This window comes from Phodopus roborovskii, unplaced genomic scaffold (assembly GCF_943737965.1).
Source record: "Phodopus roborovskii unplaced genomic scaffold, PHOROB, whole genome shotgun sequence".
In the NCBI taxonomy this organism is placed as follows: domain Eukaryota; kingdom Metazoa; phylum Chordata; class Mammalia; order Rodentia; family Cricetidae; genus Phodopus; species Phodopus roborovskii.
This window is the reverse complement of record NW_026126434.1, coordinates 23053165-23197343: the sequence shown is the minus strand read 5'-3', so window position 1 is coordinate 23197343 and position 144179 is coordinate 23053165. Positions and strand designations below refer to the sequence as shown.

General features: G+C 45.2%; 2 protein-coding genes across 3 annotated transcripts; one reads left to right on the top strand and one right to left on the bottom strand.

Moving 5' to 3' along the window:
- Nucleotides 1-58902: 58902 nt before the first annotated feature.
- Adarb1 (adenosine deaminase RNA specific B1) lies at nucleotides 58903-99557 on the top strand. The gene is made up of 9 exons (XM_051186974.1): nucleotides 58903-58976; nucleotides 62298-63232; nucleotides 67590-67704; nucleotides 70420-70588; nucleotides 71339-71487; nucleotides 72480-72648; nucleotides 88574-88755; nucleotides 94387-94565; nucleotides 95419-99557. Exons 1-9 carry the CDS (start codon nucleotides 58949-58951, stop codon nucleotides 95596-95598), a joined length of 2106 nt encoding a protein of 701 aa, XP_051042931.1. The 5' UTR covers nucleotides 58903-58948; the 3' UTR covers nucleotides 95599-99557.
- Nucleotides 99558-115743: 16186 nt separating this feature from the next.
- Nucleotides 115744-128268, bottom strand: Pofut2 (protein O-fucosyltransferase 2). Of its 2 annotated transcripts, none has more exons than XM_051186973.1 (9): nucleotides 128096-128264; nucleotides 126722-126972; nucleotides 125038-125182; nucleotides 124054-124164; nucleotides 120540-120606; nucleotides 119542-119667; nucleotides 118412-118592; nucleotides 118152-118275; nucleotides 115744-116757 (listed from the first exon to the last, which is right to left on the bottom strand). In XM_051186973.1, the coding sequence occupies exons 1-9, from the start codon at nucleotides 128224-128226 to the stop codon at nucleotides 116604-116606; spliced, it is 1290 nt and encodes a 429-aa protein (XP_051042930.1). In that variant the 5' UTR covers nucleotides 128227-128264; the 3' UTR covers nucleotides 115744-116603. The 2 variants fall into 2 exon arrangements, with proteins under 2 accessions (XP_051042930.1, XP_051042929.1); XM_051186972.1 differs by lacking the exon at nucleotides 115744-116757 and adding an exon at nucleotides 117199-117487 and having other exon boundaries at nucleotides 128096-128268.
- Between the last annotated feature and the right edge of the window lie 15911 nt (nucleotides 128269-144179).

Genomic DNA, 144179 nt, shown 5'->3' with positions numbered 1-144179 from the left:
TGCTGGGTAGAATCTACCTTACTTACTGTGTAATTGTTAACCTTCTGGGCCTCAGCTTCTTAATGTGCAAAGCAAGATGTTAATCCCTCATTCCTGTGTTGATTAAATTTTTGGGCAGTGTGTTTGAAGCAGGGTCTGGTGAATAGAATATGCTAAGGAGTGAGAAGCTGCCCTTAACATGATATTTGTGGATGTTCCATCTGTCAGTGTGCTTGAGTACCTTCCCATTGTTTTGTCCCAAGCTCAGTTCAAGTTTTTCTCTAGGGTGGATGAATGCTTTACCAGTGTAGGCTGGGTACTGGTCTAGCTTCTCTCACTGACCCTCACTACCTCTTCTTAGAATTATCACTTGAGGTTTTTAGTCTAACTACAAGTTCCCTTGCTATAGATGCGTATTTCCCCCAAGAAGATAATATCTCAGTAGCTGTTTTACCAGCCTCTGATGGGGTGGGGTGGGGTGAGGTGGAGCACAAATTGATGGTGATGGATCCTCAGGATCGTGGGTGGTGACCCTACAGACATGTTTACTCCTGCCTTCCCATTGAGGAATCTCCTGGTCGTAGGTTCAGCATTGCTCCTCAGAGCAGTGCATGTTGGTAACTGAAAAACATGGTTTCCAGTGGGACAGCAGTCTTTTTTTAAAAATCTAATAAGTTATAGTTAGTTGTATTTTTATGTTTAGTGTGAGTTTATTAAAGTCACTTTAAGACTTTTTTATGTTTATATATGTTTCTGGGGGCATAAGTTATTCTGGGGGCCCTGGGAATTGAACTCAGGTGTCAGGCTTGGTGGCAAGCAACATTACCTACTGAGCTGTCTCCCTGGCCCTCAGTATTTTTGTTTTTATTATTATTATTTTTTAATCTAGGCACATTGGGGGGTCTTTAAAAAAACACAGTACCCTTTCTGTTAGATGCAGATCAATTAAGGTGCCTAAAGCTCTCTCTCTCTCTCTCTCTCTCTCTCTCTTTCTGTTGTGTTTTCATCATACCTGGTATTGCTGAGGATGCCTTCTGACCTGCCTGCCTTGAGCTGTGATGCTCACATTACCCAGGTCTTCAAGTATCTATAGGATGTGAACCTGATGCTACGTTCCATAATCTGAGGTGTAGTCTCTTGCCCTGTCTAGAGATACTGACTTACACACAAATAGTCTAAATGTGAATTTGCAAAGATAAATGATGCATAAAACAATATAACATTTTTGTAAACACAGTGCAAGTAAGCTTCTAGTCTTTCTTTTTTTTAAGAATAAAAAAGTGTATTAAGTGTGGGGGGGTATATGCTTGTGAGTTCAGGTATCCATGGAGTCTAAAAGAGGGCATTGGATCGCCTGAAGCTGAAGTTGCAGGATGTTATGAGCTATCTTACATTAGTACTGGAAACTGAACTCAGGTCCTCTGTAAGAGCAGTTGAGGGCTTTTATCCATTGAGCTGTTTCTCTAGCCTGTATTTCCTTTCTAAACAGTTGATTTGCTTTTTTAGTCTTTCCTGTTAAAGGTTTTAAAAGCTACATTTAAAAGTTTGTCTTTAACTTGTAAAAGCTGTTGGGCCTACATAGATACCAAAGGTAGCACCTGAAGGTCATGTGGGAACAGGTTGGAATGGTAGCTTCAGGCTCATGTTGAGTGCTGGAGCACACATGATAGACCTCCTGACTGATGTAGTGTGGCACTGATCCAGCTGTTCTTTAGCCAGTTGGTTGGTCAATTTTTGTCCCCAAGGCAAGTCCCCAAAACTCTTAGGCTCTTGAGAGAACTCTACAGCAGTGGCTCTACAAGGGTGGCATAGGAGGATGCCTTTCTGCCCATACTTTTCTGCCAAGGCACTGAGGTTCCAATAGCAACCCAACTTTTTGTGACTTCTTAAGTTTGAAGAGTGAAAGATAAAAGGAAAGGGTATGTCTTGATTCCCAGGGTAGAGTTGCAGTCATCTAGGTTCCTAAACAGTGCTCTAGCTGAGCTGTGAGCTGCCTTTCCTCTTCTCTTAATGTTGGTCCTAGGTTCTGGAAACTCCAACCCCTCTAGTGATCATCTTTTCTGATCATTTCTGTAGGTTTTTGTATTGTCAGCTGCTTGCATGCTATCCTGAAGTTGGGCTACAGGCCCTAGTTAACTGCTACAAACAATTAAATGGTGTGTATGAGCAGCTGGTGATAGCAGTGACCACATCTCCAAAGCTGCACAGCATGCTGCATGACAGATTTAACTTTTACTCATACAGATAAAAAGGTTTAAGAGTTGAGGAGGTGAGCACAGCTCCCAGTGCTGGCGGCTACATGGTGTGCCCCCCTCCCCCTCTCTGCATACTTTTCCCAGAATTCTTCCCATCTCCTAGTCCCACCTATCTTTCCACCTCTATTGGTCAAACAGTGTTTTATTCATCAACAATAAGAGGAACATATATATAGAAGGACATCCCCACCACCTCTAGTGAGGTCCTCTTTTTTTGAACATTTCTGTAGGTTTTTGTATTGTTAACTGCTTGCATGCTATTCCAAAGCTGGACATGTCCAGCCTTTAGGCCCTAGTTAACCATGAGCCTCAGAGCCAGCACTGGAAGTAGTTTGAGAGAGCTAAGAGCAAGGAGGAAGCTGCTGCAGGTATGGAGCCCAGTGCTGGGCAGTGATTTCACAGCTAATCATAGGCCACTAGGGGTCAGGATGGGGGTAGGTGTGTTGGTCTCAGGCCCAGAGCCCATCTTCTCCAGCAGCATAAGTAGGGCCAGCAGCAGTAATGCCAAGTCAGGCTCAGCCTCCATGGTCACATGCTCCACACTCTGCTCTACACACACGCTGTATGTAGGTGCTGCTTGGAGATTCTAGTCAAGGGACTGGGAGTCTACTCTGGGTTTTGTCCAGTGAAGACTTGCAGCCCCAGACAGGACATGCAAGGTCTATGTGATGGGAGAAAGCCTAGCCTTACCCCACTTCCTTGCCCACTGGACTTCATAAGCTGTCTTGCCCTGTCTACATACTGTCTCCATTGCTGTTCTGTGGCCTTGTGACAGCCTAGTTATAGTCCCTGCCCAGCACTCTCTTTTATAGCCCCATGATCTTCAAGGGAATGCTCAGAGGATGCTCAGGACCTAGTCTTTGCAGTCCAGGGTGCATTGTTGAAATCTTCCCCTTGCAGCATGTGAAAAACTTTTGTATTAAAAGCCTTAACATGATGCAGACTTCCACAGAATCCCCATGATGTAACTAAAACACTTTCCTAATGTTTTTAAAATGGTATGATACTGATTTCCTGTTAGAGTTTGGAGAATACCTGTTTCCTGCTTTTTGCTTTTGGAAACGGGTACATATTTCCATTTTCTCTTTAAGCACAGCATGTGACTCTCCAGGTAGCATTCTGTATCAGAACCACAGACATTCAGATTGAGTACCAGGTATGCTGGCAGGCCTTTTTTTTTTTTTTTTTTTTTTTTTTTTTTTCTGACTGCTCACTGGGAATAGATGCAAGTACATCAGTACATTAGTGAACATGTTTTTGCCAGATATGGGCTTATGATACAGTGCATTATTTGGGCCTTTTTAACAATTGCCAATCAATTTTAAGTATTATCTTCCTTATTTTGATTAATATCTACTTGGTATCAATACAGAATTCAAGATTTTTTTTTAAAAAAATTACTGGAAATATTTATGTATGGTTTGAGCTTTTTCTTCTTCCCACTCCATGCAGCCAGCTCTTCTTATAGGCTTATGTAGCCATGTCCAGTGAAAAAGCCATTTTCTCAGCATATTTGAGGGTTATTATCAGAAGAGTTAATGTACCTAAGGTAGCAGAACAACTGTATGCTCCATAAAAATGCAAATAATATATAAGGAATAAGAGTTTCTTGGAGAAATTGTAGGGGCCAGGACTAGACAGAAGATGCTCAAGGTGAGCCTTCAGTACCCTCTGGTTGCAGAAAGTGAGGAAAGCACTCAGATACAGCAACTCCAAATCAATGGGAAGACGAGGGCAACGTGGGAGCACCTGGAGGAGATGCCAGTGACTACTGCTGGAACAAAAGTAGTATTGGGTGATAGCCCAAATAGACATCTGTACATGAACATAAACCAATGATTGATAAATAAACGAAGAAAGTTCCCTTTCTAGCAGAACCCACAGTCTCTGCTATGATCAGGTCCTGAAAAGGGAAGTGGAACACAGAGGCTCATGGGCATGGTGAGGCAGGACTGCTTTCTTTCTAAAGGCACAGGGTTGAAGGGGACACGCAAGATCTGCACAGAGAGAACCTTGGAAAATATACATCTACGTGGTGGTCCAGGGCAGTACCACAGTGATGGGTTGGACTGACAGTATGTAGTTGGATGATGTCATGAAGACAGCCCTTGGTCTGTGTGGTCTTCCTTCTGACAACCCTTCCATCCCTGAGAAAACATAGGGCACATTCCAGTTGAGGGTAAAAAAACTAAAATAAATATTTGATTCCTTAGTCTGAGAAACTCACAATCAGGAGGAGCCTGAAAGAGACAAGAGAACAAATGCCATGTCTTTGGATAAGAGAAAGACCTGAGGTAATGTCTGAGGAAATCTGACTAAAGTATGGAGTTCAGCTAATATTAATTAATATTGATTTATTAGTTGTAAGAAGTGTACTGATATTAGATTCATGACAGAAGAACCTAGATGTGAGCTGTGGATACTTGCTCAATTTAAAATGGTTCTAAATATGAAATATTTCAGACATAAAACATATTTAAGAAACACTATGAATTCCTTAGCTGCTCCTCTTGTGTCTATATACCTCTGCCTCAAATGAAGCTCATCTTACTTACTGACTTCTGTTGTTGATTTCTCTTTGTAGGTCTATTGCTCTAAGCAGTGTATCTTTAGATCCTGAATATTGAATGGTAGTGGTAAGGACATGCTCAAGGAATACATGAATACATGTAATAGACTAGAAAATATGACATTTCATGAAGACCCAGAGGCTTTGTTTGCAAGATCCTCCTGGGAGTGAGATGTGTACTAGCTTGTAAAATTTTATACATTTTTCCAAAAGTGAGAACAGTTCTTTCAGGTACTGTCATCTTTCATGTGAACTTCCCTTCTCTTTTCTTTTTGTGCCTGCTGGCTTTGAGTGACTTTGGGTAACCCTCAATAATCTTTGGTGATACTGAGTGGCCTTGGTGTTTTCATTGGCCTTGGATACCTTTGGATGTGTAGATTATGAATCTTGGTTATCATGAGTAGCTTTGGAAAGTCTTAGGTATCTATATATGGTCTTAGGCAATCTTGGTTATCCTTAGATGGCCTTGGGTGACCTTGGGTATCTTACATGGTATTAGGCAGTCATGGGTATCCTTAGATAGCATTGGGTAGTCATAGGTATTCTTGGGTGGTCTTGGATGGCCTTCAGTAGCCTTGGAAAGCTCTGAATATCTATGGAGGTCTTTGAGAGATTATAGTAGTTTGAATATGAAATGTCCCCTGCAGACTTATGGTGGTTCACTGCTGGTGTTATTTTGGGAAATTCTGGCTGCTTTGAGAAATGGGATCTGAATGGTAGAAGTTGGTCACTGATGGTGGGCCTTTGAAAGTTATATTTAGCTCCTGTCCTTGTCTGCTGTGATGTGAATAGCCTCTACCTCCTGTTTTCACCACAAAGAACTGAGCAGCTTTGTCATGTCTTCCTGAAACCTTCTGAAACTGTGAACTAAACCAAATCTTTCTTCCCTTGCTTATGTCAGATATTTTGGTCACAGTAACACAAAAGTAACTAATATAGAAAATTGATACCAGAGAAGGGATATCATTTCTGTAACTAAACCTGACCATGTGGGCCTTAGCTCTTTGGAACTGGTTTATAGGAATCCTATACAGGAGTAGGACCATCAGATGAGATGGTTGCCCAAGTACAGTTAACTGACTTCCCATCCTAGGATAGACTTCAATTCCAGGAAGGACACAGGATATCAGGCCATAAGAAGAGATAGGCCCTTCTTAACTTGGAGATCTATAGTGAGAAATGGGCCTGGGAGAACCAAGAAAACCCGCAAGAAGAGCAGTCTCAGAGATTTCAGAGCTGCTGCTATTAGTATTGATAGTGACCTTTAGCAAAGTTGCTGGGTCTGTTACTGCAGTATGGAACAAAGTGTATTGATGTTTAATAAGTATCAGGAGAAACAAATAGGCCGAATAGATGTTTATTCAGGGAGAAATAACTCACAACATAGACAGATGAACACCAGCAGGTTCCTGGTCCCAAGGATGCATCCGGGGAAGTGCTCCTGTCCCTGTGCTGCAAAGCAAGAGAGCTTCCCGGCTCCTCCTCAGACTTAGTTCCACAAGTCACTTCCGCCCCTGGCTCCACCCCCAATGGGCGTGGTCAGTGCCACAGAAGGAGACAAAGTGAATATCCCACTACAATTCCCCTTTTAGTCTAAAGAAAAGATTTAGGCTTGATACAAAACTATATACAAAACAGTGAATAACAAGTGTGCTCGAGAACAAAACGACCTACATATCTAGTCCTAGGGTGAAGGCAAAACAGAGTTTACGGTAGAGTGGAAAACTTAAGTCTAGTACCTAATATATCTAACTAGGAAGAGAGAATAATAGTTGTGATAGTTTAATCTTCAACCTCATCAAGACCTGAGAAGGAAAAAAACGATACTAGGGTAGACAGGAAGTGCAGATGGGCAACTTCCAAAAGGTACAGTGAGGACAGAAACAGCAAGATACCTGGACAGTCACCCAAGGTCTCACAGCAACGTTGGTACACCCAGTTTTGGCTAAGGCCAAGAGTACTTGACAGTCCTCAACAACAGCAGGGAGGTAGAAAGGCTGTCTTAACCTGACTTGGCAAGGTTTAGTAGTCTTCTATATTTGTCTCCTGCAAGCACATAGGACTGCATATCCAAATCATTGGTCAAGGTGGGGGCAGTTCTTTGCCAAAGAGGCCATTAGCCAAAGCGAGGATGAACTCCAGAAGGAGGGACATCAGTGTCCAACATATTTTCGGGAAAGTGCACGGTGCTGTCAGGAGAAATAGTGTCTCATGTCAACAGAGTACTAATATTAAAACATTTAAATGCCATGTTCTGCATGTCTATGAAGTGACTGAAGATTAATCATCTATGTCTGACTAATCTTATAGATAAAGGAAACATGGGTGAAGATAATCTGTAATACTCAGGAACTTAGCTAAAAAAAAAAAAACTAATTAAAACTTCCTTGAGTAAAGCAGGGATTAATACCTAAACAATATAACTATGTGTGTGTGTGTGTGTGTGTGTGTGTGTGTATATGTATGTATATATATATATATATATATATATATATATATATATATATATATGTATCCCTAAAATAGAGGTAGAGTAGAAATGTCTAGACAAGAGGTAGAACTATAAAGGGCAGCATGATACACACACACACACACACACACACACACACACACACACACACGTAAATCCCTAAAATAGAGGTAGAGTAGAAATGTCTAGACAAGAGGTAGAACTATAAAGGGCAGCATGATAAATATCCCCAAATATATCAATATACAAAATGTCTTGAATACAAGAAAAAGTATATATACATAGAATATGGCAAGAATAAATGTACATAAATTGTATCAATATACAAAATGTCTTGAACCTAAGTAAAAGTGTACTAGTTTCATTTCTGTTTCTGTGATAAAATACAGACGAAACTAATGTAGGAGAGCTCACAGTTCCAGGTTACAGTCCATCACAGCAAGGAAATCAAGATGGCAGGAACTTAAAGCAGTTGGTTACATCAAAGTCAAAAGCAGAAAGAGAATGAATGCTTGTATACTTACTATATAGCTCCTTTCTCCTCTCTTATACAGCCTAGAACCCAAACCCAGGCAATGGTGTTGTCCACTATTAGGCTGTGTCTTCCCTCATCAATTAGCATAACCAAACATAATGAAGACATGCCCACATGCCAGCATGATCTAATCTTCATTGAGACTCTTCCAAGGTCATCCTAGATTGTGTTGACATTTAAACTAACCATCATACAAGATATTACAGGGGCACCATGAAGGACTGTAAGCAGGGACATTCCCGGGTGGCAAGGGGAACTTTGGGGAACAAATGAGCTTTGTCTAGCATCTCATGGGTAGATACCAGAGGTATAGACACTTCCTATTATCCTGTTGAGCTTACCTCTAGCCTGCCAGGGGGCCTCACACAAGGTGCTGTCTCCGCATGCTTCTGCAGGTCTTTTGGGATGACTGTTGTCTGCCAGGGGAATCTAAGCTTTAGTGACATGAATAGAAAGTCTATTTTTCCCAAATGAAGTCCTCACATTCTGAATACAGCATTGGAGATTGAGTGGAGGAAGCTTCTTGTAGCAGGGCTAGTTTGGAGGTGAGTGAAGCTTGCTGGACTTTTGGCTTTCCTTCCTAAGTGGCCTTCCTGTTAGTCTCCATGCATCATTGATTCTTTGCATTTTAATATCTGGCTATTTGGCTTATGTCTTAGAAGGACTTGAGTTTCATTTTGGCCTTTTGAGAATGATGAGAGAGGTTAAAGACCTGGTTTCTCTGTTTTCCTCAGCTGCTCCTGATTGGCTTCATCTCTTCTGCTCAGTCATGGAGGTTCTCAGATCACAATTAATTAATTGCATTTAAATGAGGCAACCCATAAGAGCCAGTCCCAAGGAAATATTGAGTTATTTTGATCACTGCTAAGATAAAAGCATTCTAAAATTGTATCTTTATGCTTTCTATTAAATTTCTTTCATACTAGTATAGACTGTGTCCCCTTCATCCACTGGGGATGTATTCTGAGATTCTATGGGTGACTGAAACTGTGAATACTACCAAACCCAGTACAAAATTAACAACATTATATTGAACAATTATATTGTAACATCAAAGCGATTGTGCTGTCTCTTAGGACATCTTATTGTACAGCACCTTCTCTCATAGTGATGGTGTGAGATGACAGAGCCTACTTGATGCAATGACATGAGGTGAGTGATGTGGGCTGTGATAAAACATTGGGCTAGTTGGTGTCACTTAAATTGTGGCACTGTAACAGTCTATATGATAACCAAGATGGATACTGAGCAATTAACAGAAAGGTGGCATCTACTGAATATATATATACTAGATGGGGAAGATTCACTTCTTAGGCCAGGTAAAGTCAGACAATGAGAGATTTCTTTGTATTTTTCAGAAATGCTCACAATTAACTGGACTTTTTGAATATGGTAATTCTGTGGTTGACATTAGGTAACTGTAACCATGCAAAATCAAACTGCAGATAAGGAAGGAGTGAGATATTGAATACATTTCTGTGTATGTAATTCTTACCAAGAGCTGGGTTTCTTTATGAAAATGAATTGGGGATTGTAGGCAGACATTAGACTGGAAATGTGATTCACCTATCTGCAGAAGTGTCAGGGAACTTTTGAATCTGAACTTACTGGGTGAGTTTCTTTTTACAGTATGCTCATGCCTAGGAATTTTGGCTGAAATCAGCTCTTTGCTCTTTCCATCTGTTTTGCTAGTGATACTGTCGTCTTGTTCTGTGATGTGACTGTAGAGGCCTATCAGCAATCTGGTGGAGAAATTTTTCTGCTAAATGTCATTTCATGGGTCAGGACTGTTTGTTTCTTGCTCGTTGGTGTTATCAATAGAATTTAAACCTTTCAAAGCTATTTTCTTTTCCATAGCAGTATTAATTCCTTTCTTTCTCTTTATTGCAATTGTATCCTGGAATAGGCTTATTAAATTCCATGGGGGCAGTGTTTATAGGTTCCTTTCCCTGCTTGCCTGTGTTGCCTGCTGAGTTTAAAGCCTTTTTATGATCCCTGACAAAGCTCTCTGTGTTCCTTGTGGGTTGAGGTTGTATCCAACACTGCAACCTACACTAGTGTGTGAGTGTGAGTGCAGTGTACCACTGACTCCAGTTCTAAGTGTCCATCAGGGATTATTGACCTAGAGGCAGGTGGGAGGAAGTACACAGACCTAGTGCTGCCATATTTGCACAGATAGTTTGTTACTTACAAACCCAAAAGGCACTGGTAGTTGTAGGCCTATGTGTGCTTGCTGCCCTTTCTTACTGTCCTAATGATGAATGACTGAGAGACTAATCAACAAATCATTAAAAGCAATTTCCCAGCCACTCTGAACAAGCTTGGCCTACTTTACAACCACAAAGCTTTGTGCCGTGTGAGGCAGACATCAGTCCTTCTAGAGGTATACACAGCTGAAAGGATCAAGTGTTAATGAAGATGATACACGGGGCCATGGTAAGATAGGCCTGTGAACATCAGAATGCTGAAGTAATGATGAGGGGAAATGTGTTTTCTTTCTTTCTTTTAAATTCTAATAAAGATATCTAGAAGTCTAAATATCTTTCTCAGGACTCACAAACACTAGTAATTTAACGTGTATCCGTTGGAAGCAAGTTATTTTGTTTTTTTCAAGATAGAGTTTATGTATTGATGTAGCCCTGGCCGTCCTGGAACTCCCGTAGACCAGGCTGTCCTTGAACTCAGAAATCCACCTGCCTGAGTGCTGGGATTAAAGACTTGTGTCATCACTGCTCAGCTCAGATGGAAGCTTTGTGATTTTTCTGTTTTGTTTTGTTTTCTGTGAAGCAGTTATCACTATAGGTGCTTGAATATACTTGGGAAGCAGAAAGGTAAAGAAGGATTATGGGCTGGTCATTGGTGGAGCACACCTTTAATCCCAGCACTCAGGAGGCAGAGGCAGAGGCAGGTGGATCTCTGTGAGTTCCAGTCCAGCCTGGTCTACAGAGCAAGTTCCAGGAAGGCTCCAAAGCCACAGAAAAACCCTATCTCAAAAAAAAAAAAAAAAAAAAAAAGATTATGAGATTATGAGATAGAAAGTAAGATAAACTGTGGGGTGACAATTTGTTTCTTCTTTTTACTTACTCTTTACCACCCTTTTCCCCTCAAAAGTAGAGAAGTGGGCAGCTCCTGATGTACCTACCAGCCAGGCAGGATGAGTCAAGGTCAAGAGAAAACAAAGATGTAAATGATGAAGAGAGGAAGGCAGTGTGTCTTTGTTGGCAGACTACTAAAAAACCCTACATCAGACCTTTCCACTGGAACCCTGCCCTATCCTCTGCCCTGGCCTAGTTGGTGGCTGCTTTATCAGATGGCTCTAGGGAACCACGATAAAAATAACTCAGCTGATAAAAGGATTTCCCAAGACAGGAGTACAAAATTAATCTTCAAACACCAATAGCATTTTCATGCCAAAAAGAACCAGCTGTGAGATGTTGTGTAAGAGATAACTGCATCAACAAAGCCAATAATAAAAGCAAAGCTCTTAGAACAAAAACTGTACAAAATCTAAAGTGCAAGGGATGGTGTAGAGACCACCTTGTTCCTGGTTAAAGTGTTTCAGCATTGATAGGCATTGGTGGTGCATGCCTTTAATGTCAGCACTCGGGAGGCAGAGGCAGGCAGATCTCTGTGAGTTTGAGACCAGCCTGGTCTGCAGAGCAAGTTCCCAGACAGCCAGGGCTACAGAAAGAAACCCTGTCTTGAAAAAACAAACAAACAAACAAATAAATAAATAAACAAAAAGTTGCATCAGAAACTTTTGCATGTTTTTTAAATTGAATGGGAGATCAGAATCCTATAGGAAGGTAAACAAAAGACATGACAAGACAACACACACATACAAACATGCTGCCATGATCAGTCTTCATTGCAACTGGACTGGATTCAAAATCACTGATAGTTACACCTTTGGTAGTGTCTGGTAGCATGTTCCTAGAGTTTAACTGAGGAGAGAAGACCCACACTGAGCATGTTTAGCACCATCCCATGGGCTGAGAGGAAGAAAGCCAGCTAAGAACCAGTATTAATCTTTCTGACTATAGACAGTGTGGCCAGCCACCTCACATTCCTGCTGCCACAGCTAGAGCTATTCTTGCTACTAGGCCTTCTTTGCTTTCACAAATTATGAGCTAAAATAAATGCTTTCTTCCTTAAGTTGCTTTTATCAGAGCAAAGAGAAAAGTAACTAATACACACACATGAAAATTACTCAGGAACTTCACTAGGATACCATCCCTCACATGTCTGGGTGACAAGTGTTCTGAAGCATGTTCTTTGCTAATTCACCAATAAGGGAATCATCAAATGGTGTAGGTACTTTACTGAAATGATTTGTGAATAAAGAGGAAGGAGAAGGTACTTCTCCAGTTGGAAGAAAGAGGTTTACTTTTGAGTTTTCTATAAGTATGTTTTGAAATGAACTCTGTAACCAAAGCAACAGCAGCTATGTCACTGAATGAACTTAGCATGTGGGTTCCAATTGTGTTAGTAGTGGACATTTGGGAACCAAAATCTCACTAGCATCAGCACATATAAGCTGCCAGATGCTCCTCACCTTCCTTGCTTACTGTTCACTTTGCCCTGGATGACTCTTGAGTTATTTCTCCTTTGCTGGGACTCCTATGCCTCATTCCTAAACTTGGAGTTAAGATTCAAAGTTTCTACTCTGTTATTTTTCTTAGGGTGGCTCTGTCATTATAGGCATTTTAATGTTCATAGCTTAGGTGTAGAATCATTTTGAAGGGTACTATTGCATCTGGGAAGGCTAATGGTTGTGGTCCTTGTCCAGTCACCAGAAGTTGGGTGAGTACATGTCCTGCAAACATGGCAGGAAAGTGGGCACTGCTCAGGTTCTGCTCTTGTTTGAACAAGAAGCAAAAAGGTCTAGTCACTAGCCAAAACCCCTGCCGTAACAACTGGGGTTAGATCACCAGTTGCTTGAGTGTCCGAGTTCATGTGTGAACCTCTTGTCTGCACTGCTGTGTCTTGGTGTGACTGTGACATGTATACTCATGTCTCCTGATCCTTGCTAATTTGTCATGAATTCTTTCATTTATGTGTCATAAACAATTTCCTGCTTTGCAGAGTACTTTTCTCTCTGCTTTATCCCTCTGTTCTTTCCTGCTTTAGCTTTCCACTGCCACTAGTCCCCTTTTTCCTTTTATGGCTTGGTATTCTATTCCCCTTGCCCCACTTCCTTAAAACATCTTACTGTCTCATAGTCCCCTTTCTGGCTTTATGACCTATGCCTACACTCACACCTTCCTGTCTATATGAAGCTAGGATTTAGGTATGAGAAAACACATGTGGTGCTTTCTTATGTGTATGAGTGTTTTCCCTTCCTGAATGTATGTGTTCCTGGTGCCCATGGAGGTCAGAAGAATGTGTTGGGTCACCTGGACCTGGGGCTATGGATGGCTGTGAGCCACTGTGTTGTTCCTGGGAATTGAATCTGGGTCCTCTACAAAGACAGTAAGTGCTCTTAACCTCTGAGCCATTGCTTCATCCGCAGGTGGTGTTTGCCTTTCTAAGTTTGAGTCAAGTCCATTCATTTTCCTAAACATTTTATTTTTCTTTACAGCTAAAATTTCAATTTGCACATATAGCATTTTAAAACTTTCTTTGTTGATGAACATCTAGGTCCGCTTTCATGATTTGGCTGTTGTGAATAGTGTTTCAGTAAACACTAAAGTACAAGTGTCTCTTGGATATGTGTATTAGAGTCCTCTGGGTAAATACTCAGAAGTTGTGTATCTGGGTCATGTGATAATTCTATTTTTAGATTTTTTTTGAGAAATCTCCATATTGATTTCCATATTTGCTACATTAGTTTATACTCCCAACAGCAGTAGCTAAGGATTTCTCTTATCTCGAATCTTTGTGAAACTGCTTTTTTGGTTCCTGGATTTTAGCAGCCCTGTAGTGTTGTAATATTCACCTTCCCCCTACTTTTTGAGACAGAGTCTTACTTTGTAGCTCAAGATGACTGGGAACTCACTGTCATCCAGGTGCCTCAAATTTAGAGTGATCCTCCCTCCTCTGTCTTCCATGTGCCATGGTTACAGGCATGTATTACCACACCTGTCTGTAGTACTCATCATTACGTGTCCCCCAGAAGTTGGTCTGTGGTTTGCACAATTAGTACACTGTGGGTCATCCAGATAGAGACTTGCTAGGGTGTGACCTACCCTCCTAGCAAGAAGGCAAATACAGTTTTTGAGCTGTTAGTGCACTTTGGTTTCCCCAGGTTTGGATTAAGAGCAGTGTTTGATGTGCTACTTAGTTGATTAGATTGTAGTTAGCAGAAGAGCTACCACAAACTGGATTTAAGCAACAATTTGCTCCTGACATTTCCCTTTGTAAGTCACAGTAGATAGTTCTGCTGATGTGTTCAGCTCACCGTGAGGAGGTTGCCTCCCTCCTTCCCTGTCCTCATAGACATTCCTCAGAAAGCTATTTCAGTCAGAAGTCATTGTGAGCATGTGTCTGCAGCCCATGCCCTCTCCCAGAAAGCTCCAACTTCCTTTATTAGCCTAACCTTCTGCTTTGTGAGCTGATGTGGAAAGAAAAGCTCAAATTAGTTTGTTTTACGTGTATTTTCAACTTCCAAACTTTGAAAAGAAAATGTAAGATTCCTTCCTGTGCAGTGTTGGCTTCCTGGTTGTGCAGTCTGGACCGAGAAGCTGGCGTCAGCTAAACAGCAGCTTGACTGGCTAGTGGCCCCAGGAAACAAGCCTGAAGTCGTTACTGCTTATCCTGTGATGGAATTCTGGTTTCCTTGTTTCCAGCCAGTTTGGAAAGCAGCATACACCAAGGCAAAGAACTTGGCATTTTCCAGGCCTCAGGCAGGTTCCAGAGAGGGCTGGGTGCGGTGCCTGTAAGGACCTGCTGGTGGCAACCTTGGCAGGATTTGCTCACTTTCTCTCTTGTTTGTTTACTTATTCCTCCTGGCAGTTGAACCAAATAACTGCTACTGACAAAAAATTTTTATTCTTGAGGGATTATATTCTTCATGATGGTGGTTTAAGGAAGAATCTTACCTTCTTTAAGCACATACCAATCCTTTTGGAGGCTCCAGTATTTAAAGACCTGGTGGTATTTAGTGTTTTTAGTAGCTGTTGCTGTCAAGATTAACTTTGTCTTGACTAGGTCATTGTTGTTGTTTCTCCTTATTTAAGAAAGTGATAGTAAATCAAATATTGGGGACAGTGTTGTGAAAAGATTCCCATGCTGCTTCCTTGAATCTCTCAGACTGCCTCTCCCAGTCCCTGTTCTTACAGGTCCATGAGCATTTGTCCCCTCCCTCAAATATGCAACCCCCTGTGTGTTTGCCCCTTAAGTGTTGTGCTCTGTGAGTTTGTGTGTTCTACAAGTATGCCTAGGTCATCAGGATGCCATGTTCCTACCAAGAGACAATGACTCTGTGTCTTGGGCTCCATCTGTTCTTGCTTTCCCATCTTTTAAGTTTCACATCAGCAGCGATTCAAAACAATTGCTGGCTTATCTTCATTGCTGGGAAGCATCACAGGAATAGGAAAGTGCATGGGCCTTAGCTTGCTAATTTAGTGAAGTTCTACAAAGCAAACTTGTTTATTTACCTCCACCCAGGCTGAGTCTTAACCCCTCAAACTTCTGACAGACTGTTGCTGGCCCTGCCAGGGCACACCAGACTCTGACCTTGGCCAATAGGGTTTTGTTTTGATGTGTGTGCGTGCTCACTTGTGGGAGTGCACACATGCATATGTCTGCTTGCACAGAGATAGACATCAGCTGTCTTCCTTAACTACCTCTACCTTATTTTTTGAGGCAGGGACTCTCTGAATGTGAAGCTTGCCTGTTCTGCTAGAATGGACTCAGGGATCCTTCTGTCTCCTCTCCAGTGCAGGGATTGCAGCTAACATTGTGCCTGGTTCTTTATGTGGTTTCTTGGTGGTCAAACTCAAGTCCTGAGGTATGTACAGCAAGCATTTAAGCCTCTGAACCATCTTTCTAGTCCTGCCCCTGACAGTTTTTAACTTTTCTATAAAGTTTGGTTTTTTTTTTAAGAGTAATTTTAGTTTCACCAAAAAATAAAACAGAATTTATAGAGGATCCCTGTCTTGGTTTCTTTTCCTGTTGCTGTGACCCAATACCTGAAACAAGTTAAAGAGGGAAAAGTTTATTTTGGTTTATAGTTCAAGATGATTCAGTGCATCATGATGGATGGGGAGGTGACTGGTTACCCTGCATCCCCAACAGGAAGAAGAGAAATAACAAAGTGAGTGGGCCTGAACTATAAAACCTGCTCCCATTGACTCATTTCTTCCAGTAAGACTCTACTTTCTAAAAGTACCACAGTCTTCCAAACAGCACTCACAGCTGTGGACCAGGTGTTCAAATTATTAGCCTATAGAAGACATTTCACATTCAAAACTTAACAGTTCCTATGTACCCCTGTACCCAACACGTGGAATTTCTCCACTGCCTACATTCCATTGGAAGGTACATAGATGTAATTTTATGATATATATTGTAATGTACATGTATTTAATTATATGTATTATGTTATTATAGTCTATCTCTCATCTATACACATCCCCCCACACACACATATACACTTCACAATTCATTACTCCCTCACCATTGCAGGCCATAGATACTAGTTTCCCTTCCCTAGGGTGAGTCATCAGACTCATCTTCCCTGGCCTTTAGAGGTCATAGATAAATTTTCTGATGTATTTTCATCCTCTGCAGGTCATAAGGCAGGGAAATTCTAACCTAGTCCCTGAAGTGAAGAAAACTGAATCACTGGAGCAGAGGGCCTTGCTGGGTTCTTACTAGGCTACTGAAGTCATGACTACACTAGAAAACCCCCAAGAGAGTTGGGAGTATATAAAGGTTTCTCCAAGTGGTTTCTGGAGAGAATGGGGGAGCACTAGATCATCCCTTATTAATTGCATCTCTTCATGCAGACCTTAACAAGCCAGTCATGTAATTAAGTCTTCCCTATGTTCTGTGGGTCTTTCAAGTACACAGTCACAACTGAGGGAATTGGGTAAACCAACTTGGAACCTGAACCAAGCCTATGATCTGTGGTGTCTGGTGGTCTGCCCTGTAGATTGTGTTAGAACTGAACCAGCAGGTATGACTGATGTAGTTTATTGCTTGCTGGTGAGGCCCTCTCTTCATTGTGGTGTCAGAGCATGCTATGATAGCTTAATGGGGGAAACTAAAAGAAAGCTTGTTTCCTACAGTGCATTGCAGTTGATGAACTGCATGGTTACATCATCACCACCTGCATTTACAGTAGAGTCCTCTCTTGGTATTAGACACTCTGTAGGCTGGACAATGCATGATCCCATGTATCCATCTTTATTGTGGCATGGGGAATAGTTAAACTGCCCTAAAAATTTATATTTTTTGTTTCTTCTGCTTAGTTCTGAGGGTTGAGGCACATCTGTGTTCCTGCTCTTGTAACAGCTTATTCATACTGCTATGTGAATCTTTCTGTTTGACTATAGATAGCCTTTATTCACTCATCCTGTTGAGTATGGATACTTAATATCCAGTTTGGGCAAGTCAGTCTCATAAAGTTAAGTGACTATGAGATATGTTGCTTAAACATGTTTGATAGTGAAAGAGCATACAATTAATAATTACCCCAGTATGACATGTGTGACCCAGGAGTTGACTCAGGAGTCCTAGTCAAGTTAGGTCATAATCCCAAGTTAAGGTCCCAAAGGTCGAGAGTATCCTTAGGGGGAAAAAGAATTCACTGTGAGTTGTGTATATGTGAGTAATACAACCAGGAGGTACATGTGTAGCCCAGTGACTGTGGGAGGAAGGCCATGGTTGGAGGAGGGTGCCTCTATGTTTCATTCTGCTTTGGAATCTACCTTCTTTTCATGGATGTCTTCTCTAGGATGAAGCATGTTAGTAAATTTTGAACTACTTTGTAAAATTATACTTTTTACTTTTATCTGTAACTTTTTTTGCTCTTGAAAGGGTGCTGAAGAAATGTCTGGGAGCTTCTCTTTGGATATGTCTAGCAAGTTGCTGGACAACTGAGCCTAACAGAGGCTCTGGACTTTAGCCAGCCATGCTGCTACTCAGTGTCTCTGGGGTTCCCCAATATGTGTCCTCGTTTGAGGAGCTCTCATGCTGAGTTAGCTCAGCTTCAGCCTTCTGATTCTTTCCCCAGCAAGTGGGGAGGTCAATTACAGCTTGGCTATTGCCCATATTTCTCAGGTTTCAGCTTAGAAGTCCCAGTTGGCTTCTACTGTGTAAATAATCTCTATCATGAATGACACAAAGAAAGCTAACTCTCAGTTGATTTAAAGTAGTCTTAGTACTTGCTAAAGCAATTCCTTTCTGAATCAAGGAACACTATGTGATCAGGCATGCCTGTGACCTAAAGTCTATGGGACAGCAGTCAGTCTCCCAGGCAGGTTTCATGTTTACAGTGTGCACAGGAGCTGAGGCTTGAGCTAGCATGGTTTCCTTTTGTTTTTATCTTATGTGTATGGTCATTTTGTCTGTATGCAAGTCCATATACCACTTATGTGCCCAGAGAGCCTGTCAGACCCCTTGGGACTGGAGTTACAGATGGTGCTGGGAACTGAATCTGGACACATGTTTGGGGCGTCTGGAAGCACATTCCAGAGCACTTAACTGCTAAGCCATCTCTCTAGCCCTAATATGATTTTAAAGGCTTGGTTGTACTAAAACTATTCAACTTCAACTAACTGGTTGAACAGAAATATATCTACACTTTGTACATGGTAGTCTGTTGCTGTTAGTAGTGTTGAAGTTGTCTTCTCCCTGGCGATAGCTGGCATTTATTGAGCATTTGCTCTGAATAGGGATTATACACAACTCCACAGAGGCCATCTACACACACTATGTAGCTCTTTTGGTAGGCACAACAATACTCTCCCCTGCAGGAGGAAAGCTCCAGAGGCTGTGGGTTAAAATATGGGCCCAAGGCCAACAAGCTGGGGAGCTGGGTTCTCAAACAGACCAGCTTCCAGCCCTGGGCATGAGGGTCATTCTGTTGTACTGAGACCAGTGTGCTAGCTGTAGGGAGAGTGAGTCAGTGTGCTTTTATTCAGATCAACAGAGACCAAAAACAAACAAAACAGTGTGCTGCTCTGGGGGCACATTTCCCAAGCTCACTTATCTCCTCACAAGCTGGTATTGTGGACCCCTTGCCTTATAAAGGCCCAGGAAATCTTAGGATGACCAAATGTCTAAAGAAAGCTGTGCTTTGTGACTTTTCCTGGGGAGACGTGAACAAATGTCTACTCACTGCAGATAAGGCATTGATGACACACAAGGGGGGAAAACCTCTTTCAACCAATCTAGCCTGGTGAACGAGTGTGTTTATTGAAGTTACTCACAGGAGCGTGGGTGAGGGGTTACTTGCAGGAGTATGGATGACTCAAAGGCAGCTAGCTGTGTCACCAAAAAGCCCACCTGAGACCCAGTATTCCTAGAGCTCTGTGGGCAATTTGAAGACAACTCCAATGGAAGCCTTCTTTCCCTAGCAATAGTTTACTCTTTGCATAGCCTTGGGGACAAGACTTGTGACACAATTCTCTGAGCTTCTGAAATTTCCTTAGGTTCCTGATCTAATAAGCCCATCTTCCATCCAGGCAATGTTTTGTTTACAAATAGAATTAGTCTACTGCTTCATCTCAGAGGTGTCCAAACAAGAAGTTTGGGATATCTGATTTCATCTCTTGGTGATCAAAGGGAGGTGATCCCTTTTCAGCTATAGTGAAGATCCAAGGACCTGTCCTATAGTTAGGCTCCCCACTGTGTGAGGTCAGCACATTCTGAACTTTGGTGGGTTCCTCTTGGTACTGGATGGCCACAGTAACTGGCAGTATTGTGTTGCCTCTAGTTGACTGGGTCCACCAAACTCATCTCCTCCACACAACATGGAATAAGAAGTTAGAACTCACCATGTGGTAATTCATATTGTCTCATGCCCCGTGTTGTGAGCACATCAGAGTCAAGCTCCTGACTTTTTTTGATGTACATTACCCCCTCCCCTTTTCACTTTTGAATTTTACATGTCTGGTATGAAAATTTTGTAATATAAATGTCTCTTAAGCTTTTTATTAGTTATATACCAATAATTTTTCAGTTGCTTTCAGAAGCTGTTTGCTTTTTTTTTTTAAAGATCAACCTGAAAACAGTGGCTCCAAGTTTATTGTCGCTTTTAATTTAGATTTATTTATTACGTATACAATGTTCTGCCTGCAGTCCAGAAGAGGGCACCAGATCTCATTACAGATGGTTGTGAAGCCATCTTGTGGTTGCTGGGAATTGAACTTAGGGCCTCTGGAAGGGCAGCCTGTGCTCCTAACTGCTGAGCCATCTCTCCAGCGCCGTCATTGGCTCTTATTAAAATTAAAGACAACTCTACTGTGCATATGCAAGACAGGAGAAAGCTTTATTAATATTTATAGAAAAGTGAGAAATTGAGGAAAAGTAGTAATTTAAAGAAAACTCCTGAGAGTAGGAGATACTTCTGAGAGGAAAAAATGCTTACCTTCTTATTTGTGGTGTTTATGAGGATATGACAGGAACAAGACATAGGCTGAGGCATCTACTATGAGATTGTTTCTCTCTGGTCTATGATGGACTGAGCCAATGGCAGACCCACATAATTTGTACATGTCCTCCTGGCCCAACCAGGGAGATGATTATTCACTCCTCATGTGCTGCCTACCTAGTCAGGACTGGCTGACGACCACTGTCCACTTCTGACTTGTGTTTTTGTTAGTTGCTCATCTTGACTCCTAGTTGTTAGTCAGTGGGCCAGTGTTAACCATCCTCTTACCCTGCAGGGTCTCAATTGCTATTAATTATACTAAGCTTTCTAAGTTCTCACATTTATGTGAACAGCTTGCAACTCTCCCATGACAGAATATTTATTCTGTCATAACCACCAAGCTCTAACTGCAGTCTTTCTTGATTCATATCTAGCTTTTTATCTAAAGGTAGTCCAGGGTGGTCTCCTAGGTTCAGTCTACTACAGTTAGCTACATAAGAATCAAGGCTGTAAGAAGGGAGCCCCACCCTGTGTCTAATATCTCTAGTTTGGTTATCTTATACCCTGCCACAAATCCTCTTATTCTTCCTTACTGTTCCATGCTTCACTGTTTTAACCCCTAGCCTTCCTCTCCAGCCCCTACTGTCACTGCAGCTAGCATATGTAAACAACTTGTAGTTGTCACCATTGGCTCTTTCCCTTTACAGCCCATAGAGTGCTCTTTCCTGCATCACTGTCCTCAGGATTGTTCCTGAGATTGACTTTGCCCCAGGCCTTTGATCTCTGTCTGGCCAGCTGGGGAAAGGCCTGCAACCTGTGCTCAGAGAAGCTCTATACTCACCCTCCCCCCTGTCTCCCTTTGCCTCCAGTACTAAGTCTTTTAGAAGAAACTTCCTGCATTTCTGAGTTTCTTTTAAGATACTTTCCGTATCACATCCATTGGCTCTTTACATCATGATGTGTTCTGTAGAACATTTCCCCTCTTAATAGGACTGTTACATCTTCCTTTTTTCTTGTACAGTGAAAAAATCCTTCTTGAAAAGTTCTGATTTCAAATGAAGCCAGACATAACAATTTCTTGGTCAGTGGCTGACTATGTAGGTATGATTGTAGAACCTAAGATTATATGAGAGCTGAAAAATATCTACTGCCTAGTTGGGTGGTGGTTGTAGTAATGCTGTAATGTACTTGTTACTCAAGTATGTGGCAGTATGGATGTATACAGACCTATTCTGCTGCCATGGCCTAAAAGAATAGCACATGTGGTTGAACATCATTGACTGTGGTTTTAATTTATTTGTTTATTTAACTATATTTCATTGTTATTTCCAAGCACATTCTGTCATCCAAACAGAAAATTTACTAGAAAACAGTATGCCATGTTGTGCCAGCAGCAGCCTCATTCTACTGCATTTCCTGATTACATCATTTCTTCTTGTGCTTGGTGTAGTCTCATTTTGTTCATCACAGCTCTCTGAGCACTGCCATGTATACAGACTATACAGCTTCAGTGTGTGGTGAGCTGTGCCATCTAGACTTAGATGTAGATGCAGAGTTTGCACCATGATGATACCACCCAACCATTCCTTGCCCACAATATGCCCTACCCTTTAAGGATGAGAGCACATTATTCTGTGCTGTGTTGTGCTAAGTATCAGGTCCAAAGAAAACTCTACTCCTCAAATTTTGGCATCCCTTATCCTCTACCAGAGGAGCCAATTCCCTTATTACTGGCGGAAGGGACAAATGGCTATCTGTGGTGCCTATTAGTATACCAAAGCACAGGCTCCCTCAGTGTGATAGGTACCTAGCTCCTCTTACTTCTTCCCCTACCATAAACTTGTCCAGCTCATGGGGCTTACCTCTCTCCAGCTTCTCATTGTACTTACAACCCTATTTCAGCTAGCTCTCTCTTTTGCCCTTCTCTCTTGGTCTTCTCTCTGTGTCTTTTTCTCTTTCTCCCTACCCCCTCTCCTTTCCAGACACAATCTGATGACCATGTTCAGTCTATTACTTTCTCTTTGTGTCCTAGACTCTTCAAGAAGCCTCTGGCCGTTCTTTCCTCATATCTACAGTAAAAACCTTCTACTTAACCATACTTTGCAGTAGTCAGTTTATACACTAAGCTATTTAACAAGTCCTCTCTGTTGATGAGTCTCTATTTAGTTAAAAATCCAAAGTGATACCAGCAAGTACTAAAAACCACATTTGCTGTATGACTTTTGGGAGGATATTGTTTCTGTTTATCCCAGATAAATCAATGATTGACCAAAGAAACAACTCAAGCCTAACTTGGTGTGTTAGCTTTTTGGGGGTCCCTTATAGGAACACAGATGACTAGAGCAGTAGCATCACCAAAAAAGCCCACCCCAATGTGGGTGATGACTCAAGAAAACTGCTGCATTGGAGTTCCCAGGCAACTATACCACTGGAGTCTGCGCCTTATACACAAGTAACTTATTCATATAACCCTGGAAAGAGACACGGGAATCCTGCAAGTTTGTTATGCATGTCAGGAACCTCCCAAACCCTCTCTTCCTTCTAGGAAAAAAAAGTGTCAGACCTGAGGAAGCAGCTACAAAACAGCATTCCAGTAACATTGTTATAAATAAAGTTTAAGAAAATTTGATGGGGCTGGAGAAAATGGTTTAGATTACTTGTTTTTGCAGAGGACCTGGGTTCATTTACTGGTATCTACATGGCAGCTTACACCTGTCTAACTGTAGTTCCACAGGATTTGACACTCTCTTCTGACCTCTGCGTGCACAAAATGCACAGACATGCACAAACGCATACATTTATTTATAAATAAATAAAATAAATAAATCTAAAACATTTTTAACAGAGGTTTGATCCTCAGAAACCACATTTTTAAAAGGCAATTTGAAACTGGGTAGTGGTGGTGCACACCTTTAATCCCAGTATTCCAGAGGCAGAAGCAGGTAGATCTCTGAGTTCTAGACCAACCTGGTCTACAGAGCAAGTTCCAGGACAGCCAGAGCTACACAGAGAGACTCTGTCTCAAAGCAAATAAACAAACAACAACAAAAAACAAACAAAAATTTAAAAAAAAGAAAAGAAAAAGCAGTGTCATAAAGATATAGGCAGATACACTGGGGCTCCCTGACCAGCCAGCCTACCCTAGTCAGTGAGTTCCAGGTCAATGAGAGACCCTGTCTCAAAAAAACCAAGGTTGATGGTGTCTGAGGAATAATACCCAAGGTTGACCTCTGTAGTCTCCATATGCATGGACCCTTACACACAGAGAAAATTTCCTCCTCCCATCCTCCCCATGCCCAGTGGTACACAGTGTGGTTAGTTTTTCTTTTTTAAGTTCTTCTCATCGTCACTGTGGTTAGTATTTCTGCAGGTAGATCCTGTGGGCAATCGTCAGTCTCCCAGCTCTCCATTGTTATGAGTTATGGTTTTAGATTTATATTGACAAAATCTGAAACACTTGTAATCTGTTTCTCATCTATATTTAGGCTCTCTGTGCTTTTTCTACAGAATTTTTAACTTAAAAATTTTACTATAAGAGAAAGAACATTTTCAGTCTAAAAGAGTAACAGAAAAAGAAGAGAAGCAACATTTACAGCATTATTGTAACATAAATATATTTTGCTTTAGAACCAAATAGAATGAAATGTAATTCTGAAGCACACAGAACCCTTGCCAATCAAAGTAGGTTCACATGGAAACTCTGTCTTGTAGGTTTCCGTGCTGCTTCTAGCAGCTTGCGTTGCCATGGCTTCTCTATCTTATGATGTCTGTTTCTTGGGTTCTATTTTTGTTTTGCTAGAGCTCCTCCTTAATCAGCTGTTATGTGGAATCATGACTGACAGGCTTCTTGAGTTCTTACCCAGTGTTCAAACATGTAATTATTGTGTTCTAACAGTTGATTGATCATGTGACTGGGTCTGGAATTCAGGGTTTGTATCACTTTCCCTCTGAACTTAATACTCTCTGTTATTTCCAGTGTCTGATGTTGAAGTTGAGAAATTAGATATCAGACTTGTTCTGTTGCAGGGGAATCTCTTCCCATCCTTGCACACTGACATTTTGATTTCTTCTCACCCCCATCATCTAACCGGCTTCTTCTTCTTTTTTTTTTTTTTAAGACCCTGTTATCAATGGTTAGATCTGCCCTGGGAATCCTTAGACTTTCTAATTCTTAGGTTTCTGTGTAGGCATGGAAACACTACTTCATGTCTGACTGCTTGAGAAGACCCCTTTCCCTCAGTGGTCTCACATCACAGTTTCTTCTGTCAGGTCACCCTGCTTTTGTATGCTCGTGCTTTCGGGACTTTGACAAGTTTTCTTATTTGTCATTAAGTTCCTTTTGTAATCATCAGTACACTTAATACCAAAAAGGACCCTTTCTGACAGTGTGACCATCAGGTGAACTGAAAGGAAAGGATATGGAAACTTCACCACCACTTGAATCAAAAGCCTTTTAGATAACTCCTGGGGAATGCAGGGCTCCATACCTCTGCCCTTTCCACAGGGCTTGATCTTGTTCTCCCGTGGAAACACAGCTCAGTGTTGTTGAGGGGTTGGGAAGAAACTAGATGAAGCCAGTTCCAGTGAGCTTATCAGCAGCTTGTATGTAAAACATGATGTTCCTGTACATGTCATTTTTCACTGTATAAATAAGCATACTCCAAAAACTGGAAAATAGCTGGGTGGTTTTGTTATACTTGTCTGGATCATCACAAGTAAAATTCCCTGTTATCTTAGTCAGCACAATTCCTAACAGATAAGATGTCACAACCTTAGCAAGTTGGAGAAATTATAAACATGTTTTATAGGGGGAAAAGTGGAAGTAGCCTTCCAGATGGAGAGTTATTGAATAATTATGGTTCAGAAGCACTATAAAACAACTTGTTGCAAACCTAATATGGAAATGATTATACAAAAGCATGTTTGTGATTTTAAAACTAGGTATAGCTAGGTGGTGGTGGCACATGCTTTTAAACCCAGCACTTTTGAGGCGGAGGCAGGTGTATCTCTGTGAATTTAAGGCCAGCCTTGTCTACAAAATGAGTTTCAGGTCAGCCAGAACTGTTACATAGAGAAACCCTGTCTCAGAAATCAAAACAAAATAAAACAAAAAGCTAGGTATAGTAATGATGTCTAGATAAATTAGACCTGGTTTTGATAAGCAGACTTCCTTTGTATGAGTGTCACAGATTTACATGAGAGCCATACTCCATGCAATGAAGTAGACTTGTGTAAAGTCACTTCATAGGTTGCCCTTGGTTAACTTCAGTTGTGTTAAGAGAGAGGCTATGAAGTTTCATTGTTTGCATCACAGGCAGTCTGGGCTCACTTGGTGCTACACTGCATGTCAATGTGTAGGTCTTGAGCTTTGGTGGTATGGAACTTTTGAGTTTATTTTCCTTCTTTTTCACATAGACTGTAGATGATACTCGGGGCCTTGAAAATGCTGGAACTGTCACTGAATCCTCTGTCACTGAACTATGTTCCCACCCTTTAAGCCAGGTTCAGTTTTACTAGATGGGCACACCTGGGCACACAGTACACCACTCTGTGACTACAGTTTTCACAGCTTCCAGAAGCTCAAATGGTGAACCACTTTTTAACTAAGAATACCTGCTTCTGCTAGAATGGAATAACAGAGTAATCCTGAGGTCTCCCAGGAACCAAAGTCAGATGTTTCACTCCTGCCTCTGCTCAGCTCAGTTAGTAATTACTTAATGTCTCTTGGACAGTCCCCGGGTACTCTGCTGTGCCTTTCAACTTTGTTGATATGAGGACTGTGTACACTTAGCCTTCATTTTAATTATTAGCAAAAGCATAGTCTTCATTATATCAGCATTGTTATTTATCTTCTGTGCTTTTCTCCTATCCTCTTTCTCTTTCTTCCTTTTGAAAACCATCAAATTTATTGTATGTTAGAAAGATAAGTCAACACCAGTCTGAAATTTTAAGGTCTCTTGAAGAACACTTGAGTACAAATGTCATGCTAACACACCTTCTTATTAACTGTATGTTCCTGGTGGGAATGCATCCAGCTTGCTGTGATGTTCTGTCTTTTATGTATTGCTAGATTTAAATTCCTGGTGATTTTTGTGTTTATGTTCATAAGAGACATTGTCTACTGGTTTGTGGTATCTGGGGCATGGTTACATTGGCTTCATGAAGATGGCTTACTTGCTGGAAGGGCTTATGTGAGGCTTTTCCTCTCACTTGCTGGTGTCCCCACACATAGCTTCTTTTTGCTCTTCTGTACTATGTATTCTCACTAGGACTACATTACTTCTGAAATGTTTCCCCTAACACTCTCTTTGGTGGCAAATTGTCCTAGAAGCAATTTGTCCGAGACACCTTCATTTGTCCTCATTGTGAAAAGATTGTGTTTGCTACATATATTTAGAGTATTGTACCCTCCCCCCATTCATCTTTGTGACTTTTACTGCTTTGTCTCATTTCCCTATACCTGGTCCAGGTTTGTAGTTATTTGTGTTTTCTCTGCCTTCTAGAATTTGAATTGAGATCCCACCTCACCTCACCCCACCCCACTCCCAACCCGAGGGATCCTGTACTGGAATATGCTATCAGATGGTGGTATCATCTTTAGGAAGTGGAGCCTTACAGCCTGCCTTAGGTCACTGGGGAGGGGATTATAGAAGGCTCATCCTTTTCTTGCCCTCTGTTAGAATCCTTTCTGTGAGACTGTGAGGCGAGTGCTTTTGCTCTGCCATGTACTCTTTGGTGATAATGCTGCCTTACTGGGTACCCTGTTGCTTCAGGCCAGTCAGTCAGGAACTAGAGCCTCCAAAACCTAGCCTCGGATTTTTGTTATAGTAGCAAAAAGCTGACCAAGACAGTAGGTGCACATTTTGTTAGACCTCAGACCCCCAGTGTCTTGTGTTTTCTGTATACTTTGACACTGCATTCTAGACCATACCTTTCGTTCTTTCTCTGTTTACTTTTTTCTCTTTAGGTCTGATACACTGTTAAACCTGTCCATCAAATTTTTAATTATAGTCATTGTATTTTTTATTTCCCTTAAGTCCAACTGGTCATTCTGTTTTCCTATTTTTACCTGTTTGTATGAACTGTTGTTTTATGTCTGTGCTGAGGGTCTGTCCCTTGAATGTTTCATTGCTGCTATTCTCCCTCATACCTTGTCTTCCTAGCACAGTCTGTTCTCCTTTGGCAAGGTCTTGTGTGAATCTTGGTGGCTTCAGATGACGAGTTTTTCCAGAGGGGGTGTGCTTTTTTTTTTTTTCCTACCAAGTGTCAGTGTACCCTTGAAGTTTGGCACAGCAGGTGCAGCAGAATGCTTCATGGATACCTGCTTTCATAGTCTATGGCCTCCCATCTGTGGGATTATACTGATTTTGTATACTAACGACACCTGCTTGCTTTTATCAGGGATACTTGTTGAAGGCCCCAGCATAGCTGAGCCTGGCTTACCTTGACCCTGGATCTGACCTCTGTCTCTGGTATATGTACTTAATCAGGTTTTGACAGTTGGTGTAGGTAAATACAACTTCAGTGTTCTATTTGCCCATCCATATCACAGAGTGTTCTTCATATGAGCACACATCCCCTCACAGCAACCCTGGAGGAGTGCTGCTGTTATTCTGTTTTATAGAGGAGGCAGTCAAGGGATCTTTGGTGCTTGACTGGGATTGGACTCTATAACTGGGTTGGTGGGAGGTCGATTTCAGTGTTTGGTGGGCTTCGCAGAAGTACAGTCCTCAGCATGTCTCCTTCTGTGAGCTTTCCTCTGGCCCTCTCTGCCCTGTCTGGTGTATGGTCAAAGACTTTAGTGCATCCTGTAGGAGCAAGATGCAGATCTGAGAATTCCTTTCAATAGTAATGTAATGATACAGTTTTCCTAGGTAGACAGCTGATCTCCATGTAAGATGTTAGATACAGGGTTACACATGTAAAATTATATTTGTTGCATTGATTTACCAGATACTTCAAAAGTATAACATTACTTATATAACCAGATCACATGCTTAGGATTTTAATTAAGAGAATCGGTTGGTAGGCCTGAGTCTTGTTAGAGAAGTTGGTGGAACCTCAGGGTATTTGGAGGTCAAGTTGTGAGTATATAGGCAGGAAGTTATGGTTTGTGGAGATGAAGTTGTGGTTTCTGGAGGTGACATTGTGGTTTGTGGAGGTGAAGTTGTGGTTTGAGGAGATGAAGTTGTGTTCCAAGGTAAAGTTGGTGAGGGAGTGTGGAAATGAAGCTGGTGTGCAGATGAAGTGGGAAGGTAAAGGTAGGTGTGTGTGTGTGTGTGTGTGTGTGTGTGTAGTGGTTATATGTAGGTAAAGTTGTAGGTATGTAGAAGTAAAACTGGTGGCTGCTCTTATTTTATTACAGTCCTTAATTCCAAGATTAAATTTATTGGACCTTGAATTTGGTGCTTGTTTTGGAACCCATCTGCCCAAGACTGGTTTATTGGCCCTCCTGACCACCATCAGGGTTTCTGTGTGTATGTTGTGATGTCTATTGTGTTTCTTCACAGAAGTTCTTTGTTGTAGTATCATCATTACCGTCATCATCATGTGTATAATGGGAGGTGTATGTGTGTGCTGTGGCATGCATGTGGAGGTCTGAGGACAGCTTTGTAGAGTCCATTCTCACCAATCACCTTTTTGTGGGCTCCAGGGATCAAACTCAGGTCTGCTGTCTCTTTGGACCTTATTTGTTCTTTTAAACAATCTATTCCAAGTTTCCTTGGGGAAAGAGTGAGTTGGCAGGTCCATTCAATAGAGTTGTGTCTGCTGGTTTATCACTCAGTGTTGTCTGAAGAAATAGAACCAGTGGGGTGTTTCCTTTCTTCTGTTTTTAATTCTCTCCACCTTTCTGTGTCATGCAAGAGAAAGTGGACAAGCTAAAGAGAGAGATTGATAGGTGTAATCAGGGAGGCTGGATTCCCAAGCCTGTCTCGGTGAGCTGAATTCCTGAGAAAGCCAGGGTCTAATTCACTTAGAGTTGGAAGACAGATTAGGGAGCAGTGGTGTGAATCCTAGTGCTAGCCTCAGAGATGTCCTATGTCAACCAGGCAGGGAGGTAGAAGGGGACAGAGTCCTTTTGCCTCTGTTTTGGTTTTGCCCAGACCTTCAGTGAGTCAAGTGATGCTTAGCTTGTAGAGGATGGTCTACTGAGGGCCAAATGTCAACATCTGTGAAAACCCTCACAGACACATCCAGCATCAGTGTGTTATCTGGGGACCTGAGGCCACTCATGCTAACAAGAAGAGCTCATTTGCCTGGGCACCACATCAGGGGGGTATGTGAGGTACTGTTGGTGCAGCAGGGATCTCTGTTGCTCTGTGTGTCTGCATGTGCTCCACGCTGACTAAAGTTCTCTTGCCTTCCTTTGTTGGCTTGTCAGTTATAAATGGGTGAAAGTACCTTCATTTTCAAGATACAAAAATAATCCCCTTCAAGCAAGAAAAATCTCAACCCCAGTAGCCCTTCATTAATTGTGTAGAAAATCCTCAAGGCCCACCCAGTAAGATGATACTTGTTCCTTCCCAGGGACCAAACAAACCAAGTCTTCCAAGATGTGAGCATCTGACCATGACAGGGACCCTTCTCGTGCAGTCTGAGCCCCCATGCCGTTAGTGTGCTTGGTTATATCTGGCCCCGGGGTGGACAGTTCTCCCAAGAGGGAGGACCTGAGGAGAAAGATGCCAGCCTGCATCTCTCTTACTTGCCACCTCCACTCTGTTCCTCAGCATGAGGCCAGCACCCACGCTGGCTTGCTGGTTTGCTCCTTGCTTCTTGGGCTCTGTCTGTGTGTTTTTCTGTAAATCTCTTTCCATGTGTCCCTTTCCTCTGGTTGTAGCTTTGGAAATAGAGCTCATTGATGGTATTATGATCATTAGATTCCTCTCAAATTGATCATAAAACAGTCAAATGGGGGGAACCCCACTTGTTTAAAGAGTCCTTTTAATATTTGCAACAGGTTTTAATTTCACATGGAGCATTAGATTGCTGAAAGCTTGAAATAGTATTTTCTCTCAGGTCATAAAATATTTCCAAAATATGTTCACTGATTCACTTAAAAAATACAAGATGAGGACTAGACCTATAGTTTAATTGGTAGAGTGCTTGCCCAATATGCATGAAGCTCTGTGGTTGACTCCCAGTACCATGTAAACCAGGTTCAGTGCACGCACCTGCAGTCTCAGTTCTCAAAATATGGAGGCCAAAGGATCAGAAAATTGAAGTCATTTGTAGCTGCATACTAAGTTTGAGGCCAGTGTGGAGAGTATGAGATCCTGGGGAGGGGGCACTAAAAAAATTTCAAAATTGACAAAATAAAAAGAAAAATGCTGCACATATTTAAAAAGTGATCAGTGTTATCATGGTTAAGATCCTGAGACCCAGGGAAGATCTTTCCAGATCTACCCCAGCCTTTGATGACCCTTACTTGTCCCTACCAGACAGCCAGGCTGTGTGGGCCATGTAGTGCCCCTGCATTTCCCAGAAGGCTTGTGTAGATGGAGCTTTGTATATGCTGTGAGCCCTTCCATTTCCATAGTCTGTTTTTAGGGTATTATAAAGAAAATAGGTCATTACTTACTAAGAACATAAAATTTGTTTAATGTAGTCAGTAAAGCAAAATGACAAAATACTCTTCCTTTGGTGTGTTCAGCAAAATACAGAGAATCAGGGAAAAACCAGCTGATGCTTGGAGTCTGAGTGACCCTGCCATTAGAAGGATGCTAGCTTAATCAGATTTTCATAACTGAGATAAATCAGGATTTCTTGACTATGGTACAAACTTAAACTCCAACTAAAACTGTGTCAGAGAGAGAGAGAGAGAAAAAAAAAAAGGGTTTAAATTAAACCCAGACTGGCACGAACTTTTAGAACAGAATATGCTTTTGTCCTGTAAGGGTGGGACAGTTAGCTCAGCTGTCCCTCCATGAGGAATTGTCATTCTTAGGTTATACCATGTGCATGGACTAGCAGGGCCTTTGTCCTGAGCTGCAACTGCTAGGTGCGGAGGTGCTGTCCTTGTTGAGATGCGAATGGCCATGGACTCCTCCCTTAAAGCAATCCATGAAGCTTCTAAAATTTCTCTTTCCTTTTGATTTTATCACATGGCTTATTGGAAATCACCTGTTCCTTTTTGAGCTACAGTACCAAGAGTGGTTGCCAACTTTGTTCTTCCTTTTCTGTTGGGTGCTGGTCGCTGAGTCTTCTGACAAGAGTCTCCTATTGCCAGCTAGTACTTCCAGCTTCTACCTCACACTCTTCAGATACAGTTCTTGTTGCTGACCAGGCTGGGTATCTTCCTGAAAACATAAACAGGGTCTCTCTTTCCTATACCTGCTTGGGGGCTTTCTACTTTAAGCTTTCTCTTATAACACCTGGACAGTCCCTGTCTGCTGTGTCCCTTCTCTGTCTCCCTGGGTAACAGCCCCTCTTCTTTGGGCTTGTGGACCTTCAGTCCTCCTCTGATGGCTGCCAGTTCTCAGACCATATTAACATTCCACATGAAGCTGTCCTTATAGTAGGGCGGTCCCTGTGCCCTTCCAGGCCCTGGTGATTTTATCTTTGTTGCTTATCAATTGAGCTTGTTATGCCTGTATAGTCCTGGGATAACAGCTATCTGGAAGTGGTAGCTCTGCTAGGGAGAGTACTGTTTAACCCCACGTTCGTATAATGGTGTTGGTTTCATGGCTTTGCAAGGTAGAAAATGAGAGTATTTAGTGCTTGGCAGAGCAAAGTCTCTACTCCCATAGTCTGATTAAATTATAATGATAAATATCACTTTAAGTGGAAATGTAATTGTTTCATCTAATCAATACGATTATTACTGGCACAGCAAATCTATCAAGTGCTAGAGTGATAAATTCGTGCAAATACAATTTGTACTGTACTGCTATTGAAATTGTCTTCCAGCTTGATGGGCCTGGAGGCACTTGTCAGAGAAGAGGCTTCTGAGACTTGGAACAGCCACCAAGAGGAGCTCCAGAAGTAGAGGGGGAATAGATCCTGGAAGTGTCTGTTAATGCAGCTGTCTCTTTCTCCATCCTGAGGGTTGGCTTTTCTCTCAATCACGCATGTACCTGTACAGGCACAAGAGTTACAACTCTGCCTCTTTTCTGAGGGATATAAAGTTTCCAGCTGCCTTCATGCTGGCTCACACCCCTGATACCTGAGCTGTACATGGGGTCTTCTTTTCTGTACTACACATGGCCATCTGGTGGCAGTAGCCAACAAGTAGCCATTAGCTAGCCCTGTAGCAGCTGCACATAATGTCCTGTAAACCACTTGTTGTTGGAGACATTTTTCTAATACATGTTTATTATATGTTTTCTGTACAGAAGAAACTAGTATAAAAGAATAATTTTAACTGTATGACCACATACCCATCACCAGCTTAAACAAGAAGGCACTCAGTCTGCTCCATGTTGCTCTTTGATGAAACCCTCCCTCACACACTGGTAGATACCTTCTACACTACTCTTTGGAATTCTGTCTTGGTTTTAACTGTTTCCCATGTAAGCATGCACCTGTGAACTTATGATTTGACTTGCCTGGGAGGAAACTTTAGATGGTGGCATCACCATGTTTCTCTCGTGTTCCTCCTATGTGGTTAATTTGGTAGGCCGATCACTATAACTGACTTTTACGAACACTCACATCTCTGCAGCCACAGCTTAACCCACCTTGTTGGCTTGAATTTGCTTCCCGCTTATTATATAGAGCTTGCACATTTGTTTGCCTGGGACTGTCTAGTCCTTTCCCTTTTCATTATCTTGACAGATATGTTAAACTTTCTGGAGTAGCAGTCAAGATATGGAGGGTTTGTTGTATGGTAAATTTTGTTTTCTGATGGTTTTGCATATGTAGTTTAGTTACGTATTCCATTTCTTCTAAAGCCTTTGTAAGTCTGTAATTTTCTTGGGATTTGTTAATGTTACTTAATTTTTAAAAGTTTTGTAGATAAAATTAAAATTATATGTTTAGTGTTGCCATAGTTTGAAGTAATAATTTTATTTGACTACCACTTGGTGCCTGACAAAGCATCTTAAAATATATGGCACATAAAACAGCACTGTGTTTATGATCATCATGACTGGGATCAGCTCTGGGCATGTGGCCCAAATGCCTTTGTTCTGGGTTGGATGGCTCTGTGACCCATCGTCCTGGGTCAGGAAAGCAACTGTGAGGAAGCGGTTGACTTTGGAGGTGTGAGTGTGTGGGAGACACAGCAGGGAGACTTCTAGGCAGTCTTTTCCTCACCCTGCCCTCAGGGGACCTACAGTAGTGCCCTGGTGGCAGGTGGCTCTTGTGAGTGTTAGGAACTGAGCTGCACAGCACACACTTCGTTTTTGCTCCTAACAAGGATCTAGTCACCTCCAAACATAGCTCCCCAGATATCTAGGAGGAGCTCTGAAGCGGGAGGGTCCTGAGTTTATTATGTGGTGAAGTATCCTTAACAGTTACTGATAATACACTGAGGAGAACTGGGCTACAGATAGTGGTTCACAGTCAGCTTCCAGAAGCAGGGTGGCCACCAGGGCAGAGTGAGGGCCTGGGCACGTGTGTTCCTGTGCTTGTACTCTCAAATACATGTATTTGCATGCATAATGGATGTGTGTACTTTATTTTAAAGAGGACAGATTTAACCTGAGACCTACTTCCTTTCTAGCCCTATTGTTCTGTTAGGGTATTCTGCTGGGCCAGCAAGATTTAAGCATGGGTGTAACATGTGCATTGATTCGTGGTGGGGAAGTGAACCAAGGCCTGACTAGTGACTGTGGATCCCCTTTAAAAATTCATAAAAACATGTTAAAAATGACATAAAGCTTATGTGTGTAGGAAGAAGACTTTTACAATTCAGTGTATCAAGTCAATGGCACATGTCTGTAAGTAATGTGAGCTCTGGGGAGGTAGATGCTATTGTTAGCGTTCATTTCTCAATTGGTGAAAAGCCTTTAACCTTAAGTTAAATAACTACTGAGTAATTGAATCTTTTATTACAGATTGAAGTTTGTCAAGCTGGACATGGAGAACTCAAGGTGTGGTTAAAGGGACGCATCAGCCCAGTGTATCACACTTTCTATTTGAGTGCTGCTGAGCTGTGACTTCACTGTGCTTGTCCTGAAGGAATTTTACCTCAGGGTTTGAGCCAAGATAAAAACTAAACACATTTCAAGGTAAGTAAAACCCTTTTAAAACCTCATACAATCTGACAGAAGATGACTTTTGTGCCAGGTGTGGTAGCAGAGGCCTGAATTCCAATCCTTAGGGTTGGAATTCCTAATCCAGGAAGATTAGGAGTTCAAGGTCAGTCTGGGATACATAGCAAAGCCCAGTCTTTAAGAAAAAAAATTAAATCCTTTGGCTTGTTTTTGAAATGCATTTCACTAAATAATTCCTGACACAGACTATTACCCTGAGTTCACTCCCATCTTTTTGTGGCTATAGTCATCTTTAGACCACACATCCCTCCCGCCATCCTTGGGGCTCAATGACTTCATCACTGTTGATAAGTCAGTACTTTGTGCCTGGCACTAGGGAAGTCTTATGAAGGCCCTTTACCATTCTGCACTGTTTTTTTGGATTTGTGTGTGTGTGTGTGTGTCTGTGTGTGTGTGTGTGCTTAGTTTTTATGACTGTTGTCAGCTAAGTTAGTATCTGTTTCTGTTGGGATGCTGAAGCCCCAAAATGCTAGTAAGAAAAGTAATTCAGTTATGGCCACATTGTAGAACATGAAGGTTAAAACTTTTCTTGGTGTGGAGGTAAGGAAAGATGGGAGGATGGTGGTGGACAGGGGTGCTCTGTGCCTGTATGTGCCCCGGGATGTTCATGGTTTCCATGCTTCTTGGCTTATAGATGGTACTGAGGGACTCTGCACCTGTGTGGCAGCTCCAGTGTGAGCCATCCATTGAGCACTCTTGCCAAGTGGAGAGCCTTGGGTAGCAGTTAGGGTCAAGGGAGTAGGTGAAGTTACTGAGGGTGTACATGTGGGCAAAGCAGAATAGCTCAAAGGCCCTGGAGATCACCATGCTTGGGGAACAGCAGTGGGCTTGCTTCCGACCACTGGGTTTTGAATTTGTGCCAAGAAATGTTCCATCTGTTATATCTGTACCCACAAATGTCCTAGAAAGAAACTGAGAGCTTTATTGGAGATTCTGTTTTACTTACATCTGATGCTGATTTTGCATGTGTGTGTGTGTGTGTGTGTGTGTGTGTGTGTGTGTGTGTGTGTGTGTGTGTGTTGGAAAGAACAAAATCAGTTACCTTCATCATCAAAGTGCTAGGGGTAGAATTTTATTTTTGCTGATGACCATCTTTTAGCTCCATTAGCAATGTGAAGTCAGTTTCTCTGTAGCCAAAGTTTCTGAGAGACACTGGACACCCCAGAGCTGAAGCGAGTCTGAGGAAACCTAAAGGTTCCTGCTGCTACCCTGAGCTCAACTAATGACCACCTACTTTTAACACGGCACAGAAGTAATGCAGTGCGTTAATTCTGTCAGGCATGTGAAACAGCCAAGGCCCCATACGATGTGTGCTTGCTCTGGAGGGTTGAGTCATGTATGCCCTTTACACAAATAAATCGTTTTTAAAGAGATACAAGAAAATCAGGTCACAAGGAGCTAGGTAAAGCATGTGCTGAGCAAGCAAAGCTTAAGGCTGGAATAATAAAGTATCAGCCCTGTGGAGTGTGTCTCCTCCTACTGGCTCTTTGTGAATAAATTCTAGCAGCAGTGTAGAAATTGTGTGTTGTTTTTAATTTGGGTGATGTGATATGAGCTAATTTTGGCTCATTGTGGTGTTTTGTTTTGTTTTAATCAGGTTTGAAGAAAATCAACATTAAGCTTTTGACTAAAATAGTCCTTCCTCTCTTGGTCACTACATCGTAACTTCATAACAGGCACAGCACTGTGCTGGGGGCTTTACATCTAGTGCTGGCAGGCTGTCTGTGCTGTCTTGACTTGGTCTTAAGAAGTGGTATATAGCTCAAGGATTACTTCTGGCAGAGGAGTCAAGTACTGGGATTCTCTGTCAAGGTGGTACAGTCTTGTGTTCTTTCCACACTGGTTTCGTTTGGTGGAGGGGGGTGGGATGATAAAGATATGCAAACATCATTGTGCTTGTGTCTAAAACACAAATAGATCTTGGTGTAGCTCACTGTAGACAGCTTTTGGTATGTGTATTAGTCAGGCTTCTCTAGAGGAACAAAACAGATGGAACAAACACCTGGCTATTAGAAGGGGGTTCCTAGAGTGGTTTATAGGCTTGCTTGTCAGACAATTGCTGTCTCCTGACAGAAAGGCCAAGAAGCTGGTAGGTGTTCAGTCCAGTAGGCTGGGTGTCCAGCAATCTCATTCTGGTGCTGGAGTCCTGAGGATTCCTAGAGAGCTCAGCACTGGTCTTCAGTTTATCCTGAAGACTGCTGGAGAATTTGGGCTCTAATGCCAGCAAAGGAATGAGGACAAGCAGGCAAAAAGCAAAAGTTGCCTCCTTCCATGTCCTTTTATGTAAGCTGCCATCAGAAAGTATGGCCCAGATTGAGAGTGGGTCTTCCCACCTCATATGATCCAGTCAAGAAAAGCCCTCAACCTTTGAGTCATTATGGCTCAAAGGTTAAGAGCACTGACTGCTCTCCCAGCGGTCCTGAGTTCAATTCCCAACACCCACCCACATGGTGTCTCACAACCATCTGTAATGAGATCTGGTGCCCTCTTCTGGCCTGCAGGCATACATGCAGACAGAACACTGTATCATAATAAATAAATCTAGAAAGGAAGAAAGGGAGGAGGAAGGAAGGAAGAAAAAAAAAGAAAGAAAGAAAAAAGAAAAGCCCTCACAGGCATGCCCAATTACTTGGTATTTAGCTGATTTCGGATGTAGTCAAATTGACAGTCGAGATTGTCTATCACAGTACAACATATGATTCTATTTAGGGAGGGTTCTTCTCATTTCCTGAAGACCAGGAAGACCTGACCACTGATGACCAAATCTCTTAACCTCCATCTACTGCATTACTGGGTCCCACTCCCACTGCCTGTTCTCACAGTCCCAACTGTCTACTTGAATGGCACATAGTTCACAGTTCTCTTTGAGGACCTGGCCCATGCCAAGAACAGTAACATCTCCAGAGACTGGCGCTTCGGAGGACTCCAGGGGCTAGTACAGTGGCTGCCAGGGCAGTAGTCTATAAGGTGAATGAAAACTCATTCATGAGCTGGGAGGAGTGTACCCCAGAGCCCTAAAGTACAAAGCTCCTAGGCACAGGACCCTTCAGATCTTGCCCTAGGAACCTGTTCACAGGCTGCTTGATTATTTCCTTCAAAATGTTTTCTATAGGGAATTGGAGGACTGATAAGGTGGCTCAATAGGTAAAAATGCTTACTGCCAAACCTGACAATTGGAGTTTGATCACTGGGAGTCCTCTGACCTGTGTGTGTGTGTGTGTGTGTGTGTGTGTACACCTTTATGCATGTGTGTGTATGTATGTGTGTGCTGTGCATGTGCATGCTTACATATATACACATACATGCACACAAGTAAGTAATTGTAATTTGCTTTAAAGAAACTGGGAGCGGGAGAGATGGCTCAGTGATAAAGAGCTCTGGCTGATCTTCCAGAGAACCTGAGTTCAATTTCCAGCACTCCAGTTTTAGGGCATCCAATGTCCTCTTCTGGCTTCAGTAGGCACCAGGCTCATACATGGTGCATAGACATATATGCAGGCAAGATACCCATACATACAAAACAAACATAAATTTAAAAAGAAACTGTAAATATGAATAAAGTTCTGGGAACCTCTCTGAGGAGAGGTCGTGAGAACTCTGACTTAGAACTGGCCAATCAGAGGTTCCAGAGGCCTGGACTTGATTCCAGGCCTTAAATGGGGCTGTCCTGGAGACAGAATCCTTAGCTATTGGAACACACATACTTCATGTAGACAGGGTGAGGACTATACTAGATCAGAGGCACTGGTTGTTCAAGAGCTGGTGACTTGCTTACTAGTGGGGAGAAACCATCATTTGGGGACACAGAAGTAAACTTTGTTGTGAGAGTTCCACAAGAGAATGGTGCATGTTCTTCCAGCCTTATTAATTTGCCCTCGTATGTAGGAGGCCTTCGTGTACCACAGTGGACTGGAAGAGCTGTGAAGGGCAGAAAATTCATTGCTATCTGTGCTGGTGCTTTACTGGTAGCTAGAATGGCTTGCTTTCCCAGCAATTCCTGTCATCCCAGAGTTTTAAAATCACCTATTGCCACTCTGTCTGTAACTAGGAGTCAAACACAAGCAATATAACCTTATCAGGCTTCCCATGATGGAACCATGCTATCTCTTTAGGCTTCCTGTGCCTACCAGCCACACAAGCAAAAAAATACATCACTGTAAGACACTGAGAAACTTTCTCCTGAGAAACAGCTGGCCAAACTTGGGATGCTGAAGGCCCTAGACACCTCCTTCACCCACAACATCCGTGGCCAGGGAGCTGCCCACCATGGCCATTGCACCTCCTTTCTTGCTGTCTAGCCTGAAGCAAACTTTATGTGGTCTTTCTGTGACTCCCTAGAGTTGTCAGGCTTTTGTGGTCAGTGATATTCAAGGCCCAGACCACACTGAGAGTGACCATGTAAAGGACAAAGTCAGGGTGCCTCTCTGCTCTCAAGTATGTGTGCCCTCTGGTGGTCTTAAGCAGAGGTGTGAGCTATAGGACAAAATTGGCAAGGCTTTGCCAGCAACATGAAGTGGAACCCAGTGCAGGAGTCTGAACGGGTATTTAACAGACAGGTTGCTGGAGGTGGACACCTAAGAAGGAGCATGGTGAGGCAGAAAGGGCACCAGGCAACCTAGAAGCCAGGCTGTGTGGGGCTGGGTAGGGCCTGTGTAAGTAGTGCCCATGGTAGGCCACAAGTCTAAGGAAATATTTAGAAAGATTCTTGATCTATTACAACAACAACAACAACAACAAAAGTTCAGTTTTTCACACACTGGCACCTTCCTCTTGTCCTCCACAGTCAACCTCCATGACCCAATAGATATCCTGGTTCATCCTGGCCTCAGCATATCCTGTCTGAAGGACGTGTCCATAATGTCCAGTGTGTGCTGCTCCCAGACCAGCTCCAAACAGTTCCCTCCCTCATGAGTGGTCTTGTCTAGACAGCAGGTGGTGCTGTAGGATCACTGCGGAGAGAGCAGCGCACTGCACCCAGCAAAGGGGTACTAGCTCTAGCATGTGCTGTAATTGTGGTGATACGTGGACCTGTGTAGATTGTAGACTGCACAACTCCTTAAACAAGCATGGCACGAATGACTGTAAAGCAGTTGGTGGGTGTCTGGTTCCCCTTGTACAGCTATTTCAAAGCCTCCCTTACTGAGATTTGGTGAGATTGAAATGAGCTGGTACTTGTATAGGGACTGTAGTGTGGGAGCCACTGAGGCACTCACAGTAGCTTGTTCCCTGGGGACTCTCTGCTCTACCCCTGTCTCCCCTAGCACCCCTTCCCCCATCTAGCCTCCTGCAGTGCTTCTTCAGGCCAGTCTGTGTTCATTACCAGAGTACCTCTGTAGGTGAGTTCCAGACTCACCCTGCCTAGCTGTGTCCTCCTGTGGATCTGCAAACACCCAGATCCTGCTCCTTTGCCCTTTGATCTCTCTTTCTATTGTCCTTTGCCCTTCTCATGGCTTCTACACTTCTCTTGGATTCCTATCCAGGAAGCCCTTGGCTATACTTCTGAGCATCATGGGAAGGCTTGCTTCTTGCATCTTAAGCTGCTGTCCCTGAGTTGTGATTTGTGTTTCTGCAATAAGCCTTACCCCTGACTGCTCCCTCCCAGCCTGCAGCATTCTTAAAACAGGGTCAGAACCAGATGAAAAGTCTTGGTAACAGTCCCATATCAGTCCCCTCTATTGAGTGGCTGCCACTCTGCCCAGAATGTCCCACATGCTGAGGCCCAGGGACTCCTTCTTTCATCTCTGGTTAGCTGCTTGGCAGTTAGGCCTGTGCCTAGCTGCCCCAGGGCACTGCCTGCAGAAAATGCATGCTTGGTGCTTATGACAGGCTTTCTCACCAGCCTGAGGTCTGTTTTCCATCAGAGCAGAGAAACCTTACCCCATGCTGACCATTCCAGGCTTCTTTCAACCACCCACAGGAAATGCTGTGCCATTTAGTTGTCTGATGTTCCCTGTATATCCTTCTTGTCCTTGTTTGAACATAGGTTTCAGAAAAGCAGCCATGTGTTTTTGTCTCCTGATGTTTCTTGGGCACTGAGGACATCCTGTGCTTAGTAATATGAGTTAGATAAGGGGATGTTTTGCTAGTTTTCCTATTAACAAATACTTCTGAGGTATTTTACTATTACATTGAAGAGGGGTAGAGAGATGGCTTACTGGTTACAGAGGACCCAGTGCTGTTCCCAACATCTATATGGGTGGCTCTCATTCATCCAGATCCTGGGTATTTGATATCTCCCCTTGACCTCCAAGTGCACCAGGCATATACACACAGACACAGAGACACACACAAACACAAACATTTTTTCAAATATATTGAGGAATGCTACATTTTCTCACATCTTGGGTTTATGTAAATATCCAGTGAATAACTGACTCAGAGTTTATAACTCAATGAACTCTCTCTCTCTCTCTCTCTCTCTCTCTCTCTCTCTCTCTCTCTCTCTCTCTCTCTCTCTCTCTCTCTCTCTCAGAATTTTTCTGTGTAGCCTGGCTGTCCTGGAACTTACTTGTAGACCAGGCTGACCTCAAACTCAGAGATATGACTGCCTCTGTCTCCCAGGTGCTAGGATTAAAGGCATGGGCCGGCACACCTGGCTTGAAGTGTTTGTAATTACACCCAGCCCATGTGATTGTCAGGGAAGCCTCTTCTGGCTCAATAGATTACTGCATTCTGCAGCAGTTTTTTTTTTTTTTTTTTTTTTTTTTTTTTCATGAACCATACTTCTGTTTTGATGTTTCTCTTAACTAATCCTAAAGAAAGAAGAAAATGCTATCTACAGAGTTAGGACAAATATTCCACTCTGGAGACTATGGTATGACTCAACATGTGTTAACCACACCAGTGCCACCGGAGCTCTTCCTGGCCATATACCCCACTTTCCTAGAGCTCTTATGCCATGTGCCTTGTTAAACTGCTTGAGTCAAAAATTACACTAACTCTGAACAAGGCCAAAGATACACCAAACATGGACCTGGGGAGAGTCACTGTCCACTGGATGTACTATCTGGTGAGATCCAAATGGCTGCACCTGTTTTACTCACTGTTGCCTGGATGTCAGGCCTCTGCTATTAAGTACAGAAAGTGACTGCATATAATTGAGTACGGCCAAAGAGCCTTTCCATCTCCTTACTATAATAACCGAGGGTCACTTTCCTTTTGAGTAATTGTCTTCTCTGTGGTTTGGTGCTCATCCCTGTAGTTGCTTTTGACTCCATGGTGGGAGCTGTACCATACACCTGATCTTGACTGTGGCTTTGGATGTCCAGCGGGTATTCAAGCACAGGCAAGTGGCCGCAGCTAGGATTTTTGTTCTGATGACTTGTAACAAGAAACTATAAAGCCTGTTGCCTGTGTTGGAGTTAGTATGACCAGATGTTTTTCAAAACAGGTCATCTGTTCCCAAGGCCAAGCATCCTGAGGGTGCAGTAAAAACACAGGAATAGTAGAAGAGTCCCCTGACCCTAGCTTAGGAACCTCTGAGCTGTGACCAGCAATCTTCATAGCATCATTCCCACAGGCTTGGTTCGTTCCTTAGAGCTGTGAGATAGGTCTAGATCACCTTGGTGCTGGTGTCTAACTAAGTGTCTGTGAGACTACCTGGGCCCTCTGTGGTGCCTCTAGGCATGTCTTTTCTCTTATTTCTGGCAGCCCCTCCCGCCCATGCTGACTGCCTGGCAGGAGGCCTAGTGAGGTGGCAGGTCTGACATATAACCCTCTTGGACTAACACTGGAGACATGTCAAAACTAGCCCCTAATCTCTGTGAAAGGGTTCCTATGTTTCCCATACATGGGACAGCTCTAAAGGTGCTTTCCCCATGCCCAGTCTTTCATTAGATGTACTGTTTGTACCCAGAGGAGGATTGTCCTCCGTTCCCAAGTATCCAAGGCTCCAACAACCCCAGGGAGTGTAAATACAGTATAAAAGGTGTTAAGGCTGAATAATTTCTTGTAGGCATTGGGCTTGGCTCTGACTGCGTTTGTCTACTAATAACCCTTTTTTGTATCTGTGGAGTGTCTACTTCTGGTCATGGATTGAAAATGTTTGGGAAAATTGCATCTGGGCTGAACATGTATAGACTTTCCCTTGCTATTTCTCAGTAATATAGTGTGACAAGTATTCATATAACATTTGCGTTGTACTGGGTATGAAAAGTACTTTAGGGTGACTTAAAGTCTGTGGGAAGATGAGTAAACAGGACATGCAGATACTGTGTCATCACTTATGTCAGGGACCTGAACATCTACAGATTGTGGTATGGTGGCAGGCATCTTGGGTCAATCCCCTGAAGATACTGAGATACAGTATCCCTAGAATGATGGGTAAGAGTCCTGAAAAGTGGGAGTTTCATGGGTGGGAAGAGGCTAGAATGAAGCCAGAGCCCAGGTGAGTGGGTTCCAGGCAGGGTTGCCCTGTCAGTGATACTAAAACATGCTAAGGTGGTTTGTGCAGGAGGTAATCAGGAAAGTGCGGCAAGGAGGGTTCTGCCATCCTAGCTGGATGACCCCTGGGGAGGAGTCATCGCTGTGGTGACCCCTGGGGTGTGTGGCCCCCTTCAATCCAGGAAGTAGGAACAGTGCTGGCTTCTGCCAGCATCAGCTGGTTACTATAGCCTCCTGTCAGGAGCTGAGCTCTGTATCCTCCAGTTTCTGATCTTCCTCTGGAAGCATGCTTCTCTCCCGGCCCAGGAGCCTGCGTCCTTTCTTTTCTGCCAGCTGTCTATCATCCCTTTTCCCTGCCCTACAGCTATGACCTCCACCAGCCCTGTCTCTTCACATCCTGCTCTCCTACCATTCTACTATAAGACATGAATGTGGATTCTGTGTGGCTCTCAGGACAAGTTCGAAAGTGTTGCTTCAGCCACAAGAGCCCTTCAAATCAGGCTCTGCTTGCCACCCCATGACACCTGGCCCAAACAAATGAATGAAAAGAGGAGGGACTGTGTGTTGCTGTGGTTTTGTCCCGGGGCCTTTCTCGGGCCAGTCTTGCCATTCACTGGCATTTTCATGCCTTCTCTCATCTCCCTTGTTCACCCTATCTGTATTGTGCTTTTAAGCAGTCCATTTTTCTCCTGCTCTTACTTCACAAACTGCTTCTTAATTTTAGGAATTTTTGTTGAAACGGGACTTTGGTGTTTGTTGTAGGACACTTTTCCCAGAAAGGTTTGCAGCCTCTGCACCTCTCTCCTTTCTATTCAGTGCTTTTGTGCTGGAATTGTAGGGCTAACTTTCACGTGTCACTTTCTGGGTGGTGTGTGAGGAAATCATTGTGTGTCTGGGTCCCATTCAACCCAGTTCTGCCTAATTCTGAGGGTTGGTGAATGAGCCTGAGACAGAAGAGCAGTCAGTCACTCGTATCCCGCCGGCAGGGGTGGCTGTCGCCTCAGCCTCGGCTTTGCACACTGAAATGATCCTCGGTGTTATTGCTGAGCGACGAAGGGACACAGAATGAGCTTGGGACTGGCAGGGACTGGCAGCCACTCATTAGTCCATATGGCATTGCCCAGCTTGGGGACTTTCACCACGGGCTCCTTCAGCATCGTGGGGCGTCGCTATAAAAGGAGGCGCAAGAAGCGCTCCGAGAGGAAAGGTAATTACTCGGACACATAGGTGGAGTTTGCATGCCATGCAGCAGTGTCTTCTGGGGTGGGCTGGCTTGTGGCTCAACCTTGCTGGTACCGGCTGCTTCTCTGCTTCATTGTTGATTTTAATGCCTCCCTTTGGCTGATACTTTATGGAATTTGGTAGGGCATGCTGACAAAAGAATGTGTAAGTGTGAGCAGAGGTCCTTTTAGTTCCCATCTGCAGGATGCTTTTGGGAAAATGTTTATGAAGCTGTGGAAGTTTGAAGCTTTAGCATTACAAGACTTTTCTCTAGAGATGATTCATAACGACTGCCTTTTGCTGCCGCTCTTCATTAGTGCCTTTTGCCCTAAATTTGCTTGTTATACTGGGAGGGGCAAGACTGTAGCTGCCACTGTGGAAATATTTTCCTTTTGCAGAAGCAGAGGATAAATTCTCCACAGTCAACACCTGGCTTATTTCAGTACTTAATTCCACTCAATATTAAAATAATGTCTTAAAAGACATTAAAATCCATAGGTTTTTTGTTTTGTTTTAAAAAAAAAGATTCAAAAGTTCTCCACTGCTATAAAAATTACTTTTGGAGGGAAAACATTCCATAAAAGCTATCAACAGTTACTGTCTTCATATAATTGGAAATATTAGAAAATGTCCCATTTTTTTTAAATGCCTCCAGCTTGGAACAGCTGGCTCTGTTGTGAGAATCACTGCCCCTGCCTCTGCTTTCCTAGGCACTGCCTCAGTGCTACCAACCCCACAGGATTAGGGTATGACCTGTCACTATGGCAAGCTCTGTAGCCAGCAATGATAATTCCTCAGGAAATAAAGTGTGCTGTGATTTTTAAAGGATGAAGGAGAATTAATTTCAGGGCCAGCAGTCTTTGTATTTTCCTCAGTGTAATGAAGGCTGGTGGGCTTAATAGAATGTTGGGGGTACATCATGGTCCCTACATCCTTGTGGGCACTGTACCTATGCCCTTGAGGGCACGTGATGATTTTACTACTATATGCGTATAACAAAAACAGGCTCAAAAAAGCCCATTTAATTATCTACTCACTCTTATCTTGGAAGAGTCCAATCCTGCTGGCCTTTGTATCTTCAGTTAAGTTTTAAAAGGCTGGAAGTCATAGTGCCAATCAGGAACACAAAAGCAAAGCTATGGGAAGCACTGATCCAATAGCCTAGTTTAAAAGTGCCACTTGTTCTGCAGACCCTCAGCACAAGCCACCTAGTTGGGGGAACGTTGGGACATCCAAGCTGACTCTGACCTCATTCTTTAGACTCATTGCAGTCCCAGCTCAGGGCGCCCTCCTTATGTCCTCTGGAGCTATGTCTGCTGCAGGAAAAACTCTGCTGTGAGGCTGCCTTCTTCAGGCTAGCATCTTAAAGAGCAGAGTAGCACATGGTAGCAGCTAGCCTGTACAATACGGGATTTTGCTCCTGGCCATGTTCCTAAGTAAGCACATTGTGACTGTGTGTGGTGGCACTTAACTCTTGGTGGTTTATAATATGTCTTTGAAACTGATAGAAACACCTCTAAAACAATGGAGGCTGTTAAGAAGGTATATCCAATTACACCAGAGTTATTTAAGATGGAAACTGTGAGCTTTTGAAATACTTTAAGGGGTGGCAGAGCATGTGTAATGAATTGTGCTTTTTTCTAAGACTGGAATAATGCGTGCCTTTTAAAATTTAGTTCTGTGTTGAAACTGTAGTGGCAAGCTGCTTGTTGAACTGTGACAACAAATGTAATTTCAGTGATTTTTCCCCCTCTTTCCTGCATTTCCTGAGTGGCTGTTCTGTCCCCCACTCCCACCCCACGGGACAAACATTGGTCAGCTTATATGCAGCTTAAAAGGAGCCACCAACACATCAGGGAGTCCCATGGGAAGGAAAGCTGTTTAGTTTTGGTGCTGACCAGGCAAATGCTGCTGGTCAAGGCCTGAGAAGAGTCTTTGGCATCGTCAGATGGTGAAGCACATTAAAGCCTCTTTAGGGGTCAGTCATGTAGGTGACTGGTGGGGTGAGCTGAAATTCAGAGGTGCTCCTTCGCTATATCCACACCCCCCGCCACCACATTGTATGAGTAAGGTCCCACGTCAGTACCCAGTCCATCTGCTTTCTCAATGAGTCTTTTGTTTGTCTCAAGTGTGAGAACATCTTTAGTTCCAAGTTCTTCTGCACATGTCAGAAGGCGGTTGTCAGGCATTCTGATCTGAGGCCAGCCTCCTCGACCTCATTTCCAGGGTGCAGAGGCGAGTGGTGTTGGGCATGTTGTGGAAATAAGGCTCTAGCTCAACAGAGACATGCACTCTCTGAGTACTGTTGGAAAATAGCCCTGAGACTCCAAGCAGTCTTTCCTGCTCTGTGTGTAAAGGACAGCTGGTCATGTCTTCTGTCATGGCTTCTGTCATGATGTTAGTCTCAGCCCTAGTCTGCGCAGAGGGGGCCTCTTTGAAGAGATGAACAAGGCAAGTGTTGGGGCATAGGATGGAGTGTCACTGGCCCACCTGCACATCTACCCACCTGCCTAACGAGTTCTCATAAGGAACTTCTGCATGCTGGCATAGAGATTTGGACATTCACAGCACAGACACAGAGACAGTATTTCAGTAGTAAGAGTGCTTGCTGGTCCTGACTCTCAGGCATGAGGTTTTTTCTGAAATGGACCATATGAACTTGTTGTGTGACTAGGGAGATAGTGTCTGTGACTTGTGGCTGCTATGCTGTTTGTACAGGCAGTAAGGACATTCCCTAGGCTCTGGTGACATTGAAAGACAATCTGTGATGTCAGCTGTGAGAGGGCTTCAAGTGTAAAAAGTTGCCACTGACCCCCTTCAAGCAGCACCACTGTGGGTAGATACCTCAGATTTTCTAGAATGTGCTATGACAGGTACAGAGTTGTGTCTTGTTGCATTTGTGCTGATGGCAGGGCACAAGCTCCTCTCAGAGAGGATGCATTCCATGGCAGAAGCACATTCTAGTCTAGCAGCTGAAGTCCTGAATCATACTTGGGATGTGAATTCACACTTGGAATGTTATAGAAACTGGATCCAAAGTACATCTCAGCAGTGCCAATTCCCAGTGTAAATGTTAATATTGAAAACACCGTTTTAGAAACATTTTCAGTGACTTTGCTCCATTTAGTTGTCCCAATGGGAAGGAAAACTAATTAAATATAAGCATAATAGTCATACTTGCTAAAATTTTCTGGAAATAGCTTTAATGTATTATTTTTTTAAACAACATACTAAGTGTTTTATGCTCTGTTTCATCATTTGGTTGATGGTCTGGATTTGATTTTCTCAAGTAATTCATAGATGGGACTTGGGTTTATTATCCCATTTTGGGCCATTGTGTTCTTAAATAATAAGCTTCAGGTTACATGTGTATCTGGAAGATAGCCAAAAACAAGTTGAGCTATGACTTGAATGTATTTATTTAGGGATTACTTTAATTTTCCTGACTTTTGGGATCTTCAAGTCATGTGGCAAGCATAGCCAGGCTGTATCTGCTGAACGTGGTTAGCACTGTCTAGGATTCTGTCACTGTCAGTGTCCTGACTCACCAAGAATAGTCACAGACCAAGGACATGAAGAAGCATGTCAGGTGATTGTGCTGGCCTGGCTTCTTGCTGAAATTTGTTTAGAATTGACAGGAGCACTCACTGTATGCAGGCTATACTGACACTCAGTCACAGGGACCCACTCAATGTGGCCTTCACCACCTCCATGAGGAAGGCATGTCACTGCTCAAGCTAGGTCAGGGGGCCTGCAGGTCTTAGCAAGTCTCATCCCAACTGTTCTCTGACATCCCCACCAACAGCCATCCAGTACAACTCAGGCTGTTATTGGTATCTGGTAGAGAAGGACCTTGTAGTGAGGTATCCACCCACCCACACCTGTTGCACTGACCACGCCCGTTGGGGATTGGGCATAGGTGTGGACATGACCTGTGGGAGGACATGACCTGGACCCCAGCTCTCTCTCTTGCTCCCTATCGGGTGATGGAGGGCAGCCGGTGTGTGTGGATCCTCAGAGCAGGGACTTGTGGCAGTCATCTGCATTGCGTTTAAGTGATTTCTCCCCAAATAAAATTATATTAATGTATATTTAAGCCAGTCCCGTGAGTCTTGTGCTGTACACCAGTTATCTACTTCAGGATCTGAGCAGATAATGTATACCCCTTAGCAAAGGAAAGTAAAAGCATCTGAAACATGCTGCTTAATCTTGTTTCAAAGCAACTGCCCATTGATCCATTCACCTTATAAACCCTTCCAGATCAAGGACCTCAGTTTACAACCATATACTGTCAAGTATATACTCAGTGCAAAGGAAGCAGACATGGCTGGTGTGGTCCCATGGTACCTTGATTCTGTAAGCATAGATGTGATTAGGAATGGGGGTGCCCTGATTAGTACCCACCTTTGTATACCCTGGGAAATACTTTGCTATGTGCCTCAGAGACCAAAAGCTCTAGGTACTTCATGGGGTTTATAGGCTGCTGTTAGGGCAGGTGCTGCAGATGAGACCAGCTATGTGTGAGGATCTGGGTGGGCCACCCAGAGATGTTGGCTCTGGGCTTTTGAGGCCATCAGTACCTACAGCTCAATCTTGACAACAAGCCTGTGTGGCACTTCCTGGGGAGGGAAGTCATGCATATAGATGGCATGCTAAATAAAGAGGAGCTGGTGGGACACTGGGACTCTAGTCCTTACCATAGTTATCCCATATTTGCTCTGTCTGTATGGGGCCTGCTACTACCTGGCAATCTTGGTAAACTCAGCTGGTGCTCAGCCACACAGCCCCAGTTACATGGGTCTTAGCACAGGAGATGTGTGTTTACTTTGTCCCAGTGGCTAGTTCACAATTGGACAACGTGCTATCTAGTTGGCACATTTCAGCAAAAATTTCAAAACAGAAATAATTGGTGAAAGGTACATGCTTTCTCTTCTGGTAATTTTAATGGCTAGCCAATATTAGAAACAGCAAGAACCATCCAAGATGCAGTTAAGTATCCCAGGAGTTCCTTGGTCCTCCTGGCACTCTATGGGTTACTTTGAGGAAATAACTGTAGCAGTCACAAGATAATGTGAAAAGTTGGGGATCATGATTGTGGCTGTGTGGGCTAGAAATGTACCTCTATATCTGTCACAGCTATTGCAAGGAGATGGATAGAGCTGTGAAGAGCAGGGCTCAGCCCGCACTCACTCATCTTCACTGGGCTATGAATCTTACGGGCTGATAGGCATGGATGGGAGCTGAAAGAGAGTTAAGGAGATGAAGCTGCTTCACCCATGTGGGCTTCAGCTATGGAAGGAGGGAGACAGTCTACATACAAGTGATAGACATACTGCACCTGGAATGGGAGTGGCACCTGAATAGGTTGATGATGAAGTCTCTCTGAGCAGGTGTTTGACCTGGGCTTGTTCAGAGAGGAGGCAGGAGCCCTGTGGTAGTTTGGGGAGAACACTGCAGATCCCTGGCTGGGAGAAATCACATCTAGGCTTCTAAGGGAACTCAGTGTTTCAGAAAAACCTAGTGTAAAAGAACCAGAAGCCATTGGTGGGAGTTGCTTAAAGACCAAAGAAAGGTAGACAGATCCAGGATGTCAGACGATGTAGTGTGTTAAAGACTGACAGGTGGAAACATGGTCGGGAGCTGGAAAATGGTGTGTTCCCATTCTTGGGGCAGAGACAGGGTGCTGATTGGTATTCATCAAAATAGCTTTCATCCTTGCTGGAATGAACCTGGTTTGTATCCAGCTAAAACATAAGGTGCCGACACATTCCTGGTACTGACTGTGAGCAGGAAATGATACAGCAAAATAGGTCAGGGTTGCTCAGAGGCTTCATGGCAGTTGTGACTCAAGATGAATGCATTAAGTCAAGCTGAGTGCCTCCAGCCTGGGAAAAGAGAGCACAGTTAAGAGCCCAGGAGGAGAAGCTCAGGTGGGGGCATGGTGGGGTGTGCAGGGATATGTGTGAGCCTGGGGGCTTGTGCTTCTGCTCACAAAAAGCCATGCTGGCTGCTGTGAGGGCAGAGGTTAAGTGGCTGAAAAAAATCTGAGCTCAACTTTGAAAAAACTTGTTGTGTAAGATACGGCATGAGAAGGAAAAAACCTGGGTGGGCTGTAGATGTTCTGCCTTAAGCATGTGCTACATGTAAGAGGTGGTACCCCCAAGATAACATAGGCTTATGTACATTTGTGTTGGTACAGTTTCTACCTAAGTGAGCACTTTACTCAAGGTCCCTTGGAGAGCCCAGCCCTTGCCAAGTCACTCCTTGTACTTGCTTCTACCAGACTTTACCCACTAGTAACTGAACACACACACACACACACACACACACACACACACACACACAATTGGCATTTGACTGATCCACTAATGACTCTCCTGCTGCTTGTATATAAGTTTTTCATGATACTTGGTTTTTAGTGAAGTAGAGGGAACTAGACCCACACTCTATAGTGTTGTTACTCCCCTTTCTATGTTTCCTCTATCTTCACTGTTTGTCTCTGTGCTTACCAGGTATTAGTAGCCTGCACTGGGTCCTCCTGAGCTTATGCCATTAGTGCTGACTTTAGGCTCTTTCTTTCCTGCTGCATGGGTCAGTCTTATTAACCCTCTACCTATCATGATGAAAGCTGTGCCTGGTAGTCCCAATTGTAATTCCCCGCTTGCATTATACTGTAAAAACCTATTAGCTTAAATGCCATGCCCAATTCTTTTTTTTCCCTTGTTTTACATATCGATCCTCTCCATCCCTCCCACCCTCCCATGCCCTCCGACCACCCTCCTATCTCATTCCAACCCCACACTCCACATGTAGGGCGATGCCTTCCTGGAGGGGTCATCTAAATCTGTCAGGTCATTTGGAGTAGGGACTAGGCCCTCCCTCCTGTCTCTAGGTTAAGGGAGTATTCCTCCATGGGGAATGTGCTCCCAAAGTCCTTTTGTGCACCATGGATACATCCTGGTTCTAACAGAGACCCATGTTCAGGGGGTCTGATTCGGTGTGATGCCCAATTCTTATTTGCTGACACAATCTGCCTCCTCCTCCTTAGTATGTACAGATTCTGCAGGAGTTAAACAAGCATCAGGATAAGTGGGTGGTTTTCTAGAAAGAAAAGTACTTCCTTGAAAACAGTATCAGTTGAATATTTTTGGAAACCTCAGTGGTGTTATTTTGCTAGGTGATATCAAAAGCAAAATACCTGTCATGAAGTACTTTGCATTTTTTACACACTTGATTAACTTGGTGAATTTCAGTTTGTTTCCTCTAGGTATTATGAGACATTTGTATTTCAGGAACCATTTTAAATAATCAACTCATCATTTAGGTGTTGTTTTGTTGCAGTGCTATATAAAATTATCCTAGAGTTGAGCTTGCTGCATGCCTACGTAAAAGACTCAACACAAATAATATTTTAAAACTCTGGTTTTAAATGTTTGCTTAATAGTTATTTAAAATAAAACCAACAATAGTCATAAAGAACATGTAAAGGTGTTCTTAAAAATCTGTAGTTTCTTGAAGGAAAATGGAAATCGATTAAATCTATAATAATTATTAGTGAATATTTTTGTGTTTACCACTCATCTTTTGTATGTGGTACATACATGTGTATATGTGCCCATACATGTAGAGACAAGATCCATGCTGAGTGTCTTCCTCCTTTACTCTCTTTTTTTTTTTTTTTTTTTTTTTTTTGAGACTGAGTCACTCAATGAACCTGGAACTCATCAATTTGGCTAGGCTAGCTTGCCAGGGAGCTACAGGTATCTACCAGTCTCCACTCTCCCAGCACTGAAGTTAGGACACTGTCTGCTGCACCCAGCTTTTTATGTGAGTGCTGGGGATCCAAACTTGAGACCTCATGCTTGCCCAGCAGAGTGTGTTCTTTACCAACAGAAGTGTTCCCTAGCTCGCATGTTTGCCAGTCATCTTTATCTGTAAATGTTTTAGTATACTTAGAGATAGCATTTTCACTAGCTCAGTAGAAGAGATTCAGGTTCTGGTTTATCTTTGATATAAGCAAGTCATGTAGTGATGTCCTTTGTCTTTTAGTCTAAAGTAACTGTTAAAAGGAGAGAAGGGGGGGGCCTGCAGCCTCACCACCATGGGGAGATGAGGGCTGCCTCAGAGGCTAATGGAGATGTTAATATAAGCCTTTGTGCTTTTGTTTTGCAACAGAAGGGTCTATAAAAAGAGATATATAATGGGGCTGGAGATGGCTCAGTGGTTAGGGGCACCTGCTGCTCTTCCAGAGGTTCTGGGTTCAGTTCTCAGCACCAACACATCAGACATCTCACAACTGCCTGTAATTCTGGTTCCAGGGATCCAACACCCACTTCTGGACTTCACAGAAAAAATGCACTCATGTACACACATGTTAAAATAAACTAAATCTCTCTCTTTTTTTTTTTTTTTGAAAGATACACAACAAGAATCATTTACCCCCACCTAATTTAAAAATAAAATATTGCCAAGTTAATAACAGTAGTGTTTGGCAAATGAGAGAGGGCAGTACAGATGAATGGCCCATGTGTGTGTCAAGGGAAAGCTCATTTAAATGTCCCTGGTTAAAGCAGCACCTTTGCCAGCATTGTTTCTGACTGTGGTATGCTCGGATGCTTGGCTTTTCCTCCATCACTCAGGGGTCCAGCCTGGCATGCTCCCTACGATTATTCTAAACCTCTCTTTTCTGCACTGCCATTAGAATCACCTTGTCTAGTGTTGCTAAAGAAGCTAAAGAAAGCAAGGTCTCTGCTCTTCTGATGTGGGGTCAGACGATCTTTGTACTTGCTGCCTCCCTTTAACTTACCTCTCCCTGCCCTTGGAGGCATCTTGAAAAATGAAGCAGTTATTTTAAATGTTGCTATCAAATAAAACCCATTCCTGGAATTTTCTTCCTTTGGGATTTTTGATAGGGTTTTAATTCTTGTTCATAGTTCAGGCCACAAGCGCTTCTTTTCAGGCTGTAAGAAACAGCCGCATGAAATGCTGTAAAGCACTTGGCATCTCACTCTGCTTTGTTTTATAACCTTTGGTACAAGGGTTGGCATTTGTAGGTGCTGGCTTCTGCTCTGTGGGGATTTCTAGCTCTTGTTCTTACCACAGAGGTCCCCTACCCACCACCAGGCATAGCACAATTATTTTCTACTGTGAGACATTTTCCATGTCCTTTACAGGATTTCAGAAAAAGCAGGACCATCAGGCAGAATGTGCAAGCTGGGTGGTCCTCACTAGGCTGTGCTCTCCTGTGCCTTAGGATCCAGCACTGCAGCATACGTCTGAGTAAAGCCAGCTCCCATCCATACCAACTGTTGTGGGTTACCCTGCTCGGACACCCATTGGGGAAGGGGTGTGAAGATGCAGCACCAATGACTCAGGCACTGGGAATCAGAGAGTAGCAGAGTAACATGCTGCAGACTCATTTATTAATAAGGAAGTTAGACCTGCCTTTGTACCCCCTCCCAAGGCCCCATTGGCTCAGGCTGGTGTCTATGGCCAAGTGTCTCTGGGCGTAGAGGCAGGCTTGGCTCAGGGAGGAAGTGCCTGCCTCAAATGCTCATGCAGGCTGGCGGGCAATTTCTCCTACAACCTACTATTGGTTAATTATGTAAAGAGTGAAAGTTAGACTACTTGTGTGACTTCTGCCCATCTTTGAATTAAACTCCTTTGAGATAACATAGACACCTATTCAGTATGAGAACCAGTTTCTTATGAGGATGAAGACCTTTGTTTGTCTGGAATAAAGGCCCCACACTGCATTTGCTGCATTTGCTGGGTTGTGTGGCAGTTTCATGTTAAGTTATTATACTCACAGTTCCTTCATAATCCCTCCCATTTCATGCCTTTTCCATTGTTGTGCCTGCCAGCAGGCAGAGGTGTAGTTTCTCTAGACCTCGAAGCACCTGAATTGAGGTTTTTGATTGAAACATTCTCTTCATTATGAAACAGTGCTTAGTTATCTCACTCTCTTTTTAAATAATTTATTTACTTTTATTTTATGTGCATTGGTATTTTGCCTGCGTGTATGTCTATGTGATGGTGTCAGATCTTGGAGCTAGACGATTGTGAGGTGTCATATGGGTACTGGGAATTGAACCTTGGTCCTTTGGGAGAGCAGCCAGTGCTCTTAACCACTGAGTCATTTCTCCAGCCCTGTGTTAAGTTCTCTTAAGCTACATTTTCCTTATAGGCAGGCATGGTGGACATGTTTTCATGAGCTTGATTCCCACCCATGTGTCCTTTGTGGCAAATGATTTCTTTCTGACTTTTGCCCATTTTCTTGTTGAATATTTGTTTCACTGTTGACCTTCTTATCTACCCTCCTTGCTGGATATGTGGTTTTCAGTCAGTTTCTCCTGATGGGTACAGCAGGGCCTGTAAGAGCAGGTTTATTTCTAAAGTCCACTTTATCAACTTTCCCTTTCCTGGTTTGCATTTGTACAGTCAGGTCTGACAATTCTGCCTGGCCTGGATTCCGAGCAGATTCTCTTAAGGTTTTCCTGCAAGTTTCGTGGTTTTGTCTTTGTGTTTAAGTCCCTGACCCATTTTGAGATCATGTTTGGATGCCCTATGGGGCTGTGCCAAGGTCCTGTGTAGCCTCCACCTCTCCTGGCTCCCTTTGTGTTGAAGGCTGTCCTCCTTCTGATGGCCACTTTTGAACCTTTATCCAGGCTGCTGGGCTCATGTGAATGTCTGTTCTCAGCTCTGCTGTCTGCCCCTTGCTGACTCTGTCCTAGCTATGCCTTCCTCTTCTCCCCCTTTCCCAGGGGTAAAGTCTGTGTTAATTTAAATTCCTGACCACTCCACATGTCTGCCATCACTGTGTTGGCATCTGTAGACTGTCTGTTCTCACTGTTGGTGTTCTGATTCCCTGAGTAAAAGGTGTTTTGTATTTTTTTAAAATTGGAACCTGTTGATGTGGTGTCATGAGACCCAAGGTCTTGCCCTGTTCTGCTTAAGCCAACTCTTCCACACTCTGTGTGGGGAAGGGGGACAGTGCCTTATTGCAAGTAGGGGCTAAGTCCAGCACCCTGCTGGGCATTACTGCTTTTTCCCACCTAAAAGTATCTTAGTAACAATAGGATTACTATTGTCGTGATAAAACATGATGACCCAAAGCAATGTAGGAGGAAAGGATTTGTTTCACTCACAGTTCCATGTGACAGTTAATTATTAAAAGCAGAGAGGTCAGGAGCTCAAGCAGGGTAGGAATCTGGAGGCAGGAGCTAATGCAGAGGCCATGGAGGGGTGCGTCTTACTTTCTTTTTCCCCTTGGCTTGCTCAACCTGCTTTCTTATAGAACCCAGGACTCTAGCCCAGGGGTAGCCCCACCCACAATGGGCTGGGCCCTCTCCCATCAGTCACTATTTGAGAAAATGCCCTGCAGACTTACAGATAATGTAGATTTATGTAGGCCTTTCTATATTGAGGCTCCCTCCTCTCTAATGACTCTAGCTTGTGTCAAGTTGACATAAAACCAGCCAGCACATAAGGCCTCTTGCTGCCCCTTCTAGGGGTTCCAGTAGCAGCTTTAGGTGGCCTTTTGCTTCCAGGTGGCTAACAGAGTTGTCTCACATAATGGGAGTGAACCTTGTGACTCCCCTCTTGGGCTTGTCTCATTCCCCCCTTGCCTGAAACTCCAGGCTCCCACTTAGAGTTCCAAATGGGGTCAGGCTGGGCTCTTTTTTAAGCTTTGCTGGAGTAGATGGTGTTGTTTATGAGCTTTCTCTCTCACCAGAAATAGCTGCTTTTGTCAGGGTTTGTTTTCTTGTTTGTCAGCTGATTTTTGTTTGCTTTGTTTGATCTGTGTCCTTTGGTTTTGGCGATTTCCAATTTCTTCCACACTAAGCCAGGTTAATGAGGCTTAAGGAAATGTCAGAGCTTCTGGGTACCACCTTGGCTTCTAGGGCACACAGCATGCTTACCCTGATTTGGTTGTCTTGTTTCTTTTATTCTGAAATCTGGGCCTCTCAACTGTACATCACAGAACAGGAAGAGAAGGTAAAGTATATTTTTCATTTTGAGCATATTCCTGTTACCTTGTTACCTTTTTTTGCCCCTCCAATTCCCACTGATGCCCATCCTCTTCCCAACTAGCTCTGTTTCTACTATTTTTTGGTGTGTGTGACACAAAGGGTTTCATTAGGATTATTTACAGGAACATAGATGAATTTGTTTACAGGAACATGAATTCCTCTACCATCAACTGTTAATTGACTGTAAATACTTAGGGGAGGCAGAGATCCCTCATGAAACCCCACCCCATCCTGTCTGCATATAATCATTGCTAATGTGAGTTCAATAGTACAACAACCATATCCTGCCTGAAGCCAGCTTTTCACTCTGTCCCCTACCTGTCCCGGGCTTTTACTCCTTTTTCAGTGGTGTTTCCTGAGCCTTGTGTGCATGTATGTACATGCATGTGTGTGCATGTGTATACGTGTGCATACCTGTGTGTGTGTGTGTGTGTGTGTGTGGTGAGGGTGATGTAGATGTCCCGCCCATGACAAGCTGTCAACTGTTATTTATTCTTGGTACTTTGAACAGTTATAGATCTCTGCATTTACACTGATGATTGCAAAAAGAAACCTCTGTTCCCTTTGCCTGCCTTATGTCTCCTCTGAGCAAACAAGAGCTTTCTTTCAAATTTCCATTTTACCACACAGTCTGAGTTTTTCAGAGGTGTCTGTTCCCTGTCCTGTTATTTCTGTCTTTGCAGTATTATGCTCCAACCTCTGGCCAAAACTAGTCTGAATGAACAACGACATCCCTGTTTCCTGAGCTTACCCCTTCTTTCCTAATGGTGCCTGCCCCCCTACATGTTCCTACACTTGATACTCCACCAACCCCCTACTTTCTCCTAAAACTTTCCATGGTGGTTTGGGCTCCGTAGGTAAAGGTGCTTGCTGCTCAAGCCCAGTGACCTCAGTTCATTTATGGAATCCACATGGATGGAAGGAGAGAACCAACTCTGCAGAGTTACATCTGACCTACACACACACACACACACACTAAAAAATAAAACTTTACATAGTGAGGACACCCAGTCATACAATGCAGAGTCATATAAAATATACACGGTTGCATAGTGGACCCGCATGCCCATCCCTAGCAGAGTCACTAGCTCAGGACTATTTCTCTGCTTCTTTCCAAACCACAGTAAACTACTTTGAAATAAGTCTTAGACATCATCATTTCCTCTGTAAATACTTCAGTATGTATTTCCAACAGATAACTACTGTTACCACACCATAACTGTTAGCAAAAGTTCCTTAGCATAATCAGCTGTCTGGACAGTACTAACACTTGGATTCCTCAATTGCAAAATCTATCTGATTCATTTTAGGTTCTGATGATACCCAGCACTGCTTTAAACATAATAGATACTCAAACTTATATCTTAAAATAATGAATTAATATAAAGTAGTAATGATAATCCTTTATAGCCCCCTGGAAAACTTCCCTTTTAAGATTTTTTTATTTTTATTTTATATGTGTGGGTGTTTTGCCTGCATGTATGTATGTATGTCTGTGCACCATGTGCATGTAGTGCCTGTGGAGACCACAGAAAATATCATATTCCCTGCGGCTGGAGTTACATTCAGTTTTGTGCTTCCATGTGGGTACAAGGGAATCAAACCTGAACTCTCTGAGGATCATCCAGTGCTTCTAACCATTGAGCAACCTCTCTAACCCCTTGAAAACCTTGAATAAAAGATTCTATGTAGAAAATCCATCATGTAAGTGCTATATGAAATATATACCTAGCATATTTAATCACAGTGTTCCTAAAAACAAGAAATTTACTTTATTGATGCTGATAAAACAAATTTGCTTACAAAGGAATAATTGGCTTCAAATTTTGCAAATCTTTTTTCTCTTAATTGTATTTTGTCACAAATATTTGGGAAGATGAAAACCTTAAATTTGTTAATGATTGGACAGTTCAAATTTTTCTTTAAATCCTTTCTTAGTTTCTCCTGCTAATGAAATAGTTGTGTGTGGTGAAGGAATCGTGTTAGATTAAATTGCATTAGGTTTAAGCTACTATATACCTTTAGTACTCATGTAACATGCTGTTGGATGCATGAAAGTATGGGTAAAACACTTGGGATGTCAGCTGGGCAATGGTGGTGCACACTTTTAATCCTAGCACTTAGGAAGTGGAGGCAGGTAAATTTCTGTGAGTTTGAGGCTAGCCTGGTCTACAGAGAGAGTTCTAGGACGGTAAGGGCTGGCTACCCAGAGAAATCTTGTCTCAAAAAACAAACACAAAATTGTGGTGTCTTGTTAATATGGCATCACTTTATCACCATTCATAGACCTACAAGGACAGAGAGAAGCTAGATGGCCAACAGCTGTAGCTTATTATAAGTCTGTGAGCCTCTGTGACATAGCTGTTGACAGCATGCCCTTATGGGGTAGAATTACCACCTTGCCCCTGGTCCAGAACCTTTAGTGACCCTTTATTCCCTGGATACTTGCCCTAGGCTTCCTTTGTGGAGACTCCTTCCTTGCCTCCACTGTCTCTCCATATAGCGCAGCTAAGTCAGGTGCCCTGGAGTATGCTGAGAGGAGATGAAACAGACTGAAAATATTCCTTCCCAAGCGACAAGCTCAATACTTTTTATGATTTATTTTTAAATTGCAGTGCTGTGGTGATCAGTACACAAAAAGACCGTGCCTCATTTTGCCAGGATCACACCCTAAACATTTTTGGTTTTTGCTGTCTTTCAGACAGAAGTGGTCTCCGCCAGTCAAGAAACCCTCAAAAGTATCTTACCATGGATATAGAAGATGAAGAGAATATGAGTAAGATCTAGGCCTATTACATAGTGCCCAAGTAGTTCATGTCCCATTAAAATATTAGTGATTTTGTATATTTGATTAATAAGACCAGTTTGATGTTTCCTAAGATGTGGACTGTTGGCAGTGGTGGGTTTTTTATAATAGGCATCAATATTTACTGTGGACATTTTTCTTACAGCCACCTATCTAGAGTTTTCATTCCTCATTATCATCATGGGACCATCATTTTTATTCCAGAAATATGCCTCTAGGTGCCTATCTCATAATGCTGTGTGGCTTCATGTGAAGTTATGGTTCTTATAATAAAACTCAAGAAAACCTTTTTGATTGACTCAGATACCTGGTCACTGGGATAACAGTTCATAAAGCTCCCTTCAGACACAGTCGCTGCTCCTGCATTGGAGGAAAGGGAGTCCACATGATCTTAGTCTCCGAAGACTGGAACGCGATTGGTGCTAGTATGAACCAAACCCCCACTGGGGTTCTTTCTGCTCTCTACACCGTCTTCCACAGGGCTGTGGGGATGGGGCCTCAGGCACACCGATGTTTCCTCCATTGGCATTGTTCTCTGTGAGTCACCAGTCACTTCTGCCCAGTTCCAGACAGGAGCAGGTAGCTGCACAGCAGAACCACATATCCCGGGGTGGTATGATGATGAGAACCAGGCTTAGCATACTCTCTATGACTCATCCCAGTAGCAGGGACACTCAGAGCCTAACAGCACTGCGTGAGCCAGTGTTTACCCCACTGCTGTATGGAATCTGGGGTGGGCTTTGCAGCAAGCATCCTCTGCCCTGAGAATGACCACTGACTGGCAGGAAGCAGCTGTCCAGTGCCATTCTGAGTAGTGTAGCAGCTGGCATGCTTGCCTCTGCAGATGTGGTCAACTACTCTAGGCACACTGGTTGCCTCTCCTCAGTTCTGCTCTAGAGATGGTTTAAGCTGTGCTTTTGCTGGCAAACCCACCGTCACACTCAGTGTTGCCAGGTTTTAAACTCTACATTTCAGACAGTATTACCAGTGCTGTGCCAACCCAGTAACACCCAACCTGGGGAATATGTGAAGGTGTCCCCAGGACGACCTGCTGGCTTGGGACTGTGGGCTGTGTCTCTGCTGTGGCCATCACCCACTGAGCCTTGGCTAATTTAATTAAGGAAGGGTTCTCCCAAATAATATTGCTGTAAATAAACTTTTGGGTCTAGTGCAAACTTGAAGTGTCAGGCCTATGTCTCTTGTGGTTTTCAAAGCAGTTAAAGTTCCATTGTGATTCATTTCCCATTCTAAATGCAGCAGTGTGGCATGCAGAGAGAGTGCCTGCTTCAGCAGAGAGTGGGCTCTGTCTCTAATTGGAGTCTTTTATTTTTGTTTGCTCAGGAGAATTTTTTGATAAGATGCGATTGGTACCTTTTCTTCTGAAGTGAGTAAGAGTTGAGAATGATTTCAACTGTCACAGAAAGTATATATTTTTTTCTCATAATCTTGATTGTTAACTTAGTTCTGAGGGCATTTGGCTGTTTGTCTAAATGTTTGGCTAAATGCGTGTGGGAGTGCCTTGTTAATGATGTTTGTTTCTATGCTGGCAATTCTGTTTTCTGACAAACTTGAACTGTGAACAGAATGTAGTATGTGATGTTCTCCTCCTTTATTAATCTCTATCCGTCTTTGCTCTACCTTTCACCTTTTTTTCCCAAGTACCGAAAGGAGTAACCTACCGGTCTTTTGCTGGAGGATGTTATAAATGAAAATTTAGTGTCCATTCCATTAGCTTTGTCAGCTGGGAGAAGTGGTGTGTGTGTCAGGAGTGTTCTGGGAAGAGGTGTCTATTGAGAGACCCCTCTCCCCACCCCACACACACGAGATTTTCCATGGACCGAGTTTGTCTTGGTAGTCTTGCTGTCTCAGCTAAATAATGATGGCCCTGGGCATCTGTGATCCTTAATTCCAGAGACTGACAGCAACAACTAAGACGTTTATCACATTAACCCCACCCACAGGCTCACTGAGGAACATTTGCAGTGTTTTCAGATGGTTTGACACAAAGAAAATCTGTTGGTGTGTTGCATAGTAAAAATAGACCCCTGAAGCCACCATATCTAGGAACATTTTTAATCAATTAAAATTTACTTTGGATTTTAGGAGCGTGTGGTTGGAGGTATCAGTAAAACCTGCACAGCCCTACTGCACTGGGTACACTGCACAGGACTGCAAAACCAAATGATAAAAGAGCAATTATTTTTTCTGTTTTTAGAAAGCTTAATAAACCTAAAAGGAGAACTGAACACTCCCTGCTTTGAAAAAATAGTTTTTTTCTTTTTGCTTGGTGGGAGGTTGAGATATGGTTATGGCTGTGCATAGCCTAGTTTGTCCTCTTAACTCTCAACTCCCTTCTGAGTCATAGAATAACAGGTATGCACCAGAATGCTTGACATTTATTTCCCATTTAAATATCAAAATCATCTTTTATTTTGCCATGTAAAGTACATTTAGAAGGTATGATCACCAAGTTATTCTGGAAACCTACCAGCTGGTTTCTGAAAGGCAGGTTTGCTGGCATGTTGTTAGAGAGCACAGCTTGCCTGCTGCTCCCATTCTGTGTCTCCTTCTAGCATAAAATTTATTAAAGATTCTGAAGCAAATATTGCTGAAATATAGAAAAATCTTAAATGTATCCATTACCCTTCAAAGATAAATTCTAAAATGTCATAATACTTTACCTTATCATATAAGCAGTTTTCTATGGTCAGCTCATAAACTGAACCAAATAATCATACGATGATTAGATGTTTGGGACCTCAAGAGCCAAATAAGTTGTGAAGACACATTTCTAATGGCACCTCCTCTCCTGAGAGGTGCTGCAGCTTAAAACCTGTTGTCAGTTAAGATCAGCATCCTTGCAAAGGAAGAGTGTGCTGAGATAAATGCCTGTGTGCTGGTGGATTCAGAGGCGACTTCATGAGTCTTAGTATGAATCTTTGTGGATTAACTTAACATCTAACACCTTGGTAAGCTAGAAAGATTTAGGATATCTTTGGTAGAGAAAACAAGTTAAAAATTTTATCTTCTAATGCAGAAGAAATTGATAAACTAACTAGAAGAGACAATAGGTGTTAGTTTAAAAAACAAAAACTCAGAGTGCATTCCAGTCCCGAATAGTTAGGTCTTTGGTCAATGTGCAATCCCTCACATTTGCATTGAGGAAGGAAATATATATACACACACACACATCACTTACCCAGCTGCAAAGAGATAAAGGAATCTATAAATTTTGCATTTACAAGATCCTGCAACGAAGGCGTTGTAAGTTACTCTTTCTGGGCACCACAGGTTCCAGCAGCACTGATGTTAAGGAAAACCGCAATCTGGACAACATGCCCCCCAAAGACAGCAGCACACCTGGGCCCGGCGAGGGCATTCCACTCTCCAACGGGGGTGGTGGTAGCACCAGCAGGAAGCGGCCCCTGGAGGAGGGCAGCAATGGCCACTCCAAGTACCGCCTGAAGAAGCGAAGGAAAACACCAGGGCCTGTTCTGCCCAAGAATGCCCTGATGCAGCTGAACGAGATCAAACCTGGCTTACAGTACATGCTGCTATCCCAGACAGGACCCGTGCATGCACCTCTGTTTGTCATGTCTGTGGAGGTGAACGGGCAGATCTTTGAGGGCTCTGGTCCTACAAAGAAAAAGGCAAAACTCCATGCTGCTGAGAAGGCCCTGAGGTCTTTTGTCCAGTTTCCCAACGCCTCTGAGGCCCATCTAGCCATGGGAAGGACTCTCTCTGTGAACACAGACTTCACGTCTGACCAAGCTGACTTCCCTGACACACTCTTCAATGGCTTTGAGACTCCAGACAAGTCAGAGCCACCCTTCTACGTAGGCTCCAATGGGGATGACTCCTTCAGCTCAAGTGGAGATGTTAGCCTGTCAGCCTCCCCAGTACCTGCCAGCCTCACCCAGCCTCCTCTGCCCATCCCACCACCATTCCCACCCCCAAGTGGGAAGAATCCTGTGATGATCTTGAATGAGCTGCGCCCAGGGCTGAAGTATGACTTCCTCTCTGAGAGCGGAGAGAGCCATGCCAAGAGCTTTGTCATGTCCGTGGTGGTAGACGGCCAATTCTTTGAGGGCTCAGGGAGAAACAAGAAGCTTGCCAAGGCCCGGGCTGCACAGTCTGCCTTGGCTACTGTCTTCAATTTGCACTTGGACCAAACACCATCTCGCCAGCCTGTTCTCAGTGAGGGTCTTCAGTTGCACTTGCCACAGGTGAGGAAAAATGTGTGCTTGAAGGAAGTGGCCATTTCCCTTGATGACGTTTTAAGCAGTCTTTGGCCATTACTACTACTTTTGACTCCTTATTTCCTCAGCAGGAGCAATTGCTGGTGTGTCTGACTATGGAGTAGCTTTGCCTCAGTTCCCGTGGTTACTTGGTCATTTAGAATCTGATTTAATCTCCTTTGATTTATGCTCACTAGCTAGGGTTATGACAGTGCAGAGAAGGGATACCTCAGTGCTCTCATCACGACAACCACAATTGCCTTTCCATTTAATTTTCCCCCAAAGGAACCTTCACCCCACAGCAATCTTTTACTGGGAATGAGACAGAGAGCCCAAATGATGGAATTTTGTCCTTTGTTCAGTGGGGCATCTCTTGAGACATTGCACAGAGAAATCATGCCCAGAATAAGGCTGGGCTGATGTCCAGTCTGCAGCTGAAGGCCCCTGTTGAGGTCAGGGTGATGGGGTACTAGCCCCAGAGCAATAGGAAACATATGGGGTAGGGTGGGTGGGGTGGCAAGACAGAACCCTTTCATAAACACTATAGAAAGTGTCAGTTGCTAGGAATCTCAATATGCCACATTTTCTGTGTGGCATCTGTGTGGACTTCTCCATACTCTAGTTGAATGTGGACAGCCACTCAAGTTTTCAATCCTCACAGAAAACTCACAGTAAAAAAGGAAATGTTAGGGTAGCCCAGGATGGTTCGCTGAAAAAAGAAGAAGGAAAAAAAAAAAAAAACTTTCAGTCCTCATCAATTCCCAGATCATTGGCTCTGTCTGGGTTCTTGGAATTCCAGATTTATTTCACCCATCTGGTTTTCAGTCTTCTATCTTAATTCCTTTTTATCAAAATGCTCTTTAGTATGGAAGGAATTGACCAGAATTAGTGAATTAATGGTTTTTAATTTACTTTTTTTTTTTAAGGGTAAATCTCAATATATAGCCCTGTCTGGCCTGGAACTTGCAATGTAGACCAGGCTGGCCTTGAACTCACCAAGATTTATCTGCCTCTACCTCTTGAGTACTGGGATTAAACCCAAATATTGGTTTTAAAAGAACTGTTCTGCTTTGCCTAAAGCAAACAAGTACAGCTTAGTCTAGAGGAACAGACTTGGTGTTTTTCTGACTTTCTGTGACATGTTCTTGTTTCCAAATTAGTCCCTTGTTAACATATCTTCATTAATAACCAACTAGTCTATTGGTTATTTTACAAACTAATGGTACTAGATCCCAAGTGACTTTTATTTCCAGGCTTAGATTTGCTAAAATCTTTTGGCCTGAGTTCAACATGTCATCTGATGTGGCTTATCTTCTTTTAACTTTGACAGTGGTAGCAAAGCCACTGAAACTATTTTACATGTCATGGATCCCATAGAGGGGTAGCAGGTACATGGGCCAGGGAAGGCAGCCTCAGCCCTGCTTTCTTTTTGCTTTTGTCATTTATGTTGCCCTAGTGATCCTGGAACACTATGTAGAGCAGGCTGGTCTCAAACGTGCAAAGATCTGCTTGCCTCTAGAAGTGCTGAGATTAAAGGTGTGTATCCCATCATGCATGGCTAGCCCCACCTTCTTGAGTGCCTGCCTCAATGGCTTTGATGGAAAGGACTGAGCTCCTGACCTGAAGAGGGAAGTGGCATTTGTCAGAATCTACTCATGTTGAAGTAGGTTGGGCTCCTCCTTGCCTCTTTGTGCTGCTTCTGTCTGTGTCCTGAAATGTTAAACACCGGTTTCTAATTTGGAGTCACTTAGAGTCTGGGAACAACAGAGCTATATCCTCACATCTCTGCTCAGTAGCACAACCAGCACTGTCCCTTTTAAATCCCTCAGGGTAGCTCACAAAGAATGAAGACAGTAAGGTCTTTTCAGAGAGGACTTCAGGACCAATATCAGTGACTATATGCAGGGATCCAGGATGGGGAGACTCAGGACCTGCATTCCAGAATGGATGTAAACTCCTGCTTTTCCCCTGAACTATCTCTTAAAGGGCTTAGACCAAGCATCCCTGGCCTGAGAACTATCTGCCTTCTTGATATTCCCAGGTTGGGTGGGGTTATAAAGTTAGACAGTGTTGGCCATACCACACTTGTGGCACTCTGCTATAGCAGGCTTGCCAAAGTGGTGTTGCCAAGTGTCAACTGTAAAGCAGGTCTTCACCCCTGTGTGTGTCATTGAAGGTAAGCTGTTGGGATGTAGGATTTTTTTTGTTGTTTTTTTTTTTTTGTTTTTTTTTTTTTTATACAGGGACTCCCTGTATAAATATGACTATCCTGTAACTCACTATAAAGACCAGGTTGGGTGTGAACTCACAGAGATCTGCTTGCCTTTGCCTCCCAAGTGTTGGGATTAGAGGGGCCATTATGCCTAGCCTCATTTAGGATCTTTTTGCTGTTTTCAGCCCCAGACACATAGGGTAAGGTCAATAAGGCCTTTTTTAGAGAGTCATTTGTCTATGTCTCACGGTATTCATTCCATAGGCACCTGACTCAGGTGTCCAGCTCACACTTCTGCAGAAAAGTCACTTGGAGCTATGCCTGCCCTTATATGACACTAAAACTTAAAATGTTCATTAGAAAGGTTCATTTTTTCAGTGTTATATATAGTCTCTAATCATCTCCTCCTTCTCAGTATCTCTTATCCCTCCCCAACCCCACTGAACTCCTTCCCAACAAGCCCCTAGGATTTCTATTGCTGTGAAGAGGAACCATGATCATGGTAACTCTTATAAAGGAAAACATTTAATTGAGGTGGTGGCTTACAGTTTCAGAGCTTTAGTCCATTATCATCATGGTGCGGAGCATGGGGATGTGCAGGCAGACATGGTGCTGGCTACATCTTGATATGCAAGCAACAGGAAATGGTCTGTCTCAGTGGGTGTAGCTTGAGCAAAGGAGACCTCAAAGCCCAACCCACAGTGACACACTTCTGACAAGGCCACACCTACTCCAGCATGGCTACATCTCCTAATAGTGCTAACTCCCTTTGGGGACCATTTTCTTTCAAACCACCACACCCCATCCTACTTTCATGTCTTTTCCTTTTGCCTGTGACCTCATTATCTAATTAGGGTTGCTTGCACAGGCATGGGCAAAGGGTTATTTACTTGAGCAAAGGAAATGTACCAGTAGCTACACCAATGAGGAAAATGATTCCCTCTTAAACCAGTCATCATTAACTTCCTGTAATTCTTTAGGGAGGCCTGGAGCCTTACAGCCTCTCCCTCCCTCAATATTATGGTTATAATCTAGAGTCACCTGGGAAGGCAATCTTAATGAAGGATTGTCTGTATTAGGATGGAGAGTGGAGAGTATCTTGATTATATTAATTAATGGGGGAGGAGACCCCCCATGTGGGTAGCACCTTCCCTGAGCAGGGAGCCTCAGATTGTCTACAAACAGAAAAAGACAACTGAGCACTAGAATGCATGCATTAGCTCATTGTTCTCTGCTCTTAACTATGGATATAAGGTGACCAGTTCTCTCAAGCTCCTGCTGCTATGACTGTCCTGCCATAATGGACTGTGTCCTGTGAGCTAAATAAACCCTTCTCCCTCAAGCTGCATTTGATAGGGCATTTTATCACAACAACAAAACAAGAAACTAATGCACCCATCCATCCAGAATAGAATGTTGATAGAGCCCAGCCTTATTCAGGCCTCATACAAGTAACCACTAACGCTCTTCCTAAGGCAAGGGAGTGGTTACAGGAGCCATGCCATGTCTAGTGTTTCTCAGCACTTCTTCACACCCTCCATCTCCTATATTTTTTTATCTATCCTTTTTCTGCAGTGTTCCCTTAGCCTTACAGGGGATAATATAGATGTTCTGTTTAGGACTGAGCATCAACAGTTATTGATTACCATCATTTTTACCTATCACTGGTCTTTTGATTTATAAACATAAATATTTACAGGGCAGTTTGACAGCATGTCCATTTAGCAAGATATCAATGGTAGCTTCCTCTCTCAGACCATGAGCTCCCCAGGTTTACAGTGCAGGTGTGAATTTCCCTCTGTAGGGTGGGCCTCCAATTGTAACGTAGTTGGTTACCCCCTAACAGTCATGCCACAATTGCACTAGTGCACCCACGGTGCCAGGCAGTTAGTATTATAGCACATAGGATCCATGGCTGGGTAAAACCACTGATGACTTCTCTCCCTGCACCCTCCCCACCCCCATGCACACACACTTGTTTGCTAGGTGCGCCTGTGTGGGTTTTCTAGAGTAGAAATGACACTGTAAGATTCTTCCTTGAAGCAGACAGCAGACAGCATGTGCTGACACTGAGAGGCTGGTTCCACCTCAGGTATCCCCTGGCCCTAAACTCAGTCTCTGTTCTTCCCCCAGGTATTGGCAGATGCTGTCTCTCGCCTGGTCCTGGGTAAGTTCAGTGACCTGACAGACAACTTTTCCTCCCCCCACGCACGAAGGAAAGTACTTTCTGGAGTAGTGATGACCACAGGTAAGCATCTGGCACTGTGTGCAGCCTATCTGCTTTCTGGTTTGGAAAGTGTAAACGCTCTTAATCTTGTGACACCAACAGAAAATTACCTTTCATTCATCTTTATGCATCTACCATATCCTCCTTAAGGCTGAGAGCATAGCTTAGTGAGTAGAATATATGTTCAGCAACCAGGATTCCTGATTTCAATCCTCAGCAACTCTCCACCCTAACTCACCCCCCCAAAAAAAAACTTACATTAAAACAAAACTCTTTTTCCTCCAAAACAGTCAACTTTTGTTTATTTTGTTTTTCAAGACAGGGTTTCTCTGTGTAGAAGCTCCGGCTGTCCGGGAACTCACTTGTAGATCAGGCTAGCCTCGAAATCACTTGAGATCCACCTGTCTCTGCCTCACAAATGCTGGGATTAAAGGCATGTGCCACCATGGCCTGGCAAAATATTCAACTTTTAAAAAGATGTATTGTGTGTGTTTTGCTTATATGTAGGTAAGTGTACCGCATACGTACAGTGCTCTCAGGGGCCTGGATAGTGCATTAGATTTTCTGGAACTGGAATTATAGATATTTTTAGATGCCTTGTGGGTGCTTGGAACTAAACCTGGATCCTTTGTAATAACAGCAAGTGCTCTCATTTGCTGAAGCATCTCTTTAGCCCCCCAAAATGTTCACCTTTTTAACCTGTCTTTTCCTTTGGGGAGAACATGCAACACGCTCTGGAAACAGCATATTACTGGCTCTGGCTTCTGTTGAAGCTTAGACCTTTCTGCTTTATTACTGTCAGTACTGCAACACCAGAGTGACTTGACCTGGGGGAATTCCTGTGCAGTCAGAAAACCCTTGGGAAGCCGGTAAAGCACACCTCAGAGGTATGTCTCTGAGGGCATTTTCAGAGTAACAAAAATGAAAGACTTGCCTAGATGTGTCTGGCAGCATCCCATAGGCCAGTAGTTCAGAAGGAGCTTAAAAGTGGGGATAGGGAAAGCCCATTAATCTATGCATATTTGTTTTCATTCTCTGTCTTTATCTCTGTCTTCTTCTCCTCTTCCTCTCCTGCATCCCCCCACACTCATAAACACACCCCTTTCCTGGTCACCATCACATATGAACTGCTCTGCTACCCACTCCCCACCACAATGGAATGAAACCACAGTAACTCAGCCAGAATAAAAATTCCCCTCCTTTAGTTTTCTCAGAAATTTGTCACACCAGTGACAAATATGTCATGAAATTGGTACTGTCTGTGATCCCAAGTGGGATTGTTGCTATGACTGACAGACTGTGGATCAGAAAAACTTTTTAGAAGTGACTTATGGGAGGAATCTTAGAAAAGTTTGGAGATGTGAGCTGAAAAATAGATCTGCCTACCTCTGCCTCCCAAGTGCTGGGATTAAAGGCGTGCATCACCACCTGGCAGCCTTTTGTACCTTTTTATGACCATTTGCTCATAGCCAAAATGTGTGTCTGAAACCATTGAAATGGAACTAGGCACATAGGTTTTGTGCTCACTGTTTGAATGATCTCAGGCAGGTTATTAATCCCCATGACCTGTAGTTTTTTTTCTTCAAAATGGAAACAAAAGCTCCTCAGAGACCATCTTGAGGATATGCAGTGAGGATGATTCACTAACACTGCTGTCACAGTGCCTTCTGGATAGCCTGCATCTCAGTTCTTTTTCCTGGTGCTAAGATCAAATGCCCTCATAAAAGTAAATTCAGTGGAGTTATTTCAGCACATAGTTGGAGAAGTCCATCATGGTGGGGAAGTCACTGGGCAGGGGCTTGAGCAGCTGATCACATTGCATTTGTAGTCCAGACATAGAGAAGATGGATGTTTTGCTCAGCTTCCTTTTCTCCCTTTTATGCAGTTCAGAACCCCAGCTCAGAGAATGATGTTGCCTATGGTGGGTGGGTCTCAGTCTAATCAAGAAAATCTCTCATAGGGATGCCCAAAGGCAACCTGGTCTAGCTAAGCCTTTTCAGGTGTGCCCAGAGACATATCTCCTAGGCTATTTCTAGAGTTTGTCAAGGTGACAGTTAACACTAACCCTACAACATCTAGCACTTGTCTATTTCACTCACCAACTCTGCTCTAAGGCCATACTCAGGATTGGGTTGTTCCTGCTATTGGATTTTTTGTTTGTTTTCAATTGTCATTCTGATATATCCCATGCCAGGTTTATGTTCTGCCACTGAGAAACATCCCCTTCCATATTTGGGTCTTTGTTATATGTCAGTGATCTATTTCATAGGATTTAATCATGATTTTCCCTCTCTGGAAGGTCACATTGTGTATGGGTCCACTCTCAGTGTGGTTAAGTGTGCAAGATTAATAATGAAAATGTGGAAGCTGATTCTGTTTCCTTTCTTGGTACTCTTTAGTATTTTACTTTAGAGGCTAATTCCAGGCGCTGTGTATAGTGCTTCTTACCTATAGTCAAGGGCGAATGTTCAAACACCCATGCATGCCAGTGGAAGGGACCACATGAAGTTTAGGTTGTAGATTGCAGGGTGAAGAAGGTAGCCTCCTGGAAATGGTACTGTGCAAAGCCTTGGTCAGAGGCTAGCTGAGGTTCAGGTTTCTCAGGTAGGAATCAGGAGACACAAAGACATGTGAAAACAAGCTCAAGTGTTCTGCTGACCCTGAGTGGTCCGGTTGCTTAGAGCACATGTCAACAGGCCAGTGTCATTAGTTGCCAGTCACTCTCCTGTCTTTCAGGTACAGACGTCAAAGATGCCAAGGTGATAAGTGTTTCAACAGGGACGAAATGTATCAACGGTGAATACATGAGTGACCGGGGCCTTGCACTAAACGACTGCCATGCAGAGATAATCTCCCGAAGGTCCCTGCTCAGGTTTCTTTATGCACAGCTTGAGCTTTATTTAAAGTAAGTTTAGGAATGAACAAGTGAAGGAAGCTATTTTAAAAATACTTTCTATCAGAAAGCCTTGACTTGTTTGTATAAGCACTGAGGGATTCTCAGGGCTATAACTGTGTGCAGAGAGCCTTGCTCTCCTGTGATGCTGTCTGGGCAGGTCCCACCCTCTCGTGATATGCAGTTATGAGGAACTAACTCATAAATACACACACACATTTACATGAGACACATACACAGAAACAAAGCATATTCATAAATTTCAAGTCCATAGTTAAGATAGTGGTTTTTGTCTCATGCATTTGTGAATATAAACATGCCTTCAAAAACTGCCTGGTAAAGGAGGCCATTTTTCATTTTAGTCACTGGGTATGGTCATAACTGACCTTGCACCTGACAGCTCTTCTTGACAATGTCATTTCTCCCATGTGGTCTTTCTACCTTGCAGACTCACCTGAGAAGGAATAGTCACTCACAGTTGATGACATAGTGATCACCGAATGGATCTGGACTATAGATTACTATAAACATGTATAACAATGATTCTAGTTCAAGCCAGACAGAGTGGTGCACAACTGTAAATCCTAGTGGTCAGGGAACTGAGGCAGCAGAATCCCAGGTTCGAGATCAACCTGGTGTACACAGCAAGATACTGTTTCCAGAAGACTCCCCTCTCCCCCACTTCTGATGTCCTGGACCACTGTAGACCCCTGTTGGCCTCACTCACCTTTAATTGCCACTCTCCTAACGTTTCCCTTGCAGTAACAAAGAAGACCAGAAAAAGTCCATCTTTCAGCGGTCAGAACGGGGTGGGTTCCGGCTGAAGGACACTGTACAGTTCCACCTGTACATCAGCACTTCCCCCTGTGGAGACGCCAGAATATTCTCTCCCCATGAGCCAGTGCTAGAGGGTATGACGCCAGAAACTCACCAGCTGACAGGTTTTTAAGAAAACATAATCTAATGTAGTGTTAGAACACATCCACATCAATTTTTTTTTTTTTTTTTAAATTTCAGCCTTAGGTACAGATTTGATAAGAGTACAGATTCCTTTGTTCCAAATTAATCATTTAGTTAGTAAATTTTAATGAATGAAAAATGCTAATTCTAAAAGAAAGGTGCTAGCTTTGGTAAAGTAACTAGAGTGGAGTGAAGGCTTTTCCGCCCTTCAACAATCCCTGTATTTCCAGTGAGTGTTGACTGATGAGTGTGTGACTGAGGCATGAGGCTGTGCTGCAGCAGCAAGTGGGCAAAGGCAGTCGAGGCCCTTAGTGCTGTCTGATCATCCTCTGGAGGCCAGCCTAGGACTGTGATTTATAGCAGTCCTAGGTTTATAACAGTTTCTGTGTACATTCCTGCTCTCATGCCTAAGCACCAGGAGTTGCAAATGGATTTTCCTTGGTTATAGAAGTAGTAACACTCACTATAAATAATTACTACTTTTAAAAATTAATAAAAAAATTAAAGCCACTCATATTCATATAACTCACTGCTAATCACTGGAAATATCTTCACATATTCCCATGGATTGATTTATGTGTTTGTCTGTTATTCATTTTTGAAATGATAAAAATATAAAAGTTAATAAATAACAAGCACCTAAGTATCTATCACTCAGAATTAGCAAATCTTAGCATTTTTTCCCATTTGTTTCCACCCATTAATAATAGAAATCATCTCATCCAAAATGTAAACCACCTTTTTCCATGTTCATAAATTTAGTCTGTATTATGTCTTTTCAATTTGATTTTACATATTTACTAGAATGTATATTTTGTATGGATTGAATAAATGTTTACATAAATATCCATAAATTATACTTTAAATTTTAGTACATTATATGTGCTTTTCAACAAGTTATATCTCCTATTACATATGGGTTTTGAACCCTCTCTTTCTTTAGAGCCAGCTGATAGACATCCAAATCGCAAAGCAAGGGGACAGCTACGGACAAAAATAGAATCTGGTGAAGGGACAATCCCTGTACGCTCAAATGCCAGCATCCAGACCTGGGATGGGGTGCTGCAGGGTGAACGGCTGCTCACCATGTCCTGCAGTGACAAGATAGCACGGTAAGGCCACAAGGGCCTGCCCCTCTCTATGTGTGTGTGATTCTTAATAAGCCTTTCCTGAATCGCTGTTTTCAAAATCATTTCCCTGCTCAGGTGCTCAAAGAGTTCTGTAAGGACAGGTTCCTTCCTCACCGGTGCTTTTATGGTTACCTGAAGGGGACAAGGAAGACCATAGTACAGGGCACTCCACTTTTCCCACACTACTTGCTTCAGAACATTCATCTTGCCTTGTATTGCGTCTTTTTCAACATAGGTATCAGGGTTAAACTGATTATGTTGGGCATTCTACAGGCTATGATATTTTACACAGTTTGCTTCCAGAGGAAAACATGGAAACATGTCCTTATCAGCAGGGAACATGTGTCCATGGTTGCTGTGCCCATTAGTTAACACTGTGTGATTGATCTTTACCAACTAGAACCATGTGCCGTCCCAGGCCAAGGCTAGTGCTCTGTGAACATGCTGCTCTAGTTACCTGTCGCATGCCTGCAAAGCAGCTTCTCTTGGGAGCTTAGATCCAGGTCAGATTTTAGAAATCCGTTTCTTCAGACACCAGTACAATTTCCAGTGGCTGTGCTGTTTTTAAGTCTCAGCTAATGTGTTTCAGCACGTGATGGAAAGAATTCAAAAGTACAGATGCATATAAAGTTAAACCTCTCGCTATAGAGCACACCCCCATGGTGCCAGGGTGCTGTAAGGTATATGCTTTTCTCCCGCTGCCTGGTCTTGTCCCGCTGCCGAGCTAGCCCCAAATAACACACAGAGACTCTGTATTTGATATTATACTGTTGGCCAGTTACTACTTTCTTATCGGCTAGCTCTGTCTTAAGTATTAACCCATTTGTGTTAATCTATGTATTTCCATGTGGTCTTCTTACCCGGAGCCTGCTGCCGCGTACTGCTCTCTCCAGACTCCTCCTTAATACTTCCTATTTCCTCCTTGCCTCCTAGTCCCTATCTTCCTTTCCTATTGGCCAACAGTGCTTTATTCATTGAACCAGTATGAGAAACATATATACATAATGGCATCTCCCATCAGGGTGCAGTTCTGGTCTAGCCATCCAGAAAGTTTGGAATTGACACAGACATAGTGCATGTGTATCTTTTTCTCCCCTTCACATCACATGGGTACATCTTGCAGTGCAGCATGAAACCTGGTAATCACTTATGAACCATCATCTTTTCAATTGCTGTGAGCACTTTGTATTGATTTTATCTAAAGTGGATGTCATAGGGGAGCTGTAAGACTCAGAGCTGAATTAATCATACATATACCTTGGACCATTCTCCCCGAGCACTGGTGCAGGCTAAGTAACTTTTAACCAAAAGAAAAGAAAAGAAAAGAAAAAGATCTAAAGGACCAGGAGAGTGTTTGAGATTTTGGAGGCTTTGAGTTTTGAAATATTTCTGTAGACTCTACCAATTGAGCATACCTAACTGGAAATCCAAAACCCAGATGCTCCAAACTCTGCAAGACTTTAGTGATACACTACCTGTGCCTGCTGTAGTGGGTTTGCTCTTTCTTGTTTTAAGTTCATTTGTTTATTATATATACAGTGTTCTGCCTGCATGTGTTTGTATAGGCCAGAAGAAGGCACCAGATCTCATACAGATGGCTGTGAGCCACTGTGTAGGTGCTGGGAATTGATCTCAGGACCTCTGGAAGAGCAGCCAGTGCTCTTAACTTCTGAGCCATCTCTCCAGCCTGTGTTTGATCTTGTCTTTCCAGCCTGCCCTCCAGGTGCTCCCCCACTCCCACCCCTGTTTGTGTGTGTGTGTGTGTGTGTGTGTGTGTGTGTGTGTGTGTGTATGTGTGTGTGTTGTGGTGTGTATAGGCCAATGTGTCCTTTGAGATCTACTCATTTAAGTTGTTAATTATTGAGATGGTTTCACACTCTTAAGTCCCATTTTGTTCATCATTTTCATTCTACTATATGACTTTTTCTTTATTTAAGTCATTATTTCTGAATTTTACAAGTAATCTGACTTAGTCATGGGATACTCCCACCATGATGGACACTGGGATTTACTTTGACTGCCTTCTCCCTGCACCTCTGACTTCCTGAAGCTCAAGACAAAACCTGTGCTAGAGCCTATGGGAATTTAAACTATGATAGCAGGGTGCTTTCACATCAGCTGATACCATGTATGCATATACTTGCTTTTACCACATGCTGTGAGCAGACATCTTGCATTCCTTCCTCTTATTTAACTGGGGTCAGTAGATAGGAACCACTAACTCATTTTTACCATCTTTGAAATGCATATTTACATGTTTTACCCATTTGTCTTTAAGTTGATTTCATTTTCAGCCTTTTTCTAATTCCTCTTTTAAAGATTTACCTATTTTATTTGTATATGTGTGTGTGTGCATGTATATATGTGTGCCACGTGCATGCCTTATGCCTACAGAGGCCAATAGGGGGCGTTAAGAGTGACATGTGGTTGTGAGCCACCATGTGAGTGCAGGGTCCTGAACCTGTCCACTACTGAACCATTTCTCCAGTCGTGCCCTTTTTTCTTCTTGATTTGGAGAGATCCTTTCATGGTTGGTATTACTGTCATCCTTAAACCTTTGAGGCAATTCAGTATCTTCTCTGGATCCTTGCCACTGAGTGGCCTTGTCACTTTCTGGAGATCATGACCAAATAAGTAAGGGGTTATCTATGGACTTTCCCTTCTGTGCTGTAGCATTGTATGTTTGTATGTCAGTATCACAGTGTCTTATACCATTATGAAATCAGAAAATAGGACCCTTCACAACCTTCTTTCTTTCTTTTTCTTTTTTTCTAAGTTGTTTTGGATTTCCAGGCTTCCTAGAGATGTCATAGCAATTGCATTCCATTGTTTATCTATGTTTTGTTTTTATTTTCATGCATATAAATTCCTTTGCAACTTTGATTTGTTGACTGCAGATATTTGGTTTCCATGTATCTTAATTTTCAAATGTCATGCTGATTTGTAATTCTACTCTACTGTGGGTAGGAAGATACTTGTGTGGTTTAATTTTCTTGAATTTTGTGAAATTTATTTTGAGGCTGATGCCTGGTATGCCCTGAAGAATGTTATAGGTGCACTTGGAAAGCTTGTATACCTGTTGTTCTTATGATGGAGTGTTCTGTGTTGTGTTAGATCCAAGGGTCCACAGTGGTCTAAGTCTGTTGCTTCCATTTTGCTCCTCCATGAGTGGGGTGTTGGCATTTCCTAACATTATTGTGTTACTGTCTATTTCCTCCTTCATATCTGTCATGGTTTGCTTTATGTATTCAGAAGTTCTATGGCTTGCTGTCTAATATACATAGGTGGTGGTTGTTGTACAAATTTGTATATCTATTTGGCAGGTGGGGTGTGTGGAAGCCAGAGGACTATTTGGCAGAAATTGATTCTCTCCTTCCATTATGTGGGTCCCAGAGATCAAACTCAGTTCATTAGTACCCTTACCCATTGAGCCACTTTGCTGGCCCCATAGATGTGTTATCTTGCTGGTAAATTGAGTCCTTCATCATCATATACTATCTTTTGTCTCTTCTGGGTTTTGTTTTTTTGTTTTTTAATCTATGCTGTCTAATTATTCCTACTCATTTTGTTAACTTTTGCATGAAATACCTCTTTTCATTTTTGTACTTTCAGCTTACCTGTGTCCTTAGATCTGAAGTAAATTTCCTAATATGTAATCCACCCTGTTATGTAATTAATCAACTTATCAGTCTTGTCCTTTGGCTGGGACATTATTCTGCTAATATTTCAAGTATTTTTGATAGAGAAGGCTTACCTTGTTATTTCTGTGTGGTGTGTAGTTTTATTTCTCTCTGATTTATTCCCTGCCTTTCTTTTAAAATATCCTCACAGGAGTCTTATTTCCTTTTGTATATTTTCTACAGAACTTCCTTTGTGACTGTTATTCATTTTTTAGATTAAAAGAAAAAATCTGCCCATGTAGGGTTGGGGGGGGGGAGCTGTGCAGGTGTGTGTGATGGCCAGAGGTGTTAAATACCACTGGAGCTGGAGTTAGAGGCAATTGTGAGCCTCCTAATGTGGATACTGGGAACCCTACTCAAGTTCTCTGGGAGAACCTTGTCTTAAACACTGAGTCATCTCTGCATCTCTGTAGTTACAATTCTGATGGCATAAAACATCTTAAAATTATAGCGTTCTATTTAAACTGATAATAATGTAACTTCAAGTACATATGAAAATTTCTTTCTGGCACCATTCCCTCATACTTTGTCAGTATCACAAATTATGTCTTTGTATATTTTATACCCATTTACATAGATCTGAATTCATAATTTATTTAAATTCAGTTCATCAAAATTACAAGCCAAGTATGGTAGTACATATCCAACACAGGAGGATCCTGTGTTCAAAGCCAGCTGAACTGCATAGTGAGACCCTGTCTTTTTTTTTTTTTTCATTTTTAATTATAATAATTTTTAAAGATTTATTTTTATTTATGAGCATGTGTGTGTCTATATGAGTGAATGTGAGGGTGACTGTGCAAGGCAGAAGAAGGGCATTGGATCTCTTGGAGCTGGAGTTCTAGGAAGTTGTGAGCCACCTGATGTGAGTGTTAAGAACTGAATGGACTCCGGTCCTCTGAGCAGGTGCTCTTAACTGCTGAGCTCTCTCTCCAGCCCCTAAAGTTAATGTATTTATCCATGTGGTTACATTTGCAGGAGAGCCTCACGTTTTTATCTTTCTATAACTGTCTACTGTTCTGTGGCTTCACTTCGAAGGACTGACTCCTTTCTGTTCTGTTTCTTCTAAGGTCTAGTAATGATGATCTCTATCCACTGGTATCAGGGTGATCTCTGAAAGATTCATCATTCCCCGTCATTTATGAAAGATGCTTTGAGATGCATCTTCCCACTCCTTTCTGGTTCATAATGTTTTTACTGAGAAACTGGTAAACTCTCTTTATATGAGCACCGACTTTTCACGGCTGCTTCTTAAGATTCTTTGTCTTGACTTAGACTGATTGAAATGTGCCCTCTGTAGTTTTATGTTAGGAATAGGTTTTTCTGCTGCTGGCCTGGGCCCCCTGCCGCACCAGCCCCAAATAACACACAGAGATACTGTATTAGATATAAAGCTGTTGGCCAGTTACTAGTTTCTTATTGGCTAGCTCTGTCTTAAATATTAAACCATTTCTATTAATCATGGGCTCATCTTACCAGAGAGAAGGGCTGGCATTCTGCTCTCTCCAGTCTTTCCATTTTGACCCCTCCCTACTACTTCTGGAATCCTCCTTGTCTACTAGTCCCGCCTATCTTGCTTTCCTATTGGCCAACAGTGCTTTATTCATTAACCAATACGAGAAACATATTTACAGAATGACATCTCCCATCATCTCCTCTTTTCTGTGTAAAATAAAAAGGATTTTAACTTTAGCATAGCAAAATATATCACACAACAGTTATCAAATAAGAATCACAGTTAACAATATTTAGTCCATTAACATTTAGTAAGATTTAAAGAAATATTCCATCACCTATCCTATCTTTGTGAGTCTAAAGTCCTATATGTAACTTATCTTTAATCCTAACTAAGAAAATCTATAACCATAACTATTTGTCTACAACTCCATCAAAGACCACAAAAGGATAATATATAAACTCTAGAAATGACAGAGACAATTTGCCTGGTCAGTCACCTGAAGTTCTTTTGTAACGTTCCATCTTCAGCCTATAGGCCATAGTGTGTATGGCACTCTCCTCAGCAAAGTAGGAAACTTTAAACTGTCTACCTGTATTGGCAGTTTGTTAGTCACTTTTCTGTGTGTCCTGGCAGAAAGTCTGGCAGACTCTTCCATGAAGCAGGAACCCTGTAGCAATGTCCATCTTGTATCAGCAATCACTTTCCCGTGGGTCCTACATGTCCAGTTTATACAGCATAAAGTCAAACAGTATCATGTCCAAATGCCTAGTCTTGCCATATTGAAAGCAAATTCCATAACGCATTTCTTCAATGTCCATCATCCTTTCTGATGCAGAGGGTGTTGCCAGGAGCAGTTGTGCCTCACTGTTAAGAAAAACCCTAAGACATTTAAAATGCCATATTCTGTAGGTCTTTGAAAGGTTTGAAGAATGCCTATACATCTCAAATACATCTTTGTATATCTAGAAAACCTAATTCATCTAACTAAAGTTTTGACTATTATAAGTAACTACCTATAACCTGTACTAAATTATACATTACATTTATAAATGAGCTATATAAACATAATACCTAAACAGTGGAGAAATATACATATCACAAAATTGATCTTAAATTGTATCAATAAATGAAAATCCATTCCAAAACAAAGTATTCATATCTATACCATAATTCCCTTTTTACCTCTAAAAAGATTGGTTGTGGTCATTAACCATTTATAACCAAGCCCATTTAAATGAAAACAAACATTTATAAACAATATTTGGGAATTTGGGCATAGTTCTTTCCACACTGCTACCTGCTGGTAGGGGGCGCTGTCATGGGGATCTTAAGAAGACACAGAAATCCTGGCTGTGGTCTGCAAGGCTGCCTTGTTCCAGGGATAATGCTTCAGGGGGTCTTGCTTGATCAAACCATGTTAGTCTAGAAGGAAGCCATAGCTTTTCATTTTCTGTGGAAATAGAAATCCTTTTCCCCAGTAACCTGTCCTTAGACTTAAATTTTGGAGTCAAAGCATTTTTAAAATATATAAATTGAATTAATCCAGCAGCATTTCTTTTAACAGTTGTTGCTATTTCCTCAGCAGTCAAACAATTTAAAGATAACAGAACAGCATGTAGTATCCAAAGTTTCTCTGTGCTTTCCATCTTTATGTGGCTTTTTTATTACTCTATTTCTTTTACTTCTATTTTTTCATATTTTTTGAGACAGGGTTTCTCTGTGAAACTTTTATCTGTCCTGGAATTAACTGTATACCAGGTTTACTTTGAAATCACAGAGATCTGCTTGCCTCTGCCACCCGAGTGCTGGAATTAAAGGAGTGTGCCACCAATGCCCCCAGCTACTCCTGTCTTTTAAACCATTTTATTCTTTTTCTCTCCCAAGCCTACGTATATTTTGAAACACAATGTAAACCTTTAGCGGTTTTTCCTAATGTGAATCTGTCTTTACTGTAAATCTTTATCTTTTTCTGGCCATGAGTCTTTTATCTGGTAAGCAACAACATTGCTAAAATGAAAGCCACAGCTGTATTAGCCGTGGTCTATCAAAGATGGTAGTGGGTACTTTTACCACCAGAACTAAGAGCTGTGCTCATTGCCTTGGTCTGCGCTGCCATCCAGCAGCATGCTGCCGGCTTGGAGATGTGGTCACTGCCACTGCCAGCTCTCGTACACACCATTGAATTGTTAGCAGCGCTCTTTAAAAGCCTTGCAGTTCTTTGCCGCTTATGCTGAATCAGGAAATCTCCCTTAAAGGAGCAGCACAAGTCTCTGCTTATCTCTAGCAAAACAGAATACAACCAAAAAATGCTGCTACCAAGAAGCCTTGCTTGTCTCTGTTCTTTTGTTTCTAAAATCCCTTTTTAAGCTTTTGTCAAGTTTTAAGTGGAATATTAGCCACATTGAAGGTGCCAATATGTTATGAGTAGGGTTTTTCCTGCTAGCCAGTCTGGTTCCAACACCACGCCAGCCCCAAATAACACACAGAGACATTGTATTAGATATTATGCTGTTGGCCTGTTACTAGCATTTCTTATTGGCTAGCTCTGTCTTAAATATTAACCCATTTCTATCAATCTAAGTATTTCCATGTGGTCTTATCTTACCAGAGAGAGGGTCCAGAGGAAGTGAACTGAGTGCCTCACTGTGTGTAGATTGGGACCCCAGTGCCCACCCCCACAGTGACACACTTATTTCAACAAGGCCACACCTCCTAATTGTGCCACTCCCTTTGGGGGCCAATTTTTCAAACACCCACATTCTAGTCCCTGATCCCCAAAGACTTGTAGCCATAAAATGCAAATATGCATTCAGTCTAACTTCAAAAGTCCCCATAGTCTATCACAATCTCAAACTTATTTAAAGTCTAAAGTTCAAAGTCTCTCCTGAGATCATGCAATCACTTAATTGTAATCCTCAGTAAAATCAAAATCAATAAGCAAATGGCACACTTCTAACATATATTGGCACAGGACATACATTACCATTCCATTATATAGGGAAGGGAGCATAGTGAGGAAATACTGAACCAAAGCAAGACCAAAACCAGCTGGGCAAACTCCAAACTGCATCTCCATGTCTGATGTCAAAACCCTCTTCAGATCTCCAACTCTTTTCAGCTTTGTTGACTACAGCACACCTCTTTCTTTTGGGCTGATTCCACTCCCTGTTAGCAGCTCTCCTTGATAGGTATTCTGTGGCTCTGCCATCTCCAATGTCTTGGGGTTGCCAAGAAAATTCAGGCTTTAACTTCACAGCTTCATGCAGTGACCTCTCTAGGCCTTCATTCAGGGTCACCCCTGACACATGCCTGGCCTTAGTGGCTTCCCTTAGTTGTGGAGGAAGATTCTATAACCCCTTTCTTCTATCCTTGAAACCAGAACCACATGACCAAAGCTGCTAAGTTCTGCTGCTTACTGGGACTGGAACATGGCTCCCTGTTCAATTACCAGCTTTCATTGTTTGATGGTTTCCTTTACTGCCTACGCTTGGCTGTTCTGGAACTTGGTCTGGCCTAAGACTCAGAGAGCCACCTTCCTCTGCCTCTGGAGTGCTGGGATTAAAAGCATCCACCACCACACCTGACTCTAAGCTTTTCTTTAATTCCTTTTCACATGTTGGGTACTTAGCTGGGTAGGATCTTGTCCTGAAGTCACCACTCCCTTTATTCCATCTCCTAATCTATTAATTTCTTTGAACACAGGACCCCATTCCATTTCCTGGTGCCCCTTTTCTCCTCAAAATTGTACATTTGTATTTTTCCTTTTTCAGCTTGCTCCTTTTATTATATATGTTCATTAGAGTTAACATAATAACCACATAACAGAGTCTACTATACTAGACTGTTTTGAGATTTCCTCTGCCAGAGGAATTAATCCAAATCTCTTCATGTTAGCCTCAGGCAGACTCTTCAGACAAGGGCAAAAAACAACTACATTCTTCACTAAACTATCACAATAATGATCTCTAGACAACATACTAAATTCTTCTCCTCTGAAACCTTTTAGGCCAGGCCCACACAATTCAGATTTTCCATGTTCCTACTAGTATGGCCCATTAAGGAATTCTTAAAGCATCCCACTGCTTTCATAACCCAAAATACCCAAATCCTAATTCCTCCCCACCCCATCCCCCAAAAAAATAGTCAGGCCTTTCACAGCAATACCCCATTCCTGGTACCAACTTCTATCTTAGGGTTTCTATTGCTATGAAGAGACACCATGACCATACCAACTCTTATAAAGGAAAACATTTAATTGGGGTAGCTTTCATTTTCAGAGGTTTAGTCCATTATCATCATGGTGGGATATGATGGCATTCAAGAGAGACAGGGTGCTGGAGAAGGAGCTGAGAGCTCCACATCTTAACCCACAGACAACAGGAAGTGAGCTCTGACACTGGCATAGCTTGAGCATTAGAAACCTCAAAGCCCACCCCCACAATAACCCACTTAATTCCAACAAAGCCACACTAATAGTGCCACTAATAGCAGCATTTCCCTTTGGGGGTCATTTTCTTTTAAACCATCACACTGCTTAATCAGACAAGGCAGATAACAGTTCTCTAGGCATACTTTAGATAGGCAAGATGCTGGTTCATGACCTGCCCTGTTTCAATTCTAAGATATGAGTGTTTTCCCAGCAGCCAACACTTTCCTTGTAGGCAAAGGCCACAAACAGGCATGCCAGACTCCACTGACTTTCCTGTTCCTTCACTGCTGTATCCGTTCAGTTTTACAGTGGTCCGCCAGATTATGCAGAGTCTCAGTTATATACCATTTCTAACTTCCCCACGCCAGTAAAATTAACGCCACATAGTAAGAAAAGAGTTCTGTAGTGTGCTCTACAGAGCTAGTTCCAGGACAGGCTCCAAAGCTACACAGAGAAACCCTGTCTCAAAAAAAAAAAAAAAAAAAGTTTTAACCATCAATCAATCAATCATTAGAAGGGTTTGCTGAGTGAGGGTAGTCTACCTTTGGCTGAAAGGGAGGTCACACAAACAATTGCCAAAGCCAGAATTCTTAAAACACTGTCTTTTAGTGTGTATGTATAGCTTTGAGGAAAAAAACAAAGGCAAATTGACAGAAATAGGAACAACATGTTTCCAGAAAAGATAACAAAGCTAAGAAATGGCTGCTCAGGAAAATCATGAAGCTGGGGCTGGTCTAAGATGAAAAAAAAAAATTGAGTTTTTTGTTTGTTGGTTTTGGTTTTGGGTTTTGGTATTTCGAGGCAGAGTTTCTCTGTGTAGCACTGGCTGTCCTGGAACTAGCTCAGTAAACCAGGCTGGTCTTGAACTCACAGAGATTCGCCTGCCTCTGCCTCCCAAGTGCTAGGATTAAAGGTGTGCACACCACCACCCAGCTGAAAAAAAAAATTTAAAAAAAAAAAAAAAAAAAAAAAAAAATATATATATATATATATATATATATATATATATATATATATCTCAGGAAAAAAGGGGAGAAAATAGCACAGGGGCCCAATTGATACCAATTGGATGCAGGGCCTCCAAAGAGGCTACTATGGAGATCTGGATGGATAGATGCTGGACAGAGGCCACCAACCTTCCCAAACAGGTGGGAACTGAGGTCTGGCATAGGCTGAGGATGGGGAGGGTGACAGAGGTCACCATAGTGTCCAGCCAGCCCAACAGTGAGGGCAGCCCCAGCTAGTTTGCCCTTAGAACAATGAGAGGCCCTGTGAAGAGGCCTGAGAATCTTCCTGGGACTGCTGTGTCTGTGGCCTCTCCTGCCCAAGGATGTAAGGATAGATGCAAGTACAGACAGGAGGCTTTCTTGGCTTATTCACTTGCTCAGAATATGATAGGTAAGCAAAGGCTGCTTTATGGAAGTTCCTGGAAGGGCCACACTACAAGTAGGGTTATTTTGAAGGGGACAGGTGGCTTTCTCTGAAGGTTAATTGTGACATGGACGCAGAGAAGAAGGAACCCACAGAACAAACTGCTGTCCTGACCAGTTGCTTGTCTGAGCAAGGGCTGTGGAAGGAGGTCATGGTTAGATCAGCATAGTAGTGCTCTTGTATGTCTTCTGGTCACTGTCCCTGCAGCAGATTGGATGAGGATGGCAGGGTGACAGCAATATTTAGCCCATCCTCAAAGAATAACTTAAAGAAAATGAAAAGGCCACAGACCAGTCCTGAACCCAGCACAACTGGCATAAGGCCAGGAGAAGGGAGTACCTATTGTCTTCTGGTGACAAAGAGTCCCCTTCCTGGGACCTGAGCAGAGAAGCTCCTTATCTAGTGCCCTAGCTCAGGTGGGCATGGAAACTGGGCAGGCATCCCTAGGTGTGTATGTACAGTGTGTGTGTAAAGGTTACCTGGTGAATGCTTTGCCATGTGGGATCTTGATGTATCTGTGTTGTCCTTACATGTCTGTGGTCCTGGAAAGTGGGCACGGCTGTTCTCTATAAGACTGATTGACAAGAGCTTGTCTTTGAGTAGAGCTGGCTGAGGAGCTGTTTTCTACCAAGTGTCTTGGAGCTCTAGAGCTCCTGGGATCTCCTAGGAAGTGTGTGCTAAGAATTAATGAATCCTAACAGGTGCTGGTTTCCACAAGATCACAGCATTACTGCCCAGGAGACTGAGTTCTACTTAAGTCATCTACATCAGCAGGCTTCTCATCTGCATCAGAAGGAGCCCTTGGGCTTCCAGAGCTGAATCATTTCAGATGTTCTCTGAGGACAGAGAAGGCTGTTTTAATTTCCTTCTTAGAGGGTAGAAAGAATATATCCTAGGAATTACAGGTTGTCCATTCAGCATGTTGACCTTCATGGGGGTTGAGAGAGGTCACAGAGACTGGAAGTGTAAGTTATATGAAGGGCTGGTGAGAGAGTTCAGTGGTACATGTATGCCCAGTCCTCTAGCCTGCAGCAGGGGAGCCAGGTGCCTCAGGGGATTCAGGGGAACTGTAGGAGAGAGCTGGCCTGTTGGATACATGCTATTTTCTGGGGACCTGTTGTGGGTTCCTGGGAGGGAGTGGACTGGACCAGTCAGTGTCTTCCCAGGGCTGTGCTAGCTGCTACATGCAGGGAGAGACTGAGGACCAGACCTCTTGTTTCCTTCCAGAGGGGTCACAATGGCAAGGCAAGATTGGCATCACTTGACCCTGGTCTAGGTATGGTGTTATCCAGAAGTCAGAACCTAGATCTGTTTGTTTATTTATTTTTTATTTATTCTATGAGTTTTACACATCATGCCTCCCAATCCCACCCACCTCCCTCCCCATCCCTAAATAAAACAACATAAAATTTAAGAGAAAAAGAGCGGGGGAGGAAGGGAAGAAGGGGGAAAAATCTCATCATGAAAACATAGTGTGGCACAGTGAGTAATGCAGTAGACCCCTTTATCCATACATGTTTACATGCAGATGTTTATCAAAAAGAATCCTTGGTCTGATCTGAGGACCCAGGACTCTGCTGCATCATCAACTGGGCCCTCACTGGGACTCTTCCTGGACATACTGTTGCTCTTGTGTCATGGAGATCCTGCAGCTCTGAGCAAGGACTGACGCCCTTGTCTCCCACATGGACACAGTTGGGGTGGGAGAACACCTAACCCTGGTTCTGTTCCTGGGCAACTTCAGGGTTGGTCAGCCTGCCAGCTTCACTACCAGAGTGGGCTCTCCAGCATTGCCCTGGCTAGTTTCACTCCTTGAAGCTATGAGCAAGGGGGTGGGGCCAGTTATCTGGCTTTCACATTCTCAGGGTTAGCTCTCCCACACCTTCATCTTCAGGCCAGCTCTACTATGTTTCCCAGACCAAGTATATCGGCCTCTCTCCAGCTACAGCTAACGACAGCTCTCTTGGCTCTTATGACCTCAGGGCCAGCTCTCCTACCTGCCTCAGGCATTGATGGGCAGGCAGGGGGTGGGGTGGGGGGCATCTCTCCCCTGCCCATGCTGCCATGACACAGATGAATAACGGAGACAGCTCTCCCATGCTTACAACACGGGCCAGCTCACCCACACCTCTGCCAACAGGGTCAGCTCTACTGTGCTACTGAGGCGAGGTGCATGGCTGGTGCGGGGCAGAGACAGCTCTCCCGTCTGCCTCGGGTGTCGATGAGCTGGGGTGGAGTGGACAGGGAAAACATCTCTCCCCCACTCATGCCACCACTAGACAGATGAGTAGTGGGGACAGCTCTCCCATGCTTGAGACTTGGAGCTGGCTCACTCGCATCTCCACCAACAAGGTTGAGAGCCTAGATCTATTCTTAAAGCTGTAACAGAAAGGGAGAGATGAAGGTCATGCTAGGTGTGGCCTTGAATGAAAAAAAGAAACAAAAGGAGGACATGACTGCTCTTAGGCATGGTGGAGGAGAAAGTTTGTTGTCGATATGAGGGAGAGCGGAGCCAGAGGCATCTAGAAGGGTCCAGATTGAACATGACCGAGCACCTGAATGGAGCCATGTGAGGAGAGGTGTGAAAGGATAGTAGAGAGGAATAACGGAACCAGGAACAGCAGCCAAGAGGCCAAAGTAGAAAGCCAAAACTGGACTACATAGCCAAATGGCTGGGTAATGTAGGGGACAGCAGCTGGGGCAAGGGCATTCTGGCCCAGTCTCTGGGCTGGAGAAGTTTAAGGTAGTAGGCAAGGTACACTATCCAGGGGACTCTATAACAAGTAGGGACTAAGGAATGCTAGGAGAACCTGGAAGCCAGTGTCTGCTTTGATATGTTTAGACCTAACAGTACTGAGCAGCTGGAGACAGGTGGCTAAAGCTTGACATGAGTGCAGGTCTACACAAGGGAGGCTTAGCCACTGCTTGTATGGAACCCTCCCTGTTGCTTCCTGGCTGTGACCCACAAAGCACCCATCTGCCTTCTGCTCCCTTGCAGGGCAGAGGCTCAAGTACAGCAGGTGTCATGTGGGTAGAGAGTACCCATTCTGTGACAGTATGTCTAGGGTAAGTTCAAGGTTGGGCCTCAGCCATCTCGCAGTCAGGAGTCCTCCTCTTCCCACATCTGCTGAGCTTTGTAACATCTGGCCCACTTCCATGCTTCACTGCCACTTACTTGGACTCTTTCTTCTGAAACATGTGCCTTAGGGGCCCTCTCTCTTTGAGTCCCTTCCCTGTCCTGATGATTTTACTTTCCAAAATGCAATGCTAGTCAGTTTCTCTCCATAAACACCAGTGTCGAATGGGATTGTTACTTCCATGCCTCAAGTCCTCCAGAGCCTACTTAGGGTCTCACCCTTCCCCTTAATGGCTCGTGGCCACTCTGATAAACCGCCCCCTCTGGCATTGTCTGCCCCTCCATGGTTACCCTTGCCTGTCCCAAATCCCTTGTCTCAGAGGCTGTAGTATGTCATCCTCCCGCATCCCCTGTCATTGGGGTTGAGCTTCAGGATCAGCTCTTAGAGCCTTCTGTTGGTACCTCCTCTTAAGTGGGCGGCCTCTCTCACTCCTCTTCTCAGAGAAGCCTCTACTTTGCCTCACATTGGTTGCACCTCAGTTCTTGAGTCCTCATTTATTTGTTTGCCTTTTTGCTGCTGTGTTGTTCAGCACCTAGGTTGCGTCTTCTCCCGTCCTCTCCCATCTGCTTAGTACCGGCCACATGTGACACACGCAAAAGTTGCTTGGTATGCAGTGGCTTCCAGGTTGCTCACTGTTTCTTGTCTGTGGGGTGAAGAGAGCGGGCCCATAGTAAACCAGTGGTGTGTCAGGGTGTTGCTGCTGCAGATGTCAATCAGTGGTGTGGTAACTGCCAGCTCATTTTCACCATCTGTCTCCAGTGCATGCACTACAGTTGTCATACCTCCACTTCCACCCCAGAGCACCATCCTCTGAGGAGCTGGCTTTGAGGCATTCCACATGAGACTACAGCCCTGCATCAGGACACCTGGTTCCCTGATTGAACGGCCCTTTTATTAGAAGAATGAAAAGTACATTATTTGCTCTTGAGAAATTTCCCTCAGGCTTTTCACAAGATAACCTCCAGAAAGTATGTTGTCATGGAAAAACATACTAGCTATACTAGTTGGTTTTTATTTTTATCAACTTGACACAAACCTAGGGACACTTCTGGAAAGAGGGAATCCTAATTGAGAAAATGCCGCCGTAAGATTGACCTGTAGACAAGTCATGGGACTTTGTTTTGATTAATGATTGATGTGGAAGGCCCAGCCCAAAGGAGATGGTGTCACTCCTGGGCAGGTGGTCCTAGATGGTGTAAGAAAGCTGACTGAGCAGGTCACGGTGGTATAAGCCTATAATCACAGCACTCAGGAGGCAGAGGCAGACGATCTCTGTAAGTTCGAGGTCAGGCTGGCTTACAGAGCAAGTTCTAGGACAGCCAGGGCTGGTACACAGAGAAACCCTATCTCAAAAAACAAAAAGAAAGCAGGCTGAGCAAGCTTTGGGGAACAAAGCCAGTAAGCAGCATTTCTCCATGACTAATGGATGCTTCAGTTCCTGCCTCCAGTTCCTGCCTCCAGTTCCTGCCTTGAGTTCCTGTCCTGACTTACCTCAGTGATGGAGTATGATTGACCTCAGAATTTTAAAATGAAATAAACCCTTTCCTGCCTAAGTTGCTTTTAGTTGTGGCATTTTATGACGGCAATAGAAACCCTAAGTCTATGACCCAGAGTTATTTCACTGTGAAGATAATTTTGAATTGAGCTGCTTAGTCAGTGATTTTCACTGCCCTGTCTTCCCTTTTACAATACCGCCAGCCATGTGTCTCTGTGCTGTGTCTGTATGTGATGCCATCTGTGTCTACTGAGATGTGCTTCCTTCTCCCTGCAGCTGGAACGTGGTGGGCATCCAGGGGTCCCTGCTCAGCATTTTTGTAGAGCCCATCTACTTCTCCAGCATCATCTTGGGAAGCCTGTACCATGGGGACCACCTCTCCAGGGCCATGTACCAGCGGATCTCCAACATAGAGGACCTGCCGCCACTCTACACCCTCAACAAGCCCCTGCTTAGCGGCAAGTACCCTTGCATTACCTCCTACCACAGTGCCCTGAGCTCACAGTATCTGGGTCCTACATAGCACCCCAACCGGAGCCAGCATGTGGCTGCCAGACAGCAGCAAAACCATTAAAAGGGGAATAAGACCTTGTCTCTGAGCCTCTTGACCTGGTCCCCAGGGCCTTTTAAGGCAATCCTTCTACAAGATGAATGCCTTTCCACAGTTGCAAAGCTTGCTATTCTCGACAGAAGTTGCAGGAACCTGATACCTCTGTACTTTTCATGTACTTCGTATTCATTCCTATCCCAGTGGCAAAGACTTAGGCAGTCTTCCCAAGACCAACCAGACTGGGCCTTGGGAACCACCCATCCTCACCCAGATGCTATCTGAGTGCTGCGGTAGGTGTGGCAGCTGTGCTGACCACACATGTCTCTTCACTGGTGCCTTCTCCTGCCCTTTACACTGTTACTCCTGGTTTCTTTTCTTTTCTAGAGTGTCAGTGGCTAACAGTAGAGTGAACAGGAGCTTTTGAATTCAAAGGTCCTAACTTCTAAGCCCACCCTATTTAAAAGGACACAGTTAAGGTATTTTTACTCTTTTAAAAGAAAATAACATTTTACTTACTTCTGTAAGCTCAAAACTAAAACCATATCCTAAACTAAAAAGCAAAAACAAACAAAAGCTTCTTTTGGGGTGCATGTGTTCTCTGCCTCGGTGCCTGGCTGCTAGCATGTCTTTAACTGCAAGAAAGCAGTGTGGACTTTTATTGGATAGCATGTCTATCAGAATATACGAAGTAAGCAGGGAAGGAGAAAGATGAAAGTTATCTGGGGTCAAATATTATAGCTCCCTAGCCATCATTCCTTTTTTTCTCTCTCATAAAATATCATAGTGAAGTTGAACTTGGAATATTGATACCTTTTTGAGTATTGTTAGTGCATGGATTTCTCATGAGTCAGGAAATTTTCAGTGTGATACATTTGGAGGGAGATTACTTCCTTAGCTGTTGCTATAACTAGGTATTTGAGCATAGATGGCTTATAGAGATGCTTGTTTAGCTCACAGTTTTGGAAACTGAAATCAGGAGACCTCATTTGTTCAATGTCTAGCTCATGTGGTGTAGGAAAGCATCACAACAAAGAGGGTAAATGTGTGCTGAGCCCATGGTGAGGTTAGAGAGATGGCTCAGCAGTTAAGAGCACTGCCCATTGTTTCAAAGGTCCTGAGTTCAATTCCCAGAAGCCACATGGTGGCTCACTACCTCCCATAACTCCAGCTCCGGAGGACCTGATGCCTCTTCTGGCCTCCACAGGCACATATGCAACCAGGGTGCTGTCTCTCTCTGTCTCTGTCTCTGTCTTTCTCTCATACACACACACACACACACACACACACACATTTGAAAGAGGGACAGAGAACAAAGAAAGGAGCCCATTATAAGAAAGCAAGGTTAATATCTGTGTTAAGAATCTGTATTTATAAAAAGTTGCTCTCTAGGAACTGACTGCAGTCCTTCCTGTGAAACAATTAGTCCCTTGTGAGACCTTATGAGAGTGTGTGCCCAATGACCTCACCTCTTTGGCCACAGCACACTAAGTACAAGCTTCTGTACAAGTATAAGAGAATACAGCCAAACCAGATCCAAAACATGGCGAGTGTTCAGCTCTAGTTGTCACTATGAATGTGAGATACAGGATACACAGATGTTCCAAAAGACCTGAATAAACTGTCTAACCAACATTCCATCAATAACTGAGACCTCATTTATAAAAGTCAGATGTGTTTTATGTATATAAAATATATAAAAGTGACACACTTCCCCCAATAAGAGCACACCCATTCCAACAAAGCCACACCTCCTAATAGTGCCTCTCCCTTTGAGAGACCATTTTCTCTCAAAACCACCTAAAGTGCATTTCCCTTAATTTACTAATAAGGGTTAATAATAATTTCTAAGACACAAACTCATAGAAATCTTAAATATCTGTATTGATTATTATGTATAGAATTCATTTTTATCACCCTATCATGTGAGGAACCTATTAGAATGTGCCTTTGAAGTGAAAATAAGAAAAACAGTGCCAGCTCTCCTGATTTTTTTAGTTGAATTTGTTATTAGGCCAATTCACAGTGTCTCTGCAGTTTTGTGTTAAAAGTTCTTTTAGCACACTTAATTTACAACAACTGGGGACTCTCATTACCAGCCAAGTCGTTCCTGTTTTTATTGGTTTCTGCACGGTGGCCTATGATCAACTCATTACCCTACTTCTCACTTTGTAGCCCCAGAGAGGTGAGTTGCTCATGGGTGTCCATCCTCAGGATGTGTCAGCCCTGGGGACTTGAAAGGTACTTGTGTGACCACTTTGAGCCTTCTCCTCAAATAAAGCATGTGGTTGGATTGGAACCTTGGGCTAGCTATTTTCTTTTTGCCTTATTTGCTCTGCTTTTGTTAAAGATGTTAATTTACTTAGCTTAAAATATAAGGAGGGTGTTTTCACTTTTAGAGTTTTACTTCTTAGCTAATTGAACATCTAGCTTTAATGTAGAGTGTTACAGCTCTAGTGCATAGAATTCACTCAGCAATGGTCCTTCATTCTGGCTTTGTCACACAGAAGTAATGCAGTTGAAAGCAAAGATGACACAATCCAAGTAGCTATTTGTATAGAAAATATCCAATTTCATTATGACCAGAGATTTCCCACAAATCGCAGCTAAGTGGACATTCATTCCTCCTCCCTTCAGAAAAGGAACTGTTTTGATATTTTCTATTCAGCAGTTGGATAGCTCAACAGCAAACCCAGGAAGAAGCTGTTGCAGATCCTAAAATGAATCAGAAACATGAGAAACTGACAGGGGTGTTGTTCTCAGAGGAAGTGATATGACTCAGTCAGTAGCCCAAGATGCTGAGTTGTGTAGCAAGGCTACAGCCTTGAACATTTTCTTTCACACATGTCAAGAAGCTGTCTTAGCTGTTAAGATGCTGCGTAGGCTCAGCACGCATTCTTCTTGGCAAGAACCCTGCCTGCACCTTGTTTACATACAACAGTGCTGATAGCTGCTGGGTAGCACTGAACCAGTTGTACATGGTAACACCTGTGATACTTTCCTTCTGAGCAGTACCGGTTCTCATGATGTCTAACATTGTCTTTTTCATGGGTAGCCATGTATATAATGAAACTCCATGTTTCCTAAAGTTCTAGAAAGCAGTAAGGGCTTTTCTGTCTCCCCACCCCCTTACTTTCTTGACATTTCTTACTACGTTAAGCTCAGCCTGACCTAGAACTCTTGATCCTCTTGCCTCAGCCTCCTGAGTGCTGGGATTACATCACCACATTGGAATACATTACCACATTGAGCTGTAAGGCTGCTGTAGTTTTCTTCCTTCCTCCCTCCCTTCCTCCCTCCCTCCCTCCCTCCTTCCCTCCCTCTCTCCCTTCCTCCCTCCCTTCCTTTCTTCCTTCCTTTACTCTTCTCTTTGTTTTGAAACAGGGTTTCTCTGTGTAACAGTCCTGGCTGTCCTAGAACTACTTCTGTAGTCCAGGCTGGCCTCAAACTCACAGAGATCCTTCTGCCTCTGCCTCTGCCTCTGCCTCCCAAGTGCTGGGATTAAAGATGTGTACCACCACTGCCTGGCCATAGTTTTCTTTTATCTTTTTCTCAGTCATTTTTGCTACTTAATTTCTATTTGATCCAAATGTTCTTTGTTGTCTCTTTCCATTTTTCTCTTACCATAATATTGTCTTTGATGGTTATAGTTTAGCTCCCTTTTATATTTTTAGCTGTTACTTTTGTTTTATAGGTTTATTAATTTTAAAGGGATTATACATTCTTAATGTAGCACAGTCTGCCTTCAAGTGATACTATCCCACCTCACACACAGTGACATTCCCCCATCTCTTTTTTGTTTTATTTTTGTTTTTCAAGTCAGGGTTTCTCTTTGTAACAATCCTGACTGTCTTGGAACTCACTTTGTAGACCAAACTGACCTCGAACTCACTGAGTTCTGCCTCCCAAGTGCTGAGATTAAAGGCTTGTGCTACCACCACCCGGCCATCTCCCTGACTCTTACAATAGATGCTCCCATTTCTCTTTCCCCAGACTTTGTGGTATTATCACATTTTAATTTTTGTGTGCTAAAAATCCCACATTATTACTTTCATTTCAAAATTCTATTATCTTTTAAAGGTATTTCAATGATAAAGGATTCCTTCCCCCCTCCTTTCCCTGTTTTCCTTTGTGTGGATCTGGATTCCACTTGCTGTCATCTTCCCTTGTGACTGAAGAACTCTCTTACATTCCTTTTAAGAGTCTTCTGAAGATGAATTAACTATTCAGCGTCAGTGTGTCTGAAAGTGTATTTTGCTTTCATCTTTAAACACAGATTTTGCTGAGCTAGTGTATCTTTCTGGGATGGTAGGGGCTTTATGCTTTTTTAGAACGCAAAGGCCATTGCCCGCTCCTCTTATCTGCATTGTCCAGCCCATCTTGTCTCCTTGGTTTGTCTTCTCTGACTGTGTTTAAGATTTTTCACTCTGTGCTGATGTTGAGCAGTTTATTGTGACATGCTTTGATGTACTTTATTCATATTTCTTATGCTTGGGGTTTGCTGAATGTCTTAGTTCTGTAGTTTGTTAGTTTCACATAATGTGGAAAGATTTTATTCATGTTTATTCATATATTTTTTCCTGTGCCCTATCTCTTTCAGGAATTCTACTTAACATAGATTTTGTTCTTTCATGTTATCTACCCCCCACCCCGGTGTGTGTGTGTGTGTGTGTGTGTGTGTGTGTGTGTGTATTTCATTCTGAGTAGCTTCTGTCATCATGTCTAGTGATTCACTAGTATTTTTTCTGCACTTTGAATTCTGTAATTAAGTTCATCATGGATACTTTGTTCCCAGACACTGGTTCCTCTCTAGAAGTTTGGTTCAGAGCTTTGTCTCTGTCTTGCATGTGCTTGCTAGGTTTCTTCAGGTAGCTCTGGCTGTCCTGGCTGTACCAGGCTGGCCATGTACTTACAGAGGTCTTCCTGCTTCTGTCTCCCAAATGCTGGGAATAAAGGTGTGTATCACTACTGTCCAGCCAGGGGTCTTTCTAAAAACCTTTCACTCTTCAAGCCTGTGGTTGTTGATAATGAAGCAATTAGTATGAGAATGTGCCTGTGCTTATTTGCTGAGTACTAGGTTTCTGTGTATACCTGGAGCGCAGTGCTGTGAAACTGAGTGTCCTGGTACATGGCGTTCAGTGGCAAGTCTGTATGCTGAGTTTGAGCAGCCCCACTGGTTCCACTTTGTAGAACCTGAGGCAGCTTGCCCATCTACCCTTTGCTAGGTTTCTAGCTCAGTTGGTCCAAGGGAGAGCTGACATGCTTGGTAGGAAATCCTATGGATTCAGGAATCTGTCAGACTCTATTGGCTTGCCCCACACAGACAAATATATATTTAATATATTTATGTATCAGTTCTGACATCTTAGCCCTGTTTTTCCTGGGCCACCAAGAGACAGCCTCACTCTGGGAGGCTTAGCCTCCTCCTTGTGGCAGGGGTATGATGTACATCCTCAGCTCTGAACTGTGTGCTATGCTGTCCACTTCCCTTCCTGGTGGGAAACAAGGGCTTCATGTCACTTCTGTGTCTGCTCTATTCCAGGCATCAGCAATGCAGAGGCACGGCAGCCAGGGAAGGCACCAAACTTCAGTGTCAACTGGACAGTGGGCGACTCTGCCATAGAGGTCATCAATGCCACAACAGGGAAGGATGAGTTAGGCCGCCCATCCCGCCTGTGTAAGCACGCGTTGTACTGTCGCTGGATGCGTGTACATGGCAAGGTACTGAGGCACCCTCACTGGGTGTCAGCCCACCTCCCCCAGCGTGTCCATCTCCATTCCTTCCCTCCCTCCTGGTTTTCATCATCATCCACTATTGCAACCTCCTAACAAGATCATTGGAAAACTCTTATTTCTTCAGATTGTTGTTAGTTTAAATGTATGGCCCTGGTTCCACAAGCCTGAGAACTGCCTCAAAGACAGCTTCCTCCCTCACTCCTGCAGAGTCTTAGCTGCTGTCTTGGCACTGGGGGAGGAGACTGCTGGGAATCATGAAAAGGAAGGGCAGTCACTGAGCACTGTCATGCTGGCTTCTGTTCCCTTCATCAAGGGTCAGAAACTTAATTTATCTGCAGAGCCTTTTTCCCCAAATAAAACTTTAAGGCAGGATAACATTCATTCTTGTTTAAGCCAGGGATGTGGTGTTTTCTTATTATGAGCAGTAGTGTGGGGCACAGACAAACTCTCCTGTCCTCATAGGGAAAGACAAAATGCTATTATGGCAACCCAAGGGCTTTGCAGGACACCTCCAGTCTCTGCCATGTGGCAAGCTATGCATCACCCAGATGTTCTTTTTAATAGTTACAGGGGACAGGTGGAACTTGGGCCCTGGGATTTACCAGAGCACGGGTCCTACAGCCATCTGTCTGACCTACAAGCCACTGCTTAGAGATGGAACTGAGCATTAGGCTGGCCTCTTGTGGGTACTCTTCCTTCTAGGAGAGCACCTTCTTCTGTTTGCTTTTTCACGAACCAGCACAGTCCTGAGCATCATTGTTTTAGCATTACCCTAGGTTTCTCTCTCGTCTGTTGCTGTTCCAGTAGCTGCTTTACATGTGCATGTATCCTTCTACAGGTTCCCCCCCACCTGCTGCGCACCAAGATCACTAAGCCCACTACATACCACGAATCCAAGCTGGCAGCGAAGGAGTACCAGGCTGCCAAGGCACGTCTGTTCACTGCCTTCATCAAGGCGGGGCTGGGCGCCTGGGTGGAGAAGCCCACAGAGCAGGACCAGTTCTCTCTCACTCCCTGAGCCAGGCGGGTGTCGAGCACAGAGTGCGAGGCTGCAGTGCCAAGTCGTCCCCCAGAGCCTTGCATCTGAACTGGGACAGATGTGCACCTTGGAGATGGCATGGGGAATCTGGGGGAACCACTGACATCAAGCACCATTCCAGCAGCTCTCACCCCAACAGGGCAGCATGGGGATGTAAGGTGCGGGGCACCTCACATGTGAATGGGGATCAGGTGCACAGTGGGAGTGCATGGGGGGGCATAGGGGCCCATCACCACCCCTTGCCACACATTTCCCCTCTTGAGCTACCCAGTGACCGCTTTATATCTCAGTTTACATTAGACGTTGAGTTCTACTGAGTAGGGCTTCCTAAGTATAGGAAAATAGAAATTACTTTGTGTGAGATTCTTGAATAAATAATTTATTCAGAGCTAGGAATGAGATTTATAAAATAAGAAGTAATTATGTCAGGTCACTTTTATGCCACATTATTTTAATTGCAAAAGGAAAAAAAGCATTTCTATGTGGAAGAGCACGAGAATATAAAGATAGGAAGAGAACTACCACATGCACTTCTACGAGTGGCCGCTCCTCTACGTAGGTCCTTCACAGTTAGGTCCTCACAGTAGGTTTTAACCGCTCTCCTGGGGTGACCCAGCATGACATGGCGTGACCCTGGCACACACTGGCCCTGCAGCAGGGATTCTGTGTCCTGCAGAGTCATGACCTAGGATCTGCTGCCTTGCCTGCCTCTAGAAACTTCCATGCCCCTGGTTAGGCTCAGATTATGGAGAACTCGACTTGCTTCTTAAATAACTAAAGATCAAATATGCCCATACCTGTGTTGGCTGGTCATCACTTGGGGGTTTTAACCATGTAGGTTTTGTGGCCTAGAAGAATTCAATAGGGCTGCTATGCACACAGAGCACACAGCCTTCCCTCTGCTCTTTCTTTGGGATCTGGTGGGTCAGAACCACTGACTACTCAGAAAGCTTCGCGGGATGGAAAGAGTTATTTAAGCAGGTACCATTCTTGGATCATGTCAGGTAAAGCATATTATTAAGTTATTCCTTCCAGCTTTATCAGACACATGTTTGAAAAATGAAACATTCAGGTTGAAGCCAGTGAGACAATGTGAGGCCAGAACGTTGCAGACCAGACATTGGTGTCTCGACAGGCAGGCCTGGGTGCTATTGGCTTCTTGTGGCTGAGCTCCAAGATGCTTCCCAGCACCCTTTAGGCACAGGATGGCCCCCAGGATCCTGGAGTGGACCACCTGGACCTCCTGTACTCAGACTTGCCCCAGGTGCCTTGTTGCTTCCACTCAGGATTAGGGAGGAGTGGAGGGAGGAGGGGCTGTGGCTGTCAGCTAAATGTGCCAGCCTGGTCCAGCAGGTTGCTCTGAAGAGCCTCAGGGCCATGAGCAGAGAAAGTGAAGACTCATCCCACAGCACACATCCACTGCAGCTGTATCTAGAGCACTGGCAGCTGTGTGGCTCTGCTCTATTCAACCAGGTGTTTGTGTCCTTGACACACTGAGAAAAACCAGAACAAAAGCATAGCCACCGTCGGTTCCACCAGATTCCCAGCAGACCTCAAGAGGCTGTGTGTTGTTGCTTCCATGAGACCTACTCATGTCCCCCTGTCGGGAGCCCTGTCTGTGTCCTTGTGGGTATCTCATGTGCCTCTCATCCTGCGGGGCTTGATCCTCATGGCATGAAGAGCCTACCAGAACTCCCTAGAGACATGTGTTACCACAGACATCTCCAACTCACCACCTGCCCTCCTGACAAGGGTGAGCTCTCCCAGTCAGGATCACAGAGCCCTGTGTGCCATGGCAGGGTCTTGTTTGGATAAAATGCACTGGGGTTCCTTAAAGAAAGGGTCTCATATTGCCATAGTATCACCACCTTCCCCACAGGCTCCTGCACTTTCCAAAAGGAAAAACACCATGTTGGTGTGTTCTTACTCTTGTTTTTAAAATGTATTTTTCCTAATGGAGATGGGGAGATAGGCTTAGTTGAGTTTTCCTGATTGTTTTTAAGTACATCTCAGTTATAACGTGTAACAAAAGTATATCCCATATATACTAAAAAACATGCATTACATCTGGCTTTCCATGTCACGTAACAAAGGTGCCCAACCGGGAAGTCAATATTACACATATAGAGAACCTAAAATCACAGGGGTCTGTCCTGCATAGACTTGGCCTAGGCCCTGGAAAGAGGAAGGAAGGCAGCCCGGAGGGCACCCTGTGGTGAGGAGGTAGCATGACAGCGTGCATCACCTCCTGCTCCCAGGATATGGCAGCTCAAACAGCCCATCTGTGACCAGAAAGAAAACAGAAGTGTTAATTCAAGACTAAGCTCTTTGAACTCCTTCCTGAAGGTTACAGTGAGTGATACCGTGATAGCATTTCATATCCAGGACCTAGACATCACACACTCAACAGAAAGCTTAATACACCAAGAACATGATGGCCATGTTTTGGATACTTCAGCAGGCATAAAGGTTGGGGGTTCTCTGTGCTGTGGACCTTGCTAAACCTGAAGTATTCATTCCACAAAGCAGTGTCCCTCACGACTATTCAGGCCCAGCTCTGACAGGGCTGTAGCTACTCACTAGGAGGTCATTATCATGAGGGAGTCTCAGGTAGGCTAGCATGTTTGTGTAGGGCTGAGGCTCTCCACCGAGATCTAGGCAGGGTGGATGTGATGTCCATACCATTAACCCTGATCGTATCAGGAGGAAACATCTCCCCCATCAAGGGATACCAAAGAACAAACTACAGTTCTGAATCTGAGTCTTTGACCATTCTTCCTATTTTGATTTTTTTTAAATAGTTAAGAATAGGTTTAAGTATGCAAGCCATCATCTCATAAGGCATTGCTCTCTATTTCATCCCCAGCTCATGGTATCTCCAGGCTGTAGTTGCTGCTTGGTTTTTAAATCTATGTCTCCCCTTTAGTTTTAGACAGGTGCACCAAGGGTGAGCAGCCACCAGAGGGTCAGGAATGTGGGATGATTTGCATATCACCCCATGCTAAGAGTAAAAACACACAATGCAGGAGCAGCTAGTCACTTCCAAAATATGTTACTCCAGAAATGTCAGCTCTGTCCAGTCATAACTTTGATCCAGAAAGAGGAAGAAAATGAGCTGAAATTCGCATCTGTAAGTTCTCAAAATTAGGGAACCTCTCCGAAGATTCCTTCATGTTGTCAGCCCCAGACTTCATCATGGGAAGGGCAGAGTGTATGTGTTGAGTGTGTACAGCTTGTATGTGTCCTTGTCTCTTGGCATATCTATCATGTGACAGTCTCCCCAAGACTGAAGAGGTGGTTATATCCAATGTGCCCTGTGAACTGCCCCACACTGGGGCTACTGAGTTCATGTGACCTTAGGGAATGGGGATTGGGAAGCCTCTGACCTGCCAGGGACCATGCACAAATTAGTCACATAGGTCTGACCAATCATGACTGGCTCCTCAGTGCACTTTTCTTTCAGTTCCTGGGGAAATTTTCACGTCTCTGTGGTAGTGCCTGTACTTTGTGTTTGCTGTTTGAATGACAAGTGCCCAGCCTCAGAAGCACTAATTGTAGCCACAGCAGGAGCTGATGGTACATAAGGAACTGATGGGCCATTCTTCTGAATGGAACACAGTAGGTTAAAAAGCACAGTCTGTGGAATGTTAATGGGATAAGCCCCTAAAAGCTGTTTGCTTTTCCAGGCTTTGAGTTATATATTTCTCATTTGATTTTAGAATTTGGACACTTTACATGAATGTAATTCAGCCAAGAAACATGTTGCTAAGATACAATCCTCAGTGTTCTCTGTATGTATATTTATGTATATACCACATGTTACAGCCTGCATGAGCTTCCTCTCACACCGAGCCCAGCCGGAACTGAGCATGAGATGTTGTCACATGTAGACAAAGGACTGAGATGTTCTCAATAAAGACTAAGACGTTTCACTATGACTTCTTGTGGAGACTTGCTTTTTCACTTCGTCCTTGCTCCATTGGCAGGGCTAGAGTCAGAACCTCCTGATCATATTGAAAGGTATGGATAGCTGCCACCGGAGAGCTGTGGGTCTTGAGTGTATCTGCTCATGTTACCTCTGTCCACTGCACCAAATGTTCAGTGCATCTGTCTACCTGGAGACTCTCTTGGTTCCTTGCACCTGGTTTCTCTGTCTTCCTGGAGATCTTTTGGCTCTGCTCCAATATACAGGGTGCTGTGGAAGGAAGGACATTCATGATTCAGGGAGAGTTGGCCACGAGACTGCAAAAGCATGGCCTTGAGGGAGTGTGCATATGTTATGTAAGGGAACACATTGATAAGTCTACAAGGAAGGGACAATGCCTATGGAGTTTGGAATGACTTTGAGTTTCCTGTTGAAAACACTTATTTGGTTGATATTTCTACAATTAAATATAAAATCAATGTAAAGGTTTTAAAGAGTCATAATGCACCATATATCTTTTAAAAGCAACATGGTTAGAGACGTGGCCTGCTTCTTTGTTTTGGAACTGGTAATAAAACTAATTCAGTGACACATTTGCCTTTGATTATCTCAGACTGAAGGCAAAATGGAAAAACAAATGTTAACCTGTGTGACCTAGGAAATGCCAGCTGGCTCTACTCCCTTCATGCTCTCCTCTCCAGGGTCAGAGGACCACTTGGCTGAGTCTCAGGCAATCGCTTCTCTGCCTGTGTCTTTCATTTTCTGTGAATGAACTGAATGTTCTTTAAAGTATTGCAGAATTACATTCTGATGTGACAGCTACCAACTTAGCTTTTTAGCAACCTGTTTACCACTTCAGCAGGATCCTGGAAGAATGGATCCTAAAAATGAGGTAGACTAAAGTCTCATGTAATAGCCAACCCAATTCAGGCTTCAGATCATACTCTGGGGGTTAAAAATGGTCACATAATCAAAATTCTCATGAAGACAAACTGCACATGGCAAAAAGCATGTCTTTCTCTAGAGGCGCATAAATGAGTAACAATAGCCAGTTATAGTACATAATATGAAGTAAACTCACTTCTATCTGCTACACCTGGGAGGAACAGGAACACACATTCCAAGAACAATTCCATGTTTTTGAAGAAATGGTCACAAGACTGTCTTATTTCTTGGAATTTTCTTATAAACATTCAGAATTCCCCTCACTCAACTTGGACTGGTATTCTGAGGAGCATTTGATGATGTTGCTAACAAATAAGAGAAGGGCTGGGATACAGTTAGTCTTGTCTTATATGGGAGAAGACCTGAGTTCCGTGTGGGGGGGGGGGGGGAGGAGAGAGAGAGAGAAAGCATCTGTGTAAGCAAACAAGCATAACCTGAACATTCACCTACATGTTTCATGATGTTGTTACAAATTAAGACTCATTTTCTTTCTATATAAAATGAGTCAAGTAACTGTACTAGGTCCATATATCTAAAATCCTGATTTCATTGTCTCTAGTTATTTCTCTTCCAGGCTCTCTACTATAACTCATTTCTCGTTATTTTCTTTTTCAGTATCCCTGGAAAAGCTTGCTTGCACTTTTGTTTCTATTGGAAAAGTAGGTCAGTTTTGGTTTTTGGTTTTTGGTTGGTTTTTTTTTTTTTTTTCTGACAGAAAATAGGTCTAACTTTGTTCACTGGTGTGACAAGAAGGATTAGGTCACATGGAGTACATTTGCCATAAATAGAATGCACTAACTCTGCAACTGCTCAGTTGCAATGAAAGTACATTTAAAATGTTGATGTAGAGAAAGCATGTTATCAATATTAAATTGGGGAGCACAAATTTGCATCTCAGTGTCTGAGACCCCTCCTGAATATATTAGGTTTAACAAGATGACAAAGAATCACAGATAAATGGCAGCCCCTTGACAAGTTGTGTCATAAACACCATGACTAAAGATGACAGGATGACAGATTCTTCTGCAAGCCAAGTGGTTTCTAATCCTTTGCTTTAAAACACTTGAATAAAAACCTCATTGACTTGACAGCTGACGAAGCATTAAAACCATTCTCACAACTTTTAAATTTTTAAATCACTAGATTTGGGGATACTACTTAGGAATTCAAAATACAGTCAAGATTGTTGCTTTGAAGAACACGGTTAACAAGACAAAATGGCTCCCTATAGAACAGGAAAAAAAACTTCACTAATCCCACATCTGACAGAGTGCTGATCTCCAAAATAAACAACTCGAGAAACTAGACATCAAACTACCAAATAATACAATTAAAAAATGGGGAACAGATCTAAACAGAGAATTCCCAACAGAACAATTTCAAATGGCAGAAAGACATTTAAGGAATGCTCAACATCCTTAGTCATCGAAATGCAAATCAAAACCACCCTGAGATTCAGAATGGCTGAGATCAAAAACACAAATGACAGCTTATGCTGGAGAAGATGTGGAGAAAGAGGAACACTCCTCCATTGCTGGTGGGAGTGCAAACTTGTACAATTGCTTTGGAAATCAGTATGGTAATTTCTCAGAAAATTAGGGATCAAGCTACCTCAAGACCCTGCCATACCACTGTTGGGCATATACCCAAAGGAGGCACTCTCATACCACAAGGACATTTGCTCAACTATGTTCATAGCAACATAATTCATAATAGCCAGATCTTGGAAACAACATAGATGTCCCTCAACTGAAGAATGGATAAAGAAAAGGTGGTATATTTACACAATGAAGTACTACTCAGTGGTAAGAAACAATGACATTCTAAAATTCACAGGCAAATGGACAGAACTAGAAAAAAACATCCTAAGCGAGGTAACCCAGATCCAGAAAGACAAATATAGAATGTACTCACTCATACGTGGATACCAGACATAAAGCAAAAGATAACCAGCCTACAAACTGCAATCCCAGAGAAGCTAAAACCCTCTTCCAGATATAGATGGAAAAAGATGCAGAAATCCACAAATCCACAACTAACCAATGGGCCAAGCTCCTGGAGTACAATCGAATTGAGGGAGGAGTGGAAAATATGAACAAAGGAGTCAAGAAACTCAAAGAATCAGCTGACCCAAGCTAGTGAGAGATCATTGACTCAGGTCTGACATATGGGGAACCTGCATAAGACCGAACTAGACTCCCTTAATGTAGGTGACAATGGTGTGGCTGAGACAATATATGAGGCCACTGGCAGTGGATCCAAAACGTAACTTTAATACACAGGCTGACAGTGGAGCCCATTCTATATGGAGAGATACCTTGCTCAGCCTAGACACGGGTGTGGGGCTGGAAAGGTGCTTTGGTCCGGCCTCAACAAGATGATGGGACAGACTTAGTAGACTTCCTAGGGGAGGCCTTACCCTCTCCAAGGAGCCGATGGGAGGAAGGAGGGAGAAGCAGGGGCAGAGAAGAGAGAAGGAACTGGAATTGGGAGGTAAAAAATAAAAAACAATAAAAAGATTGTTGCTATGACTTTTTAAAAATTCATTCTGTTTTCTAACATACCCACTATGACAAAACTAGACTATAACTGAGGCCAAACCATGCCACAATGGAACAGGGACATCTTGATCCTTGGATGTAGGTTAGAAAAGCCCTGATCAACCCATAGGAGGTACTGGGTTAAGAGGTACTGAGATTAAGTTACCACCTTACATGTGTTTTTGAAAAACTGATGTGCGAGAATAACATAATTCCAGGATATCATTTACAAAGCCTTTGGCCAGAGTAAATTTATTTTCATTCATAAGAAATTGTTTTGTAGTAGAGAAATTAATGTGATCACAACTTTGAGAAGAAAAAGAACATTTTTATTCAATGAAGAACTTTCTGAAGGGCCAAGAGTTTGTTCTGCCAAGTGGAGGCAGAAGTGGGAGGTGGAGTGGGGTGGTATGCCTCCGAAATCAGATCTCAGTAGACCTCAGTCACCCATTCCTCACAGCAGTCTGCAGCTGTTGCCTAAGTAAGAGCCAGACGCAGGGAGAGCCAGAGCAGTGGCCCAAAAGCTGAAAACCTGTGGTGGTGTCAGGAAGTGGGAGGGGCAGGAGGAGAGTGCCTGGGCTGGAGCAGGGCTGAACAGGAAGGAAGGCTAGGACAATGCAGAGTAGCTACAACTGTAGATAATTAAAAGAGAAATGTAAGGGTGAAGGGATAGTGAACAAGACCAAAGTCCCCTGCCTGTGAGCCCCTCCTGAGCCTACCCAGAACCTCCCCAGTGTGGGTGGGGGAGATAAGATCTGTAACTAGGTTGTTTGCAAAGTGGTCACCCACAGGTAATTTCCAGCGAATCTTGCTGCTCTAAAGACCCGAAGTGCACCCTAAACCAGCAGGTCATTGCTGAGTATCTGCTGAGCTGCAGCCCCAGTGTCTCCTAAGACCAGAGATTCTCTGCAGTGAGTGCATCCTGTCTCTCCAACTGTATCTCTATCAGCTCCTTAAAGTGCAGGACATGAGTTTCTCAGCCAAAAAAAAAAAAAAAAAAAAAAAAAAAAGAAGCTGCACGAGAGAAGAGAATGAGGATGTAGTGGCTTATGTGGAGATGGGATGTTTTTAGGCAAAGTCAGATGAAGGAAACATCCAAACTCATTTTGCTTTTATTTTTTGTTTTCTCCCTGAACTAATCAGCTTAATGTGGGTGCCTGGGTATCCTGGCGAGATAGGGAATCCATTCCAGACATGAATTTGCCTTTTGCAAGAGGGAAAACATTTCTTACAGTGTATTATTATACATTCTAGAAATTTTCCTATAAACACCACTTCAAACTAAGTAATCCTGGGCAGTAATTTTTCCCCCAGAAAACCATTAAAGGATATAGTTGAAAGCTGTCTTTTTTCTGGAATATGTCAGATTTCCTGGTATTTAGCTGTTACAGAGCAAAAATATTGTCAGCTGAATATTGTCACCTGTCAGGCAGGGCACCATCAGCCCTGTCACTTAGCCATTCATCTTTCTCTGAGTAGATGTGAGCCTGTTTGAGGCTATGCTGCACACGCCTAGCAGCTCCCATCACCTGCCTCCTTTGACTGGAAGGGAAGGCAATTTCTTTGGAACTACCTGTCTATCTGTGCTTCCAATGAAGCTGTGGGCATAGCTGATGTCTAGTGACAAGGAGAGTGACCCAGCTACTGTTGAATGATCAGAATCCCATATTGGAATTTTGCTGTTTTGAGTTTTTGTTGTTTTCAATGTTGCAAATTACTATCTTTGCTAGCAACCGAGATGATCCCAGCCCGATAGCAGGCTCTCTCACCTGGCCATCCAGATAGCCTGGGAGACCATGTCAGCTTTTGCCCAGGAATGTAGCTCTGGCCCTGGGAGTTGCACAGGACGCATTGCATCATGAGAAAATTACTAGGCTCTTGAGCCACAGGACTTCAGCACATTGGAACTGTTTGGTGAAAAAGGACCCCATACTGTGTCTACCTCTGGGAGGGAAAAAGGACAGTAGAAGGGCCTTGGCCAAAGAATGAAGGGAATTAGGCTGAAATCTTTGCTATCCAATCTCAGTCAACTCTTCTACAAGGCAGAATAACGACCAGGCAGCTAACTCTTACTTAGTCATCTGGGGTCAGAGTGGAACTCGTGGCTGAATGGGATCTGGACTGGAAATAAGCTAATAAGCACACGGTGGGACCTTGTGACATGGAAACTATAGAAACAAGACCAAGCCACATATTGAACAAGACAGGCAGTATTGAAAGTGATGGGATGGGGTAGAGCTTCAGATTGAGAGCAGAGGGCAGTGAGACATGATCAGGCATTCCCTTCAACAGAAGGACCAACAAGCAGTTATTTGATCATCTGGAGTGGACTAGGGTTTTTGGCAGTTGTTCATGGGCATGGTTTAAAAAGATGTTTCCCTTGTTGTATGCAGTCATTATTGCTTGGGAACCGTTAAGCTACAACTGGCTTTACAATCTTCAGAACCATTCTGATTTCATGTTTTTGATTGGGTCTTAAGATAAGGGTGAGGGTCTGTGGGTGCTAGAGTTGCCAAAAGGAAAAAAAAAAAAAAGTACATGGTGGGCCTGAAGAAACATTCGTTTTAACTGGCAGCAGGCCAACATTATGTGTTAGTCTTCAGCAAAACAAGTGACAAGTTTATAAGTAAAACTGAGTAGAGACTGAATTAAAACAGCAGAGGGTACAAACACAATGTGTCTTTTATTCTATGGTAGTCACCCATCAAATAGTATAGCCTTAAGCAGATTTGTATGAGTGTTTTGTTTTTGTTTTTGCAAAAGCAGCCTTCAACTTTTCACAGAGTACTTAAGCAACTGTTTACACAACCCATGTCAAGGTGTAATTAGAGCTAGTGGGAAGCACACAATGCATGGTTCAGCCATGTGACATCCAAAATCTGAGGTCAACTATGAGCAGGTGAAGCCAGAGGACTTACTACTTTTTTTTCTATAGTAACAACCCTGTTGACTGTCATTCGTGTGCTCATCTGGAGGGATGGATCTGTGAACATTATGGCCTTGAAACCTGATCTGGTGTTTGATGGCAAAGCTTGCCTAGGGTATGCTTTTAGCTGGATAACAGGTTAAAGGGCCAGAGTAGACTTGTGGTGGCCCCTTCCTGTCTCAGTGAAAGAAATGGCAGCAGTTGGAAAGATGGCCAGCCAGTATCTAAAGAGCAGAGATGCATGCTGAGTGACTGCTTGCCTGGAGGAATGGAGCTGTGTGTGCCTTCTCTTCCAGGTGCTCACATCCAGGACCTCTCCACTCTGAATGGACACCTGAGAATCCGAGGAGGGGGTCCTTCAAGAAAGACCACTGCATAGGAGGAGAGTTGGAATGATCTGTTAAAGCAAGTGAACAGGTGCACCAGTGTGATGTATGTGAAAGAAAAAGTAAATGAGTGGAAGGCAAAAGAGCCTGTTGATAACTGATAATCACCAGCTGGTCCCTGATAAAGGAACAAAGACAACACAACAGAGTAAAGGTAGTCTCTTCGACCAGTGGTGCTGAAGCAACTGGACACCCACATATAATACTGAATCTAGACATGCCAAAAACCCATCATAAAAATTCTTAAGTGTAAAATGTATCAAATATCAAACTCCTAGGAGAAAACCTAGGAGATTTGGGGATGACTTCAGACCAGAGTTGGACGTGGGACCCACTTGAGCTCTGCCCCTCAGATGGAGACATGAGAGACTTTCCTTGTGTCCTCTCACTGGCCTCGAATGTACTTCCTCTCCTCAGTTCTTGTCTCCCTGGCTTTGGGTAGAACCTGGTAACAATAGCAGCTTTATTTATAATTGCCCCAAACTGAAGGAGCCAACAAGCCCTTCAGCAGACAAATGGGCGACTAAACCAGTGCATTCAGGCGAAAGGACATGAATTAGTGCTGAAAAGACACAAGCTTTCAAGCCCGGAGAAGGCAAGGGAGCGCCGTGACAGTCTGATGTCAAAAGGCTGCACACTGCATAACTATGGTATTTTGGGAGTGGCATAACTATGGAAACAGCAAAACGAGCTGTTGGAGCCCAGAAACGACTAGATGAAGCACACAATACTTTTAGGGCTTGAAACTGTTATTTAGCCCCTGGCAATGGCATGACTATGCTGGCCAGAGGGAGAAAAAGCAATATTTTATATATATGGAAAGGTGAATTTATTTAGTTTTGCAAAACTCAGGGATGGAATTCCAAGTTTGTTTCTGCCTTGCCCACCGCAATGTTAGAACTTCAGAAAAGTTGAAACAAAAGCTAGGGAGCATGCATATGAATAGACAACCATAAGACCAGATTACCAAACCTGGACACAAGTCTCTCTAGGGGCCAGGGCTGCCATCTTCATTCCCAAGGTGCAAGTTCCTATCGAGATTCTAAACCCTAGGCCCTCATCAGAATCTCCCATCTTGTCCAGTGCTTTGGGACACTGTCTCCTAATTGTCTATTACTTGATTGATATGTGGAGTCTAAGAGCATGCGTTTAAAAAGCAGAAGCAGTCCAGGACCTACTAAGACCAAGAGCAGAACACAAATGGGAATCAAGACAGAAAAATGAACAGCAGCTCCACCTAGTGGAGGGATAGCAACATGCACAAGAACCTCCCCAGAGGGGCTCTGGTTCTTGATTTTGGTAGGGTGTTCAGACCTTGCACCTTTTCTCTGACTGCATTACGGATTACAAGGTGGTGACATGATTTTGCTGATCCAATGCCACATAGGAAGAAAGGCCGTGTAAAAACATCCCACTGCCAAATTTGAGCAACAAAAAAGTGTAGAGAGGCTGGAAAGCTGGCTCAGCAATTGGGAGCAGTTGCTGCTTGTGTAGACAACCCAAGTTCAGTTCTCAGCACCCACATGGTGGCTCACAATCTCACAACCATCTGTACTCCAGTTCAGAGAACCAGACACCAGCTTCTAGCCTATGTAGGTATCAGGCTCATACGGGGTACACATATACACGTGCAGACAAAACACTCATGCATTTGTATTGAGAGGACCTGCACACTAAATTTTTATCTTAGAAAATCCTGTAAGTAACTTTTTTGTTATAAAAAAGCTTAAAACATTTTATATATATATATATATATATATATATAGTTCTATTATTTATAAGCAGGTGATGGTTTAGAACATTTGTAACTTGTTTATATCTTTACTTATAACAAAAGTACTATCCTTAGACTGATATAGAATGATAGCCTAGGAATCTTAAGCTATGCAAGTAGCACTTTTTAAAATCAATTATTACTTTTTACCTATTTAAGGCCTAGATAAAGAAAAGAAAAATCAAATTAGGATTTTTTAAACTTCAAAATTCTAATAATGTCCCAATACTTAATTATAAACTCTTTGGAATTCAGCATGTACGTGAACTTGGCACAGAGTCTCATTTGTAAATCTTTAAATATTTATCAACTCTGTGTACTAGATAGAATGGGTACCATCCCAGGTGACAGGCACCATTGCCAGACACACACACACACACACACACACACATACACACACACACACACACAAATCGCTGGGGTATAAAAAGCCTAAAATCTTTGTCTCTAAGTCTTGTAAAGTTTTTCTACAAAATCATTTTTCTAATTTTCAAATTATATTATTCGTGTGTGTTTTGTGTATGTGTTATCTGGACACATATGCCACAGCATGTACATGTGGTTGTCAGAAGATAACTTTGTGGGGTTGCTTTTCTGGGGATCAAGCTCAATAAGTATTTTACCTATTTAATAGTTCATGTAGTGATCCTCATTCCTAGGGCCTCATTGCAAAGCTATTTTGTGTGATACTGAGATTAGTTAAGACCTTAGATGACAGTGGTTTTAGCAGGTCTGTCTTCAGCTACCCCTCTGCCTATCCTATCTGGACAGGTTGTGAGGGGAAGTGGCTCTCTGAGGAGTCTGGAAGAGATGGAAACAGGAGGGAGCCTGGGTACCTCACACTGGTCAAGTTTGCCCCCCAGGGAGTCAACTGTCCTGGCTCTTCAAAAGCAGTCTGGGTCAGGCATCCAAGAGAGATGCCTGACCTAGAAGGCCAAGTGGCTGATGGTCCAAAGCACAGCCAAGCTAGGGAGCCATGGAGATATGCAAGGTTTGTGCAGGGTGGAAGGTAGCCAGTGCCCAGAGTTTGCTGTGGCCTCTGCTGCTGTGTGTGGTATCCATGTTGTTATATGCCTGGATGACAATTAAGATATTTGGTTTAGATGAATGTGAACCATTCTATCCTCTGTGACATCCTCTGTGACTCTTGCCTACATCATCCTCTACCCCCAGCCCCAGCCCTTGACATCTTAGGACAAAGCCATCTCATACAGGGGTGCAGATCTTTGGTGCCAGGGAGAGGACTGAGTTCCTCGGTGGGATTTTGAGACCCATGTTTCAGTCTCTCTTGTGTGGTAAATGCATCCTAGGGGCAGCAGGCCCAGGTCTGTCCCTAAGCCAGTGTCGCTAATCTGTCACATCATCTCAGACTCTTCCCTACATGGATTGATGCCCAGGTCCTACCTCAGGCTCTGCAAGAGGTTCTTAGCTACCTGTCTTTGCATTCCTCCTTCCCTGCTGTGAAAATCCATGCAGATCTTTCAAGGTGGGAACACTGAGCTTGGGGCTTAGGGGGCAGACTATTATTAGCTAGCACATTGTGTTCTTTCAGGATGTCTGATGCTCTGAGAAGTAGTCCCTTACAAGGCCTCGGTGGCTCACTAGGCTGTGGCATCTGTTTATCCCCTTCCCTGGTACTAGGAAGCTCTGTTCCAGTGGGGCAAGGTGACCTACTGATATGACTGGAAGAGGGGAGGCAGGCCCTGAAGCTTCTCAAACTACTGACCTATCACCAGCTGATCCTTGACCCTTGACCCTTCTGGGAACAGGCATTTTGAGGCTGGCTGGTCAGGAGGCAGAAGTGAACTTGAGCATCCAGCCCTCAGCAGCAGCAGGGCTCGGTGCTGATGTGAAGAGAGAAGGGTCGGTGATGCAGCAGGCTGCAAGCCCTCCATGGGTTCGGGGCGGGGCAGTTGCTAAGAACAGACACATGTTATTTACAGAAACCTGAATGTGCAGTCGAGCCTTGCTTCTCCTCGCTAATGGCCAGTGAGGGTAATGGGGTGACAAGCCGGCCTGCAGCAGATGTCCTGCCTCCTCCCTGAGGTGCTTTAAGGAGCGATGTTGCTGGCAGTGGTTCAACTTACTGCTCTGCTTAAAGGAGACAGCCACCCACCTATCCTGACCCTCTCCTCTTGTTTGGGGAGGGTCTAAGCTCCATGCACATCTGTACATGGTTAAAGTGACTGTAGGGTCAGTGTCCCCTGACTGCATGGGGAAGGCTTGCTCAGTTTACCTGCATCTGGGAACATCCTGGCCAGTGCATTTACCAGAAAGCATCGAGGTTCTTAAAATGTTAGAGGCCAGCTTGAACATCCACATTTCCCAGCAGGATTTCTGCAGATCTCTTGTAGCTTTTGTTTGGCTTGGGGTTTATTGAGGTAGGACCTCTCATGGGCAATCTGGCCTTGAAGTTTCTATGTAACCTAGGATAACCTGGAACTCCTGATTCTCCTGTCTCCACATACTGAGGTTTCAGGAATAATGCTAACACTGTCATCTTTCTATTTACCTTATGTAGAATCATAGTTCTATGATTCCCCTTCAAGCCAAATACCTTTCCATATGCCTCATGATGATGCTAAGCAAGGCCATTGCCTGGCACATGTGGAGACCAGTACATGGACCCAGATTTTGGTAGAGCAAACGGGTTTTTTGTTTTGGTTTTTTGAGACAGGTTTTTCTGTATGGCTTTGGAGCCTGTCCTGGAACTCACTCTGTCGACCAGGCTGACCTCAAACTCAGAGATCCACCTGCCTTTGCCTCCTGAGTGCTGGGACTAAAGGTCCCACTGCCCTGCTTTAGAAGCCTTTCTGACCAAGGCTGAAAGCACAAATCTATGGGCATAAGCATAAATATTTAGAAGGTAGTTTGACAGCATGACCACTTAACATAGCAATAATAATTATTAAATAGCAATAACAGGTTACCCTGCAGGACATATGATCTCTCTAGTCATGGGCTTTTGTCCAGGTACAGAAGCAGGCATGAGATCTCGCCTGTGGAGTAGCCTCATAGCCAATCAGTAGAGGTTAGTCGCTATGCCCTACATCCAAGGTGAGTGCTGTCTTCAGCAGTCTTACCATCTAGTTATGGTGGGCAATTGTGAGCAATGCCAATACCCTGTATAATTTTTTAGTTAGTAGACAAGCCAGATTCCATTTCTTTTTCTAAAAAATTCAACTTTATTGTATGTGCATTGGTGTAAAGGTGTCAGATCCCCTATAACTGGAGTTACAGACCATTGTGAGCTGTCATGTGGGTCCGGGTCTTCTGGAAGAGCAGCCAGTGCTCTTAAGTGCTGATCCATTTCTCCAGCCCACAGATTCCATTTCTGAAGCTGAAGTCCCAGGGACAGGCTTGCTGGGCCATGGTACATGTACATCTTTATGATTTTTACTATGCTTCTCCAAAAACTAATGATCTCTAAAGCAACCCCCCCACACACAAACAAGGTGTTGTGTTGTAGGTAGTTCCAAAGCAATCAAGACTTTCTGGCCACCAACAGCTGATAAACTAGCCAGGCATGGTGGCCAACACCCGTAATCCCTGCACCGAGGAGGCAGAGAGAGGTGGATTTCTTGTAAGTTTGAGGTCAGCTTGCCTGGTGTACCAGGCAAGGGGGGTCCAGGGTTCCACAAGCTAATGTCTTTGGATGTGGGAGAGCTAGCCCCATCCCTCACAGGAGAGATGGCTCTACTCCTCACCAGGCCACAGCACTGCAGTGCAGGCAGTGGTCTGTGTGCACGAAAGCTAGCCCCGTCCAGTCTGTCCGCCAAACAGCTTTCCTCAGTTGATAGCTTCTGACATCGACACAGGCAGGAAAAGACTCATCTTTGAGGGGCTGGCCACTAGGAATTTGACCATGCTCCAGTGAATATATGGACAACACAAAATGAACTTGTTTTTGTCGGGAGTGGGGGGGGAGTCACAGGGGAAGGAGGGAACATGGAAAGACTGGAAGTGAGTGTGATCAGGCACATGATGTTAGGTTCCCAAATAATTAAAATAATAATAAAGTGCAGGCAGGTGTATGTTCTAGATGTGACAGATTGGAGGCGCTGCCACCCCCAGACCTCAAGGGGTAGCAGGGCTCTTGTGCTCCTTTTGAGGCAGGGAGAGCTGATGGTGCTATGTGTTCTGTGGGCCTACCCTCTGTGTGGCATGAGGACAGTCATCTACAAGATAAGTGAGCCCTTCCTTGTCCCGAAAAGCCCTTTCCTAAGAGCCAAGGGTGGAATTTGTCACAGGCCATTTATTGCAGCCTCCAGCCTCCATTAGTTCACAGATGTGGCAGCAAGGAGTAATGGCTACACAGCTGAGACAGATGGCCCTGGAGCCACCAAGGTGTGACCCAATGCAGTCCCCAAATGTGCTTCCTGCCCACTTCCCCCTGAAGCGAGCAACCAGGGTCATTCCAGTTCCCCACAGACCCCTGCCCTCCCAGTGGACCCCACAGAGGGTAGATGGGGAGTGAGGCAGTGGCTTTAACAGTCAGCCCAGCTCTGGAAAGCAGGTCTCTTTGGTACATGTCCTGCCTCAGACCAAACTACCTCAGTGACTCCCCACCATGCAGGCTCCAGGTCCAGTTACTCTGTCCTCCAGGATGAGCTGGCTCTGAGAAGGCTCAGCCCTGTTCTGGAGTCACGAGTGGCATGTAGGCAATGTGAGGGATCAGGGCTCAGTGGTTTCTCAAACTCTACTGCTGAACCCAGCCCTAACCGCTACTGCATCTGCACATTTCTGTTTGGAAATGGAGCTGTTACAGAGCTGACTACAGTAAATTGAGGTGGCCAGGGCAAGCCAAATCCAACATAACTATGTTCTCACAAAGGAGACTGGACAAAGGGATGGTTCTGTGGGGATGGAGAAGATGCCACTCACAAGCCAAGGACTGCATTGATGGGGTGGTACTGCATTCCAGGATCTTGAAGCTCCAGGGGTAAGTTTTGGTTGAGGCTCTTGTCTCTCATCTGTCACATGTTTGTCCCTTTGGAGTCCCTTTTGTTTTCCTGTTGTTCTGGGGTTTGTCTTGGTTCTGTGACTGAGTATACTGTGTCCCTTCCCTCCCAAGTCCTACTTTAAAAGCTGGCAGCAAGGCTACCTACATTAGCCCCCGATGGGGGATGGATGACCCAGGTAGAAGAAAGACACAGCCCCCAAGGTCTTGAAGTGTCTCCTGGAACCATGAGGGCCGTGGTTCTGTATGGTATGGATCTGAGGACAGTGTTAAATTTAGCTCTTGCTGTGGCTGGGCATGCCCTCACTCCCAGTGCCCTTCGCTGTCAAGTTGGCAGCACCATGGGAAGTGGTGGGGTATGTAGAGTTAGGTCCAACTGGTAGGTTCTCTGGACTCAGTATTGTTCACAGAGGTGCTGGGCAACTCTAAGGAGCCTCTGTCACCCTCTGAGAGGGTCCTGAGAGCCATAGCTCAGTCCCTCCCAGCTCCCAGACTCTGTGTGGTGGTATGATTCTATTTCCTTGGGCATGGCTAGCTCCCATGAGCTATTGCAGCCGAGGCTGGGGCCTCATGGAGCTGGCACCATGACATTTCCAAAGCTGTGAGCTAAATAAACCTCTTCTCAAAATGGATGAGCACAGCTCCTCAGGGGCCATGAAGCCACAGTCCCAGATGTTCTGGGCAGTATGTGTGTCTGATTTATAGTCTTAGGTGTCCCAATTAGCCGCTGCCTTGGAACAAATTGCCCTGTGGTTTCACCAAGGATGGCCACTTGTCATCTGCACAGAGACCCTGAGTGGGCTGGTCTCTGCTGTGATGCCAGCTTGGATGGCACTGCTGGTGCTGGTGCATTGTGGGTTCCTCCATTTGTCTGCAATGTCCTGCTATTCTGGACAGACTCCAGGTGTGACTACAGGTGGCACCAAAGACCACATAGCCCTGTTGTTCTTCCTGACCACTGGCCTTTCTCAGTTGTGACTTATAAGGACTCAGTTCCCCAGGTCCAGTTTATCCTCAGCATTGCCATATTTATTTAGAGCAGGAAGCCTTGCCTCCTGCTGCATGTGGGATACGGTGTCCTAGGATCCTTATTTTCTCTTTGGGACTTGGACTTCAGGATGGCAGAGTCAAGGTCATAATGCTGGATACATGGCCAGTGCCTGGAGACTGCCAGCAGGTGACAGCTTTGGGCATAGGCTTCCAAACACAGTACAGATTCATAAGTCACAGAGTCCACCAAGGACCCCCTACCCTGACTGATTGAGGTAACAGCCCAGGCCAGTATGGATGCTGTGCTCATCTCGCCACATCTGACAGCAAGGAAAAATGGATGGTGGGCAAGTTGTAAGCTCCCAGCTGGCATTGAAAATACATGCAGCAAGTTGTATAAAGTGTGAGGGCTGAGTGTAGACTAGTGCCCAGCAGGACATATCTATGTGTCCAGCCATGTGATGGTTAGGACACCAGCCATGCCTGCCTTGTTAGTGTCATCTGTACCAGTGGGACTTGGAGGTCAGGCTCACTGTTAAGGAAAGGGCACCCTGGCAGTGACAGCTGGGGCAGAGGGGATCTGTGGTATGTGCCTTGGCACAAGCAGCCACTAAAATTCACAGCTACAGTTCACATCCGAGTTGCAAGTATTAGTATCCTCAGCCCCAATAAAATAACACTGGCACAAATGACCCCATCGGCTCTCAGCTGTAGACTTCTGGCCCTGGGTTCTCTTGGACATGGCTGTCTCCCAGGTCTTCTGTTGAACTTGTTTTAGAACTGTCCCTGTTCAGGGTGAACTGCAATCTAACTTTGTATGGATTTGAGCTGCAGGCTAACCAATATTCCTGTGACAAATGGCTATCACAGCAACCAGTCAGGCTACCAGTAGACTGGTTCAAAACTTCATAAGACTGCCCCCAGCTTTGCCCAGAAATGCTGCTGCCCATAGCACCAGGCATTGCTGTGTCCCCTGGCTCAGAAACCAACCAATTCCATTGTTCTTTGCTGAAATCAAATGGTACACCCATGTTTCACGCAGGCCATGCAGAGCCTCTTAGTTGCTCTCCATCAGAGCTCCATGTGGCCAGCTTAGATCCTTGCTACATGGTTCTTACTGGTTCTTACTTGCTACTGGTTCTTACACCACCCTGAGATGACGTGGCCCAGCACATCGCTCCATTGCCTCAGCTTGCACTCCTAGGTTCTCGTCGCTGGCTGTCACTGTAGAGCAGGAGGCTCTGCGTCTTCTTTCCTGGCTGCACCTGCCACTGCTTCCATCAAATGAACTAGCCACTCTTCAGAAAGTACAAATCCCATGAAGGTCATACTGCCATTTCCTCAGAGTCCAGAAGATGGCTCACCAGGTTTCCTCGAGTTGGAGAGTGCTTCCCCTCAACAATCCTAACAGACAGTCCAACAAAGAGAGCCAGGTTGTAGTGGACAGTGACAAGGTTGTGCTGGTCCTCATGGCCAGAACCAAACTCCAGGCTCCAGGACACACTGCGCTATCCTGTCACACCTGGCTAGTTTGCCTTCTGCAGATCCAACAAAGGTCTATGCTGCACCGGGCCAGATCACACGCACAAGCCCTCACTCTCCTGAAAGGCATAGCTGTCTACATGGGACAGCTCCTGACCTAAGAGAACAAAGCACTTAAAGGCACCATTTCCACAACTTTCTTGAAAAAGTATTTTATTAATATACTTGGATGTACAAATGGAAAAGAATAAATACATGATTCTACCTCATCAGCCAGGTGAGCCACAGTACCTTGTCTGTGCTCAGGTCCCTTGGTGCTTGGGAAGGAGACCTGGGCAGTAGCTGTGTGGGGGCTGCTTAGTGCACAGCACTGGGGAATGGGGTGTACTGATGAGTACCAGGTCAAGGACCTGGGAGTGCCCTGGCCAAGGCTGTGCTGACTCAGCCTCCCATAGTGCAGCATGAGGGCCAGGAAAGGGTCTCATAAAGCAGTGGTGTGTCTCGGATGTGACCTTTTGAAGGTCATTTCTGTCACTTCTCAATTCTATTTCTCAGCAGGGTGCAACGAGCCTGGGAACCCATGTGAGGTGAGGGAGTCACTGGCCACCCAAGGGCTGTCCTGAGGTTCCCAGCATTCTGTGAGATCAGCGCCTGAGCCATCGGCCTCAGGAGGAAATTAGCTGGGGCACCACGCAGGAAGAGGGTGAGGCAAAACCTGGCATCTGCTCACACTGGACCTCAGTAGACAGATGTTATACCAACATCTCAGGATCCACACAAGAGGGTGTTGCCACTCTCTGCTTGCTCAGAAAAGCAACTGAAAGGTCTGTCAGGACTGACAAATATTCCTCACGCTTCTGGGCTAGCATGTGACATCGTGATGGGGACATGGGTTCTCAAGTCCTAATAGAAGACACATTTGTGAAACATGAAGGTGGCAGAGCCTAGACACAGGCAGATGTCAGCCCGTGAACACAAAGGAACACAGGCTTTAGGAGTGCTGCCCCCTCTGGGACCCTGTGACCGAGTGACCGGCAGGTGGCGGAGAGGTGGCCCTCAGTATGCAATCTTCCAGTGTGTGGGCTGCTCACAAGCTTTCTCCTGGTCTCCACAGAACCGGTTGTATGTTGTCTTAGGGTCCAATCCCAAGATCTCTCTCTCTTCATGAATCCGAAAAGAGAACGTGGAAACTGAGGTGCCAATAAAAAACCTGCAGAGTAATGAGAGGTTAGCTGGGAGCAGCAATGGACTGATTAGACATAGACACACACACACACACACACACACACACACACACCCATACACACGCATGCACACACACGCACACACACGTGCACGCACACGAGACTCTGACACCCTCAGTGCTGGCACCCTTCATGGGTCATTGCATGCTTTAGCACCCACTCTGCCTTGCAGACACCCCCTTCTCTCCACTACAGATGCTAGACCTCCACCTGGCTACACAGCAAACACCAAGGACTCTGTCCATCTTGACACAGTGACAGTGGCAGGGATTATTTACATGCATGCTGTCATAGCTATGGGAGTCCCCTCTCCAGGGTCCTTCAGATTCCTGGGGTGAAAAGGATGCAGTCTGCCCTGCTCCTGTACCCTGGCCCTCTGATGGCACCTAGTGACCAGCTGATCCAAGAGAACCTGTGAACTGCTACATGACATGACTCCTGGAACGGTGTACCCCACCTGTGGAGGCAAGTAGCGGGCTGTGCCAATGACAGAGACAACAGCAATCGGCTGTATGAAGTACCTTCTTGAACTGAGAACAGCAGTCAGTTCCTGAGACACAGCCTGGGTCTAGTGGATTCTGGGAAGGGCCCCAGGCAGAGAGAAATGGCAAGCTCAGAGCCTCCTCAGAGAACTCTGACAGGGAAAGAGACAGAATGGCCTGGCTCTTCCCATCATGCACACTGTGCAAGTTATGCCTGCAAGGGAGCAGCAGCTAGACCCACAGAGATCAAGAACGGGGCCCTCACCTGCCTGCCCCTGGTGCTGGGATGGTGCCAGCAGGAACTGCAGAGGCCAGAACACAGCAGGAAAGCAGCAGTCACGGAGGGAGAAGGAACAGAGCATGGGGGCACACACTAGCCCTCCAGCACTAAAGGCACACTCTGAGCACCTCTGCACACACTGCCTTATTTCCCATTCTACTCAGGACATTCTAACCTGAGCCCACCCCCAGGTGCCTACAGCGACGTACAAAGGAGTGCTGCAAGGCCAGCAGCCCTCATGGTTTCCCAGAGCATCGATACAGAGGCCTTTGGCCTCAGGCAGCCCTGTGTTGCTTCAGCAGCACAAACAGACCAAGGAGGCCAAGCAGCCTGGGCAGGGTACCTCTCTCGGACAGACAGGAGCAGAAAAGGTCTGGGTGTAGACCATGGACAGTGTGTGCATAGAAGACCTGAAGGGTCCGCTGCTGAAGGGTTCGCAGCAGCCCAAGGAGACTGGGCTGGGTGTTAGAGTTCAGAGAGCGACGAAGCAGGTGGCCGGCCACAGCCACATGCTCAACTGCTGAGTACAGGAGCAACAAGGGCAACAAGAACCTCAGAAAGGAGCCAGAGCCCCCTCCGCAGCAAGGCAGACAGGCACCTGGCATGAGCGCAGATCCACTGATCAATGATGGCGACACCTCCATCTTTGTACAGCTCCAGCTCCTCCCACGTGGGCTCAAACCTCACCATTTCTGGTAGTAGCTTCCTCAGTTCTTCCTGCTCTGCGAGGCAAAGGGGAGGCCACTGACTGTCCAGAAGGAACCGGTGCACCATCCAGGGTCACAAAGAACCCCTACACCTACCCAGCATTCAGCCAGGGGAAGAGGCCTCACAGAGTCTGGCCTTTGAACTGCCTACCCTTCCTGATGGCATCTGTGGCCACGAACACCCTGTCCAACTTGTGAGTCTTCATGAGGCTGCGGATCTTCTTCACGGCTCCCTCCAGGCTGGGCACATCATCCCTGTGGCCCCAGATGAAGTCCTTCCTTCTCAGGTGAACTCCAAGGTAGGGGCCACCAAGCGCTGAGCCTAGTTTGACCTACAAAAGACAGGGGTGTGGGGAAAGATGTGGAGATCTCTCTTGGGTGTCCTGGGAGGTGGAGGGACAAACATGGCCTTGAAAGTATCCCTCTGGCCAGAGTCTCACACAGTCTCCTGGGGGAAATGGTGCCTTGATAAAAAGACCACAAAGCAATCAAACATCACAAATAAAAATCACAACTGAAATAAAAATCATAATGGAACCACTAGAAAAAAATGAAAAGAAGAAAAGCTATTTATACTTTCTTCTAGCAAGACCACCCCAGCACAGACCACACAGGTACAGTGAGTCCTAACATCCAGCAATGCAGAGGTGCCCACAATGCCAATGGAAGGGAAAGATACACAGGGAAACCCAGCATTGCGGGAGAAAGTACATATACAGCAAGGAAAGGACAGTATGGACCAAAGGACTGAGGATCTCTGGGGCAGGCAGGGGCCTGTTTCCTTTCTGCTGGGCACAGGCCATAGGAAATGCCGACGAGTCTTCTTTCAATGCCTACTTCTGCTTAAGGCTGTTCCCGTGTCGTGTGTGTGCAGTCCCCCTCACCCACCCCCTCCCTACATTCCCTTTTTTTCTTTCTTTGTTTTCAAGACAGGGTTTTTTTTGTAGCTTTGGAGCCTGTCCTAGAATTCGCTCTGTAGACCAGGCTGGCCTTGAACTCACAGAGGCCTACCTCTGCCTCCCCAGTGCTGAGATTAAAGGTGTGTACCATCACTGCCCAGTCTCTCCCCCTTTAAATATTTTTATTCTTGAGACAGCGTTTCTCTACATAGTCCAGGAGGGCCTGGATCCCACAGCCTTCCTCCTACCATCTCTGAAGACTGGGGTCAGATAATGCGAGTCACTCATGTCTGGAATGAAATAGCCACAGGACAGACATGCTGGCTGAAGAGCTGAGCCCATCCCTAGTTCCTTCTCAGCCAAGAGCAGCACAGGTAGGTACCTTCATCTTGGTCCAGTCTTCTTCCAGGGCTATCTTATCAGCGGCATCTGTGGAGTTGAGGTGCTGGCTCCTGAACTCGTCTCCCACGGCCCGCAAGTGCTTTGCAAACACCATGCTACGCCGGGTCTGCACGAACAGGGCTGGGCTGAGTGTCACGTGGCCTTCGGATGAATGAGCAGTCACCACCTCACTATCTCCCACCTTTCCACAGGCTGCCAGTGGCAAGGCTCCTCAGCCCTCCCAGCTGGGTCCTTACGTGCCTCTTGTTGCCTGCACCACCGCCAGCTACAGGGCCTCTAGTTAATCCTTTAGCATTCAGGCATCTGTGGTGTCACCCAGAAATGGGGACAGGCCCATGTAGGGCCACTTCAGGGAGGGCCCCCTGCCATAGCCAGCCCTAGAGCCTGGCCTATCCAGGCTGCAAGACTGGCCTGCACCATCTGCCCTTGGCCAGCAATGCCATGCAATCTCATCACCTCGGCGTCTGCCCAGCTCCTAGCGTTACACTTTGCCTGATTCAAGCTTCATTTTTCCTAAACTGAACCAAACTGGATGATTATGTCTCTGTTGCAAACCAAATGCTTTGGGAGCTGGGTGGCTGCTCTTGGCCTGACACCTGCTCAGGTCAGCCAGTGTCCTCAAAATCATCTAGGCTACCACCTCCAAGCAGAGATGGTTCGTGGTGTTAGGACTCGCTGCAGAAAATGTCCCCTTTCCTAACCAAAGGAGAAGTGGCAGCCATGGGTGTGGAAAGGACAAGTCAAGGGTTGCATGCCACCCGTAGCAAGACCACTATGTTTACGGCATGGAGCACTGCATGCTCAGCAGAGCACCCGAGGCTCGCCCTGTCCATGAGTCACTCAGTACCACAGCAGGCCCTGCAGTGACAGCAGACAGCCCATGACAGCTAACAGCCCAGTTAGCAAGGTTGAAAGTTACTGTTGACTGTAAAGCTTTCAAAATGTGAGGACAAGCAAAGGCCACAGTGAGGTACTCACATCCCAGTACTCTCTGCCTCCATAGTGGTCATGAAGCAGGTTTTCGGCTCGGTCCAACATCACAGACCTGCATTTAAATAAGTGAAAAAACAGAAAGACTTCAACGATTTTGAGTTAAAATGTTTACATTTGCACTTTCCCCGAATACCAAATGGGAAAGAAAGCCTCGTGCCCCAACTACACAAGTCTGTGCAAGTCTCGGGAACCCTAAATGGGAGCATCCGGCAAGGCCTTGCAGAGCTGTGACTAGCAGGAAGAAGACAGGAAGGAACCATTAGCAGAAAACCCAGCAGTGCACTAAAGAGCACACTGCCGGAGTCTGGTGGCTGTGCCAAAGATCTGTCACTTTTCACACAGGGTACATGGCTGTGGGTTCCACCAGGCATAAGAACATGCTTGCTCCTTTTACAAAGGAAGTCACCTCACTCAAGGAAGAGGCCACCCCTGTGGGTCTCCATGCTTCTAGCTCACACTACTCTCTTGCTCTGACAAGACTTGGGACTGGGGAAGTAAGCCTGTCACCAAAGCCTTTCCTCTCACCACAGATTTCAGCTGTAGGGGAACGTGGAGACGGAAATGCTACAGTAGAACCTGAAGGACTTGGTGACACCGAGGTGACACAGGGTAGAACAGGAACCCAGAAACCCTTCCACAATGGGCTGATACATTTAACTGTGCATAAAAAATAGAAATTCTACAGAGAAAGAAAATAAGGGTAAAATATTTAAACTTAGGGTTTATAGACTAACATTTCAAAGAATTCCCAGTCAGAAACACAAACAAGCAGACCATAGAGTCTTTCTCCTTAGTCTCCCATGTCACAGAGACTGGGGCTCTGTATGGGGACCAGCTTTATACCAACGGCTCAAATGACCTCCATGAAAAGTGCACCTACATGGGGCTGGAGAGATGGCCCAGCGGTTAGGAGCACTGTCTGCTCTTCCCAAGGACCTGAGTTCAATTCCTAGTACCTGTATGGCAGCTCACAACCACCTGTAATTCCAGGGATTCTGACACCCTCACACAGACATATGTGCAGGCAGAACACCAATGCACATAAAATAAATTAAAAAAAATAAATAAAAAGTGCACTTCCACATTTTGGTTGTGGGCACAACCCCACATTTCTGCTTCCTCAACATGTGCATAAAGGATTCTCTATAAAAATGCTCTAATTTGTAGCAGCTCAGACCCGGAGTCAGCCCAACCCTGGATGGGCTGATTCCATGAACTCACTTCCATCAGTGCAGAGGCTGAAATTGTGGGGATGGCCATGTGTCCTAACAATGCCCGAGGTGCTCAGCTAAGCAAGGGAATGAACAAGGAGTCATGTGGAGAATACCTAGATGGCATCCACCTATGTTTATGACACAGCCACACTCAGGAGTCTGGCAGAAGGACGTGTCTAAAGGGAAATGGGAAAGTTGGTGGCTGCCTCTGACTTTCAAACACCACTGTTTTCTGATCATAAAATACAGACGGTGATGTGTGTGCTGTCACAAGTACAGTTAGACAAACTGGTCAAAAGAACATGGGCCCCTACATTTCCAGGGGCTTCCCAAAAGGCCTGGTTAACATCATTCCCCTACATACTTCCCTGCCTACTTCCTGGTACATGCTTGATGCTGAGCCTCGCTCACATGGAGTGGAATGTCTCACAGCCTGGTGATGCTCCATTGTTGGGCGAGCAGCATAGATGGACTGAGTGTTTCAGCGCATATTCCCGTCTATCACTGAAGGGCAGTGCTTGGGTTGCCATGGAAGCCATTAGCAAGTGTGAGGACAGACAGACAGAGTTACTGAAAGGATGGACTGATGTATGGATTTGCTGTGCCACAGGTCTGTGATCTACAATCTTAAACCAAGCCCTCAGCAATGTGACCAGATTCTCCTGCCAGAGGCAGTGCTGGTCAGCCAACTGCCTCTCTGTGTTAGGGACCTGGGGGTGGGGCACACCTGCTCTGCCAAAGCTGCCTGTGCTCATGTCCCCATGGGCTGCCTGTCATGCACCTGCTAATTCAGGAACAGTCACAACTGTGGAGAGTCTCTTCCTGATGGAATCCGCTGCCACTGTGCCTTCTCTGTAGCCCACCTCCACAGTTTCTAGTAGGCACTGACCAAACTTCTAGATTTTATAATAGTTTAATTGGCTAGTGTTTTCTATACTTTGCTTAGCAGCTATCCCCACCTCAAGATCCTGGGGTGGTCCTCTGACAGCCCACAGCTCTCCTGCCTAGAAGGTCATCAACCCACCTGGAGTTAGGTGCTCTGATACTGGAGTGGGCAGGAGTGTCTCACAGCACCCCTCCCACTGCTCCCGAAAGCACAGCTCACCTACTCTGGGCTCAGCTCCATTCTAACCCCTCAACACGAGAGAAAAAACTGACCATAACATCATACATCTCACAGGGGCAGAACTGTTTAGTCTCTGTAAACCCATACTGCTATACACAGGACGTGGTCTTGGGAGTCTTAAAGCTGAACCCCACCAGCCAGGAAACGAAGGCCAGGTCCCCTCTACCGCATCTCCCGTATGTAACCAGAGCCAGCCACAACATGCTGCCTGGTGGCAGGGAAGCTGCGGTGTCTAGGCCCACTGCAGCTGGCTGCTTGGACCAGGCCAAGGCTAAGCACAGTGTACTCTGGACAGAATCATGGCCAATGGCTCCAGAGGCCCTGGAGGTGACACGGAGCCTGAAAGCAGGAGTGTGCCTAGAGTGCCCCGACTAGCACGATGCTCACAGCTAGCTGCTGAAGAACTGAAAGGACACCTGTGGCTTCAAGGATACCTGCAGTGCGTTCCTGGGACATGGTACTCAGGTGCTTCTCCCTAGATGTGAGGACACGATCCTCACAGGCTCTTATGCTGGCTCTAACCATTCCTGGTGGACACCTTCCTTATGCCTATTACCAAGGGGAGTAGGATCAGCTGCCCTCACCTACTGCAACCTCCTGATTCCAGAAACAGGGTGTACTTTCTGACCGCCAACCCTCAGGAGAGAAAGGACTAACAGCACGAGGCACTACTTCCAAAGCCCCAGTGCTCAAGCCCAGCAGATGCCACTCCCAAGCCCCGCAACTGTTCATGCCACCTCTTCACAGGCCACCATCCACACTCCCAGCCAGCCTAGGCTCCTCATGGCACCCCAAAGAGCAATTCAGAGGAAACCATGAGTGCCTCCTGCCTCCAACGGCCTCAGCCGCCACTCAGGGCACAGGAAGCAGATGACAGTGTCAGGGTAAAGTGGCTTTACTGAGTAAGGACTTCAGAGGGCAGGACCATGCCCTCACACCCACGGTGCCAGAGCATAGCAGACAACCCGAGACTGGATTCCTTCTCGGGGTCTTCTTCCAGGATACACAGTTTCCTCCAGCTCCCCCACCCCACTCCCAGCCTAGTCCCACTAATGTGGAAGTGGGCACCCCACAGACTGCCGGAGTGCAGGGAGGGGCCTGGTGAGGTACTGGGACGGTGAAGGACAAGGCCTTCGTAGCCAAAGGCCCGAGCACTTACCGAGCAGATGTGTTTTTTAAGAGTACAGGTGCGATGATGGAGGCCGACCCCTGGACCGACAGGCAGGAGACATTCAGACCCCTCGTTTCCTCATAGCCCCAGAACCAGCCTCTGGAAAACAGAGCCCGTCTGTCAGCCTCTGTGCTCTCCCCCAGGAACAAACAGGGGCATGCACATGCAGGAGCACAGTTTTACTGACCCCACCCCCTCCCTCGGTGGCTCACAGACTAGCACTATGGACAACTGGGTTCTTGTAAGAACTAGGAGAAAGCCAGGTAGTGGTGGCACACGCCTTTAATCCCAGCACTCGGGATGCAGAGGCAGATGGATCTCTGTGAGTATGAGACCAGTCTGATCTACAAGGGCTAGTTCAAGGACAGCCTCCAAAGCCAGAGAAACCCTATCTCAAAAAAAAAAAAAAAAAAAAAAAAAACAAACCTATGAGGAAACCCACAGAACTCAACATTTCCTAGTCCTGGACAGGAGATGGGTAACAGAGAAGTAACAAAAGCCACACCTCAGCCAGACAGCCATGTTCTCCAAATAACTCCTAGGAGGGCTCCAGCACATCACACATGGAAGCTGCTAAATGACAGCCAGGACTTTGGGGCTAAGGCCACCATTCCCCTGCCATGCTCAGTGCACATAAAAGGTCAGCGGAGCTGGGCACAGTGCACGACTTTAAGCTCAGTACTTCGGAGGCTAAGACAGGAAGATCTGGAGTCAAACAGCACACTGGGATATACAGTGAGACCGGATATACAGTGAGACCGGTCTTGAACACAGAAGAACCAGGGCTCAATGGCTGAGGGCCTGATTAGCATGCACAGAACACTAGGTACCACAAAAAGTAATGTACAAAAGCAAGGTTATCTTAGTGAGGTGCTTTAAAGACTCTAACAGCATGAGGTGCTCTACACCAGAATGTATGAGGGCTCGGGGACAAGCTCTGGAAACACGCATGGGGCCTGTACCCAGTGCTACCTGTGATACTCGTGCTTGTCCTGTGAGTAGAGCAGAGGGTCGATGCAGGGCCGTTCATCCACCTTCTCCTCCCAGGTGCCCTCCTTCCAGCCCTCAGCGTAACCTTGCAGGACATACACCTGGTCGATGAAGGGCCCACCGGACTCTGAAAGAGACCCCAGAGAACATGCCACACGACAGGGGCCACAATCGCGTATGCAGCTGTGCACCACATATGAATGGCTTTTATGATTTATTTAAGGCCTCCTTAGGCCATGAAGGCTTGGCATGAGCATGCGGGCCAGGACAGGGAAACTCACTGAAGTCTCTTTGGCCTCTCTGTCATGCACTTTTCCCCACTGTCCCCTAACACTGGGACAGGCCTGCCTACCTTCACCCTCCCCTGCTACTTGCAGTATTCCCCCAGCATTTGTTGACCTGGCTGGTAGGATCCCCTCCAAAGCTTGTTCCCATCCCTCAAGACCCCCAGCGTATCCTATCATCACATCTACTTCACCAGGGAGGTTTGTGTTCCCCCTGTCCTCTGTTACAACCATCACTTTGCCAGAACCACCTGCCGTATCCAAAGTACTAATGAATGTTTGCTTAGAAGATGACCCCAGTTATGGCAATTTCTATGTCTTCAAATTCACCCTGCATGCGGCTGTTAGGCCTGAGGCCCAAGCTAAAGAGGTTCCCTCACACTGATTGTGTGCCAAGTGCTGGGCTGGCCCCAGCACTGCTTTATCCTGGTAGTCCCGTGCCTGGCACAGGCACCGGCTTCTTCCCTGTGGGCCTCCCCAGACATACACCAGCTGGAAGGAGGGAGGTTCGGTGGCAAGGAGAATCAGCCCTATGCTTCCAGATGTCACACTAAATGGCAGGGACCCCAACTATCCCTTTCCCACAGTGAGAAATCCATGGCTTTGCCCCACAGAAGCATGGACTGCTTCTTCAGGCACCTGAGACTGAAGCTCAGGCAAAGGTCAGGCTATCTTAGCTGAGTCTGGCATCCTAAAATCCCAACTCCAGCCCTTATTTTGTGGGACCCAAAAGCAAGTTTGGGAGCTGGGCTAGGAAAGGGTATATTCTAAGCATGCATTTACTGACTTTGCATCTTCAGCCAGAATGAAAAACAAAACATAGTGCTTGTATTCCCATGTTCCCAGGACTGACATGTTCGATAGTGATTCGATGTGGGAACGAGAACCACACCTTGAGGATGTATCCTCCTGAGACAGCAGTTCTGAGCAGGGGCAGAGGTCATGGAGGAGAAAGGATCTGATGTACACCACTGGGACCAGCCAGGCTCTAAATGAATCCCTCCTGCCTCTAGTGCAACAGAAGACAGGGTTTGTCTTCCAACCAAAGCCACAGTCAACGCTAAATACCCCTATACCCAGGAAAGCCTGACACTGCTCAAAAGTGGAAGGAGGGGATAATCAAGTAAGGGGCCTGTTTACAAATCCCTCACCACGGTGGTGCAATCCCAGAGGGTCAGTGTATACACATGTACACACACACACACACACACACACACACACACACACACACACGGGGGGTGGGGGGGGATGCAGCCTTGCTTCCCTAGAGAAACCATGGAAGCAAACGCTACAGCAGGGCTAAGTGGGAAGTGCCAGCTAGGCTGGGCCAGAACACCTGACACCCACATTAGAAAAGCCTCCCAGCCTGCTGCCCACCTCACCTGCAATGAACTGCTCATACTCAATGACTGGGATGTTTTTATTGAGACTTGGAAGATCAAAAAACTCAGACCAGGGAATCCGGACCTGATGGATGTCAGGGCTTTGCCAGTGGTACAGACGGCCCCAGGGGGGCAGAACAAGCACCCACTCCTCAGTCTTCAGCAGTGTCTTCAGCAAGGATGCTACTCGGATATAGACATCCCTGCGGAGATTGAAGCCTTCTGGGGGGTTGACATCATACAGAAGGTACCTGAGCAGGGAGCAAGATACAGACAGATCTTGAATTGTAAGGACTCTTCACAGAACACCCATTTCCGGCTTATAGAGAGGGTAGTTACTATGTAACAATGACCTGAAGAGCTCAAGAGTGCCAACAGCAAACAAGCACTATCAGTGGAAGCTCAGAGGCCAAGCCTGAGACCAGTGCAGTAGCTATTTCCATGCTGCCTCGTCCAAAGACCCCTTCATACTCTGAACAATTACTGGGGGCCCCCAATGGACTGCTGTTTATTCAGAGATGTCACATCTTTGGCAATGAGGCACAATGTTGTCATCAATAAATATGATGGGCTGCATTCATGGCGATCCTGAGATGTGTGTGGCCAATGGGCAAAGGTTGGACACGTCTAGTTTACAAATTGAATCTATTGACAATTTCTGTGTGGAAGCTAATGCTAGAAGTGCTCATTCATTCACTTAAAAATAACAATCTCATTATATTAACAAAGATTATTTTTAAAAATGATCATCTTCAAAATAAAAAGAGTGGAGAGGATGGTAATGCTTTTAATTTTGGAAAATCTACTTAGGGTCGGATGGTACCTGGGTTCTCAGGTCTGTTTTTGCATTAAACCCACTGTGATATCAGAGGCCTGGTTTGCCGGTGGAAACAGCCCCATAGTACACTAATGATACTTGAGAAAGTCAAAGTACACTAATGATACTTGAGAAAGTCAAATAATAGTGATGTAGGTTCTAAAACTCTAGGCCCTCGACAAAGCAAGATTCAACCCTGGGCAGTCTTCATGCACACCTTCACTGGCTTTCCTTGCACCAGACTCCTGGTTTGCTCTCCAGTTTGGGGAACACCAGCCACGGAGGAAGCCCACAGTTACTTCTGTCCTACCGCTGGGGCCAAGACTGGCCTCGGGACAGGGCGTCTGAGCCACTGGGGCTCCATCTACGCTCCTGGACCTTCTGGTAGAGATCTCTCGGAAGTAGACGGCCAGCTCAGACCCTTACCAAAGCCAGGGCGACCTTCGCCATACAAGCTTCGCCCATACAGTCTGAGTGCGCAGCCCCGGCCCCGCTGCTCCGCCCCACTACTGATCCTGTCCCAGATGCCCGGGCAGAGATGGCGCGGACACGCTTACCGTCTGCGGGACGCCACCCCCGACAGGATGTCCGCCGCCGACTGGCCAGGCCAGAACTCCTCTCCTGAAGCCGAGACCGGCCGCCAGAATGCCGCTGCCAGCAGCAGCCAGACGACGCTGAGCGCCGCCATGGCCCCGGCGGCCACGCACTTCCGGCTACCGTGCTGCTCACCCTCCCCTTCAGCTCCGGAAGCGTGCCGGTCTGTCCAGGGGAGCGCGTCTCCAGTATCTACGGCAACGCGGCGAGGCCCAATTTGCGCACGCGCCTCACGTAGTCCGGGAGTGGGTGGGATGTGGGCGTGGCCGAAAAGCCAGGCTGGTGGTTGTGCGGTTTCCCGCGCAGACTCTAGGATCCACCCTGGGATGCAGTTTTCCGGGATTCGCTGAGCTGCACCGCCGCGTCCAGGTGGGACAGAGTCACAAGATCAGCATCACGCGGGGTGCAGGATGACCCGAGACCAGGGAGAGCTCGCTTGGACCTCACTGGGCATTCCGTCACTGTCGCCGGGTGTTGTAGGGTCCGGTTGTACGGGGTGTGGTCGGAGCTGTCTGTAGGCACTGGCTCTGCAGGACTTTAGGCGAGCGACCTTTAGGCGGCAGACCCGAGAGCCCTCCCTGTTCCGCGTAGGGCTCTAGCTCTGGGCGTGCGTGCGGAGCAGCTTTGGGATCGGAAAACCGGATTTGATGGATGTAGTGAGGTGACAGCTCTGTTGAGGTGACAGCTCTGTCTGAGCTTTCCTGGAAATGCCTGGTTCGTCAGTAAAGTGACTGATTCTGTGGCTTTGCTGTGTAAGCTGCATCCTTGTGGAAGTATCTCGAGCCAAGTGTGATAAAGTTGAGCTGCATCAAAAATTAAAACCTAGCCTTTGAAAGGCTAGGGGTAGGAAAATGAAAAGACAGAGACTGGGAGACAACATTCAGAATACAATAATTACCTAACAGAGGGCTTATGTCCAGTCGTATAAAGATCTTTAAAGTTCAGGAGTACCTCAGGAAGACATAGATAACCCCGTGCTGGCGGGGGGGGGGGGAACGGGGGGGAACAGTATACACATGATGGGCATGGGGAAGGCTGGTTCATAGCCATAGGTCTTGGAGAAGTGGCCATTAAAAAGGGCTACAACATGATGAGCTTAGGTAATACCCCTCAGTGACATTGTGGGACAACGAATTTCCACATGCTGCTGATAGGAGTGGAAAGTGGCATATGTTGTTCTTTTCAGTGTGACAGTTTCTGTTCCATCCTGGCTGACCCTGGTTGGACTTTCCCCAAGAGCCACAGTAGGGGAGATAGTGTGTGTTGCCGGAGGGGGGGGGTGATTTCCCAGATCATTCCAAGAGGAAGAGCCAAGTGGTAAGTGGTGAGCATCCAATGGGGTCATCCCTTCAGTAATCTGCAGCAAAGCTGCAGAGAGGGTGGAGTATAGGACGATTTTCCAAGTGTTTCCTGAGGTTAGGGGATGAACCATGTGGAACAGAGCGAGTTTCTTTAGGTGTTTTGGGCTCCAGCTTGAGTCCAAGCTGGCAGAGAAAGCTGCAGCCAGCTGGTCCAGAGTGGCCAAGGCATCTGCTTCTGAGCCAGGACACAGAAAAGGGGATGTCAGGAGTTCTACAGCTTTTCAAGAACCTAAAACTACAGTCTAACCATCCATCCATCCATCCTTGTATTTACCTAGGAAACATGGACATACAGACACTACCTCCTCTTTGGGTGAGGTATCTCTTATTCAACACTGTAAGAACTAGCATTTCTCTCCAAGGGAGAATGTAAGACCTTTGTGCATCTGATTGGGAAATAGGATATTTAAACATACTCAAGGACAGGGGAGGAAGTTTGCCATAGACTTGTTCACACAGCTTCTAAAGTGGCTCTGAGACAGGCAAGCATAGGGAATGGTTTTAGTAACATGGGATAGTAAATACTTGCTGCTTTTTTGGGGTTATGCACACCTGGGATATTGTAATAATGTATTTGGCAGCCTACCTCCTTTATATACTGCTTCTGTAAATACTGCTCATACATGCCACTCGGAACAACACACCTAGCAACTGCAGAACTCCACAGGCATCTGGCTATCCACACATCCCAGCCTTAACAGTGGGATAAGTTTCTCTCAATGACCCCTCCCCAACAGTTTATAACTGTGGTGGTTTGAATGGCAATGGACCCCATAGGCTCATATGTTTTAATACTTGGCTCAGTAATCTGCAGCAGCTCCCAAGGCAGAGAGGGTGGAGCATATAGGATGGTCTTCCTGGTATTTTCTGGGGTTAGGGGTGGAGCTGTGGCCTTCAAGTTGAGCACAGCAAGTTTCTTGTGGCCTTGTTGAAGAAGATGTGTCACTGGGGTGGGCTTTGAGGTTTCAAAAGCCTATGCCGTTCAAGTTGGCTCTCTCTACTTCTTTTTTTGTTTTGTTTTGTTTGGGGTTTTTGTGGATCAAATGTTAGCTCCCAGCTATTGCTCCTGCACCATGCCTTCCTACCTGCTGCCTTGCCCTCTGCCATGGTAGTCATGGAATCAAACACTGTGAAACCATCATCCCCAAACACACTCATTCTTTTATGAGTTACCTCATTCACAGTGTCTTATCACAGCCAAAGAAAATTAACTATTTGCATTTCTTTGTTGTAAGCCTAGCCTTTAATGGCTGAGCCATCTCTCTAGATCATTACAACACTATTTATATGTATTTCTAGTACACCTTGGTGTGAGGAAGTTGAGAGCACCAATCTGGCTTGAATTGGATTTGAATGCACGGACATCACTTTGCTTTAAATACTTTCCTTGTTATTTTTTTGTAAACCGACATGGCCTTTTATTTCACTTCCTAGACTAAGAGGCCAAGAACCTGGAAATACCCTGACCCAGATGCCAGTAGCTCCACTTCCAGGTTCTCCTGCCTGGGCCGGCTCACTGCAGAGGAGCAGCTAATTCTGGAACAAACACTGCTCTGAAGATCTGAGCTAGGGCCGTGGGACGCACTCTCCTGCTGCCTGGCACTGGCATGTGAGGAATGCCCCCCAAACCAAGACTGGGAGCCTGGCTGACCATGGTTGGTGAGTAGGGCAGAGTGATGATGGCTCTGCCTCTAATACTTGGGGATCCTGGCTCTTTGGGTTCACCCAAGAACCCATTCCCATTCACAGTGCAATCCTCCATTCTTACAGCAGGTGGCTCTTGGGACCCCTTGTGAAAAATAGCCCTGTGCCTATATGTGGGGGATGACCTGACCCCCACATCACCACCAACAAGGCCGGAGTCCACTCCAAAGTCCCATGATTCTGGGACAGATGGTCTGGCCCTGCCTTTCCCATTCAGGGACCCTCCATAGTCCTGTGCCTGTTTCTTCCCAGAACAGAGAGGATGTGTAGAGGCTATCCATGTTGATGTGTGTCTCCATTTCCTCTTTTTTAATGCTCCCAGCCTCCTTTGCCTTGGGGAGTTTATTTTTGTGCCCCATGAATTATTATACCCTTGAGAAATTTGGGTTCTCATTAAGACAGAAAGCCCAGGTGTTATAGGGGAGACTGAGGCCCCCTTTTGAGTTCTTAGTCTCGTGGATACAAGTTTTAAAATGGGCCTGGAGGAAGCTTGAATGATTTTATTGGGGTTTGAGAGAAAAAATAACAGGACAGGTAAGCTTAAAATCGTGGCTTCGCAGAGGAGGGAGAGGGGAAGAGGAAGAGAGAAATGTGTGTCTTCTGCGCTGGAGGTTGGCAGGCAGCTGCATGCTGGGAAGGTGGTTAGGGCTAGAGAAGAGGGGGTTGGGGTGGGGGGCAGGGTCTTGGGGAAAATCATGCTTAGGCTTTTGACTTGAATTTGATAAAGAGACAAAGAAAAGAAAAAGCATGCCTAGTCTGCTTAGTCTGAGTTTGGAGGTCATCCCATTCCAAACTGTTGTGTCCAAAGGCAAAGGACTGCACTGGGACACATAGTTAGACACAGGGAAATTTATTAAGACAGGGAAAAGCACTCCTGATACTGGAAACAGGGCCAGTGTGCTGAGGAAGGACCTCAAAAAGTCCTGGGTCATAGGACTGTGCGTTGTATTATTTAGTAGTTAATGGGGGAGGGCCTGGCCCATTGTGGATGGTGCCACCCCTGGGCAGGTGGCCGTGGGTTCCATAAGAAAGCAGGCTGAGCAAGCCAGTAAGCAGCAGCACCCTCCATGGCCTCTGCATCAGCTCCTGCCTCTAGATTCCTGTCCTGTTTGAGTTCCTGTCCTGACTTCTTTCTGTGATGAACAGCGATAGGGAAGTGTAAGCCAAATAAACCCTTTCCTCCTCAAGTTACTTTTGGTCATGGTGTTTCGTCACAGCAATCATAATCCCAAGACAAGGCCCGTGACCCTTTATAGGACACTTATATAAGTCCTGCCAATCTGTCAGTCCCATTTGTATCTCTCCCTTTTCTGCATTTATTTTTCTCACACATGCTCAGTGCCTTAGATGAAGGCTAGGTGAGGAAGGACATCCTCTTTCACTCTGCAGACTAGCTGTTTTCATAAGGGAACCTTGATGGTTTAGTGTCTAGTCCTCCATCGTGGGAGGACTAGAGATATTCTCAACCCTTGAGGTCTGGGTTCCGTCTCAGGGCTGCATGAGACAGGGTGTGGGGGAGCATTATGTAACCCTAGCACTTTGGAGATGGAGGCGGGAGGATCAGAAGTTCAGTGTCACCCTTGCCTATCCCACCCAATGGCCAGACTGGGATGAAGGCTGGAAGCAGCCTCCTTTTATTCCTTTGTGCTGTTGATGGTAACTTCAGGATGCCTGGAGAGCAGGGAGCTCACTGCAACTCACCTCAGTGATGTGACCACAAGAGGGCAAAAGAGCCCTTCTCTGGAAGCTTCCGCTGCTATCCATGAGAGTTGGGAAATACTTGTGTGCCTCACAGACACAGTGGGAAGAGTGAGTGGTCAGATCAGGGCTGAGTCCAGAACCCGAGAAAAGGGGTCCTTGGTCCTCTGTGCAGCTGGTGCCTGACCTCTCAGGCTTCCCATAAAGACAGGACTAAGAGCCTCAGCACAGAGGGAGGGATGCCCCATTTGGCCCTCAGCCTAGGTCATAGGGCCATGCTTAGAAATTCCCAAAGTTCCACATGCCCCTTGGGACTCCAGGCTTCATCTGTCTCCCACAGACATCAGAAGTGTCGGTAGGAACACCCCTGAGAGAACAGAGCCCAGAGGTGGGAAACACATAGAAACAGGTCCTGGGCCTGCTGCCCCCAGCAACAACGAGGTCCTCTGTGGGAGCTGGGGCTCTCCAGTGCTGGGATGGGATGGTGGGGACGTGGGACTCCAGTCAGGGAGCAAATGGGTAGAGACTCAGAAAGGCTGGCTGACTGCTGTGCTTGGGGACAGCCATGCATCATGCTACCATGTTGAAGCCATGTGCCCAGACACCTGAGAGGAACTATATGATGGGTTGAAAGGTATGCAGTAAGGTCAAATTGGTAGCTCCCCCCCCCACCGGGGCCACCCACAAAAAGGTAAGGATGAAGGGGTTGGAAGGCGTCCTAGGAACTTTGTGGGACACTTTTAGAGACCACACCACCGTTATGAAGTTGGCCAAGGGTTGAACTGCTGCCCATGGAAGACAGGGAAGCTCTTCCCCCCGCCACCTGGGAGCCTGTGGGAGCAATGGACTGGCCACTGACCAGGAGTCCAGATGCTGGGGACTGGTGTCTGGGGGCATAGACACGCACGTACCAGCCCTGCTTTTCTGTTTATTGAGTCAGTTACCAGGATCCAGGAGTTGAAGTTTGAGGCCTTTGTGTGGAATTCCACCCCCTCACTCATCATAACTCCAGGGTAATAAAATCCTGGCTTTGTCCCTGGAAATGTGCTGGGAGGTGACTGCTTAGTGAGTCACTAGCAGGGCAGGGAGTTCCGGTTTTTGTATCTATGGCTACAGGCCATGCTCAGAAGGTTTCTCAAAGGAGCTTGGGACTGCCTGCCAAGCAAGCCCTCAGAAATGGCCCAGCCTGCTCTGCAGCTGAGGAGGTGCCCATGGAACCAGGCCATCAGATGCCTCAGGTGTGACCATGCATGGGGTTCCCTAGGAGTGGGTGGGGTGACCAAGGTGCAGCATGGAATGAGACTCTTGTGCTGCAGGGCAGGTCCTGGAGCACTGGACTGTTATTAACAGTTTTGCCCATGGACCCAGGGGTTCCCCCTTACCCTGAGAGCCTCTGTCTGAGCACAGTTAGAGCAAGCTGTGAAACAGTTCCCCACAGGAAATCTAGCCCTCCTGTGGGTACTGTCCAGGAGCTGAGTGTGGGGAACATTTTCCTTGCCCAGGCTGTGAGAATCCACCCCACAGGCCTATCTGGGATCCAAACACTGGCAAATGTCACAGAGTGCGTAAGTCGCTTTATTTAAACAGGCTGCTTGCTGGGTTTGGAGGACTGGGCTCAAGGACTGTCTTCTCTTCCTCAATGGCAATGTGGAGAGACACAGACTGGCAGGGTGGGTGAAGGCCTCGCTTCCTGAGAATGAGGCTTAGCAGAGTTTTTGATTCATAAGGAGCCTCCAGTTCCAAGGTAGGATCAGAGTTGCACGCAACCCAGGGCCTCCATAGCTGCAGGCTGCAGGCCTAGTAGAGACTGCAGAGCCTAGAACAACACGCTGTGTTCCTCTCTCTGAGTGATCCAGGAATGGGGGAGAGGTAGACTTTAGAGGCAGCATGGGGGAACATGAACATATGAAGATATACATGTCCCACTGTCCCCAGAGTTCCAGAGCCAACACTCAAACTTACACAAGCTGTAGCCAACTCAGAATGAATGCCTGCCTGGGGACCCTGAATGGCTGGGCTCTGAATTTGTCCAGCGTGTCACTAGGACCTCATCATCATCTAAGCAAGAACTTGCCAACCTCACAGAGCTCAACATGAAACAGACTGTGGATGGAGAGATGAGGCATTTGTGTTCTGTGGGCAGATGCTGTGGAACCCTCTGTAGGAGTCACAGGCTGACAGCAGCAGGTGCTGGCAGTGTGAGCCTCCAAGGACTTATGTCCAGAGGTGAGCTGTCCACCTGGTTTTGAAACCTTAAGCTTGTCTGTAGCCTCGTCTATGGCTCAAAAACTACTCAGTGCCACATGGACCAGACTTGCTGTCGTCTGCTGATGCTGGACCAGTATAAGTCTAAGCTGATGATGGCCAGCTTCTAGCCTTGGCAGCAGCTTTATCCCACCCAGAATGTAGACCTGCAGCATGTGCATGCGTGTGCGTGCATGCATGCATGTGTGTTAGAGATTCCCATGGACCAGAAATGCCCTTCATTTACTCTTAGAGCAGTGTGAGGTGGGGTCTATGCTCTCTTTTCAAGTACAGCCAATGTCACGTTTATTTAAAAACTTGTTTGTTTGCTGTTTATTTTCTTTCAGATAGTATCTCCTGTATCCCAAGCTGGTCTCCAACTCCTTATGTAGCTGAGGATGACCTTGAATTTCTGATCTTCCTACCTGTACCTCTGACGTGCTGGGATTACAGGGGCATGCCACCCAGTTTATGTGGTACTAGAGACTGAACCTTGTGCATGCTAGGCAGGCGCTCTACCAACTGAGCCATATCTTTGCACCCCTCCCCCCAAGTACTGTTGACGTATACTAGCAAAGCTAGGACTTGTCTAGGGTTCATTCCCTGCCATGAACAACTGGAAAAGACAAGAGCAAGCAACAGAGAAAGGGAGAGTTCCCGCTTCATACTTTAGGGATAGCAGACACCTAAGGCTGGATGTCCATTATACAGACCCTGGCTTGGGTATTTTATAGGATCCCTGGGTCCTCCCCTTTCCCCTGTTTAGATGCTGGCCCATGCCTTCCTGATGCTTTTCCTCCAAATGTGCTCTGGGAACAAGGAACAGCCATCTCCGGAAACCCATTTCTACTTTCCTAGTGTACCCGGGTCCCTCTAACTCTACAGTGCCAGCACTTGCCATCCTCAGTGCACAGTGAAGTCCCCTGTGCTCTTAGTTCTGTGTCTGGCCTCAGTCTTCACCCATGGGCTGCTGCAGTCTCCTGCATGGTGACACAGGACAGCAACTGCACAGCAAGTCCCTTCTGCCCTTTAAGCCTTCTCTGCTAATCCCCCACCTTCCCCCTCCCATCTAGAATGAGCTGTGAAATTTCAAAACCTGTCCCTGCCAGGAGTTGTTAGTACTGTGTTGACCCTTGGGGACGACTGGGACATTGGCTTTGAGTCTTGCCCCTCACTTGGGTCTTTGGCATGGTTCTTACTTTCATGCTGGATCTGCCCATGTCGTGGTCACATTGTCTCCATAACAGAGATTATTCCCAAGAGTTAGTTAGCTACATTGCATATAAAATCTCACGACTTGGTACCCTTCTAAGGGTAAAGCTCTAATGCTTTTCTAAGTCCCCCTGACATTAAACAGACAGCCTTCCTATTTCTGTTTTCTTGTTGCTGATTTCTTTACTTGACTTTCCCTGAAACATGAAACTGCAAACAAGTTTAATTTTCCCCTGAGTGCTAGACTGAGCCAGCAGCTCTGGTGCCTGGTGTTCTAGAGGATGTGTTTCCTCCAGGGTTGAGTTAGTGATGCAACTTCAAAGAAGACCTTCACATTGGTGGGCCCAACATCCCCCTGAGGTTCATGGGGAGGGAGCAGCCTTTGCTTCTATTGATGGTTAGCCGTAGTGCTTTTAGGGCTCAGCCTGGATGAATGATGCCAAGCGTTCCAGAGTGTGTATGTGTGTGTGAACCTTATAATAAAAGTAATTTTAAAATAAAATGTAAAGTCATATATTTAAGGTTGGGGTGTGTGTGTGTGTGTGTGTGTGTGTGTGTGTGTGTGTGTGTGTGTGTGCATTTCTGGCCTCAAAGGGACCTTAGCACAAGATTATCTCATGTGGGCAATATTTACTAAGGGTTTAGAACCGAAACTCCAAGGCAAGAACACAGTACAAGCTCACAACACGGTGGAACATATGTTAAATGTAGAAATACCAAGATTACAGCAGCATGTCAAGGGCCCAGGCAGAGCTGACAGTACTATAGGGTGGCTGTGTCTGTGCCTTCAGGGCAAGAGAACATAGTGAGATAAGGGCTTGGGCTAGAATGTTCTGAAGCTTAGAGGCAAATAGCCAGAGAGGAGAGAGAAATGAAATCTGGGGCATCTGATGCCCCCCTCCTTGCTGGCCATCGCCCCTTTCTCTATTTCCAAATTGCTCCCTCCCTCAGTATGTGGGCATGCACTGCTTAGGAAGGTAACTTCATGAGAAGCTGTCAGAACACGCGTCCAGTTACAAAGCAGATGAGCTACATGGAACGCAGGAGCCACAGTAGCTAGCCTGAGCCATCACTTGGTTTGAAGGCACACAAAAGGTCTCAAATAACCAAGCCTTGTTAGCCCAATCTGGGACTGGAATCCAGCAGACTTTACTTTTGTAGGGGAGAGTCTGTGCCCAGGTGCCCAAAAGGATCCAATGGGAGTTTGGGCCACAGAGCAGTATGGTTCCCTAGGCCCTCTCTCTGCACTACAGCACCAGGTCTGAGAGAGATTTCCCGCAGCTGGGGTTCCTGGAAGCACATGCAATTCCAAGGAATGGAATGTCAATTCATCATCGAACCGATGGGCTCCACCGACTGCAGCTTTCCATCTTAGATTTCAAGACGCCCAGGGCAGGAGAGAGGTTCCCAGCTTAGCAAACACGGGGCGGGTGGCTGGGGCTGGCCTGTGCCTGGAACTGCTCCATTCCAATACCTCCACTACTCTCCCACTCCCAGTATCTCATCCCACCTGGTTCCTTGGGGTCAGGACAGCTGCCCGACATCCCGTCAGTTATGATCAGATTCTGTCCTCCCCCATCTGGACACCCGAGGGCTGGCTCTGGTCCCAGAGAGTCACCGCTACACACCTGCCCCCTTTGAATTCTCCCCTTCTGCCTTTTGCTATTCTCTGTGCCTCCCATGCTTCCCTGATCCCTCTCCACCATCACAGAGGCAGTCCCTTAAGCCGCCCCACTCCTCAGAAAAAGCTTAGCAGCTCTTCACAGAAAGCTGTCACCCTGGGGATAGTCCCTAGATACTAGCCCAAGAGCAGTCCCTGTCAGCCTGGAGGGAAAGCATCTATGGCTCTAATCAGAGGAAGTAGAAGAAGCAGCAGAGAAGGTTCAGCTGAGCCTGGAGCTCTAAAGGTCCATGGTTCATCTTTCTGTTCTTGTAAGCCTGGAGCATTCCCCAGATGTCTCTCATCCTGGGGCCTGGCCAGAGGTGGATCAGCTGTTGTCTACTCAGCACCTGGCACTGGTTCAGCCTCCAGCATCCTGCGTCATGTGGTACAGGAGGGGTCTCTGCCCAGCCTGCTGCGCATCACAAGGGACAGGCATGGGGTAGAGAGGTTGTAGGTGTGATCCCCGTGCCAGTGTAATTTGGTCTCCTTGTGGCTGTATCCAACAGTTCCGTCTCTACAATACTCTTTGTCTCTTCCCATTTCAGGAGACAGACCTACACCTCCACCTTGGAAGCTTGTGTCCAGGGTCTATAGAGATCAAGACATGGGGTCTACTTGATTTTCACTAATCCTGGGGTCCCCAAACTCCTGGAAAAGTCTGAGGTTGTCCAGCTTCAGGGAAATGAAAGCCGCTAGAGCCTGCAGCAGGGGAGGCTGAGGGAGGCAGGCTGTCTGAGAGGAAGAGTGTCCAAGCAGTTAGCAGGTGTGTGCGTGTGCAAGGTGGCCACCACACCTGCTACACTCACGGAGCGGCAGGCAGCCCTGATGGCCACCACCCCACATGTCCACACACAAGGATCAGCTGCAGGGTTCTCGTGGAGGGTCAAGCACGGTGTCTCAAGAGTGTCCAGGTGAGGCCAGTTTGACAGGTTTGCAGGCCCCAAGAGCTGTATAGGCACAACAGCTTCCACGTGGAGATCATGGCGTCCTGGAGCCCAGGGAAGGGCCCTCCATAGGCCCCACTAGAGACCCCAGATCTTCAGCTCCATCAGTGTGCAAGGCCAGCCTGGGGATGCCTCGGACACAAAACGCCAGTCTGTGCGAGCCGCAACAGACTGCCACAGTCAGCTATGGGAGCCCAGGTGGATTTCATGTCAAGGAGTCTTCAGTATTTGTCAGCCTTCAGACCCCATGGAGTTGGACCCACTGTGTTCTGGCTTACTTGGGACCTGCAGCCTCTTTCTTCTTACCTGTTCCTTCCTTTGGGGATAGGACTGTCTGTCTGTCCCAGGCCTGTCCCACCACAATTTCTCAGAGGATAGTATCTCTGATGTCACTGCTAGAGAGATCTACCTTAGGGTGAAGGTAGTTTGAGCCTCATCCATTTCTGGTAATATGGTTCCTTCCATGAGACCTGACTGTCCTGGAGCTTGCTCGGTAGACCAGGCTGGCCTCGAACTCAGAGATCCCCCTGCCTCTTCCTCCCAAGTGCTGGGATCAAAAGTGTGCGCCAGCTGACTAAGCCAACTTTAAAGTTAACTCTTGCCCAGTGAAGATATGGGGCTGCTGAGATGGAGTGAATGTGATGCCATTCAAGTCAGTCTGTTGTCCCAAGAACCCCAGCAACCCTCACCATGCTGTGTCTCTTCGCTGTGCTCACTGGGGACATGTCCTGTGACTTCCCTAGACTGCTGTCACCTGGACAGTGCTGAGCAGTCAGGCATCCCCTGCTGGGCCGGCTCCATGATTAAATCCAGATACTTTGGGTGCTGGCTCACCTGTGTCAGGCAAGTGTCTGTGGCCACCTCTGAAGGTGACTCTCGATTGCCTAGTGAATGTGACATCTGCTGGAGTCTCTCCCTCTGTAAGTAGTTTACGCTGTGGGGATAATGGCTTCTGTGAACCAGGTGTACAAATCCCTCCCACACAGGGCCTCGCCTGTTTCCAGCCTTACTTCCAGGTACGTCTGTCTGCACTTCAGTAACTACAGTGGGGATGTTCAGTGCCACTATTCATTTGCCAGCTGGAACTTGAGTGTAAGGATGAGCCTCTTGCTCATTTCCGCATTTAAATTTACTTATATCAATAGACCTGTGGGGTCCTAGTGTATGCAGTGATCCGGCATCTCCCTCTGACTTTCAGTGTTTGTTTCCTTTATCTGAATTCTCAACCGTGACCCTTGACCTCAGGAGAGATCATGCAGAAAAGCAGGTTTCTGTGTCTTTTCAACCTTTATTTTTATTTTGTGTGTATGGTGTCCTGCTGGGTGTCCTGCTGACAGGTATTCTGCACCATATTCATGCAGTGCCCACAGGAGCCAGAAGAGGGCATTAGATCTCTTAGAACTAGAGTTGCAAGATTGTGAGCCGCCATGTGGTTGCTTGGAATCAAATCTGGGTCTTCTGGAAGAGCAGCCAGTGCCCTCTCTCCAGCCGTTTTTGTTGTTGTTGTTTTAAACCTATCATGCCCTTGCTTTCCTCCTTACTGCACGACATTCCAGGCTCATCTCTAACAGCTCCAGCTCTGAAAACAGTGGCTTCCCCAGCCCTGGTCCCCTTGGTAGTTGGTGATATATACTGAGTTCTGGATAGAGGTGTGCACTGAACTGTGGTGGACAGTGTTTAAGAACACACACATTAACACAGCATATGCCCACCAACTTCTCTTTCTGAGAACACACACACACATAGGCACATGTAAAGTACACTTCCCTCTTTGGGAACACATGCATGTCCTTCCTTCCATCTACAGATTGTCATGTCTGCTTTATTTTTAAACCAGTGGGTTCCTATTGATGCCTCCAAATCCAATCCAAGACCTGGGGCTGGCTGTGGAAGTGGGTCCCTAAGGGAGTCTTCAGGGTTCTGGCCCTACCTCTCTTTGGGTTTAGCCTTCTGCTTCCAAACTCACTGGATGTGAGAAAGAAGCCATACCACAAGCTCCTGTCACCAAGGAGGTAGCTGTCTGCTTCCATGCCTTTCTGCTATGATGGACCGAGACAAAAATAAGCCTTTCTCTCCTTCAGGCGGGCCTTAGCCTGTACTTTGTCACAGCAAGGAAAAAGGTAACTAACATGCCTGCTCGCAGCTCAGACAAAGCATCTCAGGGTCCCGGCTTCACCCTGGGTACAGCATCCCTGCAGGTCACACTTTTTTCCCCCAATTTCTGGTAGCCTTGCCTAGTGAACTCCCTTCTTGAGTATATGAGATGAAGTAGGGGGCTGGGGGGCTTTCTCTAAAACCAAGGCAAGGTCTCTCAAGAAGAGGGTACACCTTGGAAAGAAGGGGTGAGGGGCAGTGTTGGTTGGGTGACAGAGCAGGATGAAGGGCCCGCCTGCTTCCCAGGGCACCTTCAGGGTAAGGCTTTTCTGGACTGCGTGGAACCCACGCCACCATCCTCAGAGGCCACGAAGGCTCAGGGCCCTGCTGCTTAGCAGTTGCTTTTGCTTCTCTCCAGCTCAGGCCTGGGGCTCAGCTCAGCCAGCCCTGGCTTCTGTGACCCACTTCTGATTGTTCCAATGGCTCTGAGCAGTCATTGCAAATTATTCTGCTTATGAATATGTTGGCCTGAAAATGTTCTATTAGGAGAGTGGCCTCTGCTACAGACAGTGTCCGCTGCTCCCAGTAGTCAAAAACAAAGCTCAGGGCATTGGCAGGACATGCTTTGGGCATTGAGGGAGCTAGTGGGAAAGCCCTGTCCTTGGGGGCAGACAGACAGACAGACAGACAATCCATCCGTGTTCCTTGGGCTACAGCTACAGATGCCCATGTATACAAAGGGCCATTGTGCTTGCCCATCACGTGCCCCCGAGCCTGGTCTTGGCTACTCGTGGACATGAGGAAATGTGGGAACCATGTCCCTCAGGCTGCATTTGACATTTGACATTGACTGCAGGGGAAGTGTCTGGACTGGAGGAGCCTCACCAGACTAGCCATTGAGTTGGGTTTAGGAACAGGCAACCCTCACATGCCAGTAGCTAGGACTGGCTCTTGTGCCAGAACACACAGCTTGGCCTTCACTGACTTCCACTGGGGATAGTCAGGGCTGGCCTTAGGAGATTGGTGGATGAAGGATACAAAAGAAATATGGGCATAGTTCATGAGCACACACACGCATGCACGCACACATGCACGCACGTGTAAACATGAACACACTGGCACACATACTCCAGGAACACCCAAACACATGCACAAAAAATTCCAGTCACACATACAAACACTTTAGAAACATATAGACTACAGACATGCTGTGTACAGAATTCTGTGGTTGCAAAACCCATCTCTGAGAGCATTTGCACACATGGACAGCCAGCCCCTGAGAGCTGCCATGTCAGGGAGGATATAGAGTTGACACGGATGTGACTTGGGGAAGCTGCCTGACCTTCCCCATAGCTGCCCTTTGGCCAGCTCAGCTCCTTCTTCCTAAGGAGATGTCTGTAATGGTTTAGAGGCCCCATAAGAGGGTAGTTCCATGGCCGCCCCCAGCAGGACAACCAGCCAAGCTGGGGCTGTGCATGGTTCATCAGCATCACGGACTTGGTGGCTCTGGGAGTGCGTTGTTGGAACTGTACTCCAAAACCACAATTACGCATCTGAGAGCTGGGTCCTGTGTGTTTACAGTGTGCTGAGGCAATGGAAACAGCCCACTGTAAACACTGGAGGATTGTGAAATCATGCTTCTGAGTGTCTGCAACATGAAGTGGACCTGTGTTTTCAGGGACAGCGTTCAGCAGAGCAGCAGGCACAAGCTCGCAGATGGCAGGCAGAGCATAGGACACCTGCTGTGGTAGGGAGGGTTGAAGCAATCTAGGCTCACAGTGAGCAATGGGTGGCTGATCTCTAGTTCCCATTCTCTGATGTCCATATGTACTGGCTCTAGCCAAGGTTCCTCACAGACCTCAGCAGCTCTCTCCAGCTCTCTTTCTCTCTGCATGCCTGTGAGGAGAGGAGAGTGCCTCTGTGCTCAGCTGTGTGGCCTGAGAGGCACAGTCTCTTCCTATCTATGTGCATTTGCAAAAATCCACTATGGGACTGCCCTTGAGAGGGGTCTTTGTAGATGTGGACAGAGGCTGTGTGGTGATGGATTGTTGGTACTGTTCAGGCAGTACATGACACCACTGTAAAGGAGAGGGAAATCACGTGACCCCAGAGGCCGAGCTTAAAGTGGGATGACCCCAATATTGGACCCCAGGACTTCCTGGGCTCTGAAAGAGGCAGGTAGACATAGCCTGTGACAGCAGAACTCAGGCCTGGCCTGTAGACCAAAGGGAAGAACCTTGGAGACCTCTCCACAGTGTGACTCTTTCATGACAGTCCTGGGACACCAGAACCAACCATTTCTCTTCCTCAAGGCCACTCTGAGTGATCAGGAAAGACACTCCCAGTGTGCTGGGCTTGCATAGAGTGACAGTGATGGAATGGGTTGGCTCTGGATGAGGATAGGACCAGATGCCCGTGAGGCACAGGCCTGGATGACAGCAATTCTCTGAGAACATGTTTGTGCACATGCATACATCCGCACCCATGCAGTTAGCAAGCATGTATGTGCATACCTATAGCTGTGTGCCTCTTGGCCTGTGCATACTCACACAGTTCTTCTTGTGGGTGCACACCTACTGCCAGGCACTCTCTACATGCCTACAGGTGAAAGGAAGGAGGCCACATCATAGGCTGTAATGATTTGTGCAAACTGTCAACTTGACAGAATCTAGAACCACCTAGAGACAGGCCTCTGGGCACGCTGGTGAACTGGGGAGGCCTGTCAACCGTGGGTGGCCCCACTCTCTGGCTGGGATCCTGAACTGCGTATGTGGATAAAGGGAGCTGAGCACCAGGTGTCATCACGCTCTGCTTCCTGACTGCAGATGCAACGTGAGCAGCTGCTTCAAGCTTCTGATGCCTTGACTTCCACTGTGATGGTCTGTACCCTTGATGTGTAGGCAAAATAAACCCTTTCTCCCTTTGTTGCTTTTGCCATGGTTTTTTATTGTCACCATGATGGGGGTGGGGTGGGGAATGGAAGCAAACTAAGTCATAGGCCAAGTGACAATATGACAATGACAATAAGTGTGCTGGGGGATAGCCAGCAGGTTGGAGATGGCCAGGTAAGGGAGGGCCATGTTTAGCCACGTCAGTGTGAGGAGGACAGAAATCACCTGGACATCGG

Coding starts and splice junctions, on each gene's coding strand:
- Pofut2 (XM_051186972.1), bottom strand. CDS start 128,226: ATGGCGGCGCTCAGCGTCGTCTGGCTGCTGCTGGCAGCGGCATTCTGG. Junction 124,165..125,037: donor GACAAGCACGAGTATCACAG/GTAGCACTGGGT, acceptor TCTGTTTTCCAG/AGGCTGGTTCTGGGGCTATG. Junction 120,607..124,053: donor TTAAAAAACACATCTGCTCG/GTAAGTGCTCGG, acceptor ATTTAAATGCAG/GTCTGTGATGTTGGACCGAG.
- Adarb1 (XM_051186974.1), top strand. CDS start 58,949: ATGGATATAGAAGATGAAGAGAATATGA. Junction 63,233..67,589: donor TTCAGTTGCACTTGCCACAG/GTGAGGAAAAAT, acceptor TTCTTCCCCCAG/GTATTGGCAGATGCTGTCTC. Junction 72,649..88,573: donor TGCAGTGACAAGATAGCACG/GTAAGGCCACAA, acceptor TTCTCCCTGCAG/CTGGAACGTGGTGGGCATCC.